This window comes from Myodes glareolus, chromosome 19 (genome assembly GCF_982192425.1).
Source record: "Myodes glareolus chromosome 19, mMyoGla1.1, whole genome shotgun sequence".
In the NCBI taxonomy this organism is placed as follows: Eukaryota; Metazoa; Chordata; class Mammalia; order Rodentia; family Cricetidae; genus Myodes; species Myodes glareolus.
In genome coordinates this window covers 41,165,567-41,277,794 of record NC_142044.1, presented here as the reverse complement: position 1 = coordinate 41,277,794, position 112,228 = coordinate 41,165,567, and the positions used below count along the sequence as shown (strand labels likewise).

Genomic DNA, 112,228 nt, shown 5'->3' with positions numbered 1-112,228 from the left:
CATAAGGGCAAGAAGTAGCCTTCTGTATGTGCAGTTTGCATGTGCAGCATCTTTCCTAGGACTGAGGCAGTAAGGTGGGTGGGATGGAGGTGGCCAGGTCCTCACAGCACCTGCAGAAGCTATTCAGGCTCACTGGTGCCTGCCACTGAGATGATGTAACAGGAATGTGCCACAGTGCAGGGGTACATTTGACTGGAGTTGGGGAGTTAGGGAGACAGTTTGTGAGGGTCAGACCATGAGAGGCCCAGAGGATTTGAGTGTTCAGGTCGAGAGGCACTGAGCCCTAATGGTGTGTGGCAATTATGGAACTATTTGTTAGGGCTCTTCCTGCCCAGTAATATCAGTTTTGTGGAAGAGAATGAGTACATAGCGTGCCCCTGGGCTCTGGGCCAACTTGTACTCCAGCCAGTACCCTCTCCTGCCTGCTGACCAGTTCGTGCTTTTATTTTCTCAGCCATGGCAAGAACCAGCTCTGGACAAGATGCCATGGTCAGTAGGAGGCGCCTCAGCCCTGAGCTGAATCTCGGCAGTCCCCAGGCCCTGGCAGATCCTGACAGACTCTTTCAGGAGAAACCTCCTTAAGCCTGAGACCCACTGCCTGTGTTTAAGCAGAGACAGGGAAGTCTTCCTCCTTCATGGTACTCTTGATGACAGCTCCCAAAGTCATTTCACTCCCTCCTTCCAGCCCTCAAATCCAGAAACACTGCAGTGGACCTTAGCTGGGGTTCCAAGTTCATCCCAGTGGTTTTTAACCAAAGGCCTCAGTTTCTGGGCATTAGGACTAAGTCTTTGGGTACAGTGGTTTAGCTAAGAATTCAGTCCCTTGTCTAAGAGCAGCTGATTTGCTTTATGATAACCAGAAAAACAAAAACAAAACAAAACACATAATTCATTGATCCTGGGCATCCTTTATTTTTTTGCATAGGCATAAATTACAGTCTGGAGAGGTTTTTTTGTTTTGTTTTGTTTAAAAAAGAACCAACAGTGCAGCATTTGTAACAAGAGAGCACAAAACAAGCCCTGAGGGCAGGGATGTGCAGGTTGTGGCTTCACCAGAACACCTAAGAGGGCTTCTGCTTGCCCCTGCCTGGCAGCTCCCCTTGGCCCTTCCCATAGGCCAGAACCAAGCCCCTCTCAGAGGCCAGGAACTGGGAACTGAGTAACAGCTGGTGCCCCGCAGAATGGGGCTAGGAATCAAGCCTGTAGCTTTTCAGTTTAAAAAAACAAAAAATAAAAACTGACCTTGAGAATTCTATATATAATACAGCAGGGCCATTCAGTCTGAAAGCCTCTTCCTCCTCCCCACACAAGGTAACTTCTGCCAGCCTCCCTCCCAGCCCCTACCCAACTGCCCCCACAGAGAAGGGATCTAAGCAAGAGCTGAAAGCCCAAGGGAGCTGCTTTAGAGTGGGCAGGGCCCTCACTAGATGGGAGTGGGCTAGTGTAGCCTCTCCACCTGACACCTTGAACCACACCGTGGCTATTGGCACTAGACCAGGAGAACTCCCCAAGGTCATTTTCCCTCTCTTCGAGGCTACCCTGATGGAATGGCCCCAAAGACAGCCTAGGTCCTCCCCTGGGGGAATGGAAACCTTGCTCTGAAGCACAGGCAGGATACAGCAGGAATGAAGTACAAAGTAGACCCTCACCCCACATCAGGAGAAAAAGCAATGGTCCCCGGCACTGGGGATCCAGGTTGGCACAGACAGCAGTACTCAGAGGCACACAGGACCTGGTACCCTCCAGGATACAAGAAACCTCAGGGACCCTGTGGGCCAGGGTATCTGCCAGAGATAGTTCCTGCTGTATAGTGCTGAGCACTGTCCTAAAAGGCCACAAGACCCCCCAGCTCACCTCCCTGGGGCTCTGGCTTATTGTGCACATGGCTTTGGCATCTACCAGAAGCTCCCTGCTGCCAGTCCCTCCACCAAATAGTCTCACTTCCTGACTCCCAGACCTCTAAAGTATGCTACATATATACACCCTGGCAGGCGCCTAGCTCTAGAGGGAGGACTAAGAGAGGCATGGGAGCCTGTTGGCAACCTCAAGCTGCTTGGTTATGCAGGGAATCCTACACATGCTGCCTCTTCGTTCTTGCTCCTGAAGTCAGCGCTATCAAGCATTTGCGGGCAGTGGTGGGGGTGCTGTACACCTACTCTCAGAGCAGGGGTAGATGCTGGGAAGGGTGGGCCTCCCAGGCGGCTAGCAGCAGGCACAAGGTCTTAAAGGGCTAGTGAGCAGGCTCTCCATGCACCCGGAAGCGGTAGATGCACGTGTATTCAGGGTGGCCCCAGTTGGTCAGGATCCGAAGCTCCACGACTTGATATGTGGCCATCTTGGAGGCCTAAGTGGAGAAGAAGGGTTCAATGTCACTGGGTCCCTTGACATGTCACCAACAGAAGGGGCTAGGGGGGCCAGATGTCTTCCTCTGGAGGCTCAAAAAAAAAACCACAGTTCTAAAGTTTATATTTCCTGGAACAAAGTTTCCAGGCCAAAGGCCCTGGGGGACTTCAGGGTTCTAGGGGCCACTACCCATGAGCCCCTTGGACCGTATGTGAACAGTCTGAGTACCAAGGACCAGCACAGTTCATCCGAGACTGACGAGTTCATTCCCAGTCATGGTTAGCATTACCATGCATAGAACTTTCATAGGAGGCTTGTGGACAGGGTTTGCTTTTTGCTGGTGTGTGTCTAGCCTAAAAGCCATAGTGTTATAAGGCTGAAGAGCTAGCCCAGCAGTTAAGAACACTGGCTCTTCCATATGATTCAGGTTCAATTCCCAGCACACATATGGCAGCTTCTAATTGTAACTCTAGTTATAGGGTATCCAACACCCTCTTCTGACCTCCTATGGCACTAAGCAAGCAGATGGTGCATATATATATGTGTGTGTGTGTGTGTGTGTGTGTGTGTGTAAAATACTTATACACAGATACAGAAAAAAACAACCAACGAAAACAAAACAACCAAGGAATTAAAATGAACTGAGTTCCATCCCTAGCACCAGAATCTGCCTCTATCAAGCGTAGAAGATTGGATGCCCGCTTATTGTAGGCCGCTACACACTGATCGTCCTGAACATCTGTCATAGTCACATCCTTGTCACAACCCTTTAGTAAAACTCACTTCCACAGAGCCCCTGTTCAGGAAGCCCCTTAATGCTGTCATCTCTGCCATTGACAGGAGAGTCAATCTCTGCCCTATATCCTGAACTGAGGCAGGATGGGAAGAGATCTCTGAGCCCTGTACCTGGCAGTGCAAGTACTGGGAGATGGCTGCTGTTGATGGGGTGGGGGTGGGGGTTGAGGTTCCACCCCATGAGCTCACAATCCTGTACCTGGAAATAGAAGGTCTGGATGGGATCTCCATCCTGGTCATAGGCGAACGTGCCAAGAAGTGTCCCTTCCTGCTGCAGGTCTTCATCAAAGCCCTGTAACAAAGCATATAGGAGTGGGGAGGAGTCGGGGGCCACTCCAGGCTTACACCTGGTGTCTTCACTGCAGCTTCAGACAGCCGAGCCAAAGGGCTAGGTCTCACCCTGGCTCTCTTCTTCAAATGCACTAACCCCCTCACTGCCAGAGCCACCTTAGGTGATTCTCAGCAAAGACACCCCCTCTGCCCCCACACAGACCAGGTACTCACAAAGATGGCAAAGTCCTTGGGAGCACTGGAGATAGTGCTGTTGGGTGACAAGGCCTTAGGCACATGTTCTAAGGTGACAGCTGTGGGGCGGATACGAGCAGAGAGGCGGACCACAGCAAAGCCCTGAGGCCCCTGGAAGGCCCAGCAGTTGCCTGGGTGCACATCTGGCTGGAGGAGGTGAAAGGCATGTCAGATAAGGGGCTTTAAACCAGGTCTGGCTGACTGAGGGGCATCCATCCCCTACTGTGTTCAGAGTGCACTGGACCCTCACTGAGTGCCCACCTGGAGAATGACTCGCGGTGACTGTGAGTGGTACCACAAGGGGATGCCGAAGAGGCTGAGGAGGGCCGTCTTTGTCTCATAAGTCTCGGAACACCGAGTACTGATAACACTGGCTCCTGTCCCGGGAGAGAAAGTTTCTTTAAACTCTCAGTGGAGAGGCCCAATAAGCTCCTGGTTCCAGGATTGAAGAGCTGTTGCCTGTCTCCTCACAGAACATGGAGATAAGGACCTTAAACCCAGCCCTTAGCTCTAACCTAAATTCACAAGGCCTCTCCAAGCCAGGCCTCTCAGTGCCAGGCCTCTCAGTGCCTCATGGCTTCCCTCAGCCATCCCTGGCCTTGGATGGGAGCTCCGGTTGGGTGTCCGATACTGGCCTCGAGCCCTGTTTGCTTAGCACTGTGCTGCCTGGCAGACTTGAAGCCTAGCCATTGTAAGAACCAAGATAAGGCCAAGTGGTGAAGGCAGGACACACACCTCCTGATTCCAGGGCGTAGTCTACCATTCCAATACGGTCCTCGCTGTAGCGCTGCAGGGCTTGCTTGACGATCTGGTGCACTTGCTGAAACATGTCCCCAGGAGATAGGTGTGATGTGAATGGGGCACAGACACTGCATGCACACCCATAACTGACCCTGCTAGACGGGCACAGTGGTACCCAAACAGGTCTTGTACACCTCCACCACCCACACCTGGCCCAGAACATACACCCAAACCTCTAACCAGAGGGTCCATCACTTATGTCCTAGAACATATGAGGAGCTGGCAGCATAGGACTGTTCAGGTCTACAGCTTCCGGGGAAGAAAGCAGTGTGCGGGGAGGGTAGTCATCCTTACCTCCTCTGTCACCCCGACCACGCCTTCTTTCTGCAGTGTCCGTCCCAGAGAAGCTGCAGCCTCCCTGGCTGACTTGCCCTGCATCTCAGCCATGCTGGCAAGGATCTTGCTCTCCAGCTCCTGCAGCTGAGCATGCAGCTCATCTCTCTGCAGGAGTCCGCTACGGGCACCCCTATCTTGGAGAAGGAACTGACTGACCCAGTCAGGGAACTGGGATTCCACCTAGGGACAAAGGCAGTGTCACTGAGAAGCTTGCAGGAAGGGCAGGGGCTGCTATGGCAGGGCTGGTGGGCTGTCACTCAGGGAGGCAGCAGAGCTGGAGGGGAAGGAGATCCTGGGAGAAAGGTTATAGAGGTCAGGGACTACCTTCTAGGGAAGACTGGCTAAGAATGGCAAACATTTTCCCCAGAGTCCAGATCTGCACCAGTTCAGGTGTGCACGTGCCTCCAGGACAGACCAAGGATACTGCCTCCACCTCCGCCCCCAGGCGGGTGGTTGCAGACAACAGGCTAAGGACCCCGCCCCCAGGTGGGTGGTCTCAGACAATAGACTAAGGATACTGCCCAAACTGACAGACCCCGCCCCTAGGTAGGTGGTCTCAGACAACAGACTAAGGATACTGCCCAAGCTGACAGACCCCGCCCCCAGGTGGGTGTTTCCCAGAGGGTAGGATGTTCCACAGGGCTCTGGGTAATTCCAACTCACATCAGCCCTGGCAGCCTGGATCTTCTGTGGCAGCAGTCCCACTTCATCTGCCACCGAGTTCTGCCTCAGAGTCAGGGCAGCCAGCTCTTGCCGCAGGCTGGCCAGCTGGGCTTCCAACCGTCCCAGCTCCTTCTGCGAGCTCTCCTGGAAGGCCTCCTGGGTCATCCTAACCCCAGAGGGAGGCAAGTAAGGTAAGGCCATGTTGAGGAAGGAAGAGGACCCCCTGACTGACTCCTGTCATAAAGTGTGTGCCTGTCACTCACTTCGTGTGTGAAGAAGTCTGACAGGAGAACACGGCACAGGAGCTGGGGAACTAGCTTGCCTGTCTCAGAGCTAATTCTGTTCTGATTCCCTCTAAGCTTGGAGCACACAATTCACAGTGCTGCGGCCTCCCCTGCCTTCACGGCTTGGCCATAAGAACATAAGGCACATAGAAGAGACCAGCCCACAAGCTCCAGTTTCTCTGCAGTGCCTGGCCCTGCCACCCCTCATCCTTACCAATCTTCCCTGGACCTTAGAGGCTGCCGGCAGGGTCCTAAGCTAAGTTTCTGCCAGCCTTCCCCAAGGGACCAGGCAGAGCCCTAATGGTGACAGAACTGGCCTTGGCCATGGCAGCTATTACCTTTGCCACTCTGTCTTTAGCTGCTGGACACGAGCCTCAGACTCCTGGGAGCAGGAAGAAGAACAAAGACAAAAAATAAATGAAGAGTTCAGCTGTGGGCATAGCTCAGGTGGCAGAGTGATCACTTAGCTTGTAGAATACACAGGATTCTTCATTTCTGAGGACCTGTCCTGTATGGGGGTCTTTGCTTAATCCCATCCCTTCCTTGGGGCCTCCCAGCCCTTTCAGCAGAGATCAAACCAGTTGAAGCTCTGTGACCTCACCAGACTCATTTCCACCTAGGTAAGTTTATGTTCACTGAGCACAGACACACCAGCACAGCTACCTCCCTTGCCCCATGCACACACATCCCCAGCGGTCACTGTGGAACATCCATGCGAGACACGTTCAGCCCCTAGAGAAGCAACAAGACCACTCCCCTTCTGTGCAATATCCCAGCAGTATCCATGGAGGACCTGAGTGGTGAGATCCTCAGCGCAGGCCTACACGCCTAGCCCACTGACCTGAGAGGCCTGGACAATCTTCTTGAAGAGGTCTTCCGAGTCTTGGTGATGCTCTGCCCTCAGGGCTGCCAATTCTTCCTGGCAGATACAGGGAAGAAACTGGCTTTTGTGTTTGCTTTGTTTTAGACAGTCTCTCTCTATGTAGCCCTGGCTCTCCTGGAACTCTGGTATGTAGACCAGGCTGGTCTCAAACTCAAGAGATTCACCTGCCTCTGCCTCCTGAGTGATGGGATTAAAGGTGTGCACCATCGTGCCCTGAGAGACTAAGGTTTGACAGCTGCCCTTGGAGGAACACTTGTGACTGGAAGCTAACGGGGCTCATTCTTGGACTTTTCACTCCAGGTTTCAGCCCCTGGCCTTATGCTACAAGGCTGAAATATAAGGGGTACCACCTGGTGTCTAACACTTCACTGGTGTCAGGCACTATGCTGGGCACTCCCACCATGGAAGATGGATCATCCCCATCCTGACAGGGTACCTGGCAAGTGATGCTATATTACACACAACTGTCTCCCTCATGCTCTGTGGGGCTTCCTACACCCAACATGTGCACTTTCAGGGTTTTCTATGGCCTCATCCTCAGGGGATGTGCAGTCCCACACCCTGGCAATGCTGTTCCCTCACCTGGATACGAGCCACCGTCTCCCTGCGCAAGTCCTCTTTCAAGGCAGCCTCACGGCGGTTCACCAACCCCTCCAGGAGAGACAGGGTATCCTCATGGCTCAAGCCACTGCTGCCTCCATGGCCAGTAGCCCCCTGCCGCAGCTCCAGGCGTTCCAGCCGCATGGCCTCCTTCTGCCAGTTGGAGGAAAACTCAGCAGCAAGAGCTTCCAGACGCCGCTCCAGGGAGTGCACCCGGGAGAGAACCCGCTGCTCAGCCTGGTGGGGCCAGAGGGAAAGAACAGAGGTTGGGGGGGCCAGGGGAGCCCACCACAAGGCTTCCTGGAAATGGCCACTGAGACAGCTGGCAGAAAGAGGAGAATTCGAGGGGCTCCTGACTCAGCCCAGTTGGGACATGGCAACGAGGCATAGTAGTGCACACCTTTAGTCCCAGCACTTGTAAAGCAGAGAGAGGCAGGCGGACATATGTGGGTTCAAGGCCAGCTTGGTCTACAGAGTGAGTTCCAGGACAGCCAGAAATATCTAATGAGACTCTGCTTAAAAAAAACAAAAACAAACAAAAAAGCAAAACCAGCTGGGGCATGGCTAGTAACTGCAGCACGTGCCAGGAGATACAGGACACACACTGCAGGAGCCAGGCCCAAAGCTCCCTAAACATAGTCCCCATCAGATCCCAATGTCCAATGTGGAGGGAAAGGTGGCTGGGGGACGGGGTCTGAATACAGGGACTAGCCAGGAAAATGTCATGAAGTTGCAGGATGGTCACAGGAACCCAGCTGGGCAGCCCATGTATGTGTATGTGTGTATATATATATATATATACACACACACACACACACACACACACACACACACACACACCATGAGCTGTATAAGGTTGGGAGGGGTAGCCTTTGGCCTTCCAGTGCTTTTGCTCTTCCATAGATAACTACATCAAGAAGGAATGGTTTAAAAGCTCTGCATTGTCCTCATTTAAATGAATGTCCTACAGAGATGTAGTAGCAGCCATTTAGATCAAGGGTGACACCCGATACTGTGTCATGAATTTTGAAAACAACGAAATCTTTGCCAAAAGAAATTACAAAATGCAATCTGACAACCAACCCTTAAAGGGTAAAGGACTTTGGGGCAGAGGTCTCTGTTCTTAGAAATTCTGTTTTAAATATATGCTCGCATGACTCGAAAGGTAGCAAGCACAGAATGCCACTCCCAGCCTGCCCGCCTCTCCCCCCCCCCCCCCCCCGCCCCTGCCATCACCTATTCAGACCCACTGTCTTCACTGCTGTCCACACACCCTGGCGGAAGCCAGGCCAAGCTCTGCTGCCTTTACTTCCCCTTTACACATGCAAAGTGGCCCAAGACTGAGCCGCTCCTTGTCACTTCAAAGATTAACGTTAAAAGGAGTTTGCAGATGACAGGAGATACCATCATTTTAAGAAATAAGATCATATTCATGAAAAGATCATATTCATGCTGGAATATTTGGCAAGGTTAACTTGGCAGGTACAAGCAAAATTCAAATCACTAGAGGACAAAGAGTTTTTTGGGGGGGATATTTGTTTTCTTTTCTGTTTTTTGTTTTGTTTTGATTTGTTTTTTTTTTTGTTTTGTTTTGTTTTGTTTTGCTTGCTTGTTTGCTTTTCGAGACAGGGTTTCTTGGTAGTTTGGAGCCTGTCCTGGAACTAGCTTTGTAGACTAGGTTGGCTTCAAACTCACAGAGCTCCACCTGCCCCTGCCTCTCGAGTGCTGGGATTAAAGGCGTGCATCACCACTGCCCAGCGTTTGTTTCCTTGGAAAAGGGTCTTACTCTTAGTCTACACTGAACTGTAGTTTACCATGTAGCCCAGGCTAACAGAAGATTCACAGTGATTCTCCTGCCTTATCCTCCCAAGTGCCAGGACTACAGATGTGAGCCACCATGCCCTGCTGAGACAAAGAGATTTGTGTGTGTGTGTATGCCATGCTCATGTGTGTATGCATGTGTGTGCACATGTATGTGAACGTGTACTAGCTTGTGCATCAGGGGAAGTCAGAAGTTGACATTAGATATATCATTTCAGCTGGTCTGATTGGCCAACAAGCCCTTGAGATCCACCTGACTCCACCACCACCCCCAGCACTAGGGTTATAGGTGTGTACTAGTCATACTGGGGATCTGAACTCAGGTCTGATACTCACGCAGCAAGTATGCTGTGCACTGAGCCAGCCCCCTAGCCCGGGACAGAGTTTTGAGTGCCCTGTATTTCTACTACATTCTGGTTATATGCCTACTTGGTTCACTTGTTACCACAACTGACTGCAGGCCCCTGAAGAGCACAGCCTGGGCCTGCCCCATCTTAAGACCTGAGCAGATTAGAAACTGGCCACCGTCTTTCACTCCTGTGTCTGCAGCCTCTGCAGAGTGGCTTCCCTCTCCTTGTCCCCCACTTCTTGAATCTGGTCTGTCCTTAATACTTGCTTCTCCAGGTCCTAGCTCATCTAGCTTGTTTTCCCCCTCCTAGAACACAGCTGAGCTGTTATGGGAGGAAGCCCAGGCTAGCCTGATAGGTGAACAAAGAGCACCTGGGGGCAGCTGTCCCCGTGAAGGCCCAGGCCAGGTGTCCCACCAGCACCACCTGTCCTGGTTCAGCCCAGAAGGGACCTCCAGACCCACAGCTACTACAAACTTGCAGTCTTAAGTCACAAGTTTAAGTTGAGAGAGGAGTGGGAGGTACCTTATGAGGATGTTACACACAGAAGCCGTGGCAATATGGAGAAATCACATTGAAAGGCAACAAAACCGTTTGCCAGCCCCTTCCTTCTGCTTTCTGAGCATATACATACCTTGAGTTGTGTTTAGGGGAAAGGGTTTTGTAGTTTTGTGGCTTTGTGTGAGCTGGGGTGCTCCCTGTAAAGGCAGGCTGGAGTTCACTCACCACCCTCAGCCCCGTGGACTCACCTGGGAGTGCAGGGAGGCATCTCTGGATTCCCACACCTCCGGTTGCCGCCTGCTCTCCTTTGCTGCCCACCAGGAAGCCAAGGTGGGCTGCAGTGTATGCAGCCCAAAGGGGTAAAAATACCAAGCACCTAGGCACAGGGAGAAAGTGCTGCTTAGAATCTGTCATGTGGCCTGTGTCACTCACTGTGAGTCCAGCTCTCCCAGGCATGGAAATGACCTCATGACCTCACAGTACACTCATGCTCACACCCCACACCCCACCCCCGGGTTCCTTCGCTCATTCTGCAGACAGTGAAACTCGTGTGAAAGCACCTTCCTTTACCAGCTCCAGATTTCTAGGGGTGGAGCCCAGCCCTAAGGTAGCCCTGGCCATCTCAGTGCGCAGTCCCCTGGGGAGCCTTGATAACAACCACCACTGGCTGCCCTGACCAGAAGAAAGGTTTAATGGCTCAAGTGGCCACTTGTGAGTGGGCTTAGCAGCTCCCCAGCTCCACAGGTTGCTGACACTGAGCATCACACAAGAGAACAAAGCATCCCAGGATCAGGGCCCAAGGCTGCAGCCACAGAGAAACAGAGAACCTGAAAAATGTCATTTTTGCCACTTAGTTATCAGCCTTGAGCAGGGAGGGGAAAAGAGTACCCACAATCAGTAGGTTGTGTAGACAACACTACAACACACTCCCTGAGCAGGTCTGGATCCTCTCCCCTGGCACCTCCACGAGCCCTGACTGTGACACCAGCTCTGTCAAACCCACGAGGAAATGGAGAAGCTCAGACAGAGCTGGGCTCAGCACCTGGGAAAGTGCCGGCAGGACAAGCACCACGCTGTCCTGAGTAATAAAATGGTTATTATTTTAAGGGTGATGCCCAGTTTCCACTAGGTATGAACAAGTTGTTCTTGTAACAGGAAACAAAAGGAAACTAACATTTGGAAAAATGCCTTCTTATTAATAAAAGTATGCTGGGCAGTGGTGGTAGTGGCCCTCCTTTAATCCCAGCACTCAGGAGTTCAAGGCCAGCCTGTTCTTCAGAGAGTTACAGGACAGCCAGGGCTACACAGATAAAAACCAACTCTTTACAAGTTCCTGCAGTCATTGAAAGGGAGCCTGGGACTACACAGCCAAATCACATGAAACCGGAAACTCAGTGAACTGTCCAATGAGAAGTGGAATACACAAGGCAAAGATGACAAGAAGGTCCTGTGACAGGCAGAATGGGGCAGAGCTACGGGTAAGCAGCTCTTCATGTCCCAGCCAGTTCTTTTTTCGCTGTTTCACGGCTTCTGGTTCAAGGCAGCCAAAGGTTTCACTTGATCTTGTAAAAACATTCCCCTTGCAAACAGACTCTGTCCTGATTTGGAATAGAGGGAAAATAGCTGCTCCTAATAATAGCTCAGAGTTCCTGCTGGCTACCCACAGAGTGGCTGTCCAGGGGCGTGCTCCTCCCAGAGACACCCTGGACCACAGCAAGAGCAAGGTCAGATGAGACACATCCCCTCAGCCCTGGGGTGCTCTCAGACAGGACAGCCTGGGACAGTAGGGTGGGGTTGGGGAAGTGGAAAAATTAGGCAGGTCTCTGCCAATGATCTTGCTCACCGGATTCCTGTTAGTGGAGCAACTGCCACACCTACCTCTGGATCACTGTTAGCCCAGCGACTGTCACACCTACCCCTGGAACACTGTTAGCCCAGCTTCTGTCACACCTACCCCTGGAGCACTGTTAGCCCAGCTTCTGTCACACCCACCTCTGGAGCACTGTTAGCCCAGCGACTGTCACACCTACCCCCTCCATCAGCCTCTATCTTCCCTTTCTTCCACCCCTGCTCACCATAGGTCAGACCAGTCAGGAGCAGCAGGAACAGAAGGAACCACAGAAAAGTCTTCAGGTTCAGTGAGAAGTGCCTGGACCTCGGGAGGGCAGAAGAAGGCAGACATCAGCATGTGGGATCTGGGCCTCCATGCTCCACTCAGTCCCTTGGGACTTTTCTAGAATTCTAAACTAGACTTAAAACAAGTACCCTTGAGCTTCCCATGGGATTAGGGCCAGACTAGTTCACTAGAACTGTACCTGTAGGTCCTAAGAGTAGGGAAATTTTGGCTCTATAAATTTTAAAACTTATTTTCAATTCCGTGTGTGTGTGTGTGTATATGTGCAGGCATATGTGCAGGTGAGTGTAGGTGCCCTCGGAGTCCAGAAGAGGATATTGTATCCCCTAGAAATAAGTTACAGGCTGTTATCAGCTACCATGTGGGTGCTAGGAATCGAACTCAGTTCTCTGGAAGAGCAGCCAGTGCTCTTAACCACTGAGCCATCTCTCCAGCCCCCCAACCCACCACACATGGATTTTTGAGACAGGGTCTTGATAGGTAGCCCAGGCTGACTTGGACTTCCCATGTAGTTCAGGCCGGCTTTAGACTCTCAGTTCTCCTGACTGATTCTTGATTCTCTCAGGTTCTTTGGTGACCATCCCTCTTTCCGGCAGCTCTTAGCCATACTCCATGACCTGGACTTGGCTAGAAGTGCTCTGACCTCCTGGTCTAGCCTTACTTCTCCGCCCAAAGGACACGACCTCTGTTCTGCTGGTTCGAGAACTTAGGGAATAACCAACCCCACAGCATCCTCAGACAATGCCTCTTCATGGCTTCTGACCATGAGCAGGCACTTCTGGAATGTAGCCTGTCGCAGGCCTAAGGAGTCAGGACTTTCTACCCCACTTTTGAATTAGTGCCTCAGAGTTTGCCACTGGGAGCAAAGCCACCCTTTCTCTGAGGACTGAAAGTGGCTGGGCTGGGTGGCCCTTGGTTCTTAGGAAGGACCCAGGTGAGCACGAATCTTGAGAGTTATTAACTAGGAAGAGAAACCTGCCTACACCAGAAGCTACCCTAGACTGAGTACCTACAGGGAACGGTGGGCCGCATTCAGGCTTGGATGCTCTATCAAGGCCTGTGGTACCAGGTCTTTCGGATTCATCATCAAGTCTGGAGTGTCACTCACCTGGTTAAGACGAAGACGTCCAGGAGGGAGGCAGCAGTCGTCAGGCGGTACCAGGTGGTGCCAACCCACCAGTAGAGAAGACCAAAGAGCCGGCCTGAAAGGTGGCCATTAAGCCTAAGCTTAGCCATACTTAGCACACTACGCTTTCCCCATCTTTGTGCTCCCCTGCCCACCCCTTGCCAGGCCCCATTTGTCCCACTCCACAGTGACCCCTTTCCAAGTCCACCAGCCCAGTCTTCCTATACCCCGACCTGTTCTGCAGCGGCTCCTGCTCAAACCTGCTAGGCCTTCCCCACAGCTCTTGGTTCTCAGCGATTATTCTACGACAAGCCCTCCCGACTCTGTAGCCTGGGTGCCCAAGCAGGAAGTGGCCTAGCACACAGCGAGTACCCACCTGGAAAAGTGACCAGGGCCCAGACAAATGAACCCGCTCGAGATGCTGCACTCCTTAACCCTGACCCTGAGCTGTGCTGGTTGGAGTCTGTGTAACCTGCAGGGAAGGGAAGGAGACGAACTCAGTGCCTCCCCATCACTGTGAACCCCAGATTTGGAATCTGACTTCTGTTTGAGCTAGAGTCTCTCATCCTCCGCCCAGAGTACCAGACTGGCCCGGCACACAGTAGCTCAAGGCATGTGTGTGAACTGATGAGATGGGGACTCCAACATCTTTTCCCGGCGCTGGGGACCGGACCTAGGACCTGTGCTTGCTAGGGCACTGTGCCTTGAGTCACGTCCACAGGCCCTGACGTTTTATTTCCCTTTCGCACCCCTCCTTGCTGACAATCTCTAGGTAGTCGCTTAGAACCAGACAAGGGATCACTCCTACATGTAACAGAAATTACTGAGTATTGACCATGCTTAAGTCCCAGGTTAAATTGCCCAAACACAGTAGCCACTCACAGACTAATGAAGGAGGATTCTACAGACACACAAAGTCCTAGGTGAGAGACTGCTAGGGGAAGGATGGAGAGTGTTGGTGCAGACACCCAGTAAGGTGTGTACATGTGTGAACACACACACACATACACACCATGAGAGAGAGAGAAAGAGAGAGAGAACTGCCCAAGGTTGCATGTTTGTTAGGCAAATTCTCTACCCCAATGCTCTGTCCCCAGCTCTCAGGGAAGCTATGGTGAGGTCATCGCATGCTGTCACCATGCCCCTTGTCCTCAGTCCCCCTCAGCCCTAGAATCCACTCACATGAGCTAATGAGGCAGCACCTACCTGCAAAGTCATCCTCTGAAGAGTAGCCTGAGGAAGAGCCGAAAAAGTCCTCTGAGACCTTGCTCTCAGTGGTGAGCCCATTGGCTTTGCTGCTCTCCGAGCCGCCTGTGCCTCTCCTCCTCCTTCCCCGCAGGTCCCCACCTGGCAGGGGACGGGGCTCTGTTGAGCTCCCACAGCCTCCACCTGGGGCTGAGGGGTGCTCTGAGAAGCATCCCGAGGAGGGCCTCTTGGGAACACTGAGAGGGAAGGAACTTGGAGACCAGGTTTCAGGAGGGGGTCTGGGGTACTCACTCCAGTATGGCTCACTGTGTAGACGGTCACTGTGTAGACGGTCATCCAGGAGGGCACTCCTGGCGAGGGACGCGGCCCGGGGGCTGCCTATGTAGGACTCCCGAACCACAGACTCGCTGTAGTAGGAGGTGTGAGAGTCAGAGGAGGGGCCCAGCTGTGGAGCTGGGGACAGGCGCTTCATGCTGCTCGATTTCCTCTTCAAAGTCCTGTGGGACAGCCATGAGGGGAGAGGCAGGGAAGTGAGCCCAGCCAGGCAGGGCAAGCCAACATCCCTGGCAGGCTCACTTTGTATGGGTGGGCCTTGTTGCCAGGAGACCAACAACCCATCTACTTCTGACTTCTCCCAGCACAGGTACTTCTCTGCTTCTAGTACCTATCACCGAATCTCACTAGAGACAGTGAGTTCATCAGTTAGAGACAGAGTGAGTCACCATTCAATTCGGGTTTCTCACTTCAAAGCCAAATGTTTGCCCATGCTTCCTAGTAGGACTAGGAGTTTCCACAACCTACTGAAAATCTGGACAAACCTGACCTGGCCTCCCAGACTTAACCAGAGCCTCAGGGTTAAGGCTCATGGCTGCAAGGAGGCAAGACGACAAGGCGCTGTAGCCCTGAGTCAAGGGCCAGCTCCTGAGCCCCTGCAGGTGGTGAAATGTGAGGTGTGGGCCTGGGGAAGGTGGCTGAACTGCCACACCCATCCACAGCAGACTTGCTTCTGTGGAGCCCAGCTTTGGTGTTTCCTGCCTGGCTTTTGTATGAAGCTGCCTCTCCCCACTTCCTGTTCACTAAACCCGAGGCTGGGTGGCCCCTGCTCACAGAGGGTGGAGAAGGCAGTATATCCTGGGTCCTGCCATCCTTGTAGGTGTGAAGAAAGGCAGAAGCCTCTGGATCAAACACAGGCATCGCCTCACCATCCACAACAGCGGCAAGGGAAGAGTCGCCCGCCCGGTCCCTACCTGAGAGGACTGTCTTTAAACAGGCTGCTCTGGCTTCCTGCCACGGAGCTCGCACCACTGCTGCTGCTGCCATCGTTGTCATCCTGGGAGTAGCGCGTGAGGCGCTGGCTTCGTCTTGACATGATGAGGCAGGGTAGGGACCCGTCTCCTGAAGGAAGACTTGGGGGAGACAGGACAACATATGAGGTGTAGGGCTCCGCCGAGGAGAGACATGGGTGCTACCTCACTGCCGAGGACAGATGTCCTGCACACCCAAGCAAAGCAGCCCTGTGATGTGAGGGTCTCTCTGTTCACCCCCGACTGCTGCCTGCCTTGGGATTTACTTAGGACTCAGGGTGCCTCTTCCGTGGCCCTTTTCACAAGGCTTCCCAGTTTATAGGCTGCTTGTCTTTATCCTCCTTGGCACTGAGCTCTGTGGGAGCCAGAACTGGGCCTGGCTCAACCTCTGAGTGCAGCAGAGACTAATACACACTTGACAGGGACTTTGATCACTGCTTCCCGGGGCGAACCCTCAAGCCCTTCCCACACCAGGACTTTATTCTCTCCCCACGATGTTCAGCCCCACACCCATTGCTCCCCTTCCTCTGGGCATGCTCTCCATTCCTTCCTTTTGGGGCCCCACATCCCGATTATAGAAGCCCTTCCCACCTGCATTATCATGGGGCTCATATCTGCAGCCTCCCAGCACACTGTGATGTGACATCTTGATGTGACAAGGACGATCATAAAGGACTACTGGCTGTCTGGTTCCTTTCCTACTCATTAATGATGGCCCTGGCCTAAGCAAGGTGGCCATCATCACACCCTTCTACAAGGGAGAAACCTGGGACACTGGCCTGTAGGTGAGAGCCAAGTCTCTTTCTGCTCAGACCTGAGAGACTGCAGGGCCTAGACAGCTGCATTCCATCGAAAGGTTTACAAGTTGGGAAGCGTTACAGCTTCATATAACACACAGTGGGAACGTAGCTGTAAGCTATGTGGTTGTGCAATGAATCTGTTAAGGAAGTAACGCAGAAGGTGGAGCTCTTGTGTAGTGTTGCAGTCAGTCTGGCCTACAGGACAGTTACAGTCACCCCATGGGATGGGGTGAAATTGATAAGAAGGCCAAGGTGAAAAGACCTGGCCAGTGACAGTCTTCCACCACGTGAGCGAAGGTAAACAAACCTTACAGCCCTGGAACCTGAGTTCAAATCTCGGATGACCAACACAGGCTTCTCAGAGCCTGGGTCAGAAGGAATTACACAAACATATATCCCAACAAGAGTTCCAGGTATTGGGGCTTTGTATATCGGGTATATCAGGACTCCTGATATTCCTGGCAGACACTGACCTCCCAATGGCGAGAAACACACCTAAACCCTGACCATAGAAACCAGAAGGTCAGGTTCATCCAGCTAGCAAGACAAGTAGCCTCCTGTCTGGGCTAACTGGCGTCTTCCCAGGTGGGATGCCCATCTGGCATCCTTCACTCTCTTTAGTGGTGTTGGTAAAGGGACCAACTGGTAGTAGCCAAAGCAGGAAGTTGGCCTGGGGCCTGGGTTGTATTTCAGTCCTTATAAGGTAGTTCCACCCATGGCTGCCACCCCCACCTGACAGCTACAGATACCCACACCCTCCTCTTAACCCCTGCCCTGCTGGAGTAGATGAAGCCTTTGCCAGAGGGAAAAACATTGCAACATGTTTAGACAGTGCCCACGCTGCTGTTGGCAAGAAGCTAAACGTTCTGAGGAGGTGGGAGGCAGGGTACTGAACACTTACAGTGTGCCACCTCCCAGCACTCCCAGAGCTGTGTGGCCCTGATCTCTATCTTTCATGCTGCATCCTGTTGTCGCAAAATAGTTTACCACAGCGGCCATCCAGGTTTCACAAGATGACAAAGGTCTACAGTGTGGGGAGTCACTAGGATAGACACTCCTCTACCTCACCATCAGTTACAAAACCTTCAAATAAAACATCCTTCCCCACTTCAGAACCCTCATTACAACAGAGACTTGGCCCCTATCTTGGGGAATCTTACAAGTGACATTTCCACTCCACTTCCCGTGAGACATGCAAAGTGCTCCAGGCGCTCTCCCCCTGTCCTGGCTTTCAGTCACACCCCTGCGCGGCGCACGATGGCTTTGTTTTGGTTTGGTTGGGTTAGGCTGTTTTGGAACTGAGCTAAATGGGCCTCTCTCTCTCTCCTCCCCCAGAGTTGTGACAGGCGGCGGTGGCGCAGGCTGAGAACTTCCAGTGCCAGGAATCGGTCAGTGGCACTGCCCTGGGCCGGTTTGGGGCGGCTGGGTTCTGGCTGTCCTCCACCCCGGAGGCTGCTGGGGAAGTCCCGCCTGGGGACAGCGCCCTCCCCGTGACTGCGATGCGTCAGGGCGCCGGCCCGCGAGTGGTCCGGGGCGTGCGCCGCGTAGGGGCTGGAGTAGTCCGGCCTGGCCGGACACGGAGGCGCAGGCCGGCGCTTCGGGTCGGACGGCGACTCGGGCCAGGCCGGCGCGAGGCTGCGGGAGGCGGGCCCACCCCGTCCCTTACCTTGCGTGGCTCTTCCTGCGTCGGGTCCCGCGGGCGGCGCCGCGCTCTGGTCCGAGCCGGGCCGGGGGCTGAGATGCAAGCGGAGCGAAGACGCGGGACAGCGCGGGGTCGGTAGGCGGACAATGCAGCCGACCGAGGCCCGCGCAGCGCGAGTGGGGCAGGGCGGCGCGCGCGTGGCCAAGTGTGTATGTGTGCGCCTGTCAGTCAACGCTGACAGCCTGCAACCCATTGGCCGGGCCCAGCCGGCCGGCCCCGCCCTCCGTCGCCGCCCATTGGCCGGTTTGAACACAAAGGCTCCGGCTCGACCCGCCCTCCGCGTGGGCCCTGGAATCCGCGCGTGGGAAGCGGGAGGGGAGTACGACCTCCAGGTTGTGAGACTTGAGTGTGCCCTCGCTCGCCCCTGCCCACGCGCGCCCGGCGCAGGGACCCTAAAGGCTTTAGGTGATGGCGCACACAGGATGTCCTGGAAATGACCCGAGGGAAGGGTGCGGGTGGAAGGTCCCTCCTCGCGCTTTAGAGTAGAGTGCGGGTGGTGTGGCTGACTTGTCGGGGCCAGCCGTGTATGCCCTTTTAAAGACTAGGGAACAGGTTCGTGGAGGTTTTCTATTTCTTTTGTAGAGCCACCCAGAGGTAAAGTTGAGATTAGAAAATTTCATTCTGTTTTCATTCTGAGGTTGAATTTGGGGTACCGACCCATCTTCCAAAACGCCCAGAGTTTCTTCTTTCTTTCCTTTTTTACTTTGTGTATTTTTCAAGACAAGATCTGTGCAATAGCCCTAGCTATCCTGGAACCCTGTAGACTAGTCTGGCCTCGAACTCACTGAGATCCTCCTGCTTCTGCTTCTTGAGTGCTGGGATGAAAGGCATGTGCTGCCATGCCCGCCATGCCCGCCATGCCCGCCATGCCCGCCATGCCCGCCATGCCCGCCATGCCCGCCATGCCCGCCATGCCCGCCATACCCGCCATGCCAGTCTGGTTCCACACATCCTCCCACTTTCCTCCCGCTAAAGTGAGTGCACGGCTCCAGGGACCTGTTCCCCCACCCCCACCCTAACCCAAAAAAGATACAGCAGATGCAGCTAGGGACAAAACACTTCTAAGGAAGATAAGATCCATCACTTTAAAGAGCCAAGAAAAAAAAATAGGACAAGAAATGATTAAATAACAAAAGCTGGTATAGGAAGGCAGTAGGCGACTGAGAAAACACAAAAACCCTTGTGTATTGATTCCACCTCCAGATGAAAGCAGACCCCCTTTTTAGATTTTCAATGTACTGTCTGGAAATGGGATGCTGCCTGCCCTTATGATATTATAACTGCTGGGAACTGACTCCTGCCGACTGGAAGAGATGCCACTGATTAGAAGCAACTCCTAAGCATGGGACAGACTCTCTCAACCCCCTGTTCTGTTTTCCTCTGCAGGTTTGGGCATTCAGGCATCATGACCATGGGCTGGCTGCAGGCAATCACTCCATGTGTTGTAGGCCTCCACACATTATTGGGTGCTAATCCTGGGTTCTAGGATAGGAACGGCCTTTCAGAAGTGATTAGGGATTTTTGGAGTGAGATGATCCTAGATTATCAGGGGCCTTGTGACAAGAATTGTTTTCAGGAAAAGGCCAGGTTAGGGGAAAGGAGGCAGTAGGACCTCTGAGGCCCAGAGTGGGGGAAACGCTCTCACTAGAAACTGGAAAGGACACGGAATGGGGCTTCTTCCTAGAGCAAAAGAGATAATGTGGCCCTGCCACATCGTGGTTATGGATGGCCTAGTGACAGCTCACAGATTTCAAGTTGCTAGAACTGTGGGGGAAAAAAATACGTTTCTGTTGCTTCAAGTCACCAAGTTTGTGGCCATTTGTCCTAGCAACCATAGGAAATCAATGCTGGGTCTTTGGAAATTCTTGGCTTTGGTATTCCAGGATCACATGACTGTGCTGAGATCCTCCCTGCTTCCTGACCATTGTCATGACAGCCCCGATCAGACCTTCCTGTTTCTGTCTCCGTCATTTCTGCCTCTTGCCACTCCTCTGTCCTTTCTGGGGAGATCTGTCATTCATAAGGCAGCCCTCTCCCTGCCACCCCACTCCCTGCCACCCTTCTCCCTGCCATCCCATGCCAGAGGGCATGTCCCTGTCCTCCACTGCTTTGTCTTTTCTCTCATCATTCCAGGGTTGAAGGGGGCAGGGACATGGGTTTGCCCCAAGTAGAATAGGATCACAGAGGCCGACAATCAGAGAGGGACCGCCTTCTGACTTTTTGTGCTCCATTTTTTTGCCTCTGGTGATGCCTTCTCTCATATTATAGTTCCCACGGTGGAGCACAAGGATGCACGAGAGCCTGGGGTCCATCTCCAGATCTAGAAAAATAAAAGGTTATGTTTCTACACATGTGGGTATAAAGACAATATTTATTATTATATGTAATGGTTTTCTTGATTTATAAGAAATCCATAAGTACCTGATGTCGTAGTCTAGTTCTCGGTAACACACTGACCAAAAGCAGCTTCAAGAAGCAAAGGCCTCTTTGGCTCACATGGCCTTATCTTAGTCTGTCACTGAGGCAGGTCAGCAGGCACCATGAAGAAACACTGCTTGTTGGCATGTTCCCTCAGTTTGCATTCTTCCATTACCCAGGACTGCCTGGCTGGAGGCAGCACTGCCCACAGTGCACCCTCCCACATCGGTGACCGGTCAAGAAAATGACCCCACAGACTTGTTTACAGGCCAGTCTGATAGAGGCAATTCCTCCTCTGACGTCCCCTCTTCCCAGATACGTTTAGGTTTGTGTCAAATTGGCAAAAACTAACAGTGCTCTTGATGAAGTTGTCTGTACTGGGGGCTCTGAGAACCAGAGCTCTGTGGTGTGAGCCAAAGATTACACCCTCCCCCGACAAACACAGGGCCACAGGTCAGGCTATGACTATTGCCCCCTCCCCAGGACACAGGACAGGCCATGGCTACTGCCCTCTTCTTGTCCAGGTAAGTGAAGGAAAGCCCACTGCTGTGGGATATGGACTCTTACTCTGACCTAGGCCAGGTATCCTGCTTGACCCAGGGCAAGTCACTTAACCTCTCTGAACCATTTTTCTCTTTTTATACAACATGACTAATAACCATCATTCTGTTAGCCACACCAGGTGACTCTGTGGCCTTGAAGAAGTTAATGAGGCTTTCTGGACTCTGTTGCCTTCCCTGTGAGGTCAAACCAGAAGAGGACAGGCAAAGACTTCAAGGCACGGGCACTGTGGGGAAAGCCCAAGGCCCTCAGTTTGTCCTGGATCTACAGCCAAGGTTGGGGGCTTCCCTTGCTATACCCCACCTGGTAGTGGAATTAGCTATGTGGATCTGCCTACCCCACAGCCAGTGGTAAGCGCTCAGTACTCTTGAGGGAGGCTCCCTCACTTCTGTGCCACCAAGGCCACCTCCACTTTTTCCTACCAATGTCAGCATCAGCCGGTAGTCAGGGTGTTGGCGTCTGTCATTTACCCATCACAGGCCAACCCGGCAGGGTGGGGACTTTCATGTCATGCCTCCTAGCTGCAGGAACACGTTTGGCAGCTATCAGAGAGTGGGAACTCCTGAGAAACCTGGTGCCCCCAAGCCCCGGAGGCTGTTTCTCCATCTCCCTGGGATTTGATGTGGGATGCTGCTGCACCCCGCCCAGCCCTGCCATGGGGCTCCAGGCACCTATGGGCTCTTTCATCCAACAGTTCCAAGAGGCTGCTGGCAGGGAGCAGCCCAGTAAAGCTGTTTTATGAAAGGAGTCTGGTCCAAGGGGAGAAGGCACAGGGTTCACGTCACAACAGGCCATGGGATGTGGGTCTCTGACTGAGGTGGAGGCTCCCAGGCACGCGGCAGTTGGCCTAGACTCTTTGAAATGACCATGTCTTCATCATCTCTGACCCCCACGCCCATTACAGTGCCCGACTTCTAATAAATGCACACTAAACACGGCTTCTAGACCTTCAATCACCTGATTCCCCGGCCCAGGCTTCAGGTGGTCTTGGCTGCAGAGCCCTACGATCCTCAGTTGCACTCCCAGAGCCTTGCCCGTAGCCTCTCCTATGGCCAGGCCCTTCCTTGGGTTGGGCTGGGGCCTGACTTGTCCTCTTCTGCTTTCTCTGTTGATAAGATCCTGTCAATCATTCAGCAGCAGGTTCCTAGATATCGTCCCTGGTACTGGCTAACTCAAATGCGTAGGCAGAGCCGCAGCTTCTGTGCTTGCTCCCTCAGCCCACAGTCCTTCTATCCCTGAGCCCCTTGCTCTCTGTTCTGGGAGGGGCCCCAGAGGAGTGGCTGGATGGATGAGAAGAAGTCAGGGCCAGGCCTAGGGTTCGTGACAGACCAGATCTCAGGGGTTTGCTCCATATCTGTGGGAGGTCATCTCTCTGACCTCAACACCAGCTGCACCGGTTGCCACAGTGGCATTGCCAGGCTAGTGATTTAGAAAGCAGGCCTGAGACTCAGACACTCTTGGAGACCAATGTAGGGCAGATTGTTTAACTTTGCCAGGCTCAATGTCCCCGTCTGAACTACAAGCATATAAATGATGTGTGGATGAGCTTAGTGTGGTGTATGATCCCCAGAAAAGCTCTGTCAGTGATGGGATTTGTGTCCGTTTTTAAGGACCACCTGCTTACTCAGCAGCCCCCACTGCAGCCCTGCTCTGGCGGTGTCAAGGACACGAGGCTGTAGAGATGAACTCCTGACCAGGTCAGTGCATCACAACAAGACACTAAGTCTCAGGTGAGTCCCGGGCCACAAGGAGCCCCATAACCAGGCCCTTAGAACCATTCCTTTCTTTCTTTTTTTCTTTTAAATATTTATTTATTTATTTATTTATTTATTTATTTATTTATTTATTTATTATGTATACAATATTCTGTCTGTGTGTATGCCTGCAGGCCAGAAGAGGGCACCAGACTCCATTACAGATGGTTGTGAGCCACCATGTGGTTGCTGGGAATTGAACTCCGGACCTTTGGAAGATGCTCTTAACCTCTGAGCCATCTCTCCAGCCCCTTAGAACCATTTCAATAGCAAAAAAAGTCTTCCCTCCAGGGCTAGGGAGATGGCTCAGCCGGTAAAGTACTTGCTTTGCAAGCCTGAGGACCTGAGGCCAGGTCTCCAGCACCTACATAAGCTTGCTGATTGTCCAGCACTGGGAGGCAGAGAGAGGAGGACCCCTGGGATTTGCTGTTCAGTGAACCAAGCTGAATCCTTGGGCTCCAGGCTCAATGAGAGACTGTCTCAAAAAATAAGGTGGAACAGGGCATGGCGGCACACGCCTTTAATCCCAGAGCTCAGGAGGCAAAGGTAGATGGATCTCTGAGTTTGAGGCAAGCCAGGTCTACACAGTGAGTTCCAGGCCAGGGTTACATAGTGAGGCCCTGTTTTTGTTTTTTGTTTTTTGATTTTTTTTTTGATTTTTTTTTTTAAGTGAGGCTGGGGAGATGGTTCAGAGGTTAAGAGCACTGACCGTTCTTCCAGAGGTTCTGAGTTCAATTCCCAGCAAACACATGGTGGCTCATGACCATTTATAATGAAATCTAGCGCCTTCTTTTGGCCCGCAGGCAAACATGCAAACAGAACACTGTTTACATAATAAATACAATTTTTAAAATTAAATTACAAAAATTTAAATAAAAAGTGAAAAGTAAAGGAAGATATCTGACGTCAATCTCAGGTCTCAAAATGAAAAAAAAAAAGTCTCAGGTCTCCACAGGCATGTATACCAAAGTGCTCGTGAGTGTGCATGTACACGAGTGGGCGTGTGCGCCCACACACATACACACACACGTTTTCCCTCCACAAAATAAGTATAATTTGCAACCATTTTAACATAAGGCAAACATACTCCAAACATGATTACATCCGTTTCTTCCTTCTGATAATTAATAATAATAATTATAATAATAATTAGAAGAAGAAGGAGGCCAGGTGGTGGTGGCGCATGCCTTTAATCCCAGCACTTAGGAGGCAGAGGCAGGTGGATCTCTGTGAGTTTGAGGACAGCCTGGTCTACAGAGTGAGTTTCAGGGCAGTCAGGACTGTTACATAAAGAAACCTGGAAAAAGAAGGAGGAGGAGGCAGAGGAAGAAGAAGTAATAGTAGTTGTTGTTGTTTCTAAACTTAATGGATTCTGTCACAATGGCCTGTCCATAATTGAAGGATCAAAGGAGTTGCCTGAAAAGGTTCCCCAAATGTGGGAGGAGTGGCCAAGGGAAGAGGAACCAGAGGGGACAGCTCAGTTATAGGCAGTCATGGAAGGAGCACTGAAGATGGCTTGTCAAAGCTCACTCACCCCATTCTGGCCCTGCTGCTGAGACCTCCACCTTGTTCCTTTGTCCCTTTGGTGGTCTGGGAGGTCCCAGCATAAACCAATCCCCCACCCCCAGCAAATTTCCATCCCCACTCTCCAGGCTGCTGCTACTAGGCCTCAGTTTTTCTACCTACAGAATGGGGATAGTGCCCTACTATCCTTCCTTTTCCTCACAGAGTGGCAATGTGAAGGTCCTCAATGGGGAGAAAGATCCATGGGAGCAGGGGGGCTTCTGGGGTATCACAGCAGTGTTGTTATGCGTGTCCAACCTGCATTCCTGAGCAAGGATGAACATGTGAAGGCCCTGCCTCCCCTGCATCCAACATAGGAGGAGCATGCTATACTAAGCCCCTGGAGTCTTCCCAGAAAACACAAAGGGCTGAAGGTCTCCTGTTTATGATGAGGGTGTCCCGATCTGGGACCCCAGAAGATTTGTGCCTGCCACCCCCTCACATTGCCCCGGTTTCCTGAGAGACTGTACTTCCTGCTAGCCCAGGTCCTCCAGGTGTGGGGAGGCTGGGTGGCTGGCCTTTATGTCACAGAATAGCCAGTGTGTCCATACATTTTTCTCAGCTTTGTCAGCTGGTCCTCTCCAACACCATCTGTTCAAGCATGCCCAGGGCACTATAGGCAGCATAGCCCACAGTTGTCATTCAAGACCTCCAGGTCGTCAGAGACTCCAGGCTTTGTGGTTCAGTGACCAGGAACTGTCAACAGGAGGAGGGTTTACCAGTGCTGGAGGGTGGGGGGCTAGTGTGCATGCATCCATCTGATTTGCCATCTCTCTTTTCCCACTGAATGATAAGATCCAGCCATACAGCCAGTAAGGGTCCCACAGTTCCTTACCTATTACCCATCTCCTGTTAGTCCACAATACTCCAGACTCCTTTCTTCCCTTTCCAATCCCCTTCCCACTCCGCCCCCACTCCCCTTCTCTGCTATTCTCTCCTTCAGAGTCTAAGCAGCTTTGTGCTGGGGGCAGGGTGGCTGTGGTTATTCAGCATGAGGACCCTGCCCTGCTTCCAGGACATGTTCCTTAGATCCTGGACCCCCTTCTGCACCCCTCCCCAGACTCAGACAATTCCACGGGGAGATCAAATGAGGGCATCTAGGCTCTTCCTCTTACCCTTCTCTACGTTATTGCTTTGAGGCAGGGTCTCTCCCTGACATTGGAGTTTGTGTTTTCCAGCTATGCTGGCAACCGGCAAGCTCCAGCAATCTTCCTCTACAGTGCCAGGGTTACTGGCACACATGCAAACTATGACCAGATCTATCTTATTTATATATTGATTTATTTAATGTATATGAGTGACCTGTCTTCACTCACATCAGAAGAGGGAATCAGATCTTATTACAAATGGTTGTGAACCACCATGTGGCTGCTGGGAATTGAAATCATGACCTCTGGAAGAGCAGCCTGTGCTCTTAACCTCTGAGCCACCTCTCCAGCCCCTATGCCCAGATCTTATAAGGGTGCTAGGATCCAATTGTAGGTCCTCATGGTTGCAGAGTAAGCACTCTTAACCTCCCAGCCCTCTTTAGTCCAAGGGCCTCATTTTTTTTTTTGCTATCCGTTCCCCCAATACTCTGGGGGCATTTATGCAGCTCTCTAGAGGCCCTCCTTCCTGTCTCCTCCAGCCTTCACCATGCTCTCAGGGATCTTCCTTGAGCATAGACTTCATCTAGTCACCCCCCCCCACACACACACACAACTGCTTATCACCTGGGACCGAGTCTGTGGTTTAACCGGTCCCCAGCGAACCATTCGCTCTCATAGTCTCCCCTCCTTTCCGGTGTCTGGTGAGTTTGGCTCCAACTCACTAGTTTCTCGGCAGCTAGATCTGGGTAAGACTCCCATCATGTTATGAGAAGAGCAGCTTTCTGTGCCCTACCTGTCTGTTCAAACACTGTGCCATGCAGACAGACTGCCCTCCTGTCAGTTGGGAACTTTGCTGTGTGAGGCAGAGGGTGACCCCATGACTAACTCTCAGTAGGAACTCAGGGCAAGTCAGTGCACTGATTGCCCCTGCAGTCAGCAGCTGGGCTGTCACAGCTGGTTTCTGGAGAAGTTATATGTGTGCTGGGTGACTGCCCTCGAGATGCCAGGAAGCTGTGCCTGGGTTCCTCTGTGCCCCAGGCCTGTGCTAACTGTGCCCTCACTGTAGGGTATCTTCTGTGAGTGAGCATCACTTTACGCTGAGCCCCCAGAGCCTCCTGAAGCAGAGCCGGATCAAAGCCCTGCAAACTCTTGCAACTTGGACAGAGCCGTTTATAAGTGATAACAAGTGTGGGAATTGCTACCCCGAGTTATATCTCCCTGCCCCCATTTGAGGTGCTTATCTGCAAAGAATCTTAACTTCCCTATGCTCCTGGAGTTGGATGAGGAAGTTTGAGTGCACGTGATTATTCCTTGATCTCTGCTGGGGTCAGGTGACAGTCCCTACTGGGGACAGGTGAAGGTGGAGTGCATGTGATCAGTCCTTGACCTCTACTGGGGTCAGGTAAGAGTTCCTCCTTGGGTCAGGTGACAGTCCCTTCGCAGCCCCTTCCCCATTTGGTGCCATGGTATAAAAGCTAGCCCCAGCAGAACAATAAAGGAGCTGCTGTTTCACCTCAACCTCGTGCTCTGTGGATTTCATTCAACGTGGACACCCTCCGCCGAGACTCGTGGTTCCAGACCGTGCTGGCGCGGTAATTGGAGGTCCCACCGAGATTTGAACTCGGATCGCTGGATTCAGAGTCCAGAGTGCTAAACAAGGATCACAGAGGTCTCAGGAACGTCTTGAGGTCTTTTGGCAAGGATGGGGCAGCCCAGCTGCTCCGGGAGTGTAGCATAAATAATAAAAACCCAGAGACAGATATTGGGGTTCAAACTGAAGATCAGAAAAACAAAGCAGTCAACCTCTAGAGAGTTCTTACCTCTATCAAAGTTGGGCAATCCTGTCCTCAGTGCAACTGCAGACTGAGACTGAGCTCCTGTCTCCTCCTGCCTTATATTCCTCTCTAGTACTGGATTAAAGGCATGCACCACCACCTGGCCTCTATGGCTAACTATTGTGGCTGCTGGGAATGAATGTGTGCGCCACACTGCCTGGTCTGTGTAGCTGAATAGTGTGGCTAGCTTTGCACTCTGATCTTCAGGCAAGCTTTATTTATTAAAACACAATAAGGCTGAGTGGTGGTGGTGCACACCTTTATTCCCAGTAGTTGGGAGGCAGAGGTAGGCAGATCTCCTTGAGTTCAAGGCCACCCTCATCTACAAAGTGAGTTTAAGGACAGCCAGGATTGTTACATAGAAAAACCCTGTCTCTAAAAACCAACAAGAAAAAAGAAAAAAAGAAAAATCCCACAAATAAAATATCACTCTATTTCCCCTTTTTGTCTAAAATAAAAAAGAAGGCCATAACTGATATAAAAAACTATATAGAATAAATACAATAACTATATGTAATATATATAGGCAATAAGTACATCAACAATGTCTAGTCCATTTGCATTTGACAAATTCAGAGAAAATATTCCATTATTTTTTTAAAGACTTATTTATTTATACAGTATCCTGTCTGTAGGCCAGAAGAGGGCACCAGATCTCATTATAGGTGGTTGTGAGCCACCATGTGGTTGCTGGGAATTGAACTCAGGACCTCTGGAAGAGCAGTCAGTGCTCTTAACCACTGTTCCATCTCTCCAGCTCCGGAAATACTTCATTATCTATCCTATCTTGGTGAATCCTAATTTACTTTCTATGATTATTTGCATTACCATCCAAATCTACCTTTTGCTCTCTCTCAACCTTACACACTTTACACTTCTTTTTTTTTTTTTAAAGATTTTATTTATTATGTATACACTGTTCTGTCTGCATGTACACCTGCAGGTCAGAAGAGGGCACCAGATCTCACAGATGGTTGTGAGCCGCCATGTGGTTGCTGGGACTTGAACTCAGGACCTCTGGGAGAGCAGTCTTAACCTCTGAGCCATCTCTCCAGCCCGAGACATTTTTTTGTCTAGATGATTTGTCCTTTTTCTTCAGATGTCGCATTTGTCCAGTGGTTTAGATTTCTTAGCTGGATACCTTTATTCTCCTGAAAAGACAGAAACAAAACCCTTCCCCAACCCTAATTTTGGGGAGATTCTCTTTTGACAAGTTATATCTGATTAAATGAAAAGCATGTGTTAGTTTTATAGGTTATTTTAGATTAAATGGCCATGCTGCTTGATGAACTATCATCTCTTCTAATTAAAAGTCCTCTCTTGTTCAAATAGAATATCAGTTTTGATTTACGGTTTCTCCTGACATTTCTGTTTTATTTTCTGAAGCTGTTCTATCGTCCAGAGCAGTGTGGTTTCTCACCGTAGGCATTGGCTTCTTTTAATTGCTCTAGGAAGGAGCTTGGCTGCTCCAGGAGGTGAGGATGACAACTGATTAGAGTAGAGTGACAGCCAAGCCGGCCTAGAGGAAAACATCAGAGGGGAGGTGGGCTTGTCAGAGAGGGTTGGGGTGGCCCTGGTAGCTCCAAGGAGCTAGCAGACCTGCTGAACGCACCCAGTTAGTTCCAGGCCGGGCCGCGGGCACTCAGACCCATGCTAGTCCAATGAGAACCTCACGAGCTATAACTGCAAGGGTCATTCCTTTGTCAAATGCTCACCTCCCAGTCATCACATCCAATTCCAGGGGAGCCCAGGCCATCCTCTGACCTCTGTAGGTACCAGGCATGCACATGGTACACACGCCTACACATCAAATTAATAGATCTTGGGGTTGGAGAGATGGCCCAGAGGTTGAGACCACTCGGTGCTCTTCAGAGGTCCTGAGTTCAATTCCCAGTAACCACATGGTGGCTCACAATCATCTACAATAGAAACCAATGCCTCTTCTGACATGCAGGTTATAAATGTAGATAGAACACTCATATACATAAAATAAACGAAGTTTTTTTTTTTTTAAAGGACTCTTTTCCCAGGTGATTTCAGATTTGCTGATAGTTGACAGTTAAAAATAGCCAAGCCAGGAGCTGGAGAGAAACTGTTCTTTTTTTTTTTTTTTTTAAGCTGAGTCAGGAAACCTCTCTAAAGATTTATTCATTTATTACCTATACAGTGTTCTGCCTGCATGTATGCCTGTATACCAGAAGAGGGCACCAGATCTAGAAGAGGGCACCAGATCTCATTATAGGTGTCTGGGAGGCACCATGTGGTTGCTGGGAATTGAACTCAGGACCTCTGGAAGAATAGCTAGTGCTTTTAACCTCTGAGCCATCTCTCCAGCCCAGAGATACTGTTCTTATAGAGAACTTGGAGGCTCCATTTCCAGCACCAACATAGTGGCTGGCTCACAACTCTCTGTAACTCCAGTTCCAGGGGATTACAATGCCTTCTCTGGCCTCCACGGTTGCCAGGCATGCTTGTGGTGCACATACATACATGCAGGCAAAACACTGTACACATAAAATAAAAATAAATTTAAAAAGGAACAACAACAACAACAACAAAAAACAGCTGGGCAATGGTGGCGCATACCTCTAATCCCAGCACTGAGTTAGTTCCAGGAGAGTCAGGACTATACAAAGAAACCCTGTCTTGAAAAACCAAAAAAACAAACAAACAAAAACTAAATAGTACAGTCATTTCCCAGGAGAACTGTAGACTTGGGGGCTACTTTGGAGATGACACCCCAACCACAAGATGGAGAAATACCCAGGTGTCCCTGCTTTTTAGGATGACTGGGACTTGGAAGCTGAGGTAATAATGGTTCTGCCTGCTGTCCCTAGCCAAGGCACTCAGACCCATGTGACCTGTGGGGTTTGTGGAAGCAGCATTTACCCAGACAGCCCAGGATAGCCCCAGTCTAGGCAAAGCCAAGTAAAGAACCCAATGAACCTGGGGGTGGGCCCTTGTACCTCCAGAAGCCTCCCAACTAGCCACTGTCACTTTGTCACTCAAATGACCTCTTGGGGTTGACCCTGGAGGAAGGTGCTGCTGTATTGGATTTGATGGCCCTGTAATGACCCTCAGAAAAAAGGGAGCAAGGTGTGATACCCGAGTGGGTAGAGGGAGGTGGCTGGTGCTAGGCCAGCTCTGTCACTGGATCTGACGAGCCTCTGAAGGTGTTGGCCTGTCTCTGTAGGCTCTGAGCATAAAGTGGACGCTCTGGGGCCCATAAAGGGGCCCAGCTGGCCTGGCCAGGGAGGATGGGGCCCGATCTGCTAGGCTGCTTACGCCTCGCCTTGGTACCTATGTCAGTAGAGCAGACAGGAAGTGCTCAGTAAATGTTTGTGAACAAAGAGCAGGAGTCAGGTGCTGAATGTCTCAAAACCACTTTATTATTATTTTTTTCTTTTTTATCCTGGTAAGCCTGAAGAGGTGGCCAGTGGCTGCCCCCCCCCCCCCCCCCCCCGCGCCCAGGATTCTTCAGCAGGCACTGCTAGCCATGTTGTATCCATGTATGGCCACAAGAGGTCACCCTGCACCGCCAGCAGCAGAAAACTGAGTAGCTGGACTTCTCACAGAAAGAGCAGGATGGCTGGCATGGGGCTGAAGAATTTACCTACAGGGCTCCTGAGGGACACACAAGATGGCCCTGCTCTTACTTGACATCGTGAACTTCTCTTCTGTCACGATGCGCCCAGCTAGGTCCAGTTCATCATGGATAATGTGAAGGAGTTAACTGGGTGGGACTGATGTCCCAGGGCATGAACTTGACAAGGCTCATGTCCTCCTGAAAGTCCTGGGACACCAGGCCCTAGAGCTAGGGTTGGTCCCAAGAACCTTGTCTCTAGGGAGAGATGAAGGGACCAAGCCATGTTGGATCTTGTAAGCCAGAGTGGAAAGCTGCTATTATCCAGGGCAATGGGGGATTTTGGGTCCGGGGTTTACATCCGGGTCAGCAGGCTCAGTGTCTGAGTGGAGACTCGGAGTGTGAATGCAGACGTGAGTGAAGAGGTCACTGCTTTCCCGTACCTGCAGCATGGCTTGCAGCCAGGTCCATTGCGGACCAGCAGGTCAAGTCCTTACCAGCCTAGCTCTCTTGTGTTCTCCCTCAGACCCTCAAAGCTGGGAGAAGGGGCCTGAGTTTCCAGTCCCTATTCTGTGGTCTTGCTGCCTCATAAGTCACACTGCCCACTGCTCCAGGCTCTTTCCCTCTGTCATAACATATGAGTATCACCCAGCCCAGCATAGCTCTGCCTACTCCCTTCTCGTCACATCTTTGACTGAAAAGCTGGGACCCTCCTCACTTCCCCCGAGCCTTCTAATGTATGTAAGAGAGAGGGCACTCTTATATACGTTTGCCAAGTGCTGGGAATACGTGTGTGAAGAACCACATGTGGCTTGCATGTGCAGTGTCATGTATGTGAAGTCCTGTGCCAGGCACTGGGAGTGCACAGAGCACACAGTCCCTGCATTCCTCAGTTCCGGGGTAACTAAGGTACAGCAGGTGCTGATGCCGTGGTGAAAGATGAGAAGGCATGGGGGGGGGCACACAAAATGACTGGATAGGAATCAACACTGCGGGGGAAGGCAGAGTGGGGTCTATACCACTCTTGCCATATCCTGAGCTATAGTGCATGGTAAGATCTGTAGGCGGAGATTGCTTGTTTGTTTCCCGGCCACCCAGACCCGAATAATAACACAGAAATTATATTAATTACAACAATATTTGGCCAATAGCTTATGTATATTTCTAGCTAACTCTTACATCTTAAATTAACCCATTTCTATTAATCTGTGAATCACCATGAAGCTGTGGCCTACTGGTAAGAGTCTGGCTAACATCTGGTGTCTTTCTCTTTTGACAGATACATGGCGTCTCTCTGACTCCGCCTATTTTCTCCTTATATCTCGGTTCACATTTCCCACCTGGCTTTATTCTACTAAGTCATTGGCCAAAACAGCTTCTTTAATAACTAATGGCAATAAAACATACTCATAGCATACAGAGGGGAATCTCACATCAGAGACCCTCACCCTGAGCCTGCTCCACTCTGGTGTGTCAAAAGATGTCTTCTGTGAGTTACTTTCTCCATGATGCTAACATTCTTATTTGATCTTCCCAGCTTATGTCACTGGGTTGTTTCGAGGTTGGAAGGACACACAGCCAGGATGCTGCCTGGTCAGTGGCGAAACTCCCCGCATGGGTGCGCATGCTGTAGGAGACCGCCTCAGCTCGGGATGAACGGTCAGGGTCTGGCTCCGGCTGTGTGTGTCCTCTGTCACTGGTCAATGGTGTGCATTGGTCACCCTGCCTTTCCCAATTTAACTTTGCAGAGCTTAGGTGCTAAAAGAGGAGTGGAGCTAGTAACCATTTTGCCCACTCAGCCCAGCCTTCCAGATGCCCATGCTTTGTCTCAGGAAGGGAGCACCGGGCTATACAGCAGCCTTACCCAAATCCATAAACCTAGCAATCCACAGAGAAGATTCATGGCCACTTCTTCTTCTTGGGCCTCACCATTCACTTGGGGCAGGAGGGAATCCTTATCCTGCATGTGAAGACACAGAGATGAGAGCAGTTTGTTCCAGCGGGAAGTAGCTACCTGAGCAGTTTTGAGCTGGGCTCTGGGGTCACAATTGCCTACCTGAATTCTGCTCTGTCCTGCAATCACTGGGCCTGACTTTGTGAGAAGGCCATCACCTGTGAGAGGGCCTTCACCTGTGAGAGGACCATCATTGCCTGTGAGAAGGCCTTCACCTGTGAGAGGACCATCACTTGTGAGAGGGCCTTCATCTGTGAGAGGGACATCACCTGTGAGAAGGCCATCATCACCTGTGAGAGGGCCATCATCATCTGTGAGAGGGCCATCACCTGTGAGAAGGGCATCACCTGTGAGAGGGCCTTCACCTGTGAGAGGATCTTCATCACCTGTGAGAGGGCCTTCACCTGTGAGAGGGTCTTCATCACCTGTGAGAGGGCCTTCACCTGTGAGAGGGCCTTCACCTGTGAGAGGGCCATCACCTGTGAAAGGGCCTTCACCTGTGAGAGGACCATCACTGTGAGAGGGCCTTCACCTGTGAGAGGGTCTTCACCTGTAAGAGGGCCATCACCTGTGAGAGGGCCATCACCACCTGTGAGAAGGCTATCATCACCTGTGAGAGGGCCATCATCACCTGTGAGAGGGCCATCACCTGTGAGAAGGCTATCATCACCTGTGAGAGGGCCTTCACCTGTGAGAAGGCTATCATCACCTGTGGGAGGGCCATCACCTGTGAGAGGGTCTTCATCACCTGTGAGAGGGCCTTCACCTGTGAGAGGGCCATCACCTGTGAGAGGGCCTTCACCTGTGAGAGGGCCATCACCTGTGAGAGGGCCTTCACCTGTAAGAAGACCTTTATCACCTGTGAGAAGGCCATCATTACCTGTGAGAGGGCCTTTACCTGTGAGAGGGCCTTTATCACCTGTGAGAAAGCCATCATTACCTGCGAGAAGGTCTTTACCTGTGACAGGGCCTTTATCACCTGTGAAAGGGCCTTTACCTGTGAGAGGGCCTTTATCACCTGTGAGAGGGCCATTGGCAGCATGATCCCAGAATAGACAGAAGGGCCAAATGAGACCCAGTGTACTGCGTGCTCAGTACAGATCCCAGCACATTCACACACCCGAGAGTCTAGAGATCTTATTAATAATACAAACCTTCAGCCTCTGGTGGCTGGCTCTGCCCCCACCCCCAACGTCTTTCTAAGGATTGAAGACAGCAGCTGGCAGTGGGAGGTGGTTGCTTTATATATAAGATGAGGAGAACAAAGGGAAAATAGAACAAGGGGGTGGTTAGTGGCTACACCAACCGTCCCCCTCGAAACTTGGGGGAGGGATCTAAGGTCCCAAGTCGCCAGCAGCCCGTGAGAGCCTTGCCTCCTGGGATAGGGCAATAGGACTATTCTGGTTTGGACCAGCACTCCATACTGGAGGGGAAATTTCCTGCCTGGCTGTAGGGTTGGCCTCTGGAAAGCAGGAAGTAGGTTAAGTGAAGTCCTGGGGTTTCTCTCCCCCTTTCCAAGGCAACATGCAATATTCACTAGAAGATTCTCCGTAGGTCCCATGAGCTTCAAAGGCTGTACCCCTTCAGCTGCCCACCCACCTTGGTTGTTATGGAGCCCATGACCTTACCCTCTACCTCATTAGGGCTGTCCTTAGCATCCTCCACTCTTCTTGGAGTCTGTGGTTCTTGGTCTTTGTGGTGCCCAGGGGGCACTAGGATGCCATTCTCTGGGCTTTGAGTCATTGCTCCTCCTGATGAAGTCTTGGCACTTGGTTTCCAACTGTATGTGAGAAGGCTATCCACTTCCCTTGAAGACACGGACTCACGCTAGGGCAGGAGGAGGGGGCCAAGGTGTTCCCTGTACTACAGATGGCAGCAGAGAGCCACAACACAGGTAGATATGCCTTCTCTAAGGGGGTAAATAGCTAGACAATAGGTGTGCCAAGACCATACTTGGAATGTGGAGCCCAGGAGGAAGCAGGTACCAAGAGGACAAAAGCCTGGCAGCCTAGGCCTGATCTTGCCTGGAGTTGCTTCCTGGTGAGATCTTGGGCTAACTATTCATTCTCCGAGTCTTAGTTTCTCTACTTGTAAATGACAGCAATTCCTCAAAGGTCTGCTGAGGATTACATGGCATGTTATGCAAGGGAGGAAGCCCAGGGGCTGTCAGGTGGGGACAGAGGAAGAAATGCTAAGGCCCAGGGGCTGCAACCTCTTTAGGCAGCCAGCCCCAGCTTTTCTTCATCCTCTCCTAGGCAGTGAGCTGCTGTGCTTCTGCAAGCCCTACCTTCTCTTGCCGGCAAACGATCTCCTCAGTGAGCCAGTCTTAGTTCCCAGGGCTATATCCCACGTGCCTGGCCACGGGCCAGCAAAGACATTGTGTTCTTTGTGGTTATGCCCCTCTCCTCTTGGCTGGCAGCCACCACAAGGAGACGGCCTGGGTGACCACGGATGGCATGGACCTCAGAACACAGAGGAAAGCAGAGTTCCTGGGAACAAGAAAAGAACCCCCTGGGCACCTGTCCCGGAGATTCACGACCCAGACCTCAATCAGAGGAGGGCATGGTCAGCTGGCCAGAACAGGCTTTTAAGAAATAGACTGAACCGGGCGGTAGCGGTGCAGGCATTTAACCCCAGCACTCTGAGGCAGATGCAGGTGGATCTGTGAGCCTGGTCTACAGTGTGAGTTCCAGAACAGCCAGGGTGCTATCACAGAGAAACAGAGTCTCAAAACAAAACAAAACAAAACCTTTATATTCATAACTGTGTAAGTGTGATTCAGTTGTGTCTGCCACTAGCTTTTCCAGAAGGAATGTGCTGTCAGTGAGATGCTGCCTCTGCCCACAGGTGCCTGGGCTGCCCAGGTATCTTTTCTGGCTTCTTATAGACTGTCCACACAGCAGCTTACATGGCTTGGTATTAAGCTAGACACCAATGTAGATAAAAAAATTAAAAAAAATAATAAAGGACCCTGAAGTGAGAACCCACAAAAACCTATCTAATAATTTATTAAGGGGTGCAATGAAACGCAAACTCAAAAATACAGAACAGGGCAGACGCTGCTGACTCTGCTGCTGCTGTCTTTTGCTCTCCCAGAGCATGAGGACCAATGCAAGGCTGGCTCTGCCTCAGATCATCAAAGAGCACGCTTGTGGCTCCTAACCTCTGTTTTCTCTAGTCACATCTCCAGAATAAACCATGCCATGGCAAGTTATCCCCAAATGTCATTGGCTAAATGGATCGAGCTCCCACAACAGGACCCTGTGACTAGCTACATAGAGTCATAGGCAAATTTGTCTCTGTGATCAGAAGTACAATGGGTATGTGCAAAAGCTAAAATGGCTCATTTATTCTGGGTGTGCGCATGCCACGGAATCTGTACAGAGGTCGAGGGTACCTTAGGAGAGACAATCGTCTCTTACAACTTAAGAGAGACAATTGGGTCCTACAGATTGATCTCAGGTCATCAGACTTGGCAGCAGATGACTCTGCCTACTCAGCCATCGAACCTATCTCCACCTTATTGTTTGGGACAATGAATATTTAGTCCCTGAAGTTGGTAATATGGCTAGACTGGGTGGCCAGAGAGACCCAGGGATCCTCCTGTTTGGCCTCCAGCTCAGGGGTTACAGGTCATGGTGTCACGCCTGGCCTTCACACAGGGGCTGGGGACCAAGCTCAGGTACTCACACTTGTGCAGCAAGCACTTTACTGAGCCACTGCCACCTCCCTGTTGCTCGCCCTGTGGATTTCAGGAGGGGGTTTTGTGATTTGGAAAACATAGCTTCTCAGTTGTTCACACTGTAGTTTTGGAGTCATGTATGTCACATGTTAGCTGAGTCATGGAAATAATTGTAAAACTTTTGTGTGCAGAAATAATTAGAATACATCTTTTCTATGCATGCCACGCTTGCCTTATACTGAACAAAAACTAAGGCTGGGAGTGTCTTAGTTTCATTTCTGTCACCATGATAAAATATCCTGAAAAAAAATTCAGGGGGCAAAGTATTGCAGGTTATTTTGATCACACCATGACATTCCCAAGACTATCAATAAAGTTTACCTTGAATCAGGGGGCAGAGCCAGCAACTCGGTGACCAGAATTAGTCATAGAGAAGCCAGCAATTTGGTTAGCACAGGAAGAAAACAGGGGGGCGGGGAGGGGGGCACACGATTGCTTTGGCAGATCTTTTTCATTTAGGGACAAGTGAAGAGACCCATCTCTTTCTGGATCTCCAGCCAAAAAGCAAGGACAGCTGGTTGCTTCTCCGCTTCTCTGATCTAGCAGCTTTTCACCCCCACATCTGACTTCTGAGTCTTTGTTGGTCAATAAAATGATAGAGAGTTAGTTTAAACCTACATATGGAGACTGCAACAGACAGAACCGGGGCCACGGACCAGAAGGCCCTCCAGGCCGCAGCCTGAGTGGCCGCGGGGCGGCAGACAGTAATGAAAATATCAGTAGATTCATGTGCAGCCACTAAGCCGGCAGAAAAACATCAAGGAAGGGTTTTTTTGTGTCTGACTTCCAGGCTATAGTCACTGTGGGGAGGTCATAGTGAGCTTGAAGCATGAATCTCATCACATTCAAAATCAAGAGCAGACAGGCTCGCTTGCTTGAGCTTCGCTCGGATTCTAGACTCTACACAGTTCAGGACCCCTTTCCTAGGATTGGTGCCACCCACAGTGGGCTGGGTCTTTCTGCATCAGTTAACTTGAGACGTCTCCCACAGACAGGTCACAGGTCATCCCAATGGAGATAGTCCCTCATTGAGACTCTTCCCAGGTGGTTCCAGGTGGTGTCGAGAATTAAAGCTAACCATCAGAGGGCTCATTAGGTAGTAAACTATGATTTCAGGTGGGGGGAACAGGGAGGGGACACTTGATTAAAAGCCATGACAACATCTCTTTAGCTTTTACCCTTAAACTGTAATTATCTTTCCACACACTGTGAGGAGGAAAAAGGAGTCGAGGAGGAGGACTGTCCAGGAAAGTATCCAGCTACAGTGCCCTATCATCTACCTGCCTGTCAGTGGCCGCACATCCTCTGGAGGCAAGTGTCATGCCCACTCTACAGACAAAACTGCTGCGGCCTAGAACATAACAGAGGAACCAGATCTGGGGACCCTGGAGCTCATAATCCCAGCCACTACTCTACCTTGGCTACTGCTAAACCAGCCTCACTTGCCAGCATCCACGTGAGGCAGATTAAGGGGAGAACAGATGCAAGGCAGGCACTGATCAGCCGCAGCTATTCCAGGCTGGAGCCCCCTCAACACCTCTTGCACCACCGCACCTGGTCACCCCTTCCAGTCCCATGCACATCTCTCTGGCTGCAACCCCAATGGGGCCAAGAAGCTCTCCCACCCAATCCAGGAGGGCTAGTTCCTGCTCCCCACATCTGCCCAGATGGCTTTGGTGCCACTTCTCCAGGCCTGTGCATGTGTGCACATGTGTTCACACACGCACAAACACACCCCCTCCAGGAGCACTGGTCTTTGTTGCATCGCTGTCCAGGGGATCTAGTAGAAATCTGTACAACTGAACATGCAGGCCAAGTAGGGCAGCCCAGAGCCCTTATTCCAGGATACTTCAATACACCATAGACTAAGTTTAGCTTTTAGTCATTTTAATTGTAAAAACCAAGACGTTTATATAAATAAGACCGCTGTGTAAAATATGGTTCACCCTTCTACTAAAACCCTTCTCCCCACACTCAAAAAGAATCTAGAAAAGCCAGCAAGGTAAGAAGTACAAAGAGCATGCGGTCCCTGATGAAGTCCTGGCAGGCCAGGTTCCCTGCTAAGGGGGCCTCACGGTGAGCGCACTCCTGGCCCAGGTGTCTCACCGGAGTTCAGCAACAGCTTGAGAACTCGCTCTGCACCATGGCCCTAGCTCTCAGCCACACGGCTGATATGATGGAGGTGCTATGGATGTGTGGCCCGGGCTGGGAGAGAGAAGGGGACAGGAAGACTGTGTGATTCTCATGCCAAAGCCAGGGCTATGAACTGCTGGTCCAGTAAGAAATGGTGGTCTGTTCAGCTCCGGGTTAGGCTGGGGAGGAGAGAGGGAACCCCTTCCCCAACGACAAGGAGAGAAGTGTCCTGTGTCTCATGAGAGGAGAGGCCTCGTCTTAGGCTACTTCTACATAGCCACTAAAGACAAACGAATAGATACTTCCCAGGAGTCTTGGGGGCAGAAGGGCTTTGGGCTCCTGGGATGGAGGGTGGGATCAATCCATTCCAAGGAGAAAAATCCCATGACCTCACCCGTCACACAATCCCACCCCTCATGCACACAGAGAAGCCTGTCCACAGCTCAGGACTCAGAGGGAGACAATGGAGAGCCTGGGAGTGGAGATGTCACAAAATTCACACCTGAATGTGGCTCAGGAAACTGGTACACAAGGACAAAAGAAAACTCGGAACTCTCCTTACAGGAGCCAGGCTCTGCCTAGGGCTGCTCCCCAGTCCAGAGGAGAGGCAGGAGAGCTGCGGGTGCTGTCAGGAGCACTTCCACACACACACAGCCAGGGTTCCCCCGAAGTACAGGTAGAGGAGGTTCTTCACCTCATGGGTGATCTCGAACCCAAAGCCCTCGCCGATCACCACATGCCAGGAGGAGCCAAACTTCTTGTCCATTGTCTCTTTGATCATCTTCGCAGCACTCTGGAAGGAAAGGTGCCAGTCAGGGGCAGTGAGAGTTACAAGCCAGTTCCCACACCAGGAAGGAGAAGCCTGGCTCTGAGCTCTATGCAGAAAATGGCTACTGCCCCAGCCTGCTTTCAGTCTGCCTGCAACATCACCACAGGTGGCTCTGGACAGCACCTCCTGCAGGGCTATGACATGGGAACAGCACCTGGACACCTCATCAGGAAGGAACTGGAGACAGCAGGAGGAAATGGAGGCTTGAGGAAGCCTGGGCTGAGGGCTGGCTGTATCACTCTGGGTTCCAGACCAGCACTAACATCCTCAGCTGTGAACCAGAAAAACAGGGCACAGGGCTGCTGTAGAGACCAGAGGAAAAAACAAAGTGTGAGGGTACAACATGGGCCCTGAGGGGTACCTTGAGGGACGCTGTTATCAGCAAGTGTGGCAGCTCCCAGGAAGACCCCAGTCACAGCAAAGGCCTTCCACTTCCCATGGAGGCTCTTTCCAAAGCTTCCTTCAGCATGAAGAGGTTTAGGGACACTGAGCACCGTGTTCTCATCACCTCAGTGGCTCAGGAAAGAGGCACCACCACTCCTAGCCTACAGACTAGGGCTCGTGTTCAGAGCTGAGAAATGGCTTGTCTTGAGAACACAGCGAGGGAGGGTTGCAGATGGGATGTGGCCATACCACAGCTTCCTTGTGCACCACAGCCTCATGAATGGCACTGCTGGGCTGATACCTGGGACCTTATTCCCAAGACCTGCAGCAACACTTGTGGCCGAGCTGGGACTCCACCCTTTCAGAATGGATGGATGAATTCATGGATGAATGCCTGGCAGACCTCTGCTCATGGCTGGGATGGAGCCCAGAAAGCTGCCCTAGCCAATAACCCACTTGAGTCTGGGGACAGAGGTGGTATGAGACCCTGCTGGCTTCCCTCCCTCTGGGGCTGGTGTGGCCCTTGGTGCCCTGACTAGAACCGACCTCTTCTCTCACTGGCCTTCCAGAACAGTGACCACTCCCAAGCAAGGCTCTAGCTTTGTCCTGGCAGGACTCTGGAGCTGGCTACAGGGCTCTGGAGCCACCCTATCACACACAGGGTCACCAGAGGCACGAGGGCCGCCTGAACTGATGGCAATACCTCGTTGTTGTTGGAGAATTTCTCACAGGCTGTGACACAAAGCTCCATGGTCTCCACTCGCATCTCCTCTGGCATGTCCGAGTGCTAGAGACAGGGCAGGGTGACAAACAGAGAGAGGCTTAGCCACGACCTGGCCTTTCTGGCCAGCCTCTCAGTCTTAAGCTTAAGGCACAGACACTAGGTGGCTTCCCTTGCCCAGTGCTGGGCAAGTGGTTTATCCCTGACTCGGGCCTAAGCTGGAGCGGAGCGCGTGGGATGTAATGAGCTGCATGCTCTGGGGCCCATGCCCCTCTGCAAGGGTCCGTGTTCCCACCAAGGAACATGTGTGGGAGGAGCCCCAGCATGAGAAATGGGCTATCCTTCAGAACTGGGCCATTCCTGGGGGCCCCACTCCCTCCTGCTCCTTGGTTCTTTTCTCAGGCAGTTAGCCAGGTTCCTCCTCCTCCCATATGGAGGCTAGGGCCTGTCTTCAGCCTCTCCCTCTCCAGCCAAGTCCTTCCACACAGCTGTGCCTTCCAAAAGGCCCCATGTCTTCTTGCCCTCCTTGGGCTCTAGACTCCCAGGTCCCACTGCCCGGTGAACCACACTCAGTTTTCTCAAACATCTCCCAGTTTCCCCTCAAACCTGCTCTGCTTACAGTTTTGCTTCTTGGGAGCAAGGACTTTTTCTTGACTCTGGCCCATCCAGATCCCACCCCCAGTGAGCAGCTTGGCGTCCACTCCAGGGCTTGACCACTGCATCTCCTATCACCGGGCAATGGCAAACTTAGTACTCCCTCTGGGATTAGCTAAGGACACAGACAATGTCACCTACAATTTCTGCCTCACACCACTCCCTGAACCTCTGGACAGAATCCACATTCCTCACCAGGCTCCTTTCAGGGCTGCCAGCCAGGCCTGCACAGACCAGCCCCACCCTCGCTCTGACCCCCCATCTGTCACTCCTCAAGAGTTCAAGCCAGCCAAGTTGATGATGCCAAACTCGTCCCACCAAGCCTCCTGTGTCTCCTGCTTCTTTGAGGGGCAGGTCTTTCCTCGGGTTCCTGCAAGGCCTGCCACCTAATTTGTTGAGGGTCACTGAACTGATTTCTTCCAGGAGCTGGCCTCGGTGGCAGCTCTTCTCTACAGCTTAAAGCCTGCTGCTGTGTCCTTTTGCACAGGCCGGACCATCACAGCCTTGTTTGCCACCATCTCCAGTGTCTAGATCATGCTTGGCAGACAGCAGGTGGCCTGAACGTACTTGGTGAATGAATGAATGGATGAAAGAATGAATCACTGTGACTGTAGGATGTTTGGGTTGGAGCCAGCAGAGCCCTCTTCCTGCAGACTGCAAGCTCCGCCCCCTTGCAGACTGTGGGGCCTGGTGGCCACTTTCCTCCCTCCCCAGGCTTACCCTGACCAGGGGGAAAGTCTGCAGCCGCTTATAGTCAGCCTCCTCTTTCTTCCCTTCTGTCTCTCCCATGATTCTCCCAGTGTGCCCTCAGGAGGAGAGGGTGGGACGTTCAGGAGGCGCTGGCCCAGCAGTCACGCTGCTCAGGAGGCTCGGGAAGCAGGCCTTGCCAACTTAGCGGGAGCAGAAAATGTCTTTCCCCAAGGGGTGCTGCAAAGAACAGGAAAAGCAGGAGGGAAAAGTTGGCTTCAAAACCACACATCACAAATTAGAAATGTCTCAGTGACAATCTGACACCTCCTCATCTCAACGCCTCTGCCTCCTTTCCCAAATGGCCAGCAAGTCTGCAGATGGAGGGTGAGTCAACCCGAGATGCTGCAAGAACACACTGTCATTGTCAAGACAGATACTGATGGTGGTCCAGGCCAGGGATGGAGCTGATAGCTACCAATTAGCAAGGACAGTTTCTGAGAGCCATGCAGTCTGTCTGGTACTAAAGAAGCCAAATGCACAGGTGACCACTGACAATTTGGGCCTGTCACCAAGGGAAGAGTCCCTTCTGCAGGACCCTGCTCTGCAGAATAGGAACAATGTTGTGTGGTAGCTTTCGTAGTACACTGGGTGCCTTGATAGTCCCTGCCTACTCTCCCCAGAGCCACCAGATCCTGTCTAGCTGGTACAGGCGCTGGAAGGTCCAGGTGCTGATACCAGTTCAGCCAATGACCTGGGGCAAAGAAGTTCTCATGAGTGACTGGAGCCATATCAACAGCAGGGAACTCAATGAAACAAGGCGTGTGGAGCAGCACATGTGGGTATCACTTGGTCAGTGGCTGTCCTCCCCTTCCGCTGGCTCACAGGGGACTCAATGAGACAGTTTTTTTTTTGTTTTTTTTTTGAGACAGGGTTTCTAGACTCTTAAATATACACAAGCCCCTACCTACCAGATCTGGGCATCTAATAATAGGCAGAGCTTTTCACAAACAGACGGACTACACCCTAAATGACCCCCAGCCCTGCAGAAGTCACGATGCTTTTTCACCCCAGTTTCATGCACCCAAGAATGAAATCAAAGGGCTTTCTCTCAGAGGCGCTGACATGCAAGAGTATCCTTCTGCAATTTACACGGACAAATGAGGTCACACATCACAGTAGCATTTTTTGTTGTTGTTTTTTTTTTTCAAGACAGAGTTTCTCTGTGTAACCATTCTGGCTGTCCAGGAACTCACTCTGTAGACCAAGCTGGCCTTGAACTCACAGAGATCTGTCTGCCTCTGCCTCCTGAGTGCTGGGATTAAAGGTGTGTGCTACCACTGCCTGGTTCAGCCACATTTCTTAAATCTATAGAGTCCAGGCATAGGGGCAGAAGAGCTGCAACCTCTGGCCTGAGGTCACTCAGCTCAGCAGTGAGGAGAGCCACTGGCTACAGCATTGCCCGAGAGCCGCTCCCTCATTTCATGCACACACATGGGCCCTTGCTGCACACTTGACTACAAGTGTGGCTCCAATGACCCGGCAGTGATGGGAGTGCTCCACCTCCCCTCCCAGTGCTCATCGTCCTAGGGTGACTGCGATCTGGCTTGGCTGAGCACTGAGCTTTCTGGGTACTCTTTCCAGGCTGCACTGTGCTCCTAGATCACACCCTCTCTGATGCTGCAGCCACCCCCAGGGCCACACCATTGGTGGGCATCCTCAAGCAAGGCTCAAAGCTTGGCACGGACTCCACCACTCCACGACACTGGTGTTTTCTGATTCCCCAGAGGACAGATGGCTCCACTTATCTTCTAAGTCTGGGCATTTGTACAACTTGGGTTTCAGCAGGTTTTGTTTGTCTCTACATATGTGCTGGCTGTTTACCAAGCACAGTCTCACTGCACTTTCTGGTCAGGTTTCTCGTTCCACAAAATCCAAAGGGCCATTCATCTCTGCTCACTAGTGTTAAAGCCTGTCTCCCAGCCCATCCTATGTTCTTAGCTTTAGTAACACCATGTTATTGCCTCCTCAGCCACCTTCACCAAGGCGGTATGGTAGGGGGTGCCAGGGCTTTCCACTTTGTTTACCTCCGAGAATCCCAAGTGGGAACGACTTCAAGTGTGGAAGCAGCTGCTCCAGCATCTTCCACTTAAGTGTTTCAACTCAAGCTGATTCATCTTCAGAGCTAAGAAAGGCTGCCAGGAGGGGACAGGAGGGAACACAGAACCCGTGGTGCACACCAACCTCAAGGCAATCATACCTATGTTGGCCTCAAAACAGAATCTGTGGGAGGTCACAGGTCTTCATAGGCTACCAGAGTTGCTCTTCAGGAATAAAGAGGGAGAAAGGCTTAGGATAGTTTCAGCATGGAGCGGAGGACGCCAAGTCAGACAGAGGCTGAAGAACTTTCCTGATCCCCTCCCATTGTCCCAGCAGTCCCAAACAGGGAAGACTTGCAGAGGAAGAGGAAGTGTTGCAGATGGTGGGCTTCCACACAGAAAGGGAAGGCAGTTTTATGATCCCGTATCATTCTGGTGCAGCTGCACTCATTCGGCCACGATTAGCGCACCCTGCTAAATGGGTGCTACCTAAAATAGCGCAACTGGGGCTCTAATAACCTTACCAATCTCCCATGTGAATGAGCATGTGCCTGAGAGAGGCTCCATCAGACCAAACCATACTTTTTAATAATGTAAGTGTGCCACGGTCAGCATCTGGCCCAGCATGAACTGGCTCTCCCTCTAGGATTCCTTTAGTGTTCTTCACAGCCCCATTCAAGAGGTACACACAGGGCTGCCCCATTGCTTTGTCAAAGTCAGTGTGCCTGTCTGGAAGGTCCTTGTTCTTTGTGAAACGAGAACAAGTCACCGTTTGTTACTTTGTTTCTTAAGTATTTGAGGAGAATCTTTAAGAGGGTTCGAGTGTTGGGGAGGCTTGGGGAAAATACATAATCTCTGGGGAGTAAAGCCAAAAGTATCTAACAACTGTGTATGTGCATGCCTATGTATGTATGTGGGGGAGGGGTTGTGTATGTGCGTGCATGAATTAGCACACATGCATGCATGTGCCTGTGTGTATGTGCTTATGTGCTGACACTTAATACTTGGAACATCCTTGGCCCTTAGGCTTATATCCCACTACATAGCCAAGAGACTGCAGGACCCTTTTGGAGTGTGTCATGGTGTTTCCAAAGACACTCTGCGGGTGGGTCTGAATTCACATCTGTTCTGATCCTGGCTACTACTCCTGCCCCTAAGCTTCAACTTTGAATCTGGAAGTGGACTGAGCAGGCTCTACCTCACAGTAAGGATCAGCACCTGTTTCTGGGGTGTCAGGGAGAGGAACTTTGCCATCTTTCTTCATAGGAGCCAATCATGTATTTAAGCATCTGGGTCACACTCCACTTCAGCACTAGAGGAAGAGAGTCACCAGGACATCAGCAAAACCTGGGTTGGCCAATGGTGGTGGGGGCGTGGCTACATTCTACCTTCACCTTCATATTCCTTGCTTCATCTCAACACTAAAGGCACTCCCCAGTGAACTGGCTTCCAACTATTAGGGGAGGGGGAGAATCAGGCACCCAGAGCTTAGGAAGGCTTGGTAGCGGCCCAAGAGTGTACAGCCAGCATTTGCAGAGCCAGGGTCTGGGTTCAGATCCATCCTCTTGACTTTATCATGCTTTATTCCTTGGAAGAAATAATTTCAATATGGGATCAGCTCAGTCACCTATCTGTGCCTGCTCTACCCATTCGGGGGTCTCTGCAAGCACCATGGCCAGCAGAGTAATGATCTGTGGGAGGTAAGAAAGTAGGAAGGTTCAATATGACTAAGTAGTGGGACCTGAAGTGGTATATTTTAGGTATATTTGAGAACAGCACAGACTGGTGCGATTTTCCTGGTCATAATCCCATGTGTACAACAAAGCTTAAGACATGACTACATCAAAACTCTCTGTAAATCACACATGGGATGTCTTCCATAAAGAAGGGCTCTGTAGATTGACAAGCTCATGATAAGGGTCTTAGGGAGGATCCAGTGTGGTCTCAGCCACACAGATAGCGTGAAGATCCCCAGGCTATTAGCCACATCTGCTCCCAGTCTTTTGGGTGGGATACTAGGTTTGTATCCCTTTTCTTTGAAGAAGCAACCCTGTGTGTTCAAAATCCCAGTTTCCCCTTGTGCTCATTTGTGAACACAAAGACCTCTGTGCTTCCCACATCTCCTCTTTTAGATTTTAAGAAGAAAATCGTGTCCGTACTAGAGGCAGAGGCCAAGGCTGAACGCCTTGCCTGCATTGTTAGTCTATCATAGCAAGCATAAGAGAATTGTAAGGATAGCTAACAAAGGACCAAAGAAAGGGGAAAGTCATTTTAACCAGGATGGCTACTCAAAGGTCACTTGGGATTTCATTTATCTCTTTATGCAGATCATTGACCATTGACAGTGAGAAAATCTGACACATTAAAACAACATATGCTTTAAATTGTGGGCAACCAGGTTTATGCTTGCACAAGAAATATCTACAGTAGCTCTGTTTGGTAAAACTGTGGTTTCTCCATGCCTCCCACATAGCCACACCAGGGACATGGGACATGCACTGTGTACCTTGGTCATCACATCCCTGTTTTTTTCTGACATGTTGACATTCTGCCTCTGGAAACAAACAACAAAGCTGACAAGATGAGGAGGAGAAGGATTCAGGGACACGAGCAGTGAGATCGGGTCCCCTAAAGGCCTGGGTTACCCAGGTCAGGCCAGAGTGAAAACAAACCCAAAGCTACCGTTCTCCAATTTGACTGTAAGGGCATCAGAAATCCATCTTCTTGCTGGGTGTAGTGGTACATGCCTGTAATCCCAGCACTCAGAAGCCAGTCTGGCCTGCACAACGGGTTTCAGACCAAACAAGGCAAAAGAGTGAGACCTTGTCTTTCCCCACCCCCCACCCCCCACCCCCTTGGTTTTTTTCCAAAACAGGGTTTCTCTGTGTAACATTGGTTGTCCTGGAACTCACTCTGTAGACTAGGCTGGCCTTAAACTCATAGAGATCCACCTGCCTCTGCCTCTACCTTCTGGGATTAAAGGTGTGTGCTGTCACTGGCACCACCACTGGCTAGCATGAGACCTTGTCTTAAGAAATGTTCACGGAAGGAAGGAAGGAAAGAAGGCGAGAGGGATGGGGGTAGGCAGGCAGCAGGCCATCATCTGCTATACACAAGAGATAGGCTGACGGTTAGCTGGGATAACTGCAGTCCTTAAAAAAAAGGACTGCAAATACACACGCTGTCCCGTTTGGGTTAAAAGGTCTTTGCTTATTCTCAATTACACTGAAGTCCAGCGAAAACTTCTTTATGCTTTGATCATGGAGAGGGGAGAGGAGCAATTAAGAGAGACATCTGTTGACTTGTTGAGCTAGGCGACTCAACATTTTCTTTGCTCAACACTTCGTGCTAAACGACAGTGACTCACACAGTACACCCCCATGGACATACCCAATTTTGGAGGAGATCCTAAACATTTTCGTTAAGAGACAAGTAATGAAAAGTCATAACCATGGTAGCCACGGCATGAGGACAGCTGCCTACAGCATGGGTTACACAGGCTCCCGCCCCACTTCTTCCACACTCAGCACAACAGATTTGAATGTAAGGAATTAAAAGTGACATTATCACGAGCTCGAATTGCAGGCAGCTCTGATTTATCTCCTAGGAAACCACTGACAATTGCTAATCAGCCTTTACACCTTACAAGTGATCACGACTTCACCATGTGTCGTGAGTCCAGAGACCCTGGAGCTCAGGGACTTCAGTCTCTTTTACTGTCCCAGAATGAGCAGTCTAGTGTCAGGCACATGGCAGAAGTCCAAAAGATAACCAAAATGGAATTAAATTATATTTCAGTTGCCTCTTGGGAGGGTAGAGGTCCATTCAAAGCCATCCAATAATACTCAACACTGGAGCTGGGACGGCTCAACGTGGTCTGCTGCACCAGCTTGAGGACTTGAGTTCAGAGCCCCAGCACCTACAGGAGAAGCTGGGCAGAGCGGGAGGGAGGGCTCCATGGGTAAAGGTGCTTGCTATACAATCCTGACAACCCGAGTGAGATCCTGAGAACCCAAAGTTGTTCTTTGACTTCCACACCACACTGGGGGTGCATGTGCATGCGCACACCCTCTTTCCCCTCACTCACAAGTGCACACAGCCAGAGGTGGCTGGATGCTCTGCTGTGTGCCTGCAATCCTGATGCTAGAGAGGCAGGGACGGGAGAATCCTGGGACTTGTTGGTCGGTCAGTGGAGAATGATTGAGAAAAATACACGTCATTCATCTCTGGCCTCCATATACATGTACAAACAGGCACTCCAAAACATGAACATGTATACACACGCACAACATTTTAAAAAACATATATTTACTTAATACTCATCTTCAGCCAGAGACCAAGAGAGAAATTCTATATATAGGCTCTCAAAAATTGACACCCCTCCCCAAAAAAAAACCCTGTCAGACAGGCATTATTCCCCCTGTTACCAATGAGCATATGGCCTGAGCAAAGCAAAGTGACTTTCCACCCACTGAGAAATGAGGGCCGGATCCCACCCCAAGTACACATGACTTCAAGGCTATGCTTTTGACACCTCCACAACTAAGCAAGAAGCAGCACGACCATCATGCGTTTCCAGCATATATGAAAACTGACCCAGGAGTTATGATCCATGGCAGAAAGACATGAAAGAGGAGGAAGAGAACTGGGAGGGGGATGGGAGGGCGTTGAGAGGAGCTCAGAGTGAAGGGGAGCACAGGCATTAGCACTGGCGAGTGGGAATCCGGCCAAGCAGGCATGGGGAGGCTCTCCAGGCAGAGAGGCAATGCAGAGGTTTCAAGAGAAAGTTCAAGGTTTCCTGGGACTGGTGACAGAGCACAGCTGAGAAGGGAGCCAAAGGGCTGGTCTGGGCTGTGGGAGTGCAGAGGGCCCTAAAACCCAGGCATAAAAAAGTGTGGGTTTTGTTTTTTGAGATGGGCTTTCACATAACACAAGCTGGCCTTGAACTCACTGAGCAACTGAGGATGACCCTGAACTGCTGCTGCCTCCCAAACTAGGACTGTAGGACTCACTGTGCCTAGCTTCCTGGAGCTTTCTTGGAAGCTGGTAGCACAGTGGTCACTTGGGTTGTTAGGGGCAGCAGTTAGAAAGCTACAGCAATAGTCCCTATGACAGGCATTAAAGGCCTGGACCAGGATGGCAGCCTTGGGAACAGAAAGGATGTGAAATCCCCATGGAGACAGACTCAAGACAATTTGATAACTTAGTCCTAAGTTGAACAGGTCTGGCAGAGCATGGAGAAAGCCAGGTAGACCAGATGGGCAGGTAGAGAGAGAAGCAGGCCAGCTTGATTTTAACAGCTGGCAAAATGCAAATGAAGACATCTGATCAGGAGTACAAGATGACGGAATCAAGGATGGTTGGAAAAGGGAAGCCATGAGTCCAACTCTCACATCACCAGTTTTCTCCGCCCCTGCCAAGAATCCCCAGCCACAAAGTGCAGGGAAGAGATCAAAGCTGGAGAGCAGATGTGGGGTTCATCTACAGATCATGGGTACTAAGTGGTTCCACAGGAAATCTCTGGGTTCCTCCCAGGAGGGAAAGTGTGAGATAGTAAGAAACAAAGGAAGGAAAATAGGGGATTGGGAAGATGGGTCCATTTGTAAAACGCTTGCTACAGGAATGCCTGGGTTTTCTTCCCAGCACTGTGTAAAAGCTGTGTGTTACAACCATGACTATGATCCCAGCACTGGAGAGGCAACTGGAAGGATCCCGGGAGACCATTAGCTTTCTAACCCAATAGTGAGCATCAATGAGAGACCCTGCTTCAAAAAATAAGGTGGAGAGAGGCAGGCGGCTGTGGCTCACACCTTTAATTTCAGCACTGCAGAGGCAGAAGCAGGTGGATCTCTGTGAGTTCAAGGCCAGCCTGCTCTACAAAGTGAGTTCCAGGGCAGCCAGGGCTGTTACACAGGGAAACCCGGTCTCGAAAACAAACAGAAAGAAAAAAAAAATTATATAAGGTGGAGAGTGACTGAGTAAGACACCAAATGTTCACCTCTGGCCTCCACATTAACATGTACACACAGGAACATATATACACACAGAAGAAAAGAAAGCTAGCAAGTACTGAATCTACACTGACTGGGCCCTTTGTACAAAGGAGATGGGCTTCGGAATAATAGCTTTACATTATAGATCTATCGACTGATGCCCAGAGTGATCTCAGGTAACTTGCCAGGATTCGGACAAGTGGGAATCCAACTCCAGTTTGCCAAGTTTTTTGCATTACATAAAAGGGGAGAACACATTCTCCGGGAAGCTGACAGTTGAGTCCAAGAACATCATCCTAGGAAGTCCGAGTCCAAAAGGCCTTTGCGACGATTCAACCTAATTTCGCCTTCATAGATGGGGAAACTGAGTTCCCCCCCCCACCAACGGGCAATAGTCAGCTCAGAGTCCCAGGACGTCGCCAAATCCCCGGTCTAGGTAGGACAAGGCGCTTGTGACCACCAGCCAGCAGCGCGGTGGCGCGGGGACAAGGCGCTGCGGGAGTTAAGAACAAGAAGGATACGAGGGCACGGAGCTAGACAGGGCCCAGGGTGGGTGAGCAGAGGCAGCCTGCACAGTGAGGGTGGGAGGGCACAATGTCACTGTCGAGCTCCGCGGTCCTCTACGTGGGACAAGAGGAGGTTCTGGGCCGGGAACCGCAGGCTGGGGATCAAGGTGGGACCTCGCGCTGGGCCAAGCCTCGTCCGCCCGGCGCATCCTCCCTCCATCCCTCCGAGCCAGCCCTCCCCACCGCGCTGCCCGCCGCCCTCCGGCGGCCTCACCTGCTCCCGCGGGGGCCGGAGCCGAGGCCGCTGCCAGCGCACCCCCGCCAGGGTTGTCAAGGAGCGAACAAGAGTGTCTTAGCAACCAGCACGGAAGTCCCGTCCCCTCACCGGACGTTGACAGTAATTTCACTTATTATTGGTGTAGAGAAGTGCCAATTCACTCCGGAGGGTCCTAGGAGGCCGGCGCTCACTCTAGGGGCGTGGCTTAGAGGCCGAGGAGGCGGGGCCTCGCTTATAGTCGTCCTAAGTATGCCGGAGCTGTCCTTGGAAAGAAACAGGCTTCGCAAAGCTGTATTGCTCTGTGAGTTTTAGTCATTGGAAATGACAAATGCAGTTTGTTGGTGTCGTGACGTTGATCTTCTATTTTACAAGGATCTCAAGAACCTGATAACCAGAATTTATGTAATGCTTTACAGGACTGTCTCACTGAGTCTCAACAAAGTAGTTTCAGGAAACAGCATCTGTAATCCTGTCTGAACCGATATGTAGAACTTGAGAAATGGAAGGAGAGAATCAAGGAATAGCCCCGAAGAAGGAACCCAGGTCCTCTTTCTTTCCCTTGGGCACACCCTTCAGAGTCACCTTGCCCTAGGGTCTGTACCGTCAGATGCAGCTATGAAGAACCTGCTTCTGATTCTTCTAGGGAAGAAATGATCATAGAGTAAGTGCAGCAGGGTGAGAGGAAGGTGACGAAGAAATGGATCAAAGAGTCAGTGGGATACCCCATAATTTAAATATCTACTCTACACTTTAACGTCCTCATTAGTGAAGCTCCACAGGCCAACCTCCTGTCATCTACGGGAGGCTCAGCCCTGACTAGAAGCTGGTGATTCCGGGGAAGCCACAATCCAGCAGGAAGAGAGCCATGAGAAGAAATGGATATAGAATCTTCTATTCCACACGCTTCTATAGCATAGATAGAGGGCAGGCCCTGGCTCTTCTAAGTGTGGCACCTAAGTGGGCAGAGCCCAAGATGACCAGAAAGCTCATGAGAGTGGGACAGTAAGCTGCCTGGGGAGCAGGCAGTGGCTCCAGGAGGCCTGGGTGCAGGGCCACTGTAGTGTGGGCAGAGGTGAAGACACATAGGGAAGTAGGGTAGTAGATGGAGGGGTTTGAGGCATAACCGCCCCCTGGTGTGAGGTTAGCATGGAGCACCGTCATTGGTGGAAAGCTTCCGGGAAGGCGCTAAGTTTTGATCTGGGACACTGGACTAACTAACCCTAACCTGGCTGTGTAGACTGAGAGCAGACACACCAGGACTGTTTTGAGACTTTACAGAGTGAATTCTGCTGCTCGTGCCAGCCCCAGCTTGTCTTCCTGAAAAGTTCTGAGGCTCTGTGGAAAGTCTTACTCAGCCTCCAAATTTCCTTCATTCTCTTTTCCAACTTTCTCTTGAGACGAGGGGCAGCCTCTGAGGGGGAGGATGCTCTTTCTGTCTCCCATACAAACGTCTCCCAAAAGGGGTCCGTGTTTGCCATCTTCTCTCTCTCACCTCCCTTTCATTCTTCTGCCCACCGCAATCTGGCTTCCACTCCCACAGTGCCGCGGAAATTTCCTCTCTTGCGGTTAGCAGTGACCTTCCGAGAAGCGGAATCCGGTAGACTCTCTTAGTCTCTGTTTCACAGGGACCCATCTTCCCTGCTGGCAGCACCAACCACAAGAATCCTCACACAGTTCCCCATCACAGAAGATCGCTTTGCAATGCAGGCTTCAGGGTCTTCTGCAATGGAATGGGGAGAGACAGGAGCATGGGTTAGTGTGCCCAGTGCACCCATTAATTTGTGGTCCCCCAGGTCACCAATTAATTTGGCTTCTGTCTTAGGCTCTTCCTTTGCTCCTTAACTTGACTGTGCTTTCTGACAAGCTGTTACGGTTTGGATGTGAAATGCCCCCATAGGCTTATGGTTTTTGCCCTTGATCTCCGGCTGGTAGCACAGTTTGGTTGTAGAATTTTGGGACATCAGAGTAGCTGCGGAGGAGGCCTGAGGGATGTAGCCCTGCCCTGCTTCCGGTTCTCCTCTCCGCTACAGGAGCCACCAAGATGTAAAGGAGCACTGTCCTGATTGTCATGCTTTCCCTATCATAATGGACTATACTTTCAGATGTGAGCTAGAAGAGACACTCCTTCCTCCTCCTGCCCTCCCTCCCTTCCTTTCTTCTTGAGATAGGGTTTTTCTTTTTTCTTTTTTTTCCTTTTTTTCTTTTTTTGGGGGGTTTTTGAGACAGGATTTCTCTATGTAACAGCCCTGGCTTTCCTGGAACTAGCTCTGTAGACCAGGCTGACCTCAAACTCACAAAGATCCACCTGTCTCTGTCTTCCTAGTGCTGGGATTAAAGGCTTGCGCCACCACTGCCCAGTGAGACAGGGTTTTTCTGTATAGCCCTATTGTCCTGGAACTCACTCTGTAAACCAGGCTGAGCCTCGAACTCAGAGACCCACCTGCCTTTGCCTCCCGAGTGCTGGCATTAAAGACGTGGGCCACAACACTGGGCTGCACTTCCTTCCTTAAACTGCTTCTGCCCATATTTTGTCACCCTGACAGCGATCGCACATCGATGCCCCCTCACTGCTGCTACAATTGAGTAGAGTTCCAGTACTTCCTGGGATTGTAGGTGAGAGATGTGTACCCTGAAAACGTCCTGGCTTCCAGGAAGCAGTGCTCCAGATGTGAGCCACGTGAAGAAGTGCTTGGTTAGGACTGTCAGAGGGGCTAAGCTATAGCCACGCCCACAATTCCCTTGTCCTTCTAGCTCCTGATCTTACCTGATCTTATCTTTTACTTTCCTCTCCCAGCACTGCCAGCAGCCCAGCTGCCCCTGCCTAAGCATTCTAGTTTTTGACCACACTTGCAAACCCAGCTTGTGGCAGACAGGTCCCCACCCCTCACCTACAGGCTATATAACCTCCCTGCTTTTAGTTCAGGCATGTGGTTTCTCCAGCCTTGATCTCTGGGACTGGAGAACTCACCTGGGAGTTACTTTGCTCAACTAGACCTGTTCTTATACTTTTTAAAATTTGGCTTGATCTGATTTACTACATTGGAAGAGAAACCTGTTCTCAGGGTACAGAAAACCTATCAGCAGCTACAAAGTAAGACCCTGACTCAAATATAAAAAAAGAAAAATCAAAAAGTGTATTGCATCATTTATAAGCATTTGTAATCATTTATAATCTTTACTCTCATTCTCAGTATGAGTTTCTGGAATCTTTGAGACTGGCTTTTTGTCTAAGCATGTTATGAGTTAGTATATTAATTACTTTTCTACTGCCGCCATAACAAATTATGACGAGTTTGGGGTCTTGAGAGCACAAATCTATCATCGCTAGCTCCGGAGGTCCGAAATGGTTCTCACTGGGTTAAAACCAAGGTGTCCCTAGGGTTGAGTTCCTTTTAGGTCTCAGGGGAGGCTGTTTCCCTTCCCTTTCCCAATCAGTTGTTAAAAATAACATGCTGGGCAGTGGTGGTGCACCCCTTTAATCCCAGCACTCGGGAGGCAGAGGCAAGTGGATCTCTGCAAGTGGATCTTTGTAGACCAGAGGCCAGCCTGGTCTACAAAGTGAGTTCTAAAACAGCCGGTTACACAGAGAAACCCCGTCTCAGACAAAAAATAAAAAGGCAAAGCTGGAAAGATGGCTGCTTTCCCAGAGGACCCAAATTCAATTCCCAGTACCCACACGGTGGCTCACAACTGCCTGCAACTTCAACTCCAGGGAATCATGCGCATGCACACACCCCTCCACATGTCTACACACCCCCAAATATACACAAATAAAAAATAAAAATAAACCTTAAAAAAATAGAGCAATCCCATATGTTCTTTATCAGTGTCCCTTAACAACAACATCCTGCAAAAGAAAGGGGCAGTGCCATCGTGATGAAGACAGGGGCTTCCTTTATTTGTTCCTGTGTGCACGTGGTGCAGATGTGTGTATGTATGACGAGTATACATGTATAAGCATATGTGTGAATGTCATGTGTATCTGTGAGTGAATGTTATGTTTGTGTTTGAATGTGTGTGTATTTAATTTAATGCATTTTTATGGAATTTGCATATCTATTGGGCTTTAAATTCCACTCCACCCTCTGGATCCTCAGCCATTCTCTTTAAAAGTGTATCTGATCATTGTTTTTGGAACAAAGACCCATATATAACAAAAACACAGCGTAAGGGTTTAGATGAGGTTTCCACCCTCCAGGAAGGGTTGGGTTTTGCATCTAGCAAGCCATTGTTGAAAGGCTGGATTTTAATTTAATAAACAAAAAGACCAAGCGTGGGTATTCCTTTGTGGGAGAATTAAGCCATTTCGAATGCACTGTACTTCAAGAGTGTAACGTATGGGCCTCTGAAAGAGTTCCCAGAGTGCCTCATCCTGAATTGCTGCTTCTAACAGGAAACTCTCTCCTGTCTGTCCTCTAGTTTCTTGTACATACAAACCTGCTGCTCACCTGCTGCTCACCTGAGGCATCTCTTGTAAGTGCCAGGTACCCCTGGAGGAAAGCTGCAGCCCTCTGAAATATTCTTCTCTCTGGGACCTTTGTCTGTCAACTTCACACACACACTACCTCATGCAGTGTTTGCATATTTAGAAGATGAATGTCTCTCAGAGGCCTGTGTGTTTAAGGTGTGGTCTCAGCTTGGCACTATTGAGAGACTGTGGAACTTTTGATTGACAGGGTCTTAATAGGAGGCCCTTAGGTCATCAGTGACATATCCTTAAAAGGAACTGTGGGGCCTGTCCTCTTCCTCTTCTTCCCTGGCCGTGAGGTGAGTGGTTTTATTTCTCACACACTCCTGCCATCATGTGCCACCCTGGGTTTGAAACAGTGGAGCCAATCCCTGGACTAGGACTTCCGTGAGGCTAAACAAACCTTGTCTTTCTGAAAGTGGATTATCTCAGGTGGTTAATTCCAGTGAGAGAGGTTGACTAAAGGGCTTGTCCCTTCTAGAATCGGGCTACATATACATCCTGGTGCTGTCATTTCCCAGTCTTGTGATCCTGGCAAGGCCTCTTCCTGGGTCTCAGTTCTCTTGTGTTACTTCCCTTTTGGGGAAGAATAAGCGAATATATGCCAAGGGCTGAGAGCAGTGAGTGCTCGGCACAGAGTGAGCACTTGGCATTTGTCAGTTGTTAGTATCCACTTAATGTGTGTTAAGTAAGCACCTAGTCTGCTCCAAGTGAGATGCATATATAACGACAAAAAAGGTAAATCCAGCTTCTTTGCTATGAAGGTGATGTACATTCAGTCGGGCACTCTGGGTGGCCCACAATAAGGTATTTACAAAGAGAGGTACACGACGAGACCACCAGGAAAGAGGACCCCTGAGCAGGTGCACATTTAGCTTCAGGCTGAGTGGAAAGTTCCTAGATCTGATACACGAAATGGCAGGCCAAAGACAGAATGGCCAGGTAGCCAATTAGCCCAGTGGTCAGCAAGATTTCTGTGAGTGCTGTGTAACAAACTAGATTTAAGTGGTGAGCAAAGGTGAATCTGCTGGGAAACAAGGAGAAGGAACAGTTCAGACCCAAGGAGACAAATGTGTGCATTTGCTGTCTGGCACATGTTGGGGACTAGCGGGATGCCCAGCATGTCCAGAGTGTGATGAGCAAAGGGAGAAACTGAGTGAGGGCTGAGAAGCTGTAGGGCTGGGATGATGGAGAGGTCTGGACTGCAGGGTAAATATACTGCAGAGGTTGAGCCCCATGGAACATGCCTTTAACCACAACGAGTTTCAGCCAGAATTACATAGTGAAACCAGCTCTTAAAAAGGAACACAAGCCAGGCAGTGATGGCACACACTTTTAATCCCAGCACTTGGGAGGCAGAGGCAGATAAATTTCTGTGAGCTTGAAGCTAACCTGATCTACAGAGTGAGTTCCAGGACAACTAGGGCTACATAGAGAGACCTTGTCTAAAACATAACAACCCCTCGCCCCGCACCCCCCCACACAGAGGCTAAAACATCACCTTCAGTAGTACAGCCTGTGCATGACATCCTGGAGACTGTGCCGAGACAGACCCCTCTAAACCCTCCCTGTCTCCAGCTTTGCCTTCTGCCCCTTTCCTGCAGCATGGCAAGTGTTCTGTCCTACAGGTGAGAAATGGGAGGTCAGAGGTCAAGTCCCTGTCCCAGGCTTCTCAGAAGAAGCCTGCCCCAGCTTTGAAGCATGAAGCTCTGAGGCTGGCAGCGAGCCCCTTGACCTTGGATTAGCTAAGCTGGCTGAACCAGCCCTGCTGACTGGGAGCAGACAGCTGGAGCTAGTGCCACCCAACACCTGCTGCGTACCTGGGTCCCACAGATGATGCTCCTAGAGCTGAGGCCAGCTCCCTACTCCTCCAGAGCCTGCAGATCTAATACCACCCTTGGATCATAGTTGGGAACGGAACCCGGGACTTTGTAAACGCTAGGCAGGCACTCCAGTGAGCGACCAGCCTGACACGCCTGCTTTTCCAGGAAGTTTGGTAACAGAAGGAACAGAAAACACAAGGAATGATCCAAAGAGGGTATTGGCTCAAACGGATGTTGTGGGTGTCTGAAGTATCCTCCTGAGAGATTCATGGGTGGTCTTCCGCGGGTGATGCTCTTGAGAGGTGATTGGCTCAGAGGACACTGACTCCACCATTTACTGCACTTAGGACTATTGGACTATTAGGGAGTGGGGCCTGTTTGGAGGAGTTAGCCATTGGGATGTTTTTTTGAATGATGTATTGTGTGCTTCCTGGCCACCAAGGGGGAGCAGCTTTGTTCCGCTACACCTTTCTACCATGATGCTCTGCTTCAACCACCACCCAGAAATGATGAAGCCAGTTGACCACGGATTGGAAACCTCAGCAACTAGAAGCCCAAACAAGGCCTATTTAAGGGAGGAGACACTTGGTCACCTGCATGCCCACAGGAAAGACAGAGCCAATGACGAGGAAGGAGTTGGGAATCCAGAAGACAGGTTCTTGGGAAGGTCAGAAGATGGATCCAGATCTTGAGAGAAGCAGATATAGTTCATTTGGAGTGGCAGGAGGGAGCTGAGAACAAGGCTGGCACAGTTCATTGTCAGGCCTGGGAATGGTACCGAGGGAAGACTGGCCCATGGTATATGATGTGCTGGGAGAGAAAGGCCACCTTCCGGCGTGCAGGGCTGGGGAAGAGAGCTGTAGGCTGAGGACAGAGAGGATATAATACTACTGTTTGGGAAAGCCAGACCTCGATCAGAGGCAGGAGGGGATGGATGGGTGTTCCTCGGCCATTTCTGGCCATGGATTTGTGTGGTTAATGCTTACGGAGCCCCAGGTTTGCCTGCTACATTTGCCTGAGCAGGCAGAAGGGGATTTCCCTGGGTGGTGGGACATTGCCAGCTCAGTGGGACAGAGAGAGGGTGTTCGCAAGGAAAGTGGTGTAAGTGTAAGATGGAATAGACAAGGCGCGTTGGCCAGCAGCTCAGTCTTCAGGTGTATCTGTCTACAGCTCCCGGAGATTGTATTTTAAATACAAATCTGGAATCTCACAGATGCTCAGAGGCCTCAGTAGCGTCAAGCGTGGCTTTCACATATGATGTGTGTCTGCCAAGGCTAAATGCACTCTTGAGAGTTTGGGAAGCTCTGTCAACCCTGCCCCTCTACCCTGATTTTCTAAAGGTCACCACTTGAGGTCAAGTTCATCAGGGAATAATGCCACGCTGGTAAGTTCCACCTAAGATGGTATGGATCCTAGTGCTAGTCTGAGTCCAGTCTAGAGGTCAGAGACACCAGATGAGCCTAGACAAAACCTGGGGAGGGAAGGAGAGGGGCTGTGACACCATAGTTTTTTTCTTCTTGTACCACCTCCCAAGGCCCCCAAGGGATGCAGGTCTCTTGTGGTCTGGGCATGTGACTCAGGAAGATTGGGTCCTAAGCAACACCAGGGACCCGGATCCTGGAACTGGGGCACAGATGGGGAAGGGGTGTTGGGAATGAGGCCAAAGTCGAGTTAGAACTGGGGCACTTTCCACGTGGGACTTGCTTCTATGCTGCCTTTCTTGGAAAACCTGGGAAATTGTATTTCTGAACCTAGCTCAGAGGAACCACCCAGGCCAGGTGTGGGCAGATACAGATGGGTGAGGCTTTGGGGCAATTGTTGCTCTGTTGGTGGGTCAGGGTACCCCAACTCCCACATTACAAAAGAGCCTCCTCCGAGTAAACCACATGTTTATTTTGAACGTTCAAATTTACAAAAACAAAAATGGTAACAAAACCATGACACAAATCACACACACACACACTCTCACACACAAAATATCTCATATCACTTATATACAAAATCGAGCAGAGGGAGGGAGGGAGGCAGTGGAGGGCACTCATCTCAGTGTCCGATGACAACTTCACATGCTCGCTGCTGGCTGCTCAGTCTGAGAAGGAGCCAGGTTCCCCACCCAGCAGGGACAGGGGATAGACTGGGAGGTGGGATCTGGGGTTGGCAGGTAGCTGGAGTGAAGGGGTGAGGAGAGGAGGCCCTTATCTGGGAGGAGACACTTCTCCAGTTTTCTCAGGTCAAGGGTGCTGGGACTTATGGGTAGGTGGGACCCAGTTTTGAGGGAAAATGGAGAAGAGAAAGCAGTCAGAGGGGTCAAGGGTCATGTGAACTCTCCAGCCAGGATTCGACTTCCCCATCTGCAAGCCAAGGGTTGAGTTCCCTCCCACAGATCCTCATGCCCCTGTTTGTGGTCCCCAATCATGTTTAACCGTAGCGAGATGATGTCTTGGGACGTGGGAAATGGCACTACATGCCTCAGAGGTGGGGAAGCTGGCAGGGATCAGCTTAGAGCACCTGGCACAGGCCTTGTCCAGAACAGGAGGCTGAGGAGGAGCCACCTTCGCCCTGCCTTCTTCCTTTCCCACCCTGCAAACTGCAGCCCAGGTAGAGGCTGAGGCCTGAGCGTAGGTGAGAGACCCTTCACACCCCACCTCTGCTCCTTCTGTACCCTAAAGGAGGTGGCAACGTCCTCTGGGCATGTAACCTGCCTCCGAAGAGAAACTGCACTGTTATCTGTTGGCTGATTCTGGGTAAGTTACTTTACCCTCTCAGAGTGTGTCCTTCTCTCCTGCATCATAAGCTAAGACCAGCCTTACCTCATAACTGTGCTTTGAGGACAAACCAGATGGTGCAGACACAGCGCTCGATTGGAGTTGCAGTGTCTAAGGCTACCTAACAAGCCCAGCTCCATCTTCATCAGACCCAGGGGCAGTTCAGGGTCACAGTCGTCTTTTTGAAGCAGCAGAAGGCATGAAAACAGGGGTCTACGTGCTCAGGGAATGTTTCTAACACAATAGAAGAGGGCAGGTGAGGGCTCTGGAAATAGAGAGCCAGCCCTTTCCCTAGTGGCCCACACTCATGCCCCATGCCTCCATTTCTTTCTCCTGGGGAGGTGGTTGGAGTTGAACCAGGGTGAACTGGCACGGGAGTGTGACTGAGGTGTCATTTCTCATTGCCACCGTGACAAAGCAGAAAGGATCAGGATGGTGTGCCTGGTGGGCTCAAATGACCCGGCAGTTTCTGTCACATTCTTCCTAAGACTCTGTCCTCCCAAGGCCTCCTTTAAAGCTACCTCTTCTAGAACAATAGCAAAAGCCTGATGAAGCTCAGAGTCCCTGAGGTCTAAGTTCTGAATCCAGCTGTCACCCAGCAACAACTTGAACGACAGACACTTGACCCAGCACTGGAGCTGATGTCATTGGCTGTTACTGGGCAACGGGGATCTCAGCAGGTCTGGGTGAAGCAGCTGCAACTATCTTCAGGGGATGGGGATGGAGGTACTGAGCCGTGTAGTTGCTCTCAAAATGGAAACAGATCTGCGGGCCAGAGGCAAGTCTTGGACACACTTCCCGGGCATAGACTGCAACCTCCCACTCCTGAGTCATATCTCAGGCAGAATGGCCATGGGGAGCACAGACAGGAACAAAAGTTGGCAGGGGCATAGGTGGGGGGCACCAGTGCCCACTGATTCAGTCAGCCTGCTACTGCTTCAGTGCTTGGGAGAGGACCAGGAGGACCCTATATCCTCAGGCATCTGTCTGTCCTGGCTCTTTCCTTCACCTCCTGAGGCTGGATGGCCAGCCCATTGAGATGTCCCAGTGCCCTTCTGAAAAGCATTGTGTCCTCTCAAATGCCTCCCTGCACAGGGATAAGCTGGGCTCAAAGACCCTTAAGGACAGGCAGTATGGTACACAGGAAGGAACACTGAGGAGGGATTCAGAAGTCCTGGGCCATATAATCGTGAACAAGTTCATTGCCTTCTCTGCTCTTCCGCATCTTCCACAAGCAGAAGCTCATGTTGGGCATCCTTTCTCAGCACTGACATTCTTCTGTGCTCCTGGGGGACTTGCTTATAGACAGAGAACAGGAAGCCACTAGCTGAGATGCTCTCAGAAGAGCCAGGATGAAGGCGCCATTGGGAACTAATGCTTATGTGTGTCTGGTCTGCCTTGAACCTTATCCTTGATCCTGACCCTTTGAGCCAGCTGTGACCCTAACCAACCCCTGCCTCGTCTGATCCCATCTGCTATCCAGGTCCAGAATCTTCTGTGCTAAAGCCACTGGGCCTTCCGTGCTGTCCTTCCCTGCTCTGTCCACCAGGTATCATGGCTCATTACATGTTCTAAATGCAGCATTCTCAGATGCGACCAACATTATGGCCTCAGCTCACAAAGGAGGAAAGCCAGGTCCAGAAAGGATAGGTTCTTACAGGTCACACAGCAAGTCAGCAACAGGGTCCTCCCTCTCAGTATCCTCCGGTCTTTCCAGGGCCATGCAGAAGGAGTTCTATGGTGGCTAAGCCACTGGGCTCTGGCAGGAAAATGTCTCCTGGGCTACAGTGCCTCTGCTTTGGATGCTCTCAGGCTAGGCTAGAGTGACCCAGGTCCTGTCATAGGCATGGGGGTGGGGTGGTCAACCATGCTGGTGGGCAAAGTTGCCAGGAGGTACAGGGGTAATTACAGCCCTTTAGCCTCCAAGGTCTTGGTCCCTGGCTGTTAGGTGGGAGCTGGAAGGGAACATCCTGGAAATTGAGGTGGGGTTTGAACTGACATCAAACCAACATTCAAACCACAACACACAAAGGAATGAGTGCAAAGAGGGAGGGGGAGGGGGCTGTGGAGGCGATGATCCCGTAGCCCCTGTGGGCAACTGAGGAAGACAGACAAGGAGGGTCTGATCTCATACATCTTGGCATCTCTTCTATGGCCTGGTGTAGGCCTGAAGCGTGAGTTGAGAGGGTCAAAGGCCACCTCTACCCACAACCCCTCAGGGAATGTTGGGATTAGTGGGGTCTGATGTGACTGGTGGGAGGCTGAGGGTGTGAGCGGAGAGACGGAGCCAACACATTCCCAGGAGGCGAGACTGCCTTGACTCCCCTGGGCTAGACCAAATGACTTGAGAAACTGGTCCCTACCCATGTGGCTGAGGGGTCATCCATCCAGGGCAGGGCATTTGGGAGGTGTGGGAAGTGATGGGAAGTGAGAGGTATGGCCAGGAATGTGGTTGGAGGGGAAGGCCAGCACATGGACAGGCTGAGGAGGTCCCCAAAGTGACAGGCAAGTGAGGGGCCCTGAGCAAGGTGGCCCCTCATGCCTTGGCCCTCCCCTTGCAGACATCAAAGGAGGCCTTCTTAGCACCTCCAAAGGCCTCCACCAGCTTATCCTCCCAGGGGAGGACATTGCCCATCAGTGGTCCAGTGCAGTTGGCCATGCCTAGGACCTGGGCAGGTGTCAGGGCATGGTCCCACAAGTTGAACTTTGCGATGTCACCAACGAAGGCCTGGGTGGCATCAAATCGGCCCCCCAGGGTATCCTGGGCCAAGAGAGAAAACAAAGAAAGGAGAAAGACATGGGATCAGAGAAGGACAGAGGCAATCCAACCAGGTCCGTACCTGCCAAAGCTAGGTTCCCAAGGTTCTAGCCCCACCCAAGGAAGCTGCCTCCCAAGGCTCCAGCCTCACTCCCAAGGTTCATGCCCTCCTCAGTACCACTCTAAGGTTCCAGCCTCCTCCCAGGTTTCAGCTCTGCCTGTTCTTTAGCTATCTGCTGCCCATCTGCAAACTGGTGGGTCAGACAAGATGCTAGCTTCTGCTCCAGTTCCTCTCGTGTCCTTGGCAGGGGCCCCAGAGTAGGTGCAGTAGAGACTTGGGGGTGCACACCACTGAGCCTTACCTGTTCTTGGCCCAGGATCAGGATGCCATGTGGCTTGATGGGGTGCCAGGCTGCCAGGTTCTCACCAGAGCCCCGCAGTTCACCATCCTGGTACGCAGACCACAGGCCATCCCTGGTAGTCCAGGCAATGCAGATATGGTGCCAATTGCTGTCCTTCAGGCTCAGAGGCAGCTGGGCCACCTGGACAGAGGACGCAAACCCAGGTGAGAGGCCCAAGGCTGGAGAAGTGGCATGGCTTTGCAGCCAGCCTCACAGCTTTGCTTGAGGGACAGAACCCAAGGCTTGATTTGGTTCTATCCATTGTCTTTCTTGTCCTGGCTCTCCCTCTTCCAATGACCCCGCCAAGCAGTTTCCGTCAGGTCACAGGGACTATCTTTGTGGTTTTCAGGGCTTCAAGGTCACACATGGTAGGGACAGTGTCCACAAACCCATTTCCATTATACATCTAAATCAGTGCCTAGCACACAGTGGGGCCCATTCATTATGACAGAAGGAGCCTTGGACTCAGAGGCTAGGTCCCAGCGTCTGACCCTGGATCTGCCACCAGCGCCTATGTGACCTTGAGGAGGCTGTTCTTGTCTTCCAAGGCCTCATCTATAAAGTGGAAGACAGCATACACAGTTGCTGCCTCTTCCTGCCCCCAAGGCAGACATGGTTCATCAATCATGAGCCTAGATGCAACCTGGGTCTCTTGCTCATGGTGTTTTGGAAGCCTCTGTTGATGGCTTGGTGCTGGTCTGTGAGGTGAACACCACTTATCCGTGGCTTTATCTCACAAAAGCTTCATGACTACGACTTCATAAGGCATTCTCTGATGCCTGCTGGGTGCCAGGCCCCATTCCAGACTCTGAGGGTGGATCTGGGCATGGCCTTGAACAAATCATGCATGCATGGGACAGCTGGGCTTCAGGGACAACATTGCCCGTGACTGTTCACCTCCACTCTCAGCTTGGCTGGATTTGGAATCACCCAGGAGACGTGCCTCTGGGCATTACTGCTCGTGAGGGAGTGTTTCTAGAGGGATCTGGTGGTAGGAAGGCCAAATGTGGCTGCTGGGCCGCAGTTCCCAGACTGAATAAAAGAGAAGAAGCCAGCAGGAGAACCCCATTCATCTCCCTCTGCTTCCCGACTGTGGATGCAATGTGATCGATCAGCCACCTCACACTGGGGCCCTCACAGCTAGCGCTGCTCCTGCTGTCCTGACTTCCCAAGACCTACTGTACCCCAAACTGTGGGCCAAGACAAAAGTCCCATGGAAGGACATGGACTCGGCTATGGGACAGCAAATCTAGAGCTTCCAGCAGAGTAAACAGGCCAGGAGGAGGAAGGGCCGCAGCGATGAACAAAGCTGACTGCGTTGTGCCCTGTCCAAGGTGCTGAATTCTCCATCTCGGGAGCCTACTGCGGCCCTCTACCAAGTGGCAGAGGCAGGCCAAGATGAAGGGGTCTGGACAGCTCTCTCACGTGGAGCCTGGTCACCCCTGTGATCTTAGGACTTCAATACAACACAATGACCTACTGGGTTACTATCTCCAGTCTCCTGGTCGCCCAGAGGACCTTCCAGATGTATACCTGTGGTATATGCCTTGGGGATCACAGCAGCCCGCCTCTCGCCAGACAAGCCCTTTAATAGTTCTTTTCCTCTCTCTCTCTGTTCAGGAGAATGCACAGGGCTCGAGGTGCAGACACCTGTAGGCTGCGCTCTAGCCACATGCCCTGGAACTCAGCCTGTTTCCCCTTCGTTAGTCAGCCCCGCCCGCTTCTGGATTGTCTATATTGCCAGAACCGAACTTGGCACACAGTAGGTGTTTAATGTGTGCTGAGTATGGTGAACAGGAGAAAGAAAGTATCAACCCACATTTAGCACCGAGGTAGTACGGGGGGGGGGGGGAAGCACTGTTTTTTGGGAAGCAGAGCCCACCCGTCCCCAGCCCGAGCCCTAAGCCCCGCCCATGTCCTAGACTCCGCCCACCTTGTCGTTAATCAGCAGTTCCATTGGCTCAGGGCCGGCCTCTAGCAGCACGATCTCATTGGCTTGCCCAGGCACCGAGTAGGAGAAAGGAGTGCCCTGGCCAGAGCCACCCGACCTGGAGCGTAGCCACATGCAGGCAGTGAAGGCATAGAGTTCCGGAAGCGCCTTGCGAATGCGGGCATACATGTAGTTGTTGCGGATGGGGATGCTGACCTTGAAGGCATCTGGGGGACTGTAGGCCGAGGACCCTGGAAGGGACAGGGCAAGGTCAGTGGACACGGCGCAATGGCAGTGAAGGCTGATGGCTCCAGGCCACTAGGGCGCAGGCAGTTAAGAGAAGGCACTTCCCCTGGTCCTCAGGGTGTTGGTGTGTGGGGTGGTAGGGGCTGGACTGACTGGGGACAGAGGCCACTGCCACATTTCAAGTACTCAACTGGGTGCCTCCCTGGAGGCCCCCCACTCCACACCCCACACCCCCCCCCCCGCCACTGTTCCTCTACAGCTGAACCCAGCATGACCCCTTAGCTCCCACAGGTACCTTTGCTTCTGCTCTCCAGAGCTGGCTTAAGACCCCTCTTCCAGGAAGACATGCGTGCCACTCCCAGCTTCCCATTTCCCTAACTTGAACTCACAAGGGCCCATGGGAGTTCATACGTCCCTAATCCCACTCTCCACCTCTCAAGTGAAAACCATGAGGCCTGAGGAAAGAAAATGACCTTGAAAGGTCACAGAGCGAGTCTGTGACAGCCTTGGAATCCAGGAGTCCTGGTACCTACACACTGTCCGTTACAATTCTCGGACCCCTGGCAGCGCCAGGCCTGAGGGTTAAATAAACACCAGAAGGCTGGCAGATTAGCAAAAGGCGCTAATTGTGGACAGCTAAACACATGGTCAGGAATCGGAAGGATCCAGTCATGGGTGTAGACACCTGTTCCCTGGTTGTGTGACCTTTGACAAGTCCCTTGACCTCTCTCAAACTCACCGTCATTACCTGTGAAAAAACCTGCAGTTCGTGGCAATTAAATCGGCCAGCGTGTCACTGCACAGCCAGCTCCTGGGCCCAGCAGAACCAGAAGATGACAATTAATTGTTAGCAGTGGCTTTGGGAGTGGCAACGATCCCCCAAGCGGACCCTTCCTCTCATGCTCCACAGCCTCTGGAAGTCGCCGCCAGAGACCGGGGCCTTCGCAGCTCAGTTATCTGCGCTCTGGGACCTACCATGCTCCAGCTCTGCCACGCGACCCTGCAGGGCATCCAGCTCCTTCTCCACCTCCTGTCGCTGCTGGTGGCTGCCGTGACTGAGGGCAACACGTTCCTTCTCCAGCGCCAGCACCTTTGCCAGCAGCTGGCCTTCTAGCTCGTCCATCTTGGAGTGCAGGGAGGTGGGCATGGCTGGGGCTGGTGCCGAGGAGAGGTTCCCACGGGCTGGGAGCTCCTGCTGCTCCAGAGAAAAAGAAAGGACGGTGATGTCACACGGAGATGCCGCCACTCTGCCGGCCACCACAGGTGAGCCTGGCTTCCGGTCGGCAAAGCTGGGAGAGCGAGGCAAAGGCAGGCAGCCTACGCACAGAGCTGGTAGGCAGCAGGAATGAACTCAAACAAGCAGAGTTTCGTAGCGGAAAAGGACCACACCGGAGGCTTCTAGAGCCCTCTGTGGTTGGGCCCCATGACAAGAATCCCCCTCCAAGGGCTGGGACGCAGTGGAGGGAGGGCATTTGTGACCTCCCAGGACACGCCTGCAGCCTGGCCCTCTGGATGCGACTCTGGTATCATTATCTTGGAATTGTGGTAAGGATCCCAGACTCAAGTGACAGTTAAGGACTCAGACCCAGCTTGGGAACCAACCGCCTGTATGATGAAGGGAAAACCTATAGCCTGTTCTGGACTTATTTCCTCATGAGACAATTGTTCTGTCATCTTGGAATCATCCTGGGGAGGATTATGTGGCCAATGCCAATAAACAGAGCTGGCACCAAAGTCCATCTTATTCAGGGTATCCCAAGGCAGGCTCTGACACTATCCAGCCGCAGGATGAGGACAGTGTTCACGGTCCCTCTTTGTCATGTCTTAAACCCTGGTGGGCAGAATTGAGGCAGGCAGGCCAGGCCACAGGTTTGGACTGAAAAGGGTATTCACTCCCTGGTGCACACAGTAGGTGTTCACGCACACAGTGGGTGCTTGTGGGGCATACCAGGTCCTCATTCGGGACTGGCCAATGACCAAATTGGGAGGACTCTCTGAGCAGAGGTGAGGGTCAAGTTTGAACTCGCCGAAGACCTCCAATCCTTCAAGGCAACCTCACGCCTCAGGAGGGAGACACTCGTCAGAGCTGAAGAAAGATAGGACACGGAGGGTGCAGGGCTCCCCAGGGGGATTCATGACAGATGCTGACAGGAGCCTGTGGCGGGTGGTGGTGAGCAGGATGGAGAGCTGTTTGAACCGGAAGTGCTCCCTGTGACTCCCATCGAGCTTCCCGGCTGTGACAGACCCATAGGATGGGTGTGGCTTGTGTTACACTGCTGCTTTTCAACACAACTCATGCACCCCAAACCCTGTGGCTGACCCGCACCCCAGTCAGGCTACAGGCCTCTCTTCCTGCACACCACAGTCCTGACCACAGTCACCATGTGGGGACCATCACCCCGCTACTCTGCTCCCGAGGGACAGTAGCTGTGGTGGGGGTGAGGCCCCGCACCTCCTCAGCCTGGAGGTCACACCACTGGTTACCACATCAGCTCTTGTGCTACAGAGTACATCCACACAGGGAACACGCCTGTGCCCTTATCACAGGAAAGGCTAAGAGGCATGTTCAATGTCACGAAGCAAATGGCCATCAAGGCTAGGGCTGGCTCACCTAGGCTGAAAGGGTCCCTAAGTTGTCCTCAGGAGCAGGGCCAGTGACCAGAAGGTACTCAAGCGATGCTGAGAGACACTGTCCTGTCTCTAGCTGGGTGGTGTCCTCCTTCCCTCCTCCTTCCCCACTGAGTGACCAGGACACTGCAGGGTTTGGCTGTTTCCTTAAAGGGGGACACACAGGTGGCTGGGGTAAGCGTACAAGCTGTCCTCTGTTGAAGCTCCTGTTTGGTGGCACCAGGAGGCCACGGAGGAGGGGGCTCAGAGGCTAGGAAGCAGCAGCCCTCCCACCCCAGCATGTGAATCAGAGAAACACGACGCCCCCACCCCGCTTCCATCTGCCACAGGCGCAGGCTGTGCGGCGTGGGCTCCGGGCTTCGTGCCAAGTGGGCCCCAGCCTGAGATGGTAGGGGGACAAGCGGAGATGATGTCACACTATCCCCCACTCAGTGCCTGATAGGGCAGGAAGGGAGGGCCGGACTCCAGGTGGGATGCTGAGAGTCTGTGGTAAACTTTATTCTATCTGGGCCTAGAGCCAAACCCCAGGGTTCTAGGACCAGCTCAGCCATTATGAGCTAATGGGGATCGGGGTGGAATGGGAGACTCCTTAGTACTCAACAGGGAATGCCAAGGGCAGCAGCATTGCTAATACCAGACATGGCACAAACATTTCTCAGTTGCTCCTACCTCCTGAGGACTAAGTTAGAGACCAGGGTGTTGAGGCTCAGAGAGGGTGGGCTGCCAGCCTAATGTCACACAGCAATCCTGTGCCCACTCCTGGTACCAACCCTCACATTCTGAGTCTCAGTTTGTTCTTCTGCAAAGTGGGTATATAACATTGCCCTGGCAGCTAGGAAAGGCATGGTCTCAGCGGCCATGAGAAAGTCAGGCTCACAGAGGGTCCCACAGGATAATCCTGCTAGTGAGACATGGCTGAGGTCTTAAAAGAACTGGGAAAGAAGGCTTGGCTTCATGCAAGTGGCTACTTCTTTTGTGACAAAAGTAGAGGAAAGGCCTGACTTGAGGATCCTTGCAGCCCACCCTTGCCTGCTCAGCCAGGTTCTGGGAACAGTGGTGCAGGCCCCTCCACTCAACTGTGCCAATATCCTGTGAGTCCTGCCAGCTCACGCCCCTATTCCACCAGCTGAGTGGCTGGTTATCAAAAGATGCTGTGTCTCGCCAGGTGGTGGCGGCAGCACACGCATTTAATCCTAGCACTTGTGAGGCAGAGGCAGGTGGATCTCTGTGAGTTCGAGGCTCCAAAGCTATAGAGAAGACCTGTCTCAAAAAAACAAGCAAAATGCTGTGCCTCAGTTTCCCTGCTGGTACAAGAGCCCACCGGGGAGCAGGCCTGCGAGCTGGGTGGAGTGCTGGCTACGGTCACTGCCACCAACACTACCTCACTACGTCTTAAAGGGGCTGGAGACTCAACTCAGTTGGCAGAGGGCCCCAGCACTGCACAAACCATGTGAAGCAGTGAATGCCCTGTGACCCCAGCCCTCAGGAGGGTCAGAAGTTTAAGGTTATCCTTGGCTACATATTGAGTTCAAGGCCAACCTGCCTGGGTTACGTGAGAAACCATCTCAAAAATAAGTAAATAAATGCCTTGAAAAGATCCACATTTCCATATCCAACCCTGAAATCATTTGTCAAATTATTACATTGAGAGAAAACTAGGCACAGGACAGGACGGTCAGCAGTCAGCACCGCCAGACGTCAGGCGCCTGGGGGAGGAGGCGGCTCAGGCAGAAGGCAGGGGTGAGAAGATTGATTCAGAATGAGGTGCCCGTGCCCCAACACCCTAAATCCATCTCACCCTGAGACTCCAGCACATGCTGTTCCTTCTGCCAGGAATACTCTTCCCGGCCCTCCCCACCCTCGCCCGAGAGAGCTCCTGTGCTCCCAGATGGCAGCTTCCCTCAAGCCCGAGCCAAGATGCTCTAAGAAGAGATTGGGGCTCCAAGCGCTGTCACGGCTTCTGAGCCCTCATTCACTCGTTCATCCAGCCACGCTGTGCCCTGGCAACGCGGTGCCTGCCTGCCTGCCTGCCTATCACCAACTCTTAGCTGAGCGGTCTGCACAGCTGTTGGATTCCTCACGGACGGGATCTGTGGCCTCGAGCAAGCTGCTTGACCACTCTGACCCTCGTGGTCATCTGTGGTGGTGGTGATCTGTGGTGACCTCGTGGTGGTCAGGCCATATGTTAATACTTCCTGCATTCGGGGTGCAAGGGATAAGATGTAAGCCGGACCTAAGGTGGCGTGTCCCGTGTGGCCCTAAAGCAGTTGTTACTGTGACTATTATCTTTACTGAGGGGAAAATGGAGCTGGTTGGCTTGATCAAAAAGCCAGCTGAGGCACCTGTGCACAGTCCTGATGCTGCCGAGCCTCCCCTGGTGTCCTCGGCAAAGACAGGGACTCCCCATCCCAGATCATTTTCCTCAGAAATCCCAGCAACAGTCTTAGCTCAGCCCCACCGTGCTGTGGGCCTTGGACATGTGCCTTGACCTCTCTGATCCTATTTCCCTTAGGGAGAGCTATGGAGGACACATAAACTCAACAGTTGTCCTCAGAGTTCAACAGAGATAAGACACTCAAACCATCTTGGGGTCACCCTGTTACGTTCATTCCTTTGAGAGCAGCGTAATCATTGACCTCATCCCACCACGGGCAAAGATTTCTGGGGTGGCACAGTGCCTGACGCCATGGATTAGCAGAACCATACACATGAGAGTCCTGAGTCCTTTGCACCCACCAGCTCAGGGAAGCTTGCAGTTGACCAGGCCTGGTAGGCGAGGCTTGCTCCTGGGTGGGTGTGGAGATGCTCACAGCCACTTTGGGAAAATGTGTCACAGTACCTACATATGCTAAATATATGTCCCTGCCGGCACCCAGGCAGCCCACTGCTGGGGACAGGGCCAGCAGAAAGGAGGGCTGATGGCCACCTGAAGAGACCATACAGTGTTCACAGCAGCTTCAAGCTAGAATTAAACAGAACTCGAAGGTCCATCCTCAGAACAGGCTAGCGTGTGATGGTGCCTCCAAACAGTGACAAGTGGCCACTGCCACAGGCACCTGACTTAATGGCACTGGCACAAAGCCATTCAAGGTTAAAATACAAGCAAACTCATTACTGGATAAGGTATGGTAGCACACACCATTAATCCCAGCACAGGAGGGGCAGTGGCAGGTGGATCTCCGAGTTCGAGGCCAGCCTGGTCTACAAAGAGAGTTCTAGGATAGCCAGGGCTACACAGAGAAACCCTGTCTCAAAAAACCAAGTACACACACACACACACACACACACACACACACAAACCTTATTAATAGTGACCATAGTCAGAAGGAGGAGGACCCCAATGACTCTGTGGGTCCCAAGGGAGCCTTCAGGACCTGAGAAGGCTCTAACTGTTATCTTGGGAGTGCCCACATTTACTGCCCAGACATGTCCACTCAGAATTTGAGCCCTTTATAAATGAGGCGTGAACCCTGACAGGCCATGGATGTATTGTAGATCACAGAAATAAAAAGCAACTCTACTTCTGTCCCAGAAGGAAGGGCCTCTCTTTCTGGGAGGACAAGAGACTTTTTATAAAGGGCTTGGGGTGTCCCTTCCCATTTAATAGATGGGATCATTGAGGATCAGAAACAGGAGGGTCTGAGGTAACGGCATGAGACTAGCAGATCCAGGGTTACAAAGCCAGGCAGAAGCTAGGATGAAGGCCTACCACTACAGGCTCAGTGAGGGGCTTTTCATACCCATTTTACAGACATGAAAACAGGTCTGGAAAGAGCGTTCCAAGCAGTAAGTGCCATGCAATTGGCACATGTGGGGCCATTTAGAGCTGGTAGGGTATTTAGGAAACATCTGGTCTGCTGTAGGTTTGTTAGGTGTTTTGAGATGGTGTTGCATGTAGCCCAGGCTGGCCTTGAACTCTCCAAGTAGCTGAGGATGACTTTCAAAGTCTCATCCTTTTGCTTCTAAAAGTTAGGATTTCAGGTGTGTAGCTGAACTTTACTTTGTGCTAGGCACTGCACCCAGGGCTCTGCGCGTGCTTGGCGAGTGTTCTACTGATGGAACTCCACCCCAGGTCCTCCCTATAGAGTCTTTGCAGAGGGGAACCCTGACAGGGGCAAGGGCAGAGGTCTGCCAGGTTGCATCCCTCAGCCTCTGAGCCTTCGGGTCCCTTCCCCCCCCCCACCCAGGACAGAAATGTACACAGCCTATTTCATGTGACAGAGGCGGAAAGAGTCGATGTATAATACATACCTAAAGGAGACCAGCTGCTCCTGGCAGCCCAGGGGAACCTCCACACTGGCAGGGCCAACCTCCGAGACTTGGGCCAGCACCATCACACTGCTAGGACCCAAGACGAAGGTGAGCACTGCTCTCCCTTGCATTCTCTCACTGTCTTGTAGGTGGGGAATGTCTGATTCCTGAGCATAGCATCCATGAAGAACCAGACAGGACCCTGGAGCTAGATACTGAGAAGGCAAATCCAGGCTCTGATATTGGGCAACCTAGGGTCAGTATTTTAACCTCTCTGAGTCTGGTTTGTTTGGGAAAGAGGCATAAGGTCTCCTCCATAGAGTGGAGGGAGGGTTAAATGGGTTGATACGAAGTTCCGGAAGCATAGTAAGTGCTTAGTAATACAGACGATCACTGTTAGAATATCAGAAAGCGTGGCTTTCCTGAACCCATCATCCGCTGGGGCTCTCTCATCAGGATGCTCTTCACCATGGCTCTGCTCCAGAATGGGGGCAGGGCAGTGGAGGATGGGGCATATATCAAGGAAATTCTGCCTAAACCAATCCTGAACCTCCACAAAAATGGAACTCTGGGACACGCCGGCATGGCCGGATGCCACCTAAGTGGACCAGCTCCATTGAAAAGTGGTTCTTGGCCATAGTCAGGAGAAGGCCACATCCTCTGATCTGGGAATGGCACCCCAGGGACTTCAGCTAAAGGCTCCATTCAACAAACTAAAGAGGAAACAAACAACTTTGTCACAGCTTGCAGAAGGGAGGAAATCAGAGGCAACTTGGGCTCCTCCCCAGGCACAGAGGCTAGGGATGATGGGGAAACGGTAACTCTGTCCTGGCCTGTGAGGATACCTGCTGGTGGGGTAGTATCAGGGAGCAGCGAAAGGGGAGAGAATCGTCAGACAGAAATTTCTCCCCAAACCTGTTGGTTTTTTTCAGTGAACAATAAAAACTAAAACAAGCAAACAAACCAACGCTTTTTCTAAAGTCCTCAGGCTCGGCTGGCCCCCACCTGAGGTGGGTAAGAGGAGGAGGTCTGTCTGATGTCTCCACCTATTGGAGTCAGGTCTAGCTGGAAGGTACAGGGGTGACCCAGAGGTGCACAGGTGGGTGGTGATGGGGGGAGGGGGAAGGTTATGGTATGGCTGGGGAAGGCCTCTGGGAGGAAGGAGTTTAGAGTAGGTGCTTGTGTGTGTGTTGGGGGGGGGTGGACTGACCCAAGAGAAGGCGGGAGAGGCCTGAGAGACAAGGCTGAGGAGCCAGATCACATTCAAGCAGGTGGCTAGCTTCAGACTGAGAAGTGTGTCCCCCACGAAGGAACCCCAAGGTAGGAACACTCCCAGATGTGTCTGGAGGCAAGGGACCAGCCAAGAGGCAGCTGGGAGTGGATACACAGATGCAGGCAGGATCTGTGGGTCCTGGGGAGTGAGCACCGGAAGCCCCTGGGTGTGGCTCAACCACCCAGGGGACACAAGAGAAGAGCCAAGAAGAGTCTTGAAGCAGACAGAGATGCTGTGGTCCAGTAAGCGGGGACGGGGAGATGCATCTAGAAGCCAGAAAGGGAAGGAGTCAGCAGTCAAAAAGGAGTCAGTAGGCAGAGATTAGAAAGCCCCTTCAGGTCATGACCTCTGGGGGCACTAGCTAGAGCAGATTCGGGAGGACTACTCTTGGTGACAGCAGACCCTGTAAATCTGGGTGAGAAGAGAAAGGAGAGCTATGTCAGTGGCCTAGGGACGCATGAGTCCCTACTGAGAGTGGCAGCGTGGACCCCAGGAGACTGACTCTAGCTGCTGCCAGGCTCAGAAACCAGACCCATGTCCGCTGCACTCAGCAAACACAGGAAGGAGAATGTGGGGGAAGCCGGGGCTCCCCAAGCCTGGGAGGCTGACCCACTGCCAAATCCCAGGCGCCAGGATCCCTCTGCCTCAGCAGGCCCACCACAGGAAAGCCCACCTTGCCAAGAGGCAGGTGCCAGGGAGCAGGGCCAGGGTCATCCCAGCCCCACCAGTCACAGACGTGGGAGGAGCCACCTGTGCCATCTGTGGTGCCAGGGCTGGGGCAGAAGGGAAAAACACCAAACAAATGATTTTCACATTAGGACAATCTTCGTAAGGGGAGAGCTTGCTCCCAATTATACTTATATCTTTGGAACTGGAGTATTTGGTGGGATATAGAGTGTCACGATACCCATTATACAGGTAAGGAGACTGAGGCTGTCCTTCCCTGCAGACTTGGAGCTTTTTATTTAGTCTTTTTCCTACTCTTGGTTTTTGGAACTTCACCCCTGGGCAGGGAAGAAGGTGCTGGCCTGGCTGACCTTCCCCTCTGCCAGCTCAAGAGGTTTGAGCTGGATTTTCTCCCTTCCGTAAGGGGAGTAGAAACCTTGGGGGTGGTGTGGGAGAGGCTGTGGTCCAGACACCTTTAAGTGGGGGTGTGAGCAGCTGATTTTCCGGTGGTCTTCTGGGCTAGGGCCTACAACTTTCCCACAGGTTTCTCCTCCTGCACCCCCAGGCTGAACATGGAGCCATATGCATTTGCCCCAGATCTAACTGCCTATTGTGTCTGGAAATCAGTCCATGTCTGGGAATGGCCAAGACTTCCTGGCTGTTTGGACTGCCCAATCTGTTTCACCTCTACATCCCCAGGCTGGGAATTTGTAACAGGGAGAAAGGGGACCATAGTATAATCAATCAATGGGCTTAGCATCACACACAACTCAGAGTAGGGTTCCTACAACCCAGGCTTCCTGTATCTGACCTGGAAAAGCAGGAGAAGGGAGCTAAGTTGGTCCCTATTGTAGAGTCACCCGCTGACTCCCCAGGAGTCCAGAGCTTCAGGTATAGAAAGCTGGGCGTGGCCGGAGGGTGGGAAGTGGTGCAAGTAGGTTGGTGTTAATAGGGCACTCGGGCATGAGGGGCATACTTCCTAACAGTAGTGAGTGTGGGGCGGATGCTGCTCCGAGTTCCAGTAGAAGGACATCTAAGGAGAGCCTCGTATGTGCCAAACATGCCACACCTGCCTCTCAATCAATTTCCACTACAAGTGGACACCGTTCTCCCACTCGCGTGCCTCGGTCACCGTGCCAGGCTCCCACCTGGGATCCGAACCAGGACGCTCCCGTGGTGCCAGCCAGGAGCGTGTTCCGGGTGACCGCCCCGGGGACCCGGGACTCGCGCGTCGCTGGCAGGGCAGCGCCCCCCACACCCTGTGTCCCCGACGGCGCGCCGCTCACCTCGATGCGCTCGATGCGGTCCCGCAGCGCGCGCACCGCGTCCTCTAGCTCCAGGAGCAGCGCTGGTGAGTCCCAGGCGCCGTCGGCCATGGTGTCGCGGCGCGGCCCGGCGTCCTGGAGGCCGCGCGGCAGGCCGCTCTCGCAGCGGCCCAGCTTGCCGGTGAGCTCGCGGATGGTGTCCCGGTCTGCGCGGATGCGCGCCTCCTGCTGCAGCGCCGTCTGGCGCAGCTGCTCCGCCGTGCTCTGCAGCAGCAGCAGCTCCGCGCGCTCGCCCGCCGCGTCCCCCTGCTCGGCCCCCGACGGGCAGGCAGCGGCTAACGGCGTGCAGAGGAAGCGACTGAGCAGCGGCCCGGGCGGCGGCGGGAAGACGCTGGCAGCAGGCTCCCCGGGCAACGCCGAGGGCCCGGCCGAGCCGCCAGCGCCGTGCAAGGCGCTCAGGCTGCGGTGCGGGCCCGGGGCGCCGGCGGCCGAGGCGTTGTCGGTGCCGCCGGGCAGCGCGCGAGCGGGGCTGGCCGCCAGGGGCACGCTGGCGATGATGCAGATGACGGCACCGAGGAACGCCAGCATGCCCGCGGCCAGCAGCACGGCCAGGAACTTCAGCGTGAAGCGCGGAGGGGGCGCGCGAGGCCCCCGGCAGGAGCGGCGGCGGGGTCGGGGCGCGGGGCCCGGGAGCGCGGGAGCCGGAACGGGAGCCGGAGATGTCGCCGCGGCCGCTGCTGCCGCCGCTCTGAGCCCGCGCGGCGGGAGGAGGAGAAGGCGGGCGCGGCGGCCCCGCCCCACTCGCTCCCCCGGGGCCAGCGGAGGCCCAGCCCCGCACCCGTTCCGTGCCGGGAGCCCGGGTGTGTGCGCCACGCCCAGGACTTCATTTCACGGGGAGGGTGGTGACTGGGTGGCTACGTGGCGGCTGGGTTCCAGGGCGACCCTGCTGTCTGGACTCTGGTCTTCTCCGGGTCCCCCAGAATGCGGACATTTGAGCCCCTGCGGGGCTCGGGGCTCTGCACGTTGCAGACTCGGTTGCGGTTAACACTCAGCGTGAACATTCTCACCATACGAATGAGGAAACTGAGGGCTCTGGGCTCAGCGTGATGCAGGCTCCGTTGTAGTTCAGCCGCAGAGTGAACAAGCTCTTGATATAAAGAGGAAACTGAGACCCTGGAGCCCAGATGGCAACCCAAGGTCACACAGCTAGTGTGCAATTCGGAGCAGCATTTGAGGCCAGTCACGTCTGCCTGGTCAAAACTAGTAGGGTGGGAGCTGGGGGAGAAAGGAGACAGCCCTGGGGTGAGGAGATTTGTTTCTGCTGTGGTCACCTGAGTGTCACCTGCTACCCCCAACCTTCCTAGGGGAGGAGGGCTCACTTTTCTCCATCTCTGGGATGGCAGGAACTATCAGAAGCACCCCCATCTTGAGTCCTTGGGCCTGCAAGATTCAAGGTTCCCAGAAAAGAAGCCCCTAGCTCGCTGCAGCCTCCATCAGAGTGGCAGGTGGAAAGCAAGCTGGTGGGCGCCAAGACCAGGCAGGAGTGGGCTGTGTGTGAGTGTAGGTTTTACTTTATCGTGTCTAAAATGTCTATATATACTCTGTTGAAAATTAACTTAGCAATTAAATGTTTTAAAAACCTTGCCACCCTTTCCAGTCCAGTCCCAGCGCCATCCTTCTGTAGACTGGCTCTGTCTGGGGTGGATTTCTGGGCTGAAAGAACTCTGGGAGGCCATGTTTCTGCTGCAGCTTGGGGCTTGTGGGAATTGCTCACTAAGACCTGAGCCAAGCCTTGACCTGATGGGAAGGCCATCTCAAAGTCTCTGCCCCACAACTGCCAGTGTGGACATGACTGGGAGGGGACCAGGATGTTCCCGAGGGGGCATTAGCCCCCAGGAACCTGGGGACTCCTCCCTGACCCCTGGTATCCCATGGGTGGTCCATGGGCGTGTGTTCTAACTCCCTTCCCTCCACACTAATGCGGATTATGTCCCCTCTGCTCACCCACCTCCTAGAGTCAGGGATTGTTGTCCAGACCTGAGTGGTAAGAAGCACAGGAATTCAGCCAATGCTGAACCTGCTCATCATGAACACACAGAGCCGGGTTATGAGTGCATGCAAGTTAGTAACCTAAAACTCAGCCCAAGCAGCATGGCTTAGAGGAAGCACCTTCAACTGGAGAACTAGCCTCAGACCTTTGAAGGCAACAGTTTGGGTCCCCTGCAGTCTTACGGGATGCAAAAGACAACACCCCAGCGATTCTAATGTATCCACGAAGACAGAGAGGTAGGCGATATCCCCAGGGGAAAAACGTTCTTCCAGATGCAAGGAAAGCCAGGAGAGGCCTAGAGGAAAGCCACTACGAAGAGTGGCGCAGTCACCTGTGACTGGGTGTCATCAGCCACCCCAAGAGTTTGGAGACAGTCGAACAGATGAGCACCGGGGCTGGAGTTGAATCTTGTTTAAACTGGTCTATGGCTTAGCATGACTATTAAGGCAATGGTATGAGTCACCCCTCTGTTAAACACCCACCAGTGGCATCCCAGGTCTTGTCCGAAACCATCTTTCCAGGGATGCCTACATGGTAAACGGTCTGGGGAAAACAGAGCGAGTGTTTCCTTCTAACCAGAGGGCAGGTTTGCTTGCTGATCAGTGTACAGTTCACAACTCCAGGACCACAGTGGGTTGGGCCAGTTTGTAGCCCGTCAGAAGAAGATCAAGGCTATCTTAGCTCACAGTGTATTGGCTGTGCTGCAGACCTACTGTGTGTGTCCATGTAGGGCGCCTCTGTTGCTCCACGAAGGCACGGAGTGTTATTGCCTATTTGCAGTGAAAGCTGCCTGCGGTGAGTCTCTCTGTGCGTGACTCTTCCCTGGCATCCATGAAACCTGCTAGCCTGCTCATTTATTTCGCTCATTTGTTTTTGAGACAAGGTCCTTCTGTGTAGCCCTCACTAACTTGGGACTCTCTACATAGACCAGGTTGACCTCAAACTCATAGAGATGAGCACCATCCCCCTTGGCTCTAACTTGCCAGTTTGCAGGCGAGGCGAAGCTCAGGCCTTTCACCATTCTTGACATCTTCTGTGTCTCTCCTCTATAAAATGAGGAATTGTGAAAGTATACAAAAAAAAAAAACCATCCTGACTGGGGATGTAGTTCAGCTGGCAGAGGGCTTGGTGAGCAGGCATGAAGCCCCAGTACCACATAAAGCCAAGGTGTGGTACCAGGTCATTGTGAGCTTCATGAGAGCTGAGATAGATAGAGAGAGAGAGAGAGAGAGAGAGAGAGAGAGAGAGAGAGAGAGAGAGAGGCAGATAGAGTTGCTACTCTGAGCATAACTTGGCTTTCCATCCTTGTGCCAGCTGCCTGCAACAACCTCAAACTGAGAATGCCCCAGGCACCACAATGCCTCCTATCTCTACACTGGTCCACGGAAGCCCAGCCTGCAATGTCACCGCCTCCATTCCTCTTTAGCCCCGGCACTCAGCAGAAGCCCCCTTCCCCAACCCTCAGTTGCTTCTTAGAGAGTACTTCCCGTGGAAGCTCCCCCACATGCAATGCCATTGCTCTGGGCAGGGAGCTGAAGCTCAACCCATCTCTTCTGGGAACACACTTCCTTTCTCCTAACAGAATTCCCGCAGGGATGGTCAGGGGTGTTCTCAGGGAACCTTCTGTCATAGCACCCCCATTTTCCATCACACGTCTTATATCTCTTTTGTTTTCTCTTCTTCTGGTGTTGGGCACAGAATCCAGGGCCTGTGCACGTCAAGCAAAAGCTCTATACTGGAATACACCCCAGAAAGCCTAGGCTTTTATTTCTTCATTTTCATCCCATTCCTAGGATGAGGGAATTTTGTTATAAATAACAAATTTTTTTAAATAACATTTTTTTTAAAATAACATTTTTTAAGGATTTTTTTTTCTGGATGTGGTAGTGCACACCTTTAATCCTAGCACTTAGGAAACAGAGACAGGGGAACATCTGTGAGTGCCACACCAACCTGGTCTATACAGTGAGTCTCAGGTCAGCTAGAGTTACATAGTGAGACCCCCATCTAACGACAGAAACCTAGGTGTGGTGGCACCAGTCTGCCATAGGGGTCTGGGCAGCTCGAAGGGCTTGCTGGCTAGCCTAGCCAAAATGGCGAGGGCAGTGAGAGATCCTGTCTCAAAGATGGAGAGCAAATGAGAAGAAACCAATGCTGACTTCTGGCCTCTGAGCATACACATACATGTGCACCTGCACATGCATGAACACTTATACACACACATACGCCACAAATACAATAAAGTAAATAAATAGACAAATAAAAGTTCTGCTCAATTAGTTGTTTTTTTTTTTTTACCACGCTATGGTTAATTTAAAAGGAGTGGGCATGGAAAGGATGGAGTGGGTGCAAGAAATGTAATTTCGTGGCTTCTAAAAACCACGGGATACAGGGCTGGCGTAGCAGGTACAAGTGCTTGCTGCCAAACCTGGCAGTCTGGGTTCAATCCCTGGACCCGTGTGATAAAAGGAGAGAACGAACTCTGGGAAGTTGTCTCTGACCTCCACACAAGCGCCCCCTCCAATAAATAAATTTTAAACATGGACAGTTGCTAGAAAGGTTACCGGTAGTCTCCATAGCAGGCACGGAGCAGAGGCAGGATTTGAATGTGGGGCTTAGGACTCCTGATTCTCACCAGATGGCCTGAGCTTTTCCCCAGTTTTAGGGGTGAGTGCCCTGCAACCCCGGGAATCTCTCAGTCCTGGACAAACCATAAATGTGGCCCTCCTTAGGTCCCCAAAGCCAAGCCATTCTGCCATGCTCCCTCTGTGTTGGCAGGGAGTGGCCTGTCATGGTCCACCTTGCCATCCCTTCAGCCCTGGGTGCCCTCCCTTGCAGTTCCTGGTGCCCTCCCTTCAGCCCCAGGTAAACTCCCTTCAACCCCAGGTGCCCTCCCTTCAGCCCCGGGTGCCCTCCCTTCAGCCCCGGGTGCCCTCCCTCCAGCCCCTGGTGCCCTCCCTTTAGCCCCGGGTAAACTCCCTTCAGCCCCGGGTGCCCTCCTTTCAGCCCCAGGTGCCCTCCTTTCAGCCCCGGGTGCCCTCCTTTCAGCCCTGGGTGCCCTCCCTTGCAGTACCTGGTGCCCTCCCTTCAGCCCCGGGTGCCCTCCTTTCAGCCCTGGGTGCCCTCCCTCCAGCCCCTGATGCCTTCCCTTGCAGTCCCTGGTGCCCTCCCTTCAGCCCCGGGTGCCCTCCCTCCAGTCCCTGGTGCTCCCCTTGCAGCACCGTCATGGTGCCTTCTTCCTGCACACAGGCTGGGACCAGCTCTCACAGCCCCATCTCCTACCTCCAGCATGGCTACATGCTACTGGAGCAGGTGTTCCCTCAGAGGGTGTGCCTGAGAACAAAGCAGCCCCTTTCTCCCAGGATGGGGAAAGAGGTCACCTTCCCATTGTAAGGACCGTGCATTGTCTGGTCTCTGACAGAAGCTCTCACCTCCTTCATCAGAGCTGTGCAGTCGGTGATACCCACAGACAGGATGATGAGGAGTAAGGAAAGACATTGTATAGAGTTCTCCCACAGGGGTCAGGGGCCAGGTACAGGCACCATTTTCTCTTTACTGTTTACTGTCTTATTCTATCTACCTATCTATCTTCTATCTATCTATCTATCTATCTATCTATCTATCTATCTATCTATCTATCTATCTATCTATCTATCCATCTTCTATCTATCTTCTATCTATCTATCTATTTATCTATCTATCTATCTTCTATCTATCTATCTATCTATCTATCTATCCATCTTCTATCTTCTATCTATCTATCTATCTTCTATCTATCTATCTATCTTCTATCTATCTATCTATCTTCTATCTATCCATCTTCTATCTATCTATCTTCTATCTATCTTCTATCTATCTATCTGTCTATCTTCTATCTATCTATCTATCTATCTATCTATCTATCTATCTATCTTCTATCTATCTATCTATCTTCTATCTATCTATCTATCTATCTTCTATCTATCTATATATCTATCTATCTTCTATCTATCTATTATCTATCTATCTTCTATCTATCTATCTATCATCTATCTATCTTCTATCTATCTATATATCATCTATCATCTATCTCATGTATTTATGCATGTACACATATATTTATGCAGGTACACATATATGTACAGAGATCAGAGGACAATTTTCAGGAGTTGGTTTTCTTTTTCCTCTACCATGTGGATACTGGATATTGAACTCAGGTCAGGCTTGGTAGCAAGCATCTCAAACCACTGAGCAATCTTCCGGCCCCAGCCTTCATTTCTTACCACACTGCTTTGAATTTCCAGGGCACAAGACAATGCCTGACATTCAGAAGGTGACTGGTAAAAGTTCCCTGCTTCCCTGTGTGTTCCTAAGCATGGATTAGGTGCTCAATGTTACTTTCCTTTCTTGGTGCCCTCTTGCCTGCTTTAAGACTTGAGTCCAGAACTCATTTATGAATTTGGCTCCACACATTCCTGCCTCTTCAGAGGGAAGCAAGACCCTGCTGGGGCCAAAAAATGTTTGTACATTTGTAGTGGGTGCTGGGATGAGGAGACCCAATCAATAGAGAGGTGGATGGAAGCCAGTGAGGGGACAGCATGCCTCCTGAGGAAGCCAAGAGATTTCCACCCAGACTCTCTGCTTCCTGGAAGCATCTAGAAAGCTAGCCCAGCCATAGGCTTGGGCAGAAAGTGGACATCTGTTCCTGCAGGCTCTGGAGGAGCCCCAAAGCAGGAGGAAGAGTGTATTCTGCTGGCAGGGCCATTCAAGTTGTGTAGAGCCCAGGCCAGGCCCAGAGAAGAAAGGCCAGTGGGACCAGGGTCAGCAAGATTGTCGTCTGTTGCTCTGAGGGACAGGCTGGGTTCCCTGCAGCCCCTAGACACTGGCTCTTCCTCCTTCTGAGTCTTGCCTCATGGGGTCTCACCCAAGGCCAGGCTACCTAGTGGTTATTCCACACCTGGGGAAGCTGAACTCAGGCTCAGGGTTCATCCTGGGGTCCCATGGCCAGTGGGTGCCCAAGCTGGCGTCTGAGTTCAGCAGTTGTCATTTTGTATCTCCCACTACCACCTGTCACCCCTGTCCTATGTGGATGTCCTAAGAAAGGGCCTCTTCCTGCAGTCCGCGGAGCCCCTCCCTTCCTGCTAGCGACCCTGCAGCAGTGTCTCTCACATTAATCTATGCTTTGTGTGGACATCTAATTTTTTTTTAACATTATTTCAGGGTGAGGGAGACAGAAGTGTATACACATGTTGAGGGCAGAGAACAAGATGCAGGGGTCGGCTCTTTCCCCACCATGTGCGTCTCAGGGATTGAATTCAGACCATCTTCCTCCATGGCAGGCATCTTTACCCACTGAGCCCTGTATGTACTTTTGAGGTCCTGGAGCTGGTTTCCCACATGTGGGTCTTTTGTGTCTGGGCAGCTCCAGGTACATCTCTTTTCTACTTAAAGAGAATTTTTGGGGGGCCATGGGGTTCTGCAGATGTTGCCTTTAGAGCCTACGGCTTTGGGGATACCCCTTCTTGTCTGTGAAATGGGTCTGAACAGTCCTGGTTTGGCTACAGCAAGGGATGGCCCCGGGACTTTGGCTGCGTGGCCCTTCATATGTGCCTGGCAGCCACTCCCAAGGCCATCTGGTTCCTCCTGTACCCAGGGAGAATCTGAAAGCGGGGGCCAGGTTAGGAAGCTCTCTGGCAGGAAAATGAGGCAGCATAGGAGGGCAGGGCAGGTGAGAAGCCCTGTGAGCCAGGCCCTTCCTGCTTCTGTCCCTGAGCTAGTGTGTCAGCCTCAGGAGACTCCGGTCACGGGTCTCTCCTATCTAAAGTCCACGTATCCCCACCGTAACTGCAGCCACTAGCCAGCTGCACCCAGACGCTATTCTCTCCAAACTTGAAAACAGGAAGCATGGAGGGAAGGGACTTCTGCAGGACTGACAGGAGGAGGCATGTGACAAGAAGGGACACTCTTGTGAGATGGCACTGCCAGACTAGGTACTGCTCTGAGGTGCTTCATTAGGGCCTCACAAAACCCCAAGGGGACCCAGCGTCGCCACCACCATTCCTGTGTTGCAGACATTGATACCGAAGCACAGAGAGCATAAGCAGGTTGCTAGATGGCTAATCTGAGGAGCTTATGTTCAAATTCCCACGCTGAAATTCAAGTTCCTGGGATATGCTGTGTCTTATCTGGTCCTCCTGAGTCCAGTACCTTTGGCCTGATCTGAGGACATGGATAAAGGGCCTGTTAAAAATATCCATAGAAGCCTGGCGCACGCCTTCAATCCCAGCACTTGGGAGACACAGGCAGGTGGATCCCTTTGAGTTCGAAGCCAGCCTGGTCTACATTAGTGAGACCTTTTCTCCAAAACACAAAACAAGACAAGAGTGTCCATAGACACTCAGGATAGCTGTGTTGGGCTCACTTTAGGCAGCAATGGCTTCACTCTTGCCCAGCGACTGCTTCTGTAAGCCAGTCAATTCACCCATCTTTCCCTCCTCTGACGTCATCTCAATGTGTTGTCACCTCTGGGTTTGTGTACATCCATGTATCCACAGAGAGGTCAGAGGTCAGCTGTAAAGTGTCTTCCTCTACTGAACCCCCCCCAACCTTCTTTTGAGACAGATTCTCACTGACTGTGAAATTCATAGATTTGGCTGGGCTTGTTGGCCAATGAGTTTCAGGGATCTGCCTGTCTCTGCCCAACCGCTCCCCTGCCCTCAACATTGGGGTTAGTGGCAAGTGCCACCAACCTGGGTTTTTATAATCCAAACTCAGGCCTTCAGGCTTGTGTGGCAGGCACGCTACCAGCTGACCTCTCTCCAGTCTCCTTTACTGGAATCTTCAGACGCTGAAACAGGCCAAGTAGCTCATTTGGTAGAGCACTCGTCTAGCATGCATGAGGACCGGGTTTGGTCTCCAGCACAGAATAAGCCAGGCATGGTGGTGCCAGGCTGTACGCCACTTGGGAGGTTGAGGCAGGAGTATCAGGTTAGGTCATCCTTGGCTACATAGTGAGTTTGAGGCCAGTGTGGATTAGAGAGCCAGAGAGCGAGAAAGAGGGGGGGGGGGTCTTGTGTGAGCTCAGGTGTGCTCTACAGCCTGGTCTACTTTGAGAGTTCCTGAACAGCCAGGGGTACACAGAGAAACCTTGTCTTGAAAAACAAAGCAAAACAAAACAAGCAAAAAGACTACAACCCAGTCTGCCCTCCCTTCACCAGATGCCATTGCATTCTCAAGCATAGGAGTTTGAGTTTGGGGGAGTGTGGATGGGAAGTCCCACTTGGCTTGGTTCTCCAGAGTTTAGATGTCCTGGAAGGTGCCAGAAGCTGGCTCCTCATTATGGTGTTTCTGTAGAGTCCTCAGAGAGGATGCTGCCAGCAGTCCCTGCTGGGCAAAGCTTCCTCTGGTTGGCTGCCTGCTTGTGGTAAGTTCCCATTACAACTGGTCTCCAGAGGGGGATTGGGTGTGTGTGTGTGTGTGTGCGTGTGTGTATGCAGATGCATCTAATTTAAGTTCCTTTGATGGGAACATGTGTCCCTTTCCTGGTCCCCCAATTCTCTGGAGCATCCAGCTCAGATCATACTTCAATATAGCTCTTGTCACTGGAGAGGTGGCTCAGCAGGCAGACGTGCCTGCCACACAAACCTGATGACCTGAACTGGGTTCCCAGAGCTCACAGTGGAAGGAGAGAACCTATGCCACAAAGCTGGCCTCTGACCATAAAGCTGGCCATGGCACACACAAGCCTTCAGTGACTCACATGTGACACATACACACAGTTATAATAAACATTTAAAAGTTTTTAATGTCTTTATGTACACATGTGTGCCTTTGTGAATGTATATGAAATACAAGCATGCAGTGTCCTTGGAGACCAGAAGAGGGCATCAGAGCCTCCGCAATGGGAGGTATAGACCTTTGAGAGTCACAATGTGGGTACTGGAAATTGATCCCAGGTCCTCTGCAAGAGCACTAAACCTCTTAACCACTCAGTCATCTCTCCAGCCTCCAATTTTTTTTTTTTAAATAGCCCTCAAATCAGCCACATTCTCCAAGGTTCATCCTGGGGACTGAAAAATATGTTCCTTACTGACCCCTAAACTGATCCCTGCTTCATGAGATGATTCAGACATGGGCAGATCCTGAGCTCTGGCCCCAACTTCCTCACTTCCAAATTCACATCGGCACCTGCGACACCTGCCGTGCACTCAGTTCTTCCTGTTTGGAGACAGTGGCATCAACTGTCCCTAAGAAGACCCCAGGCCTCTAGCCTCCTGCCTCATACATGGCTCCCTAGCTCTGGGGTCACGTGAGGTCAAGGGATAAGAAGTAAACACATTTTTCCCTGACCCTGTGCAAGTCCACACTTTGAAGTGGGGTACAGCGAGGTCTGGACCAGGACAGCAGGTTGCAGAGGAAGTGATAGATCAGAGTGACACTTCCATACAGGGGTCCGCTTAGTCACAGACACTGCTGTCTGGCTGGCAAAGAATGAGTCTGAGGCAGGAATAGGATTTGGGTTTCCTAGGAAAAGGGGCTGAGTCAGAAAGCCTCGGGAGTCTGCATGCGGTCAGGAGCTATGTTTTGAATGTGGGACCTACGGAGCGGAGCGATGAGGTAGAATGGGGTATTTGAGAGCGAGGATCCTGAAGTCAAGCGTTTTGGCTTCAGTCCCAGCTGTTCAGCTTAAGCCGGAGCAGGTGGCTCCACCTTTCTCTCAGCTTCAATGGCTGCAGCCTGTGGATTACCAGAAGATGCAAATGCAGACTCGGAGTCTGGCTCTCAGCAACCCTGTGAAGAGTGGACCCTCACTATCCTTTCCTGTTTGGTTGTATGTGGGGATGGGGGCATATACATGTTAGTGTGTGTGGTACATACATGCAGGTATGTGTATTATGCAGAGGCCAAATGTCATCAGTTGGTGTCTCCTCAAACATTCTCCACTTTTATTTATTAGCTTATAAGTTACATCTATTTATTTGTGTGTATTCATGTTTGCATAGTCAAAGGAGGAGTTGGTTCTCTTCTTCTGCCAGGAGACCCCTGGGGATCAAACTCAGGGAGTCAGGGTTGACAACAACTGCCTTAACCCTCTGAGACATCTTGCTCCACTTTTATTTATTTTTTTTTAAATTTTTAATGATTTATTTATCTTTATTTTATGTTCATTGGTGTGAAGGTGTCAGATCCCCGGAACTGAATTTTCAGACAGTTGTGAGCTGCCATGTGGGTGCTGGGAATTGAACCCGGGTCCTCTGGAAGAGCAGTCAGTGCTCTTAACCGCTGAGCCATTTCTCCAGCCCCATCCACTTTTATTTGTTGATACAGGATCTCTCACTGACCCTGGAGCTTGTGAAATCATCTAGGCTGGCTGACCAATAATCTGCAAGGGCCTGCCTCTCTCCGCCATTGCCCCGGCCCAACCCTGGGGTTACAGTCATGTGCCACCATGCCTGGCTTTTTTGTGAGTGTGGGGGATCAACATGGTTTCAAGGCAGACACTTTATAGACTGAGCTATCTCTCCAGACCCTTTCCCCATTTTATATAGACAGGTAAACCAAGGTGCTGAACAGGCAAGAGATGAGCTGTTGTAGAATATTAATTTAAGATGTGCTACATCCCTTTATGCTGTGGAATATTTGTTTAATGATGCAAAGATGTGACATATTCTTTTATGTTGCATTTGTTTAACTCTGTGAAGCTGTGATACTTTGCCTGTGGAAAACACTTGATTGGTCTAATAAAGAGCTGAATAGCCAATAGTTAGGCAGGAGAGGGATAGCTGGGGCTGGCAGGCAGAAAGACTAAATGGAAGGAAAAATTCAGGCTCAAGGAGGGGTGAGAAAAGGAGAGGAGGAAGCAAGGAGGCCAGCACCCAGCAACACATCAAGACACAGATAAGAAGGAAAGAAAAAGACACAGAAATAGAGAAAGGTAAAAACCCAGAGGCAAAAGGTAGAGGGGATCATCTAATTTAAGAAAGTGGGCAAGAAATAAGCCAAGCTAAGGCCAGGCATTTATAAGTAATAATAAGTCTTCATGTGTTTATTTGGGGGCTGGGGGATGTGCCTCCCAAAGAGTAAAGAGCAAACAAACAAAACAAACCAAAACAACAGCCCACAACAGTGTTCCATGGGTTCCATACAGTTGGCAGCCTGGCTCCAATGATAATGTTGTACCAAGATGGTGTGAACGTTTAGCAGGATTGCTTGGGGTCTAGGCTTGGTGCTATCTCTCAGAAACCTTCCTGGCAGGGTCTGGTACTTCTCTGGGCATTAAAGGAGCTGTGTGCTGGGCAGTTCATAGTGAGCCATCCCTCACAGACCCCACTCCGCACATGCTCACTAACTTTAATGAGCCTGTCCCCATTTTCAGGGTGAAGCACAAAGCCCAGACTGGGTAACTGGCCTGATTGAGGGCAGAGACTCCAGCCTGCCTTTTTACTGTCTTCAAGCTGTTTATGGTGGTGTTGGGCAATGCTAGCTGGTGCCAAGCAGCTGGGACACTGAGCCGGATGCCAGGAGCAGCCACGTCTGACCACAGACCTGGAAGATGTCTCCTCTTTAGTCACCACCTCCTTCCCACACTCCAGACAACCCAGCTTACCAGGGCGACCTGTTTTCCTTCAAGGTAAAGGAACATGGAGGCCTGGTGAGAGGTGACGAGCAGCTTCCCACTGGGCCACATGAGTTTTGGACACAGCTCTTCATGGCCCCTGAGCTTAAAAAGCAGGCAGTGATGAGCCAGAGGTACTCACCACAGCAAGCCAACTGCTGGGTGCCACTGTCTTCAAGGCAGGCCGAGTGTGGCAGAGGTCTCCAAGGGAGCTTCTGACTCTCCATCAGGACAGAGGCACGCTTGCCTTTTCCAGAGTGCCTGTTGGCTCCCTGAGAACAGTCGGGAGCCTCTGCTGGGCCAGAGAATGCCTGGGACACCACGTCCAATCCCAAAGGCTGTTGTTCATGGCTCCATTTTAGACCACAAAGCAAGGATGGTCAAAGGACATGGCAGGGAATGTCATTATTTCCCAGAACACAGAACCCCTGCCACCCAGCCTGTCCTGCTTCCATCGATCCTCTGCTTTGTAGATGGCACCCCAGGCCCACTTACTCATAAAGGCCACTGCCGACCCTCACAGGCGTTAATCATTCTCTGAGCTCACGAAGCCTTTAGAAAGGGCAGAAAAGACTTGGGTCCCAGGTGTCTCTAATGAAGGCTCCATCCCAGCTGAGGGACAGGAGGGGACCAGGTCCCATCTAGCCTCAGCTCTGAAATCAGATGTGGGCCTCCCGGGTGACTGCCTTCTGGCAGGCTTTGTCTTCTTCATGGCTCTCCTTAGATCTCACTGCCCCACCGAGATTATAGATACCCAGGGAGGCAGCAAGGGCTGTGAATGACAGCAGGGACAGGCTGGCTGCATAGATGAAGTTGTGCTTGTCAATTCTCTTTCTGAATTTATTTTGTTTCCAATGGTCCAATGTAGGAAACACACAACACAAAATTGACCATGTTGATTACGCTAATGTCATTCAGCAGTATTAAGCACTTTTGTGAGGGTTTTCCGCTTTGTGTGTCCTATGTATGTGTACACATGTTGGAGGGTGTGCATGTGTGGAGGCCAGAGGTTGACACCAGGCATCTTCTTCCATAATTTGTTACCTTTTGTTGTTGTTGTTGTTGTTGTTGTTTTCCCCAATACAGGGTTTCTCTGTGTAACAGCTCTGGCCATCCTGGAACTCACTCTGTTCACCAGACTAGCCTTGAACTCACAGGGATCCACCTGCCTCTGCCTTCCGAGGGCTGGGACCAAAGGTGTGCCCCATCACTGTTCGATCAGATACCTTATTTTTAAAATACTACATTTCACCCATTTTGTGTATGTGTGTATGATATATGCATGATGGGCCATGCGTGCTATGGCATGGTCAGAAGGCACCTTTGAGGGATGGCTTCTCTCCTTCCCCTTCACACGGTTCAGAAGAGGTCAGGTCTGCTCAGCAAACGCCTCCCCTCTACGCCATCTCACTGACGCTTCACCTTATCTACCCTTTAGAAAAGATTTTGTTTGTTTTATTTATGTGTGTGATGTGAGGTTCCCCTCTGTATACTGTAAATATGCTTTATTGCCATTGGTTAATAAAGAAGCTGCTTTCAGACAATGTTGTAACAGAAGAATATAGCCAGGCTGAAAAAGATACAGAGAGAGAGTAGGCAGAGTCAAAGAGACACCATGTATCCACCAGAGGAGAAAGATGCCAGCACACCAGTACCAGTTAACCACAACCCTGTGGTAAAATACAAGATAATAGAAATGGGTTGATTTAAGATATAAGAGCTAGCTAGAAAGACGCTGTTGGCCAAGTAGTGATTTAATTAATACAGTTTCTGTGTGATTATTTTGGGTCTGGGCGGCCGGGAAACAAACAAGCAGCCTCTACCAACAATGTGTGTGTGTGTATATGTCACAGGTGTGTAGGTACCTGTGGAGACCAGAAGAGTGTGTTGGAGTCACAGGTGGTGTGAGCCACCTGATATGCGTGCTGGACACCAAGCTCAGGTCCTCTGAAAGAGCTGGAAGGACGGCTCTGAGCCATCTCTCCAGCTCTATTCTCGGCCTGATCTTTTGAGACAGGTCTCCCACTGAGCCGGAAGCTCAATGATTTAGCTAACTGGCTCCCAGTGAGCTCCGGTGATCCTCTTGTCTCCAATTCCCCAGAGCTGAGGTTGCAAGTGCCGGTCACTGCATTCTGCTCTGACCTGGCTGCTAAGGGTGGAAATAGATTCTCAAGCTCTCACTTTACTGCCAAAGCTACCTCCTCAGGCCCCTGGTTTGGTTTTGTTTGTTTTCTTTTTTTAAGACAAGGCCTTAGAGGCCTTGGTAGCTCAGGCTGTCCTAGAACTCTCTAAGTAGCCAAGGCTGATCTTGAACTCCTGATCCTCTTGCCGCTACCTCCCAAGTGCTGGGATTCTAGCCATGCTCCACCATATTTGGCTGCTTTTATAATGCCAGATTACGTCAACCTTCAGAGCTCTCAAGGTGACTCCATTGCCTGTTTGAAGCCCCCCACTACAAAAGTTGTCTCATTAAAAGCAGAGCCAGACAGACTTTGCCCTGTAGCCAGCTTGCAGCGTAGCAACGGGTCCTCAAGGTTCATCCCTGTTGTAGCTTGTACCAGAATTGTCTCCAGAGTTCTATTATAGCAGATAACATCACATTTTACATTTCCATCCACCCATTGACAGCCCCTGGGTTGCTTCTACGTTTTTCTTGTGGCTATTTGTGCCACTCTTGCTATGAGGAAACACTCACCTCTTGAAGATCTTGCTTTAAGGTTAATCAGAAGTGAGATTGTAGATCCTATGGTAATTCTAGTTTTAAGTTTTTGTTTGTTTTGTTTTTTGAGACAGGGTTTCACTGTGTAGCCCTTGCTGTCCTGGAACTCACTCTGTAGACCAGGCTGGGCTCGAACTCACAGAGATCCGCCTGCCTCTGCCTCTCAAGTGCTGTGATTAAAGGCGTGCGTCGCCACCACCGGGCTAGTTTTAACTTTTTAAGCATCCTTCATACTGTTTTCTAAAGTGATTGCGCTATTTAATATTCCTGCCCAATAGTGCCTAAGGGTGGGCTTTCTGGGACTTGTCTCAGTAAGGTTCCCCCCCCCACACACACACATACTCTCTTTTTGACAATGTCCTGTAGCCCAGGCTTGGCCTGGAACTTGATAGGTAACCTAGAAAGATATGAAACTTCTGGTCCTCCTGCCTCCACCCTGAGTGCTGGGATCAATGTCAGGGCACTCTACCCACTCAGCCAAGGGTCCAGCCCTCAGGCCCAGTCCCTGCTACAGGTGTGACTGGCATCTCCCTAATGGCTCCTGATGCAGACCATCCTGGGAGTCATGCACCTCTGCATAGTCTTTACTCTTTGGAGAACTGTCTGCTCAAGTCCTTTGCCCATTTTGTTGTTCCCCTGTGTTTGTTTTGTGGAGACAATATATCTAAACAGCCCAGGCTGGCCTGCAGCTCTGAGTCTTCTGCCTCCCTCTCTGGAATACTGAGATTACAGGTGTATGCTACCATACCTTGACTTTTGGCCAGTTTTGATTCAAGATTTTATTATTATTTTGTTTATGTCATTAAGTTTTAATAATTTGGGGGTGAGGGCTGGAGGGATGGCTCAGAAGTTAAGAGCACTATCTGCTCTTCCAGAGGTCCTGAGTTCAGTTCCCAGCACCCACATGGCAGTTCACAATTATCTGTAACTCCAGTCCCAGGGGATCCGACACCCTCACACTGCTATCCATGTAAGCAAAACACCAATGCACATAAAATAAAAATAAAAGAATTATTTTTTTAAAAAAGAACTTTCTGTGTGTTCTGGGTATTAATTTTTTTTATCAGATATTTGGTTTGCCTCCCCCCCTTTTTTTGCCCATACGTGGGTTGATATTTACTGTCAACTGTATTTAAAAATTTTTAGGCCCATGTGTTAGAGTGCTTTACTTTCATGTGTGAACCATGTGTGTGCAGTGCTCTGAAAGGCAAGAAGAGGGCGTCATATCCCCTGGAACTGGAGTTCTGGATGGCTGTGATCCACCGTGTGGGTACTAGGAACTGAACCTAGGTCCTCTTCAAAAGCAGCCAATACCCTTAACAGCTGAGCCATTTCTCTAGCTCCCAGGATTTTAAATATTTCATCTAAACACTGTGCACTAGCTGACTGTACCACTGGAGCTCCCTAAAATCTTTCCTGCTGCGCCATGTGTCTGCCTCTTAAAAATCCAATTTCATCCTTTTGCAAACAGATGGTTTCATTCATTGAAAAGGTGAATGAGTTGGGGATGTGGCTCAGCTGATAGAGCACTTGCCTTGCAGGAAGCCTTGGGTTCAATTCCCAGAACCACATAAGTCAGATGTGGTGGGTGCAGGAGGTCACAGCCATCTTTGGCTCCACAGCAAGTTGGAGGCCAGCCTGTCTCAAAAGAGAAAACAATGCTCTTTTGCCATGGACTGGTTTTGGCACCTTGGTAAGAAATTATTTGACTAGGATCCACCAGTGGCTCAGAAAAGTAGAGGTGTTGGGCTGGAGAGATGGCTCAGTGGTTAAGAGCACTGGCTGCTCTTCCAGAGGTCCTGAGTTCAATTCCCAGCAACTACATGGTGGCTCACAACCATCTGAAATGAGATCTGGCACCCTCTTCACATGGAGGCAGAATGTTGTATACATAAATAAATAAATCTTTTTTAAAAAAAGAAAGAAAGTAGAGGTGTTTGTCTTGCAAGCCTGAGGACCTGAGGACCCAGGGCTCACATGGCAGAAAGAGAGAAATGACTCCCAAAGGTTGTCCTCTGACCTCTACATGCACCCATGGGACACAATAAACACATGTAAACAAATAATTTGACCTTATAAATGAACATTTATGTCTGGGCTTTCTTTATACCACAGTGCCCTGGGTACTGACTTCTTTAGACTTTTAATCCAATAATATTATCTGTGATGCCAATTCTTAAAATTTTATGGAGATTTGCTTTTAAACGAAGGTGGAGTTTTTCCAACTGCCCAGTCCCAAATAAACATACAAAAGCTTGTATCAACTACAGAATGTTTGGTCTATAGCACAGGCTTATTATTAACTAGCTCTTACAACTTAAATTAACCCATTTCTATTAATCTGTATTTTGCCACATGGCTTCGTGGTTTTACCTGTTCTCTAGCACATCTTGTTCCTCTGGTGGCTGGCTTGAATCTTTCTCTCACTCCATCCTTCTCCTCTCTGTATTTTCAGTTTGACTTTACTGTCTGGGTTATTTTGTCTTGCTACGGGCCAAAGCAGATTCTTTATTAACCAAGGAGAACAATACATATTCACAGTATACAGAAGGATTATCCCCAGCATTTGCTTTATGTTCTGTTTGTACAGACATATTAATTTTTGAAATCCTTAATGAATACTTAAAAATATGTTGGGAGGGCTGGAGAGATGGCTCAGCGGTTAAGAGCATTGCCTGCTCTTCCAAAGGTCCTGAGTTCAATTCCCAGCAACCACATGGTGGCTCACAACCATCTCTAATGGAGTCTGGTGCCCTCTTCTGGCCTGCAGGCAGACACACAGACAGACTATTGTATACATAATAAATAAATATATTTTAAAAAAAATATGTTGGGAGCCAGGCATGGCAGTATAGACGCCATAGCCTCAGATTCAGGTAGGGAGGTGGGAGGATCATCGTCAAAGCCCATCAGCATTACAGAGTGAGTTCAAGGCTGGTCTGGGCATCTTAGTGAGACCCTGTGTCAAAACTGGGCCAGCGATGTAGCACTTCCCAGACTCTCAGGAGACCCCTGCCCTGCACTGCACACAGAAGTACTAGGTCCCAAACCCTTTATCCACTGTTCTTTGTGTCTGTCTTTGTGCCTTTGCCATATATTGTCATTTAGGCTTGTGACCTCATAGCTTCGGGGGCTTTCCTCGGAGAGACCCCATGTGGCCTGTGCAGTGGGCACAGCGTTCCAGAGAGACTTTCGTCGGCTATTCCCACTTGTTCTATGGTGTCACCCATCCTGGGTTTGTTTGTTTTTAAATTAATTTCTCAACTTGAGAGTTCTGGGACTGTGTGAGAAATACGAATTCGCACTTTAACTGCACGCCAGGAAAGGTTTGGAGTTACCGTTTCTCTGGAGATGGTTCTTTTTGGGTGTTTCTGGCAGAGCCAAGAATGAGCCGAGTCCCCCGGCACTGCCTCTGCACAGGGTTGCTGCTCCCTGGCTTGGGCCCAGTTCTGCTCAGGCGTCCTGGTTCCGAATCTCTACTGGCCCCATCCCAGGGCCCCTACACAGAGGCACAGTTCAGGTTCTTTAGCTGCTAAGGTCCTCAGTTCTGTCCCCGCCACTGCCACCCCACAGCATGCCCACAGGACCGCGTCTGCCTGCTGCTTGCATGCTTCATTTTCTCTTTGTTTTTGATCTCCAGGGATTTTCTTAAAAATCTTCTTAGAAACCTGAGTATTTAAAAAGGTGCCTGTGACTTCTTACCTAGTGTCGCTGATATTCTGTATGATTACAGAGGGGTCTATGCCCCAGACCAGGGCTCCACACTCTGGACAAATTTCGGGAGCCCCCTCAATACACCTTGTCTGATGCACCTCACTTCACCCGGCTGTTCACCATGATGGAAGGCATGAGCTTGGGAAAGGGGGCAAGGAGGATAAGGGGCTGACACCACCCTTGAAGTAGTTTCCCTGTCGCCTCTAGAATTAAATGCCTAAATTCTCGGTGGTCTTCACAAGATGGCTGATGTCATCTCAGAGCAGAGGAGCATCGGGAACGGGCTTCAAGGTTCTCTCAGCAGCGCTTGGGTCATCGGAAACTGGCTCAGCTTCAAATCCATTCATAAATATCCCCCTGCACCCTCTGTCTATTTCCCTCTCAAGGTGTTCCAAACTGATATACTAGCCACCTCCTCCAAATACTCCCTCGTAGAGGCTAAATGTGTTCGTCTATCACGGTCCACCTTAGTGCTTGAGACAGGGTCTCACCGAATCTCAAGCTCACAGATTGGACTAGACAGACCGCCCGGCAAGCCCTGTGGATCTCCTCGCTCCATCTCCCTTGTCCTGAGAGCCCAGGTGCATAGCACCACACGTGGCTTTCTGCCTGGATGCTGGAATTTGAACTCGGGTCCTTCTGCTTGTGTAACAAGTGCTTGACCCACCGAGTCATCTCCCCAGGCCCCTCCTCACTGGGTTCTTCGCCTGTGAGCGTTGCCAACACCCACTTCTTCGCCTACACCTCATGCACCTAGTGGTTTCTCTGGGCTCGCGTTCTCTGCCTGTGAGTAGCACCAACACCTACCTTGTCACCGACACCTCGTGTGCCTAGTGGTGTTTTCTATAGGTTCCTTCTAGAGAGTTCTAAAGATACCACCAAATCTCACACATTCCAAACATCCTGGGCTCCAGCTATCTCTTGTCCTGTTGCCGTAGGTGTCCAGGTCTCATTACCTTCCAACTTACAGTGACTGTGGTCACACACACATACACACATGCCAGGCCTCATCCCCTCCACAGGGATCATTCACATCTCATCCTACAGGGACTGGTCACACACACCAGGACTCTTCTGGGAGCTCTGGAGGCCAGGACTCAGTCTTTCTCCTGTCACGTCCTCCTGACACACGATTGAAGAGCAGGTGCCTGTGGGCCCTGCCTCTGCAGGCTAAGGACCTTTGGAAGTGTGTCGTCTCAGAAGTCAGCATCTGGATGAAGAATTGCCTCATAGGGTCCTCACCTGCACTGGGAGAAGGGGGGGAGGGACAGGGTTTCTCTGTGTAGCCCTGGCTGTCCTAGAACTCACTCTGTAGACCAGGCTGAACTTTAATTCAGAGATCCACCCTCTGCCTCCTGAGTGCTGGGATTAAAGGCGTGCACCACCATGGCCCCGTGGGACATGACATTTCTATGTAGTTTCTCTAACCACCTGCTTCACACATGTCAACAAAGACTGAAAGACCATCCATGTTGCTTCTCAAAATCAACAAATTAGACTTGTAAACAAACAAACGGTCGGTAGCTCTCAGCCCAGGCCACTCCCACTCCTCAACAGACCAAAGCTGAGTTTCACCTCCTCGCTGACCTCACTTACCCTGGGGATGCGGCCCTGCACTTAGGAACAAGAATGGGGAGCGGCTGGACACTGCCCACCTGCCGCACAGAAGGCAGGAAATCAGACCCTAGAGCAGGCTTGCTCTCAGCTCACGGTGCCAGGATCTACCAGACTTCCTCCCCAAGAGATGAGGGAGTCACTCATTAATCCCCCAACAATAAACAACCATGGTGGCTGAGCAGGTAATAAGAGACAAGAGCTATTAACTATTGCCCTGCCCCCAAAAGGCAGCTTTATGGCCTCTATCCAGGACAGCTTGGAACTCGGTGCAAAAGGGTGGGTCTAGGGAGGTGGGAATTTTTATGCAAAGGGACTGACTGGCCCCTTCATGTGCCCCTGCATACAACTCCCAGGTCTGGGCGCTCGTAAGGGATTCAGGCTAAGGCAATTCATAAGAGTTACAAAAGAGGCGAAGTACTGAGATTAAAGGCGCAGTGTGGCGCACGCCTTAATCCCAGCACTCAGGACACAGAGGCAGGTGGGTCTCTGAGTTCAAGGCCAGCCTGCCCTATAGAGAGTTCCACTGCTAGGCACTTGGTGCACGTCTGCAATTTCAGCACCTGGGAGGCAGAAGCAGGAGGATCAAGGTTCAAGGCTAGCCTCAGCTACCCAGTGAGTCTGAGACTAACCTGGGCTGCATGACACTGTTTCAAAAAACAAAACTCCACTGCTGAGAGCTTCCCAGAAGTGAAACAGTGAGGCCAGTTCTCAAGATGATGGCCAGGTGTCAGTGACACACAGCAAGTGCCATGAAGGCCCAGCCCCACCTGCATGGCCGGACTCCTCTCCCTCACTTCCTGCCAACACTCCTGTGGTCTTTTTCTCCTGATCACCCTGGTTTCCACAGCCCTCACCTCCATGGCCAGTCTTGGGCCAGTCCTGTTGGTCTTGCTGGCCCCAAGTCAAGGTTACTGGCAGTGCCAAAATGGAGACACAGTCAGCCCAGGTCTGTCTCTCAGCTGTTCCAGAACATACCATCCTGTTCCAGAGTTTGATGAGGTGGGTCTGCAGGGCACCAGGTGAGCTCTCAGAGCTGCCAGCAGATGGGAGAAGACAAGCATCCCCGGAGGGGACAGGAGCGACCCTAGGTCAATGCCAGGAGCAGCGAAGACAGAGCCTGGAGGTGAAGTGGAATAGCTAGGCACTTGGTCAATGGGAGCAGTCTCGAAGGACGTGTATTGGGGTGACAAGAGGTAGGGAGAGGGTACTGAGCTCTGTGGCAGTTTGAAGAGAGGTTTCCAGACCCCTGTGGGGATGCAGGCAAGAATAGATACCTGCAGCCCGTGGCTAAGGTGCTCCTAGAGGGACCGGGGCAGGCAGCATAGGGCCTGCTCGGTGGGGAGGCATGGGAGAGACTGGACATGGAGACGGGACACTGGGTTGGGGTGGGAGGAGAGGGGAGTGACACTGTGCCCACACCTGACCAACAGATGTTCATGGAATGTGCTGCCCGATGGAGCCCACCGGAGAGTCATGTTTACCAAGGACAGTGCTGAAGTCTGTCCGAGGTTGCTGCCTACTCACGGAACTGAGAAGTGCGGAAGACCCCACTCTCGGATTATATGGTGCCAAAATGTGGGGACCAGCAGCAAAGGCAGCCATGTATTCCCTCAGGCTCTAGAGGGACATGCCAGGCCCATGGGCCCCTTCCTTTCTGTGGGTGCTGGCCCCCAGCCCTCCCTCCCAACACGTGCCTACTAGTCAAAACCCTAGTTCCAAAAACAGCAGACTTGTGTTCTCAGCCAAGTGCCCTGCGGACCTACAGTTCATGCTGGCTGGGGAGTTAGGAGGGCTGAGGATTGACCCAGCCCTGACACTATCCTCATGGATGATTCTCTACCCTCATTAAGTTTTTTTAAAGATTAACTTTTTTAAAAAAAGGTACATGTATGGGGCTGGAGAGATGGCTCAGAGTTTAAGAGCATTGCCTGCTGTTCCAAAGGTCCTGAGTTCAATTCCCAGTCAACCACATGGTGGCTCACAACCATCTATAATAGGGTCTGGTGCCCTCTTCTGGCCTAAGGGCATACACACACAGAAAGAATATTGTATACATAATAAATAAATAAACATTTTTTAAAAAAGGTACATGTATGTGCATGTGAATGAGTGCAGGTACCCTTGGAGCCAGAGGCATCTCATACCCCTGAGGTTGGAATTTACCCTCTAAGTCATCTCCAGCCCCTTAATTTATGTGTATATGTACATGTGTGTGCACAAAGTACATGTAAGGGAAAAGCATGTCATGTCCTGAGTGCAGAGATCAGATAACAATTTTGTGAAATTGGTTACTCGTCTTCCCCTTTTATGTAAGTTCTAAGGGGATTGAACTCAGGTTGCTAAATTTCACGGCAAGTGCCTTTATCTGCTATGCCTATAATCCCAGTTTAAGAGACTGAGGCAGGAGGGTTGCCACGAGTACAAGGCCAATGTGGGTTAGAGACCACATCAAAAAAAAAGAAAAACCGCCACGGGAACCAGAAGAAATGAGACAGACACACTCCTTCCAGGGGGCTGGGGTCAGCTTCGGAATGTGACAATTTATTTGGGGGTGAAAGAGGCCTCACCCCCTTTTCCTGGCGTCGATACAATATTGAAGAGCAGCAGAACGAGACGAACGAGACAGAGTGATCAGCACGAGCCCGCCCTCCCCTGGCCCAGAATCTGCCGAACCCACATCCAAAAGAAGCTACCTTCCCCACCGGAAGTCCTCCCCAGGGGCAGGGCAGACTGGGGCCCCACCCCTTCGTCCATCGGCCAGCTTTACCATAATCCTGCCATGAACCACTGGAGGCAAAGTTTAGCCAGCTGGGAGCTGGATGGTTGAACCACAGACAAAGGCAAAGACACGTCATCCTTAAAACGCGAGAGAAAAGAGACAGTGCCCGTCCCCAAATATAGAGCTATGTACGTATATTTTATATATATATATATATATGTATAGAATCCATTCGTGCAGTTCATCAAATGAGCTTCTTAAAAATTAAAACAAAATTATAAGATACATATTTCTTTAGGCCTTTGTGTTTTTAAGTTAAAACCAACGAAAAGATGCCTGCTTCACCCCTTGGCACAAATGCCCAGCATTTGACTCCTTCCACCTGGCCTCTCCAGACCCTCTGTCTGGCTCCATCACCTGGCTGATGCTCTACATACAGTGGGAGTGGAGTCCTTTAAGGGTGGAGGGACCTATAGGCTGGGAAGTGGAGTCCTTAGCCCCCACCTAACCAGGTGCCTCTTCTCGGTGGTGGCTGTCAGAATGGGGTGTGGAAACCCCACTCTGGGCTTTCTAAACTAAGAAGAGAAGCAGACAGAACAAAACTAAAACACTTAATTTTTTTCTTTTCCTTTAAAAAGTGATTCCTTGAACCACAGAAGCCCCAGAGAGGCAGCCTTAGCCCTAGTGCATTGGAACCCAAGGAAGAGCTGACCAGATTGGGTTCCACCTTTCATTGAAGTGCAAAACAAAACAAAGGGGAAAAAAAGCCAACCAAACTAACCAGAAAAGTAAGGGAAAGGTGTGTGGCCTCTCAGGTCCCAGAGGCCAGAGGGCTGGCCCAAGCCCACATCCTTGACTGACCCAGTTTCTGCCAGGTCCAACTCTCTAGCCGAGGCAGTCCCCACCTTTCCCTTCAAAGGCCAGGGTGGCCTGGGCTCTAAGCCCTCCGTTACTCCAGTGAAGTAGCTTAGCCTCCTCTGAAAGAGACAATGCCTCCCATTCCACCCTCCCACTGGAGCAAGCGTGGCTTGACCAGAGGAAGGAGGCTCACTTTGCTCCTTTAAGGACTGTGGGCAGCTGGAGGCCCCAGAGTGCTTGTGCGAAGGCCCTGCTGCTCTGCCCAGCCCTTTCACAGAGGGACTGACCAACTAAACAGGGATGGGGCCCAACCTTCCATCTCAAAACCCAAGACCCTGGGGACTCGCCTACTCTCATTTCCTGACAAGTGGGTGGGAAGGGAGCATTTACAGGGCGTGACCATCGGGGAGGGGGTCATTTCACGTACAAAAATAAAGCAAACCGCACTGCAACTTCTGCTTGGTAATTAGGCAAACAAAAAGCAGCAAGGGTGGAGGAGGGGCCTGCAGTAGGCTGATGGGGCAGGCTGTGCAGGGGTGTGTGGAGAGGTCTAGGCCTCACTCCAGGCTCTCCGGCAGAGGGAAGGGTCCTGTTCTCCAGCAGTCCCATGCCTCCCTGCATCCACGCACCTTGAGGTCTTGTGCATGAGCTCAGAGCATGCACAGAGGGGGTAACCCCATCGGCGGCTTCCCAAGCCTGTATCCCTTTCCCAACCAGGGCAACTCGAAGGTTATGGGTCTTTAGGGAGATTGTGGAGCTACTGGGAACCACGTGACCCAGCAAACTGGTGAAAATTCAGCACAGCGAATCTAGTCCCCAAGAAGTCCCACAACCGCCACCTACCTGTCCCCTGAGCTTCCTGCTGGTTCCCTGGGGACTGGCTGTCACCCTCCCTTTCAAACAAGAACTGGAGTGGAAGTCTGCTCCTAGGTCACCAAAGAAGACGTGCGCTGCCTGCTGCCAGGAGGCAGCCATGGCCATCTCCACGGTGCCTTCAACCCTGGGGGACCCACCAGCTAGCTCGGGCCTCCACCTTACCCCAACACTGCCACCTCACCTGTGCAATCGCTGCGTTACTAAGGTCTCCCTTCACCCCACACTCTTAGGAATCTCACAATAATTTTTTTTCTATTTTTTCTTTTCTTTGTTTTTTTTTTAACTTTTTAAAAATTTTTTTCCTTTTTTTTCATTTTTTGCAAAACTAACTCTTTCACTTTCCTGTCATAAAATCACCTCTGAAAACACAACTTCTTTACAAAAAAAGGTCACAAATGACACAGACTCTCAGGAAAACACATTTCTATGGTCTCTGCAAACACCTGTAACTGGCACCCAGGTGGTGGCTCACCTGGGGAAGGGGGAGGGGGAAATCGCCTCTGGGGACAGAGGTGAAATACCAGCCCTTATTTGGGGGAAAAGCCAATTGGCACTTGGACGGTATCGGGGTTAACACAGGACAAGCTGGGAGCTGGACTGTGGCCCCCTCAAACCCTGTGAGGACCCCTGTTTCATACCCTGGGGCAAGGAGGGTTGGGGCTGTGCTGCAGACCCTGGCAGGGGTGGGAAGGAGGAACGTCTTCCCTAAGACCAGAATACTTGCCCTCAGGTCAGCTAGTTCTGCCTCTTACCCTGCTCTGAGCAGGGACCGAGGATCGTGTACACCAGGAGCCAGCTCAGGCTACACACAGGAACAGACCACTCCACACTCAAGTGCATCCCAGGCGGTGGTGTCCCTAGTGCTGCGTGGGGACAGGCACCCGCCCCATCCCCTCTGACCTGCCCGCTCTCCTGGTGCCTGCCCTGAAACTGGGGCTTTGGTCTCTGCCATTGGCATGGACGCCTCGGTTCCCTAGCAGCAGAGGGCAACCGAAGCTGCCCAAGGCACCCAAAGTCTTCCCACAGGCTAGACTGCCAGGAAGCTCAGCAGCTAAAAGCAAACCAGAGGGGTGGGAGAAACCGAAGACCCCTGGGAGGTCTCTAGGCGTCTCCTTCCTCCATCATCTGCAGGAGAGGCTGGAGCTGGGCTCTCCCCATCACAGTCCCCACACTATGTCTGCAGTGTGAAGGTCCGCCTCCCAAGCTGACCATCCCAAGAAAGGCCTGAGGGTTCCATGTCCCCCAGGAACCTGGAATTGGAGGAGAGGCCTGTGGCTTCCACGACAAACCACACAGACTGAACTGTGCCAGGCCTGGCTAAGGCAAGGGAGGCCACGCTTTCAGAGACCCTGTTCTGAGGAACCATAAAGGGCGTTGCGGGAAAGCCTGAAGCCCTGCACCCAACACACACAAGGATCCACGCGAGAACAAGCCAAGGGGCAAACACGCATGCACAGCCAGAAGTCTCCACAGCAGGTTCTTACAGCACCTTTGGTAGAAAACGGAGGGGGCTTTAAGATGCCCAGAGGCTGCGGCAGGGTGCCACATCTGCCAGCCCCTCCACCTTCAAAGGGGGTTTTGGATAGACACAGGGTGTTTGGGGCACAAGATCTGTGTGGGCCTGGTCCTGATGTAGGCAAGCAGGGAAGGAGACCTCTGGCCCAGCTTCCGCCACCCTCGATGGTGTTGAGAGAGGACCCGTTTTGGCCTCACCTCAATCCCAGGTGGCACTAAGAGACCGTACCCACCCTAGGTGGAATCTCCTAGGGGCCCTGAAGCCGCTGAGATAGCACCGAGACCAGACACTGCACACAGAGCAAGAAGCAAGCTAGGAGAGACAGGGTGGGGTGTGGGTAGGGCAGGTGAACCCCAAGTTCTTGGGCTTCCCCAGAAGCCACCTACTGGGCCCCACCTGCACAATCAGGGACAGAGCTGGGGACACCAGGGAGCATTTCTTCCTTTCTGTGCCCTACCAGTGCCCTACCCATGTGCAGGACTACCCAGACCCATCCCTGGGTCAACACCAAGCCATTTGAGGCAAGCAAAGCACAGGCAGACGGGTCTAAGGGCAGGGACAGGGTGGGAGCACAAGTATGACTCCAGGAAGGAGACCCCCCCAAAGCCTCCCTCCTCGGGGAAGCCCCTCATTTGCTTGGCCCAGTGCCACCACCACCCCCCTGCAGCACCTGGCACCCCAGCAGCCACCTTCTCAAAATCCTCAGGGCTGCAGAATTCCTTGATGGTCACGGTCAGGAGGTTGCTGGTGACATCTGTGACGACTACATTGGAGCATGGCGACATCTCGGGGCGCCAGTCTCCAGCCTCAGGCTCGGAGGAGCAGGCACCTGTGGGCTCCAGGGCTGTGTGGAGGGCCTGGCCCGCAGCAGCAGTGACATCAGGAGGGGCCCTCTGGCCCGTGACAGCCGCCTCAGGAGGGATGGACAGATCGAGCACCTCTGGCTCTCGCCAGTTGGGAGCTGATCGGCTCATGGTCTCGGGGTGTAGCTTGGGTGGTGCATCGTCTGGGTCAGAGGACTGCAGTGTGGGTGAGGGGCAGCCGGAAGAGCTGGAGCTGTGTGCGTCATAGGGGGCAGTTGCTGGGGTGGCCAGGAGCAGCCCAGGACCAGAGGAGGCCACTTCGGCTTTGCCCGCAGTAGAGGGCGCCAGAGGGGCGGGCGGGGGCTTGTACAGCGCAAAGGTGCCAAACTTCATGTGGCGGATCTGGGTGCGCAGCATGCTTTCGCTGAACTTCTTGCTCTTCCCAATGACCCGGTTGCGCGATGGTACTTTGGGGCGGGCAAGCGCCCCTGCACCCTGTGTAGTGCTGCCTCCTCCCGGACCCTTGTCAATCACCTTCAGATTCAGGATGATGCGGTTCCGCTTGGGCTCCCGGGGCTTCACCTTGCGGTTGATGATGCGCACGGTCTCAGAAAAAGGAGAGATGGGTGGGCGCAGGCCAGGACTGCCCCCTTGTGGGTCTGGTCGTGGCAAGGGGCGGCGGGACATGCGGTGGCAGCGGCGGATGTCTTTCTTAAGCCGATGCACCGCAGCACTGGAGTGCAGCTTGGGTGAAGAGGCGCTGGCGCTCGGTTTGACGGAAAAATGCACATCACTGATGCGGAGGGCCTCGGCCTGGGCCCGGGCCTGTGGGCAGAGGGGTGTGGGTGGGACTTCAAGACTTACAGCAATCCTGGACTCCCCTAAGCCAGATAGCCCTGAGTTCCATCAGCATATATTCAGGAGACTACTCAGAACAATCAGTGACTTATGATCCTTAAGACAGGAAGGGGGGGGGCGCAGCTCAGATGGTAGAGCGCTTGCCTAACATGCATGGGGCTCTAGGTTCCCCAGCATAACATAAACCTGTCACCTGTCATGGCAGGGCACCCTGTAATTGCAGCACTCCATAAGGGGAACTTTGGCAGGTAGACCAAAGTTCAATATTATCTACAGCTATACAGCAAGTTTGAGGCTAGCAGAGGTTACATGATACTCATAAAAAAATGTCACAACGTCTAGAGCTTGGTCTTCTTTACTACCACTAAGTGTGCATGTGGTGGTGTGTGGGGGGGGAGCCTGCGAGGGAACCCTCGGTGAAGGATCCCAACCAAGCCTAGGGCTCTTCCAAAGGCTAATTCTTGGTGACAGGAGTAGATCCTCCCAGCCCCATCCCTGACTTGATAGATGACCATCACCTCCAGAGAGGCCCTAGTCCCAGCCCACAGGCCCACCTCTCTGCCCTCACCCTACCCATACCAGTGGATCCCAAAACCTATACCCAGAAGCCAGTACCAGAATCCAGCCTAAGCCTTTGGTGGGGGCAAGATCAGAGCGAGCTCTGAAAAGCCGCAGGATTCAACAGCAGCTCAGCAGCTACCTCGTGGGAACCCCAACCCAGAAAGGCCCTTCAAGCAGGAGGCGGTGACTTTGTGCAGGGCAGGGTGGACAGCAGAGACCAGACCCCAGCCAGATATGGAGGAAACCCCAGCAGTTCCCGAGGCCAGGGTGGAACACGGCCTGGGGATAGGGTAGGGAAGGGCAAGAGCTGAGGTGAACACAGCACCTGCTTGCGCTGTGACTGCCTCAATCTAGCGGGGTGACTTTAGGAGCAGAGAGAGGGGAGGGATTCATTCCCATGGTTAATCTGTCAGGGTCCCCCGGAGGAATCTGTGTTTGGGGGCGCTCTCCACCTCCAGGTCTCACACACTGGGTGCTTAATTAGTACAAAGAGACAACCTGTATACCCCAACAAGCTTTGACTGTCACCCGTCAGGGCTCTCCTGGATTATGGCCGACAGCTCACGCCCTTAAGGGAGAATACACCTTCAGGATAATCAGCTCTGCACCAAGGTTGGGGCCTCCCTGTCAACACTCACTGGCTGACACTAGGTGGCAGCACACAGGTGGGTACAGCTAGCTCCCAAGGCTCCTTCCTCTCTCCAGTCAATTGAGTTCCACAGGGGCCCCTCACACCCTTTCCCAGCCACACCTCCAAGGGAGTATAAGAATTATAAGAATCTCTTCACAAATAGGGTGTGGCATTCACTCACTCTGCAGCCTCAACTTCCCGACCTCTGGGTTTTTTTGTTTTTGTTTTTTAATGCGTATGTACACAGACGCCCACACTAGCCAGAAAGGGTCATTGGCTCTCTCCTGGAGCCGGAGTTCCAGGTGTGTGGGGGTCTGAGCCATCTCTGCAGCCCTCACACTGACTGGCTGGGGGCTACAGAGGTCTAATGATGATATGCTCCATGGAGTAGCAGAATGTGTGCAAACGGTGATCTAAGACAACCGCCTGCAAACCTCATCTCCTTTCTCATGCTATCCTAATGGGTCCTGCCATATGCTCTTCCTGTGGTCAGCCTTAGAGCACTGCTGACCACACGTTTGGAGGCAGTCAGTACTCCGGACAAGCTAGGGTAGGACAACTACTGAAATAATCCTGTGGATGCCCAGGCTTCCAAGAAACCAGCTCTTCCTTATGTATGCTTTCAAACTGTCTATAAACACCTCTTACTTAGCAAGGCCGAAACAATATTGCATAAGGCACAATTCTTGGGCTGGAGAGATGGCTCAGAGGTTAAGGGCAATGGCGGTTCTTTCAGAGGACCTAGGTTCAGTTCCCAGAACCCACATGGCAGCTCATAACTGCCTGTAGCTCCAGTTGAGTCTGAGGATCCTCTTCTGGCCTCCATGGGCACCAGGCATAAACACGGTACACAAACATACAGGCCAACCCTTACATATTTAAAAAAATATATGTATTTTCCTCAGGTTGAGATTTTTTTGACAGTAGGACCTGGGTCTGTCTAGTGAATTTCAAAACTCAGCACAGATAACACAGTCACCGTACTGGGACAATTGGCTCCAGGGTTTGGGATGTACTATAGACAGCAATTAGACAGTACCCGCTAGCTCTCTGTGGCAGTGGACAAATTCTTGGCCTGTTTTCTTCTCCCGGGTGTGAAATGGGGATGTGCCAGCGACCTCAAAATGGCTCCCATGCTGCTCAGTACAGCTCCTGGCTGAAAATGCTGAGTGCCCCGGTCACAAAACAGCAGGTCCAGCCCAAGCTACCCCCACATCCTTTCACAAACATCTCTCAATGTCCTGCTGTTTCCTAAATTCTGGATGAAGATGCTACCATAGGCAGCTCCACCCCCTGCCCTAGTGACTCTCAGTCATGGTTCCCGTGTGTTCTACTTCACTCTTAAACTATTTCCATCTGTGAAATGAGGATAGCACTCCCAACTCCACAGGGATGTTGAGGATATTAAAAGAGATACTCGAGCAGCGGACTCAGCGCTGTTGGGCCCCTAGGAAACCTAGAAACTACAACTTTTAAGAAAAAGGTATTTTGAGAATCGATACTGAAGCTCATTACCTCCATGGCCACTAGAGGGCGCGCCAGCTGCGCTGAGAGGCTGTCAACACAGTCCACCAGTCTTCCAGCTGCTCCGCCCACCCCTCCCTACCCGCAAGCATCAGGGTTAAGGTTGCTGCGTTACTGCCTGAAGACGATGCTTCGCGATTGGTGGCGGGGAGTGAGATACAAAACTATAGAATTATGGAAACCATTTTTTCCACTTTTGGTCTAAGGTTAACCCTAAGGCTCAGACCGTTGGATGGGTGTGCAGGCCGAGTCAGCGGGGCTGATCCACCCCGCCCCCACTGAGCATTTAGTGCTTTGAGCAAACTGGAAATTACGAGATTCTGCAGCTTGCAGTCTCTTCTCCAAAGAGCCCTTCCTATTCTTCTGGTGCCAAATTTGTTGGGAAGAAAACCTGGGGCATCCTTACTCCATTAGGGAAACTACGGTAGCCTTATGAGGCCACCTGCAGCCTTGCCTTAAGTGTACAAAACAGTAGTCTTGCTTTCCTCTTCCCAGGCTCTCTTCTTCCCTCATAAAAAATAAAACAAAACAAAACACCCCTAACTCTCCAAGATGGCTTCCTCTGAAGTTCTTTGCTCCCTCGCCAATGCAAACAGGCTGTTTCACCACGCCCCACCCCATCCTCACTGGAACCTCCAGAAATATCAGGATTGGGGGTCGACAGGTTCAGGACCGAAAAGCTGATATAGTCCAGGGTGGATGATCAAACTCAAGCTGAAGTAATTTAAGATCAAATTCAAATTGGGCCCCCAAGTGTAAGGGGAAGGCACAGAACATGCTCCAACAGAGGTGAGCAGCGACAGGGTAGGAAGGTGGGTGGCTTGCCAGGAGGCAGCCTATACGGACTAGCTCCAAGGCTCGAACACACAGTACAGGCCAGTGTGTTCAAGATTGGAGAAGATGAAGGGTCTCGCTTAGCAGAAAGAGCTTTCCTGGTCGCCTCCTCTTCTGAGTATGCCCCGACCTGTCGCACCCACCCACTTCCTGGAGCCCACCCCCTACCCCCAGTCCCTGGTTTTATCCCAGATTATCCCACTCCCAGGCCCCTCTGGCTGCGGCCTGCTGCCAGGGATTTTGTCAGGGACTCACAACCACCCTCTGCCCAGCTGGGGCCCCTGTGGAAAAGCCTGCCCGCTTAGGCAGCGGCGGAGCTGTCCCTCCCTTGCAGGCCCTGTGCTGCGCCCTGGCTGGGGGCCCAAAAGGGGGCTGCTGGGGCTGGGCCAGGTTACCTTTAGGAGGAAAGTTTTGGGTTTGGGTCCTCTCTTCTTGGGCCCATACAGCTCACGTTCCCTTTCCCTGCAGTCAAGAAACGCCAAAAAAATGAGTCCCTTCCCGGGCCCCACTCCCCTGCCCAGCCCGCTTTTCCCGCTTCCCTGCACGGCGCCCCACCGCGCCGGACAGCTTCCCCAACTCACTTCTGCTCGAAGGCTGCGATGAGCCTCGAATCCAGAATGTTCTCCTCTGGTTCCCAAGTGCTGTACCTGCCGAGTCACGCGTGCAGAAAAGCAAAATGAAAACCCAAGGGGCAGAGGCACACCTCGAGGACGCCAGCACGCACCCCCCACCCAAGGCCCGACTGCCTTCTTGCCGCCTCCCCGGTCCCCACGCCACCGACCCCACGATACTCACTTGATTGCCCACCCCTTCCATTTCACCAGGTACTCGATACGTCCCTGGAAAAACAGAAAGGGAAAAAAATAGGGGGTGGGGGTGGGGAGGATGCAGGGACGCGAGGAGGCGGCTGCGCGGGGGTGGCCGAGGGAGCCCGGCTAGCGGGACCGCTGCGCCCCGAGGGCCCGCGGGCTCCGACACGGCCGCGGGGAGCGTAGGGCAGTCCGGGCCGAGGGCTCACCTTGCGGATCCGGCGTTTGATGATGGATTCGGCCGCAAAGACCCGCTCGCCCACTGCAGACAGCTCCATCTTGCTCAGAGGCACCCACAGCCCATAATACTCCCTGCTCCCGCGGCCGGTGCTGCACCGCTCGCGCACGCGCCCCAGCGCTCAGGCCCCCGGCGGGCGGGCGCTCGGCGGGGCGCGTGCTCGCGTTCCAGCTGCGGGCCGTCACGTGACGCTCGGGGCCTGAGCTCTGTTGCCAGGACCTCCCCCTCCCCCGGGGCGGTTGCTAGGGAAAATGAGCGCTCGCGGGGCGGGGGCGCGCTCTGGCTCTTAAAGGGGCCTATCCTCTCCGCCGCAGTCCTGGCAGGAGACCGATGGATGCGTGGCTGGTGCCAAACCGGGTGAGGTGCAGTGCAATTTTACTTTGTCCTGCTTCATCCTGAAGGACCAGGATCCCTGCCACCTCCTACCCTCCTTTTAACTCCCCATGCCCGAATTGCCAGACCCTCGACAGAGAGGGCGATGAGACTCCGAGTTTGCAGGCGCCGTGCATCCTCCTGCAGACGTTTGCAAATAGTTAAATATGATACAGCAGAAATGCATTCGCTGCAGCCTTGCTCGGCCTTGTGGGGATTTCTTTAATACATCACCCCATCCATTATTTATGTATTCGTGGGAGTGTGGTTTTGTAACCGGTTCAGATGAGTTAAAACAAAAAGGCCACCGCAGGAAAGGGGGGTTGGGCTTGGAGGCGGAGGTGACCCAGGTCTGCTGAGACCAAGGTTTTGAGCAGCACCTGCAAGCAGACCTCGAGGGCAATATGTTTGTAAAGCATAGAGGGAGAGGTCTCGGAAGAGAACAGCCCGGCATCCCCGACTGAGTCCAAAGCGGGTTTTCTTTGGGTCACTCAGCAGAACGCTCCCTCTTGATCAAATTTGTTTTCGGATTCTCAGGTCGCAGGCCACACCACTATCCTACAGCATACAGATGCGAGAATGACTCCGCCACTGAACTTGGGGAGGCACAAGCGAGATCTGGAGCTGTCCCCTAAGGGCTTAGCCCGCCTCTGGAAATCCGCCTCGCGAAACCTTCCATTCCATTTGTTTTGAAATTATTTAATCTTATTTTCCATTAGGCTCGTGGTCTTATTCTTTGCAAAACATAAATGTTAAACACATACGAATAGGGAAACGAAAAGTCAACAGTCCGTAATCTGCATGAAACCTTTAGGGTCTTCTAGGCCCGTTCTTCCCCTAAGCCCAGGCCTGCATGAATACACACACACATCACCCACGAGTAGAGTACAGGAATATACATTCGGTATATTTAAATGTTTACGCGCATAGGGTTGTATTATATACACTGTTCTGGAGTTACTTTCCTCCCTTCATGATACTGATTGAACATTAACACAGATTTTGCTCCATTCTCTTGCTGTCTAGGGCTGGCCTGGGTGGGGGATGGTAAGGGTCAGGATTGTCTCTTGATTCCATGATTGGCTTATTAGGAAGCATGTGTACATGTCCCTTCTGTAGTGCCATTTCTTGAAGGTGCAAATCCACCATATCAAAATCTCAGCTTTTCGCCTCTGCACCAGTATAGATATATATAGAAATTAGATCAACTGAAATCCTTCTGCCCCTTCAAGATATTTACGCCACTGAGAAAGTGCTGGCGTGGCAAGCCCAAAGTGACCTTCACCTGAATAGAGAGCTAATGTCCTGGGGTGGTGTGGATGAACCAGTAGACTGAATGTGTGGGTGTCGGTCCAATCGTGAAGGCTGAGGAGGCCACAGGATGAAGATCCAATCAGTCCCCGTATTGGATCATTCAGCATCCTTTGTGACCCCCATGGAAGCTGCAGAAAACAGGCCAGCCCAGTGAGAAAGGTGCCTACCACACAATGCAAGGAGTTCCACCAGCGGAGTGGACGAGCCTCATGTTGCCACTCTGACAAGCAGCCCCAAATTCATCAGCTTAAGATGGCCGAAGTCCCAAGTCAATGTCGCTGAGCTGAAGTCAAGGCTGAGGGAGCTTAAAGAGACAACCAATTCCAGGTCTCAGCTGGCTTCTAGAAGTAGCTATCTCTCCTTGGTACATGGCTTAGTTGCTCAACTCTTTAACACCTTCTGCTTCTTCCAAAGGACCCCGTGGTTATGCTGACCCAAGACACTCTCCCCGTGGTGCAGCCTTAATCACAGCACTGTCCCTTCTCACGCAGTCCATGGTCCCCTCTCGGGACCTTAGTTTCTCTGTTTCACTCTTTCTTCTTCGTATTTGTGTGTCTATACGTGTCTGTGTGTGTGTGTGTGTCTGTCTGTGTCTCTCTCTGTGTGTTTGTGTACACAAGCATATGGGTGCACACGCTGGGGAAGCCAGAGATTGATATCAGGAGTTTTTCTTGGTCATTCTCCACCTTATTTTTTGAGACAGGATCTTTCAACTGAACCTGTAGCTCAATGATGATTGGTTGGACTGGCCCCCAAACCCCAGAAATCCTCAGTGTCTGCCCCTACCCAGTGCTGAGGTTACAGCCTGTACTACTGTGCCTGGCTCTCTATGTGGGTGTTCTGAATTCAAATCTATGGCCAGCACTTTACAGACTGAGCCATCTTCCCAGCCCCTCACCTTAATTTTCGGTGGTTTCTAACACCTTTTGGTCACTGACTGCTCTGAAAATTGTTAAGTCTTAATTCATTTTAAAAAATGAGGCCTTTATGGCTCCCCCACGCCTCTTAAGCCTGCCCCTTGGTTGTGGACGCCTAGAGAGAGTCATCTCATTCTGGAGGCAATGTCTCCTTCCTTTCTCACAGCAGCTTGTGATGTTTTATTCATTCCCACACAGACAGAACTCCTCTCCCAGCCTGTGTGAGCAATCCTAAGAGGGATGATCCTCTTACTTTCATGGTTCTCAACCTTCCTGAGGCTGCGACCTAACACAGCTCCTCATGTGGCGGTGACCCCCAGCCGTAAAATTGTTTTGTTGCTGCTTCATAACTGCAATTTTGCTACTGTTAGGAATCATAATGTAACTCTGATATGTGACCCCAAAGGGCTCACAGCACGCAGGTTGAGACCCGTTACCTGGAGCCCAAAGCCCATAAGTAGCTGTGAGGAGTCAGAATGGATTCCCTCTCCTTCTGTTTGCTGAAGGTTTTTTCCTTTCCTGGTCTTGCCTAGGGTCATCACTGTGGTTACAAGGAAAAAGGCTGGAGCTGATGGTTGGTCTCTTGTCTCCTGATGAGCTTTCATTATTCTGTCCCTGCACTAGCTCTGGGTCCTTCACACCTGCAGAAGCCCTGAAGGGCCAACCATGGAAGTCACAAACTTCTGTCAATGCAGGACGTGAACTCAGGGTTCCTAGTGCACACACTCGGTGCCACTTGTTCCCCTCAGGTGTGGGGAGAGCTTGTGGAATGGGCTTCTCTGGGACTCGTCTAGTGATTTTGCAGATGTGTTTAAGGTCCCTAATTAGTTAGCCCTGGACTTCTCAAACGGAAAGATCTGGCCAACAGAGCTGTCGTAGTTACCACTTTTTCCTTTTCCTTTACTTGAAATATTATTATTGTTCTGTGTGTATGTGTGGACACATGTGTGCCGTCGCGCCCTTGGGAAGATGGCTGGTCTCCCTCTCCACCTTGCTAAAGCGAGGTCTCTTATTTCTGCTTCTATACTTCTATCCAAAGTAGCTGACTCTCCAACTTCCAGAAGATTCTATCTCACGTCTGCTCCTGGCAGTCTCTGTCCATATTCCCTTCATAGCCCTTCATACCACCTCCCACATTTAACGTCTAACTCCTTCACCAGGCCCCAAGCTCCCAGGCAGGGACTTTGTCTGCCTGGCATCCCCTTCATCAGCACAGGACTTTGAACACAGCAAGTGGTGAGCCATGATCGTTGGCTGTGTGCATGGGTCACCTAGTTT

General features: G+C 51.7%; 4 protein-coding genes and 1 long non-coding RNA gene across 8 annotated transcripts; 1 reads left to right on the top strand and 4 right to left on the bottom strand.

The window, feature by feature from the left end:
• Positions 1–888: 888 nt before the first annotated feature.
• Sun2 (Sad1 and UNC84 domain containing 2) lies at positions 889–18,320 on the bottom strand. Of its 2 annotated transcripts, none has more exons than XM_085678398.2 (18): positions 18,136–18,320; positions 15,613–15,771; positions 14,657–14,862; positions 14,366–14,506; positions 13,536–13,631; positions 13,142–13,235; positions 11,975–12,048; positions 10,148–10,275; positions 7,213–7,467; positions 6,589–6,666; positions 6,086–6,129; positions 5,464–5,629; positions 4,759–4,980; positions 4,399–4,483; positions 3,925–4,040; positions 3,643–3,810; positions 3,338–3,430; positions 889–2,344 (listed from the first exon to the last, which is right to left on the bottom strand). In XM_085678398.2, exons 2-18 carry the CDS (start codon positions 15,732–15,734, stop codon positions 2,231–2,233), a joined length of 2,202 nt encoding a protein of 733 aa, XP_085534524.2. In that variant the 5' UTR covers positions 15,735–15,771; positions 18,136–18,320; the 3' UTR covers positions 889–2,230. The 2 variants fall into 2 exon arrangements, with proteins under 2 accessions (XP_085534524.2, XP_085534523.2); XM_085678397.2 differs by having other exon boundaries at positions 11,975–12,054; positions 18,136–18,319.
• Positions 18,321–38,539: 20,219 nt separating this feature from the next.
• Positions 38,540–51,095, bottom strand: Dnal4 (dynein axonemal light chain 4). Of its 3 annotated transcripts, none has more exons than XM_048454759.3 (4): positions 50,950–51,093; positions 42,111–42,317; positions 40,719–40,802; positions 38,540–39,595 (listed from the first exon to the last, which is right to left on the bottom strand). In XM_048454759.3, exons 2-4 carry the CDS (start codon positions 42,177–42,179, stop codon positions 39,431–39,433), a joined length of 318 nt encoding a protein of 105 aa, XP_048310716.1. In that variant the 5' UTR covers positions 42,180–42,317; positions 50,950–51,093; the 3' UTR covers positions 38,540–39,430. The 3 variants fall into 3 exon arrangements, with proteins under 3 accessions (XP_048310716.1, XP_087755095.1, XP_085534525.1); XM_087898969.1 differs by lacking the exon at positions 50,950–51,093 and adding an exon at positions 44,165–44,322; XM_085678399.2 differs by lacking the exon at positions 40,719–40,802 and having other exon boundaries at positions 50,950–51,095.
• Positions 51,096–59,115: 8,020 nt separating this feature from the next.
• Positions 59,116–100,678, bottom strand: Nptxr (neuronal pentraxin receptor). Its single transcript, XM_085679209.2, has 9 exons — positions 100,541–100,678; positions 97,096–97,418; positions 96,100–96,158; positions 76,412–76,573; positions 75,448–76,307; positions 66,319–66,538; positions 65,101–65,348; positions 63,129–63,308; positions 59,116–62,769 (listed from the first exon to the last, which is right to left on the bottom strand). Exons 1-9 carry the CDS (start codon positions 100,676–100,678, stop codon positions 62,545–62,547), a joined length of 2,415 nt encoding a protein of 804 aa, XP_085535335.2. The 3' UTR covers positions 59,116–62,544.
• A 1,892-nt stretch (positions 100,679–102,570) lies between these two features.
• Positions 102,571–108,484, bottom strand: Cbx6 (chromobox 6). Its single transcript, XM_085678400.2, is given in 6 exon segments — positions 102,571–102,750; positions 102,752–103,717; positions 107,696–107,762; positions 107,882–107,947; positions 108,096–108,139; positions 108,319–108,484. Coding segments are annotated over 6 exon segments (1,245 nt in total). The 5' UTR covers positions 108,388–108,484; the 3' UTR covers positions 102,571–102,717.
• A 70-nt stretch (positions 108,485–108,554) lies between these two features.
• Positions 108,555–109,437, top strand: LOC146890952 (uncharacterized). The gene is made up of 2 exons (XR_014997883.2): positions 108,555–108,704; positions 109,257–109,437. It is a non-coding gene; the product is annotated as an uncharacterized LOC146890952 (long non-coding RNA).
• Positions 109,438–112,228: the final 2,791 nt, after the last annotated feature.

What these genes read in the sequence shown, in the direction of transcription:
- Dnal4 (XM_048454759.3), bottom strand. Translation starts at nt 42,179, where the DNA reads ATGGGAGAGACAGAAGGGAAGAAAGAGGAGGCTGACTATAAGCGGCTG. An exon ending in AGACTTTCCCCCTGGTCAGG is followed by an intron (nt 40,803 to 42,110) that starts GTAAGCCTGGGG and finishes CCCTGTCTCTAG; the next exon opens with CACTCGGACATGCCAGAGGA. An exon ending in AATTCTCCAACAACAACGAG is followed by an intron (nt 39,596 to 40,718) that starts GTATTGCCATCA and finishes CTTTCCTTCCAG; the next exon opens with AGTGCTGCGAAGATGATCAA.
- Nptxr (XM_085679209.2), bottom strand. Translation starts at nt 100,678, where the DNA reads ATGGCCATGGCTGCCTCCTGGCAGCAGGCAGCGCACGTCTTCTTTGGT. An exon ending in TGCAGGGCCGCATCCCCAGG is followed by an intron (nt 76,574 to 96,099) that starts GTAAGTGAGGTC and finishes CTTTATATCAAG; the next exon opens with AGCTTGTTCACTCTGCGGCT. An exon ending in TGATCCTGGGCCAAGAACAG is followed by an intron (nt 62,770 to 63,128) that starts GTAAGGCTCAGT and finishes CTCTTGGCCCAG; the next exon opens with GATACCCTGGGGGGCCGATT.
- Sun2 (XM_085678397.2), bottom strand. Translation starts at nt 15,734, where the DNA reads ATGTCAAGACGAAGCCAGCGCCTCACGCGCTACTCCCAGGATGACAAC. An exon ending in GACGTCTTCGTCTTAACCAG is followed by an intron (nt 12,055 to 13,141) that starts GTGAGTGACACT and finishes TGCCCTCCCGAG; the next exon opens with GTCCAGGCACTTCTCACTGA. An exon ending in AGATTGTCCAGGCCTCTCAG is followed by an intron (nt 6,130 to 6,588) that starts GTCAGTGGGCTA and finishes TCCTGCTCCCAG; the next exon opens with GAGTCTGAGGCTCGTGTCCA.